The sequence below is a fragment of the Diadema setosum genome, chromosome 17 (genome assembly GCF_964275005.1).
Source record: "Diadema setosum chromosome 17, eeDiaSeto1, whole genome shotgun sequence".
Taxonomy (NCBI): Eukaryota; Metazoa; Echinodermata; class Echinoidea; order Diadematoida; family Diadematidae; genus Diadema; species Diadema setosum.
This window is the reverse complement of record NC_092701.1, coordinates 22763069-22907247: the sequence shown is the minus strand read 5'-3', so window position 1 is coordinate 22907247 and position 144179 is coordinate 22763069. Positions and strand designations below refer to the sequence as shown.

The 144179-nt window shown below is 38.6% G+C and overlaps 2 protein-coding genes across 2 annotated transcripts in view; both read right to left on the bottom strand.

The window, feature by feature from the left end:
- The window catches only part of LOC140240934 (dynamin-1-like), a 58464-nt gene extending 4681 nt beyond the window's left edge, over positions 1-53783 (bottom strand). The window contains exons 1-19 of the mRNA XM_072320705.1: positions 53577-53783; positions 46631-46704; positions 45027-45176; positions 30053-30256; positions 28663-28761; positions 25421-25581; positions 24724-24866; positions 23874-24077; positions 22764-22902; positions 21646-21803; positions 15561-15615; positions 10819-10932; positions 9795-9904; positions 9012-9147; positions 8182-8331; positions 7401-7457; positions 6552-6724; positions 2094-2252; positions 1-1644 (exon numbers count right to left, since the gene is read on the bottom strand). The exon at positions 1-1644 is cut by the window's left edge and continues 4681 nt beyond it. Coding sequence (XP_072176806.1) covers positions 1572-1644; positions 2094-2252; positions 6552-6724; positions 7401-7457; positions 8182-8331; positions 9012-9147; positions 9795-9904; positions 10819-10932; positions 15561-15615; positions 21646-21803; positions 22764-22902; positions 23874-24077; positions 24724-24866; positions 25421-25581; positions 28663-28761; positions 30053-30256; positions 45027-45176; positions 46631-46704; positions 53577-53740 — 2523 coding nt within the window. The 5' untranslated portion in view covers positions 53741-53783 and the 3' untranslated portion in view covers positions 1-1571. The remainder of the gene's footprint in view (positions 1645-2093; positions 2253-6551; positions 6725-7400; positions 7458-8181; positions 8332-9011; positions 9148-9794; positions 9905-10818; positions 10933-15560; positions 15616-21645; positions 21804-22763; positions 22903-23873; positions 24078-24723; positions 24867-25420; positions 25582-28662; positions 28762-30052; positions 30257-45026; positions 45177-46630; positions 46705-53576) is intronic.
- A 41674-nt stretch (positions 53784-95457) lies between these two features.
- On the bottom strand, positions 95458-134486 carry LOC140240447 (GTPase-activating protein and VPS9 domain-containing protein 1-like). The gene is made up of 19 exons (XM_072320218.1): positions 133347-134486; positions 130464-130595; positions 114413-114632; positions 112330-112517; positions 110551-110710; positions 109876-110103; positions 109228-109445; positions 108211-108402; positions 104649-105731; positions 104197-104276; positions 103743-103744; positions 103393-103554; positions 102528-102650; positions 99929-100328; positions 99015-99149; positions 98179-98302; positions 97528-97594; positions 96522-96775; positions 95458-95760 (listed from the first exon to the last, which is right to left on the bottom strand). Exons 1-19 carry the CDS (start codon positions 134484-134486, stop codon positions 95458-95460), a joined length of 5211 nt encoding a protein of 1736 aa, XP_072176319.1.
- Positions 134487-144179: the final 9693 nt, after the last annotated feature.

Here is a 144179-nt window from a genome sequence, read left to right as displayed (position 1 = left end):
TATGACCTGTATCAATATAAATTTGTCAATGTAAAAGGGAATATGTACATCATTAACATGGCTGGGTTCACTACATATAAACAACTTCCATTAATCATTGATTTCATTTTCAGTTGGAACAGTGTCTCAGTACATTTAACATTCAACGCATCAACTCTTACACACTACTTGGCTACTGTACTGTCCTACATATTATAGACATTGACAAATGTAACTGTTTTCAGGGATGAATGATAAAAAGCATTTATGAAACAAACTTTACAACCCATGAATAGTTATCTGATATTTACAATTGACAATGATATCACATAACACTTTCATTTGCATACAGCAGGCTTACCTTGGACACTTCCATTATGCCAGTTTTCTTTTGAACAAAGATCTTAGAGAACCTACATTGATCTAAAATCAGAGGGCAAAAAGTACTAGAAGATGTGCTTCTCTACATCACCTGGACTTTTGCTGTTATTCTCAAGTTTGCGAAGTCAAGCAAGCAACTTACAGACTATTTAACTTCTCTCCCAATGAAACTATCAAGCAGCTCTAGAACTCTCGAGGAAAGACAACAGGAGAAGAAAAAAAAATTAACTTGACAGTGCTCACTCCCATCCATTTGAGCAAATTGTTGTTGCACAGTGCTTTTTGTACAAAGTTCCCAAATTAGAGGAGTCATACACTTGGAAAAACAGTGCGAGTGTATATATACATGGAGTATCCTTGGGGATACAGAGGTTAAGTATATAATGCCTCACTTTGGTTTCATACTACGCTTTTGTGAGCCTCATGAGGTGATATGGCTGCTCTCGAAAATATGAAAAAGAAGAAGAAGAAAAAAAAAAACAGGTGCAAGACACTTGTGACTTCTTCAACCTGACAGCAACTATTCTCCTGATGAGTTGACTGAGCTTCTATAGAATTCACAGACATTTTGGACATCAGAGGTTCTTTTCAGTTCTCGGCATTTCAATCCAGATGTTGCCACTCCTTGAATTTCTGCCGACTTACACCAATGTCATCACTGAGGTTTTAACTCTCGTCTTCAGGTGGTCATACTGTGAAACTCTTTTAGGATGGCTATCAACTTGTAATGAATGTTTCAATCGATGTTCCAGCTCTTAACAGGCCTGCCTCTCATCCATATGACCTGATAGCGATAAAATACAGTGTTAAAACTGGCAGCCAACGCATCTACGTTGATCACATGACTACTGTGTAAATACACGAGTTGAATCATCCCGTCGACTTCTGGTGGATGGGGTGAGGGTGGCATGCAAAAACTAGGTTACCGGTGGCTCGTTTGTGGCTCCGTGGGATGGAAGTGTGGCGTGGAAGTGTAATCGCAGCAGAAGCGGAGCGAGACGGGGATTGCATGTCTACATAAGTTCTGGCCATGCTCATCTTCCTAACTGAACTGAGGTGCACTTCAACTGCAGGCCAGCTGCACGTACTCATGAGGGATGGTCATCCCGTTGCCATGGAAATGTCAGGACGATGCCCTCTTGCAAAAAGTATCTGGTCTGCAGTGCTGTGCGTCTCTCCCCCGTCCTATCGGCGGCTGTCTGCATGGCAGCCTAGTATGGTCTGGATGGAACGGCGGGTCTGTCGGGGATAGGGGGAGTTGGCCGGGATGGAGCTTCCGGACGTCTGTGCAACACACACACAAAATAAAAAGAATTGGAAGGACTGTGTCAATCAGTGGCAACAAAAATATCTTGAGGCAAGAAATCATTCATTTGAATAAATATGCAGCGCCCACACCTATGAGGGATAAGAACCAACTATGGCTGTTGGGCAGAAGCTTGGTAGTCTAGTGGATACAACGCCTATCTAGTAATCAGGAGATCACAGCAAAATGGGGAAATTTCTCCGACCCAGGGAAAGCGGAAACCTCCCCTACGACCCTCCCTCCAACAATTCCATGCCCTAAAACCAGAACTAGACTAGCTAACAAATTTACCCCTTTGAGTCAGAGAGGTGGCGCTGAGCTTCTAAAGACATTCTGATGTATATCGAAAGGACAAGACTAGTCCGACAGATTCGCCAGTTTTGAAAGAGAGAGATAGAGAAAGGACGACAACAGCACGAGAACTCACCGTGGAACCGACGGGGCTGGTCTAGATGGCATGTCCGGTCTACCTGGTATACTGGGCTGGGCGGGTCTGGATCCCACCGATGGTGCAGGGGCGTGGTTACCTGCCGGTCGGGGGTTTGGTCTGCGCGGCATGTTCCCGGATGATGGGGCAGTTGAGGATCTGTAAGCACAAATGTAGGTGTTACAAAAACAGAAATATATAAATTAAAGAGGAAACATTACAAGTGGTTTGAATTCTTGGTGGCACAACTAACTTTGATTAAACATTCAGCAAATATTTGGTTATATGCCGAGATCCTGGTAAAAAGGTGAGACACATAATTCTGCTGAGGAGGGGATTTGCCTGGTGGTGCATCTTTGTATGTTGGTATGTGAGACAACATGAATATAGGTGCACACATTGAGTTGTGAAATGATGTCAGGTGCCAAAGACTTGCAAGTCAAGATAATTTTGGAATAAGATCATACAGCATAAATTCTAATTATTCCCCCCCCCCCCCCGCAAAAAAAAAAAAGGGGGGGGGGAAGGGTTTGGGAATTGTTTAAGGACTATGCTTATCTTCATGCTTATTGTTTTCAATACAGAAAAATGAGAAAATACCATGGAGTACAATATCATCTTTACACAGTCCTGTAAGAGGAAAAAATCTTTCCTGAGCTCATGAAGGGGTATTATACAAAGCCACAAAGATGAAAGATATTTGGTAGTTCCAAGAAGCCGTCCCAAACAGCAAGCAATCAAATGCATTTGTGAAATGTACTGTCCACCAAACACATATGCCTATGTCAGCAGTCTATGTTGTATACTCTTCCCATGCAATGTAACTGTCGACAACCACTTCTGCATTTACACACTAGCTATGTCACTTAATATGAAAATAAAATGTGTGTATGAAATGCGATTGTTTCTTTTGTTTACTTTGTGAACAAGCATAGTACAGCGATATTTCTGCTGGATTAAAGAATGTTCTAGAAATGTATGAAAACACTGAGGAGGTTTTGGTGTTCCGTATTCCTGTGCAAGGTCATCATGGCTTGCAAAGTTTAGAAGAATTCTCGACTCTAAATTAATATAGCTTTCAAATGCAGTGACTTTATGTTTCTAATTAGCAATACATACTACTTACATGATAAGATAAACACAGAAGAAGAACTTTCATGTTTATGCCTAATATCGACCTTTCTGGGATAATTGGTATGCACAACTCTACTATAAAATGGCCCATGGTAAAATTTTCCGCTCTAGCCTACTCATGCTACAGATTCAACTTTTCACCAATTGATAAACTTGCCATTTGGGTTGCAATATCTCAAAGACACAACTCATTACATGCGATCAAATATCATGGCAATAACCATGTACGCTTTTAAACTAAATACATAGAATATCTCAGACAGATAGTGCAGGGCTGTCTTTGATTTCAAAGACATTGTTAATTCCCCACAAATTCTTCCCCAGTACCATTTACAGTGCACAACAATCATTCTAAAGTATATAGAAGTGACATATTATACTATACACTAAGTGGATCTAAATCTTTCTAATTATAAACTGTTCAACACCTTTAAATTACGTAATGCCTCAATACTCAATTTTCATAATCCTGACAGGAAATGAATCAATTCCTCTTGCTTACAATGGTCAGAAATGATAAGCTGATTTAAGAGGATTATGATATTCAAAATGCTCTACTAGATGAATGTAAAAAAACCCCCCAAAAAACATATAATGGTACCTTCCACTCACTCAACCATTAACAGAAAGACACAGGTAATTTTACTCCAATTAGACTCAACAGGTGCATAATTATTTTGATGTGATCAATGTTATGAGGCAGGATTGCTCCTACCGATGAATTCACGAATGCCTGTGATGATGCAAATGATTCAAAATCCACAACATCAATCCATTTATAAGACCTTCGCTGGAACTAAGAGTGTCTGCTGGTGAAGGCCGTGTAAACATACAATGTGAATTCATTTTAAGTTGTGTTGCGATGCAGTCTAGTATACAAGAGTCTGAATGAGGAACTGTGAAAAACAGAAAGCTTTTTTTTTTTTTTTGAATGGTGAATGCAATAATACCTTGATGAGTTTTGTTGTACAACTTTTCACACTATCTTCACAAGATGAGGTGAGCAAAGAATACAACAGAATGAGAATTTACTCCCCCCCCCCCAAAAAAAAAAAAAAAATAATAATAATAATAATGACATTGATTGATCAAACAGAAAAGAGTTCATCAATGCATTCTTTTTTGGTAAAAGGATTGTTGAAGAAAAAAAAAACCATCTAATTTAATCAAGAATTTAAACTCTGAAAATTAATTTGGCCAATTCTACATCAGCATGTTTGTGGAAGCCAGAATCATACCCAATAACAGGGAAACCTCGTTAAAATAGGGTCGCCAGGAGTGCCAATTTTACGTTGTTACAACCGGTACCTTGTAAACATACTAAACAAAAGAAACCTGTTAAAAATAGAAATGGTGTCTACATACATTTCATACATGTTACGAGCAACTTGGCCACTGGTATGGGGTACAATGTGCATCAAGATTTGGACATAATTCAGAAAAAAAAAGTATTAAATATTCTTTTAAAAAAATTGTAACAACATGAGAGCACTTTCAAGGCATCAGCCTCTGATACCTTCAGAAGAGAGGTATGAAATGGAAACTTTCATCGAAGCATCAAAACTACTGCACCAACATCTACCTTCCGGCCTACATGAAACATTATGAAGCTGGTGACAGCAGATTTTGCAGGAAAAGACACATATTTTGAGATATTTGTCACTGACCAACAGGGTCTCTCGTGTGACCAAGATGAGAAAGAGGTGAGGGTGAAGACAAAGCTTAGCTCCAACTAGAGTTAGATGCTGGCAGGCACAATCAAAACACAGCACACAATTAGTGTACAGCAAAGTGGCTACACTATGAGAGTGGAACGATGTTTAAAGTAGCTGGTACGTTTGGTGAGAGTGAGCGACACATGAAGCGTGACTGAGTGAGAAAGGATATCAGTCTCGAATCTGTACAGGAAGATGTAATCACAGAGCTTATCGACAATAAATGTGTGAGGACAGATGAAGAGGAAGGACTTTTGGACTTTTTCTTTACCTCTTTGACGGTGTCGGGTAGCTGGGACTAGGTAGACAAAACGGCACAAGTATCAAAGAGAGGTCTGGATGATTCTCTGTCTCTCAAAGCGAGAGACAATATAATGTTATATATGAACATAAAAGTAAGAATGCATTGTGTATATCTTATGTGCCCTACAAAGGCTCATCTCACAACCCTACCTGATGAACCATATTTTAATTTGTGCACGTAAAGGGAAGTGTACATACAATTGTAGGATAGCAATAGGACCAGCTTTACTGACACACGCTTATTCGGTGTCGCCATGGCTCACTGTGGCGGTGCAGTTTTCGAGCATTAATGCGTGCTGTGGCCATGCAACACATGCTATGCAAGCCATATGAACACACGACTGTAATCTTTCAGTGCAGAGTCCCGGGCCTCCATGCTTGCATGCTATCTTAAAGGGAGAAATCATATATGTATCACTGGAAAGCTTGGTGGTTGGAGAATTTTAAAATCTACAAAATCGGGTAATCAATATTTGGTGGTCTCATCGAGATTTACATTCCATATGATAACCAACATATCCGGGTATGACTGCTTTTTTTTAACCCACAGAATCCCCTATGCTACTATGTGGAGTTATGTAATCCTCTACCATGCAGTTATAGTCTAAAATATAAGATTGTTAGTAAGTGTCATTATCAAAATGGCTGTTATGACCTTATGCTGCTTTCATCTACCTTGCTGATGATATCATGACTTGTTAGATGACAATATATGCCATAGCAGAACATGCTAAATCCCTTTTTGTTAATAAACTGTCCTTCATTCATTCCACCTTCACCACATGATGAATACATTTTCATTGATGAAATTACCAAATTAACAAGAAATGAATAGTAACTTATTAATTCATGCGTAAGGCACAATGTCCCTGCTTGATACCGTTTGCTGACTATTGCTAGTCACCTGGGGTACAGTAACTTATGTATGTCCCACAGAACAGTTATCATACACCCCTAATACAGTACTTGGCAAACAGACAATTTTTGTTTTACAAATTCAGTATCATATCATGGGATTATCCTACACACAACAAATTTAATCTTAAGAATGATCCTCAAGCAATCCGAGCGACAAAGAAAGGAAAATACATCCAAACTAGCAGATTTCCCTGACAACTTCCTTAAAACTAATTCAAACAAATACCATCTCATTCTCTCCAACATAATGATGATTGATCTTCACCCCATATATGTGTATATGATCTGCCATAACAAAGTCTAGCCTATTATGTCACATCATCGTCCCAACAAGACTCGACTCACGGGACGTTTTGTATCACCGCATTCATTCTCTGGCTGTACTCACCCATTGAACGGCTTGATGAGGTCATCGTTCTGCACGGGCGGGGGCAGTGGCGTGGACTTGGTGGACATGTTGATGTCGCCGATGATGCGCAGGGCCTCCTTGGTGGCCTGGTACATGCGCAACATCTCCTCTCGCCGCTGCGCTTCGTCCGCGCTCTCCTCCATGAGGGAAGCCTGAAACGGGACATCACAAAAATAGAAATAACAACACGCCTAAAAATTGTTTCGGGATCAGACACAATATTCCTTGCAATATCCAGAGGCAGAAGAAGCACTGCTGCAGGGTGAACAACAGTCTACCTGTCATTACGTAATATTGTCATGTGGCAAACACTTTCAAAAGTAAGGGGGGGGGGGTAATAACCAATTTGAACTCTTACCTACTTTTCTTCTATCCGCAAATCTAGTCAAGCAATAAATGCTTTTCTTAAGCTACTTTTTTTTTTTAAGTAATCATGTAATGATACCACATAGTTGTAGTGACTAATTCTGAGTGAGTAAAAAAAAAACTGACTGTATTTAAATGTCTTACTAAACTGCATACAACCTATACAAAATAACATCACAAAATTCCTCTGTTATGAATTTGAAGGACTCTGAAGTACATGTATGACCACATCCCATAGATAATCTTTTTTTTTTTTAAGTTGTCCCAATATGATGCATCCTTTGATTAAGTAAAAATGGCACCATTGCCCACAAGCCTTACACTGGGAGTAATTTTCACAAGTGAAATGAATATTAGCAGTCACTTCAATGTAAAGAATTATAGATGTTGGTGTAGTATTGTTTTTGTGTTATCTAGCAATCGGAGTAAGTCTTTTTGGCCGTGGGCTCTGGTCTTTGGTACCTGATCTCCCGTCGAGTACAGATGAGCGAGCATTTCTGAAAGGATGAAGTCTTTGGTCTGGAAATAAAAACAGAGCAAGAGAACATGTTAGGTTGATTAAAGGTGATAAAAACCAGAGATGTTACAGGGTAGCTACATTAAAATCAATTTATCAAATCAATCAATACATTTAACTCTAATAACAGCAAAAGAAGATGAAATGATGGGCTAGAATACTAGAGACAGAGATGATTTCAAATCACTCATAATTTTCTGACAAAATTTTAAAATGACTGCATGCATTGTCTAACCTTTCAAAGTATTTTTGGATTTTCAATCAGATATCATTCCAAATCATAGCACGACTGGTAACTGATAATGACATTCATCGCTGTTGGGAAATGTACGCTTTCTAGATATCTATAATTGATATCTCTCCGTTCAGATCAAAATATTCTCAGGTCATCCACAATGGGTAATTAGTAATTGTGTATATTCAGGGACTGCATTAACCTTTATTATCCTTTAAAAAAAAAAAAAAAAAATCTCCAATATGGCAACACTCTCGTTCAGTGAAGTACTAATCTCATTTCAAAAGAAGAAATTTTGCTTGTTCTGTCCAGTAAGCAACAGGACTGAAGACACATATTTCCTCATCTTTGGCAGAGTTTAACTGCACACACACACACACACACACACACACAAAAAATAGCATAATTGCGGTAAACAAAGCCAGTGCAATAAGCCCATTTTCTTCAAAGTCTCTGTTGTCACCAAATATTCCAGTGAGACAACTACTCACGTCGTTGATCATGAGGCACATGCAGGTCTTCGGGACCAGGTCCCGGATCTGCTTGCTGATGATGCTCATGTAGGAGTCCACCAGGTTACGGATGGTCTCCACCTGCCTCTCCAGCTGTGGATCCATGGACGTCAGGTTGTCACTCCCTTTCTGTAGTAAAACACCACCAAAACACATCGGACACCTTGGATTTACATCGGACATAAATTCAGATGCTTATTTGTATATCATTGACTTTGTGATGGAAATGCAGAACTGAAGATGTTTTGATTTTTTTTTTTTGGCGCTATGCAGTGGTGGATGGACATAGACAAGCCAAGCACCTATCCAGATTGAACTTATCTCTTCTTAAAGACTTGACTTACAGGACACATATCTCTTTCATTCTGTCCACTTTGTAAATCATGGAATCAGCAGGTATTATAGCAGCAGTGTCCTGGGTGATTGCTGCAGTCATCAAGTCCACGGACATGCTACACATTCCCTCTGAGTCTGACCTGACCTTAGCTAATGACCATGTACCTGGTGACAATGAGTTTATGTTAATATATGAGCCTTCTCAGAGTACAATGGTTACACTACATAGGCCACCCCAGGCAAATGCGACCATACTATTCAAAAATTTTATCATCTCCCCGGATTTTAAAAATTCCACTGCAAGATGGGAAACACTTCAAAATCATTTAGCGAAATGCAAGCACTTGTTTCAATGAATGAAGTGTGCTATTAAACAGTCATTTGATGTCAGAAAAGCAGTGACTCCAGAGGCTTTGCACATGCTCATATACACAAACTAACTTCACTACGAGATTTTAAAAAAAAGTACAAACCACTTCATCTTCCTCGTCATTTTCTTTGTTCCGCTCTGGGTAGACACCAGCTCTGAGGAAGGAGGCCTTCCAACTGTCAACCTCCTCCGATGTCTGGCAGGACAACTCGAGGGTCTTGTAATCTTTGTAGATGTTCCTACAGAAGGAGAGCGGTTGATTGCCGGGTAACTTCTACAAGAACAGTGACTTACAATACAACAATTTTATATTATACCTCCAAAGGTAAATGAAGAAACAGTTCTTGAGGATGTTGGATGACAGCTGATATGACTGCTCCAAGAAATGCAACACACAGCACAATAGCATCAAAACTATTCTCTAAATCTGAACACATGGGTAGTCCATGTGAAGACATTCCAGTAGAAACAAGCATCGCCTGTCTGGCAGAAGGTTCCTAAGGCTTGCACGATGTAAACTTGCTAGGGCACTTTTGCCAGGCAAGCGACAAAAGTTGGTTGATGGCTTGTATTTTAGAATCACACTGACAAAATAAGACTATCCCTTTTCATACAGCAAAGCTCACAATCTTTGATTTCAGAGACTACGTACATTACATTCCTGTTACCAGAGGCACTATTTCATAGACTTATTACTTTGCTGAATATCGGCTGACTTGCAAACTGTGTAATAAAAAAAAACTGCAAAATATTTGGCATTACAGTAAGCACATAAATCCTCCATTATTATTATTTTTTTTTTTAAATCCAGATGACAAACTGCACTTTTGCAAATAGCTCCACCCCCCTCCCCCCACCTTTATGAAACCTTGAGTTAGTCCCTTACCTTTGGTCAGGGTTAAAAATTGAGAAAGCATTCTTCCTGGACATGAAGCCTCCCTCTGCATCCCTCAGCTTGAGTCCATCCAGCTGCATCAAGAATTTTAATTCCTTCTCCTAAAAGAGCCGCAAAGAGTTGAGAGAAAAAGGAACTTGTGTGTGTAATCAAAGCCTGATGGGCCTATCTCGCTAAAGACATCACCATGACTGTCGTGACTTGTGCGACTCAGGAAGATGTAAAAATGGCTTGCACTCTCAACGAGATGGCAGCTTAAGGGAAACATCCAAGACGTCTCCAAAGAAGGTGTTAAATTTTGTTTTTGCCGTAGGTCGCAGAGACCTCGATGCAATGTTACAACATCTATGGTTGGTCACCAACGGGCCTCCAAAAGGTCATGGAGATGTCTCGAGACCTCACAGACAAAATCAGTCTCCGTGACTTGGCCATGACTTGAGAGATGTCTCAGAGACCAGCTGGAGAAAAAAAAAAAAAATCTCCACAAAAAGCACGCATGTTCGATCTGGAAACCATGCTAATCTCTAAGAGACATCTCCATGACCATTCCGCGATCAGCAAGACTCGAGTCCCGACCAGGTCACCATCTAGTCTAAGAGCTAATGAGATACTCACTTTAAGTAAAAAGGCATTCCCCAAAAGTCAGACATAATTTCATATTTTCTTGTCAGGACATGTGTGGGGGCGCGGTGGCATAGTGAATATGACTTGGGACTCCCGATCGGAGGACCCAAGTTCAATTTCCGCCCAGGGTTAAGTCCTTGGACAAGATGTTTTTACCCACCATGTTCCTCTTGACCCAGGTGTATAAATGGGTACCTGGCAACGCTAGGGTAATAATAATGGCAGGGCCCTCTGGTAGAGCAGTGGCAACACTGAAGAGGCTACCCTGGATAGATAAGACCTTATCATTATTATCATGAAGTTGTTCTATTTCTTTTCTATTTTGGTTTTTTTTTTTTCCAGAGTGACTCCTGCAGAAATCAGGAAGACCGGTCAGCTGCTGGACACTCACCTCATCATCCTTGTACCAGGCCAGTGACTCTGCGGTCAGCACGAACCAGTAGTCTCTGGACCCGCCCTTCATGAAGCTGATGTTGTGTAGATTTATCCAGCCCTTTCTGATGACCTGCGCAGCAGCCAATCGGAAGAGAGTGCATCATTTCAAAATGTCACAAATGGGGATTCATTCTGTATCTCTGCTCGAGGGGTATTATGGGGCATTGGGAAGGGGAGGGGGGTTGGTGTGGGATGGGGGCGGGTGGGGTAAGGGATGTACCAAATCGTCATTATTAATTCCGCATTCCCTGTTCAGTGTGACCATGCATTTTGAGCTTCATTCAGAGGATTTGTTGGGACGTCATCAAAAATGCAAAATAATTATTAAATGTCGCCCATGACAATTTCATGTAAAATGGCAAGTTACAGATAACCAAAATTGACGGAACTGGAATTTGCAAACAGATATTAGAAACGGTTCTGATATGATATGCACACACAGACATACAGTATTCATCGGTTTGAGAGTTAGGAGGTATACTCTGCAATGTTACATATTAGTTTACAGTCTGCCCCACGGCAAAGATTAGGCTATTACTAGACCTTCCATCTTCTATCAAACAACTAATGAAACTGAATTTGACCGCATGAATCATCAGCATCTTCTTCATGGTTATTTTCTTTCATAGAGAGCCACAATTTCTCTGATGGGTATTGAGATATCACAGCAACTAGGCAAGACCAAGGGACTTGATGGCCAGAAGAAATGGACTTGTCCTTTTAATTCAGAGGTTGCCATGTATGTCTGATTCTGTTTTTTTTTTTCTGTAATATTGACTGAGAGATGACATCCTGCCCCTTTCAATGTGACCATTCTTAAATATATTTCCTTCTTCACAAAGGTCATGACCTTCACATGTTCCTATACTATAGACGAGGTTCCGTGACGTCAAATGATGCGTTGCCTATTAAAAGGGGCTAAAGCTCTAGCATACAGTACACGTAACTGCCTGCCTGCCTGGCCTGATAAAAATCGCACGCAATGATGGGAGTGGGGTGTAATGCTTACGCACTTGCCCGTGGGTATGGGGCGCCCCCATATGCAGTTTTGCCCCTCAGCACAGCCTAGTGACGTCATTGGCACCTTGTCTATTCTACATCTATCCTGAACTTCTTCACCTCTCAACATCTGCTAGGCATTCTTGGCATTATTCTACAGGTTTGATTATCATTATTATTATTAATTCATTTATTTATTTGGCCATGTTTCATCGTCTCTTTGGGGTTTACCGTGCCAAATCTCAGATCATGTGGGTATATATTGGGAGTGGGGGTCATTTTCTAACTTACTGGGTTTATATCCTGGAGTCACAGCCCAGTCACATGGTTCGTCAAATCATGATCACAGTTTCGATGAAAATGCAAGGAAAACCTTTAAGTTGTGATTGCTGCATGTCTTTGCAAAAGAAGTTTGCTCTTATATTGACTTTGTGCACATAAATGCTTTTGTGAGCTAACCAAATAATTTTGAGAAAAGCATTCTGACAATACTAAAATGATTCTAGACTAGAGTGGTGATAATTTTGCTCCACACTTTAGAGGTATTTGCTTTTTCTCCTCTTTCAGAAAAAAAAAATAAGGAAGTTAGTACAATGTGCTTATAAGGGTGATTTAGAGAAAGCTGTCTTTAATACTATTACTAAAGTTTTTTTGGGGAAAATAAGACTATGGATGATTTGCTAAACTTGGCATTTTGGAACATTTACAAATTGTTGATTCTTAGGAATGAAACAGGTGAGGACAAAGGGAAATATATCTATGGTATGTTTTTTTTTTTGCAGGAAATCAAAGAAATATTTCGAAATCAATAAGATGTTTTAAAAATGTGGAAAAAAGAAAGTGTATAATTTTCTTCCACTTTTGACTACTTATATCGAGACGTGTTCTGAAAGAATGACTGTACCACTAACACATACTCTCAACTTTTCTGAACATATTTCACATTCAAATAAATGTCTGTACATGACAAAGAGAGAGAGATAAACAATTCCCCTCCTTCTACGTACATGAATGCGCTTAGGTGCACTGATGTACTCAGTCATTCATCAACTTAAAGAAGAAGAAGAAGAATATTATGCCTTTAGCATGAAACTCAGGAGCAACCAAGGGTGAAAGCCTTCTAGGCTTTGGTGGGTATCTGAGTCTCCTGGACCTATTTGCTTTGTCTGTGTTAGTGGGCAGTATGCGGTGCACAATATTGGAAAGCATTTTTTTACACTCTGTCTACGCTAGAATGGCTCCTGATACGTCTCTGGGCCACAGTGGTACCTGTTCTTCCCACCAAGTTCAAAATATGAGAAACAAAAGAAACTTAAAAATGAGATTTAAAGAAGAAACTCATAAACTAACAGTTTGCGTAGGGATTACCTTCATGCCATATTCCTTCACCCAGATTACAAGAGAAAGAGAAAAACAGATATAATTGTAAGATAGAAGTGAATTACGTTTTGCACATCTGTTACTAGCAGAATCAGCTTGAAATATTCGCGGAGCACAACAAAGGGGCAGGTGTCATTTCTAAGGCATATTTCAAATGGAACTACTTTCAAATTTAAATGCCTATGGGAAATGGTGGAGATAGATGACGGAAGTTGTGTGTTAGGAAAACTTGGGGCAACTCTAATTTATCACTTTGTTATTTGAGACAAGTCACACACACAGACAGCAAAGGGGAATTCCAGACCATTAATTTGTATGTTAGTTTAAAAAGAAAGAGTGAAATTTTGCAAGCACAACTGTGAAAATTTGATCAAGATTTGAAAAAAAATTACGAGCTACAAAATTGGGAAGTTTCATTAACTTTCAGGAAACGGTATTTTGAACAGTCAGTATGAATACGCAAATGAAGTGATTTGTTGCTGTTATCGCCTTGTAACTTGCCATATAGCTTGTCAATAAAATCTTGAAGTTTCAAGTTTTTTGTTCAAACACAATTATGCCCCAGTGTCAAATCCTCATATAATTGACTGATCAATATTTGAATGTTATTCAGCCAAGAATGTTTTACACTTTTGAAGCAGAAGAACTGAATTAACAATATCTTCTTCTTTTTTTTTTTTTGTACATGTTCAATGAAAAATTGTAAGGTGGTATCACCATCAGCTCACTAACTTGCATATTCATATCATCTGCTTGAGCTTTGCAAAAACTGGTGAATGTTTGCAATTTCTTAACTTCCTAACTATTAATCCAAACTTTACCAAACTTTCATCGTTATGCCTGTTAAATTTTACTCTGTCTTTTCAGACTAACTTCTTACTGGTGTGGAACTCTCCTTTAATGGGACGGTCAAGCTGCTTTCTATGTACAAGAAAGCACCATCCACCCCTCGTGAGAATACAATTCACAGTAGGCAGTTAGCAGGCTTAAAATTAACAATACAACAGAAGAATAACTCGTCTGCATTGTTTTTTTCCAATCATGGTTCAAAAGATGGCCATCTCAGTTCATTTTTTTTTTTCTATTTGTGTGCGGGTTTAGTAAACAAGCCAAGCAACAGTCATGCCCCTCAAATCATTGAATATCCCATTACTACAGCTGTAGGTTTGGTTGTGAAAAAAAAATAAATAAATAGAGTGATTCAAACTGATGACAAGCATATCTGTTATCGTGCAAAATTATGATTCTTGTCTTCGAGCAATTTTGACAACTCAACAAAGCATTTTTCAACAACATGAATCTGTTTGTGATGTAATGGGTGTCCTCTTGTTTCAGCCGAAAGTATTTCCCCAGTCGGGGAGAAGCAGAGATGGTCATCTTTCTTCCACTGGGGGAAAAAAAAAATGCACAAAATGATGACAAGACGCACACTGTCAATCCTTAAAATCATGCACTGATTTTTGTTACTTTTGGTGTTGGTCTGACCCATCAGCTCTTGGTGAGTTTAAGCAACAAAATGCACTGTAAGGAGCTTAGCTGCACTTTGAATGTGTCCTATTGATATCATTTCAGCTGCAAAATGCACAGGGGGACTTTAAAGGGGGAATTCTGGACCAGTTATTTTATTCATTTGAAAAGAAAGAGTAAAATCTTATGAGCACAATAGTGACAATTTGATACAAATAAGGGAAGTTCTATAATTGTGAAGTTAAGCTAATTTTTGCTAAACAGTTCTCGAACAGTAAATTTGAATATGCAAATGAATGAGTTGATGATGCCTTCACATCACAATTTTCCATTAATCTTGTACAAAAAAAAAAGTGATGATAACTCAAGTTTTTCAGCTTCAAAAGTGTAAAACATAATGTTACACCTTGCTAAATAACTTTAAAATAATGATCAGTCAGATACATTACGATTCAAGACTGGAGCATAATTGTGTTTGAACAGAAAACTGGAAATTTCAAGATTTTGTGTACAAACTTCGTATTATGGCAAGTTGTGAGGTGATGACATGAACAACTCACTCATGGCATATTCATACAGATTGTTCAAGAACTGATTTGTGAAAATTTGTGAAACATCATAATTCTTTAACTTCTATAATCTTTATCAAAATTTCACTGTTGTGCTAAAAAAAAAAAAAAAAAAAATATATATATATATATATATATATATATATATATATATATATATATATTCTTTCTGATCAGAATAGATTTATACTGGTCTGGAATTCCCCTTAAACTGTTATATGTTATATCTAGTAAGTGTGCAATGTATCATCATGATTAACTCTACTGGGGGCAGTCACGGTACCTGATTTGGAACTTTTTTCTGCTGATCACGGCCCGTCCTCTTTGCTTTAGCCGCACTGGAAAAACATGCAGAGGGATATAGCAAGGGAGATTACACGGGAGGTCACAGCAAAACACTAGGATGGGACTAAGTTGCTGTTCAGTATGTATGAATGTATGAATTCAAGTTTGTGGACTCAAGACCTAGAGTGAATGCAGAGTGCAGCCGCTAGAGAAATTGCTCCACCGTGGTCAAGCTTGAGCATACACATGGCACAGTCATCTCATGGGCGTGATTGTGTTAAAATCAAGACGGGACAGATATCCAAAAAGAGAGAGAAATGAACGTGAAACATGAACTCATACATGTATGCTCTCCCTTGTTAATGGCACAGCACAATGGTGGATGGTTATGACAAAGCAATGGCATACAGAATCGGCTGAAGCATGACAGGATGAAGGCTGATGTGAGAAAACTGAGAGTGAGGACCTACAACCGCAATACGTGGATGGTAGTAGAAGATACTGTGAAGCTTTGAAGCTTTAGGGCAACTTGATTTAGAACTTTTTAGAAAAGATTGAAAAGTAAAAGCAAAAACAACAGGAAAAAAAATACAGCACAGAATATTAGGCAAAATAACGAAAACAGCAAAGAGAACGAAGCAGACATCACGTAGGCCAACAACACTGTGATAAAACTTGGTGAGAACCACTGCACTTGTGAATTGTGAACAGGTACATATCATAACACACGATGGTTTGGCAAACACATAACACTGTTAGCTTTTACCTGATTTCCTAGTTTCTTTTTCTGATGACCATCACTTTTATTCTGTGCACTGATGTAACATCAACAGAAAAATGAGATGAAAATAGCAACAGAAAATTCAAAAAGAACACACATATACATTTACACAGCGCTCCTGAAATTGAAACAAAGTGACACGATTGTGAGATGTCATTTGCTGTACACGCTCAGTATATGAATGGATGAATAAGAAGAAAAAATAATCAAATTATGACTGAACATATGTAATCATCAACACATTGATATTATCACTGGAATAACACTGAAGTCAACATGAATGGTGCATTTGTGCCTTTCGAACAAAGTTTGTTCACTGAATATCGGAAATTGTGCACCATTAGACAAGACAAAATGTAATAGGAGACATGAATTTGTGCTTTTTGCAATAAAATTTTGCAATACACCAATATAGCATAAGGATTTTGTTTGCTTGCTTTTTTTTTCAGTTTGCTGTTAAAGAAAGAAACGTGCAAGAGTCTACGCAAATCACTACATTCATTTACAAAAATCCATATTTTTATGTTCTCATCAGTTTTCTCTACTTTTGACAACAAAATGTAATACCTAAACTACAGTTCATTCAACTTATGTGAGGAATGAAAGGAGTTTATCTTCTTCCTATTCTTTAGGGTTTTTCCTCCCAAAATAAGAGGATAAAGTCTCGTAATATTGCACAGTTGTGAATGAAATGTACAATGCATTGCACATTACAAACCATTGACAGGAATGAAATCCACAAAGAGAAAATACAAAGAGTGGAACGTGAATGCGCAACAAAAACACACAAACACACACACAAAATTGAAACAAAAAACACAGAACACATACTCTGTTCTGATCGTATCTGCAGTCACACAGAATTGACACCTTCAGTGATCACGCTTCACATTTGCATTCAAAATATTGGAATTAATAGCTGGCAGAAGAAATTTTTGGGGTAGACATAAAGCTAAATGAATGCTATAAGCCGACCACGCATACATCAATCCAGTCTAGTACAGACTTGAAGAAGGTACTCCTGAAGATATTGCTAAGAGCATAAAAAAATGCACATAAGGTCTGGCTACAGCTGAAATAACAAAATCATAAAAAGAAAGAAAAAATTCCTTTTATAAGGTTGGGGAAATTATATATTGAAACACAGAAAATGATAATGTGACTCAGAAACATAATAACAGGAGTGTGGTAGTACTGATGAGTAAAAGTAATAGCAGATGTAGAAGCAGAAGAAGTAACAGAAGTATATGGAGTAGTATAGCAGCAGAAGCAGTAGTAATAGTAATAGTAATAGCAGCAGCAGTAGTAGTAGTAGCAGCAGCAGTAGTAGTAGTAGCAGTAGTAGTAGTAGCAGCAGCAGCAGCAGTAGTAGTAGAAGTAGTAGTAGTAGAAGTAATAGTAGTAGTAAGAAGGAAGAGTAGTAGTTTAGCAGTAGAATAAGTAGCAAGTGAAAGGAATAGTTGCAGTAGTAGTAGTAATAGAAATGGTTGAAGTATCAGCAGCAGGGGTAGTAGTAGTAGTAGAAGTAGTAGTAGTTCAATTAGTAGCAGAAGTATTGACAGATATAGTACTAGAAGTTGCAGTAGTTACACTAGTAGTACTGATCTAAGTAGCTGGGGTAGTGGTTAAGCACTACCAGTACCATCAAACTACTCATAGTAATTTCTACTTTTACAGTATGAAAAATGACAGTATTATAGTGATGATGACAGTGTTGGAAGGAGTAGTAAGAAGTAATACTCTATATACCATGTCTGCTACTTATCAAACTCTTGAAAAGATTTTTTTTTTTTTTAAATCTTAAATAACTGAAAAGCAAAAACCTCAGCTTAGCTTCAGGGCAAATACAACTTTGGTGCAATTTCATAGTAGTGCCATATGATAGTACTGTATACCCCACATATTTTGCGACTTAAGATTTTTGTAAATTGGGACATGTGAGACAATATCGCAAGTGGTTGAATTTGCGATGAAAAGCAACAGTGATGAAATGAGAATTATCCCCTTTTAACTTGGAGATTTTACATGGGGCATGTGTGTCACAGCAAGCAGTATTTTCACAGGTTGTCAATTCCGCAGACATCGTCCGCCTCGAGGAATCCAAACAATGAAAATGCCTCAAAATATAGTGGGTATACAGAAGCCCATCTACTGCATTTTTGGCTACCTTTTCAGGGACCTCAGGAAAAAAAAAAATGGCAATAGAAAAGTTTAGTCTTCTGAGGCTATCTCTACATGAAGCAATTTATTTCATCTACTAGGATAGATGGAGAGGTAATGACTGAAATAGAGTGTTTTGACTTAATGGAGTCTTGTCCAACGGCTAATATGTTGACCATATGTGCCTTTTAAATAACCCTCCATTCCGAACCCGTAAGGATAATTTGTGTACCGTGTGTGATCAGAAAATATTTTGAAGAAGAAAATAAGTTTATAACCCCTGGAACTGAAGTCATGATTCCTATATGCCCCCTTTATACACCTCGTGTATGCTGGGATATAAAAACTCCGCTGTTCTTGCCACTCTTAACGTACTGCATCTACACCTAACACTACAAAAATATTTCGCCTGATCCTGGAGAAGATAGTACCTTTTTACCTACCGCCAGTGCTCTGAATCACTGGAGTGTTGTTTTGCACCCCTTCTTCTGAGCAAAACTGGGACATATGCTCAATTCGTGTTAGTTTGTATACCCAGCACATTTATGATCCCTTCTGAAAATTAATCATCAAGGTTGTCTTGTTTGTTTGTTTGCTTGCTTGCTTTTTGCTGTGGATGAAATTGTTCCTTCATGGATTGCCTTTTCCAAAAATATTATCTTCTAAGGAGCTCAAGTGGGTCACCTCTGTTATGGTCACAACTGACAACTTGGCTGTACTACTTCTGGATTTAGATAACTGGGAATGTTTGAAATTCACTTAGATTTGGCCCTGGGGGCCAAATACAGGGTCACTCATAAAATTTCATCACCTCAGTACCAACCTGCCCAAAAGGAACAAGTCAAGCTTAGTTTGGTGAGAACCTGCTCATGCACTTTAAACAAAAGTTTCAAATTATCTAAAAGCCCTCATTTTACTCTTGTTGAAAATGAACAAAATATGATAATCGTGGTAAAAACATACGAGTTGGAGTTGGAAGCTCTGTGGATGTATAGGCAGAGATGAAGATGAAAATAAAATATGGAGAATAAAAGTAGTAGAAGTAGTATCAGTAGAGGTAGAAGATGAAAAAGAGAAGAAAAGAAGAATAATATTAACATTACTGATGATTATCCCATTGATGATGAAGAATGAAAATGAATTATGGTATGTATCCAATGCCAGAAGCAATTCTACATATATACAGCGGCACGTTTTGTGATTACTGGTTGAATTTGTAAACACATTTCAACCACTGCTCAAAAGGGACTGCTATTTTTGTCTGAATAAATGTATTCTTCAAAATAAAACCATCTTAAATAGTTTGTTTCCACTAACTGGAATTAGGAGTGCACATTCCACATCATGAAATTTTGATCTGCTAATCATGAAACCAAAGTTAAATGATGGACAACGATGCGGCAAGATGATAACTGATGACAATGAACAAAAAACCAAAAAAAACCCCCCACTATCCATGATTTAGATCCTCCACTCTTCCGTGACAAAGAAACGTTTGACTTATCGTCTGATGTTACATTTGAAATGGGAATGTTGTTTTCCACTGATTGTGTTAAAAGACATTACCCATGGTTATGGACCCTTAGTCATGACAGAAAATGGATGAATGACATTGGAGGGGTATGACAATTACAATGTCCACAACACGAGGTCCCTGAAGCTTTCACCAAAATGGAATGCTTGAAATTAAGCAACACACAAACAAAGAGAAAAACTTTACATAAAGATCAACAATCACAACAATGACAAACATGTATGGACTCATAAGGATTACGAGGGGAAGAGTGCTCACAAGGAGCTACTGTATAATAGATAACAGAAAGAACAGATGTGTCAAAAGTTCCACATGACTACACAGTTCAAGAGATACAATTGTAGCTGCAAATATTTGAAACTATTCAAAAACCTGAGGCAGAAAAAAAAATACTTTACGTCCCACTATTGAAAATTAACAGCCAATGTATCTGTCACATAACAGCAATGTCTTAAAACAAGAAATATCATTTTTTTTGTTTTTTGTTTTTCTAATGACTGCAAAATCATAATATTAATTGTCCACAATTTGCATAACAGGATGAACACATTTTGTTTTGGAGGATCTACTACACTTGACACACCCTCAAGGGTGATCACGGGAAAGGTGCTGAGGTCTCTCCAGATATACCCTCCAGAAGATGACATCTCAAAGAAGAAACATATCAAATATGGAATCAAAACATCATAAGAGGTTGTTTTGTTGTCCTCGATATCCTGTCTTGTTTTGCTTTGGGGTTTTTTCAGTCACATGTTAATATCCACTAAGCCACTTATGGATGAGCTTTTTTATCATATCAAAGCTTTTCGGGTTTTTTTTTTCATACCGTCAAAATATGGATGTGGAGCTGCATCTATTTTAATTCCATGAAGATCATCCTTTTAACTTCGGACTTGCTGGTTAGCACAACACATATTGAAATATACGCTGTGCGGGAAGATACTATCACACAGACTTATTGCTATGTATAAATCATCCATCTATTAAGTGGTCTGGTAATAGAATGAGTCAAAGCAAAAGCTGCCCAGAAATTTGAAAAAAAAAGAATAATGAGGACATTTCCAGCATTTTCTCAAGGTTTTTGCATCACATTAAAACTTGACTTGAGGTGAGTGAAATATGTACATTTCATGTGTCCATAAAAGTGAAGAAATCATTTGATTCCAAATTGTCCTTTGGAGCTACTTATGAGCCAACTATAGTTTGAGACCTACCCATAATGCTTTGCATTGACAGCTACTTCCTGCTACAACCATCCCTCTATGATGCACATTAGATTGAGTTTAAGAGATCAGGTATTGCTACTTATCATGACTATTCAATTCAATTCAATTCAATTCAATTCAATTCAATTCAATTCAATTCAATTCAATTCAATTCAATTCAATTCAATTCAATTCAATTCAATTCAATTCAATTCAATTCAATTTTGTTCGGCACAAAATGAATCAAAATTACATTATACACACACACAAAAAAAAAAAAACCAATCTATCACGGCTAGACACAGGACAAAGGTTGAGGAACTAGCCACCACCAAAAATGTGTCACCAGAAAGGAAACCAAAGGGCAAAAAGCAATATCAAGAATGAGGGCTGAGATACTGACTTGGCGAATCCGATGAAGTCGTCATGGTTGGTGTTCATGTATGCCAGTTGGATGTCAATCAACATCAGAACCTGGTCCTTGGTCTTGGCCTCACGCTCACGAATATGTGTGCAGACGATGCGCTCGGTCTCCTCACGTAGTCGTGGATACCTGCTCATCTGGGATACAAACAAGGCAAACAAACAAAAGTACAGATGCTTAAGGAGTTACGCGGATCCTGTCACCTTGGCATTCTTTTGTTCATGCATAGGATGTGTCTTCTTGAATAGATGAGAAACAGGGCAGAAATATTCAATGTCAGCAAATACTTATCAGTGTTTTCCATGCACAAAATCCGGTCTGCATATGACACGTATCCAAATGTCTGAACTATTATCGTACTTGCAACAAACCATGCTTTTAATCCATTGTGTCTATACTTCACCAAAACATCCATCACAAACCTGGCAAAGTGTATAACGGCTGCCAGAAAAGCTATCTTTGCATTGTGTTTTGAATGCACTTACTCGGGTGCTTCAGGCCTGTGCATAGGAAGCATGGTGTTTGCTTTGAACATCAAACTCTCCCTCAGAGAGTTGTGGGTTCAAATCTCTTTAAATCTGCATCAATTTTGTCCCTCTGCAGTGAGTGACTCTATATTGCTGCTATCTATAAAAGGAGTATACAGTTCATGGTTTATACTGGACAGATGTAAACAGTGTTGTTCATTCATCAATCCATTCATTCATTCATTTAAGCATATGGTAAACACTATTGTTCATTCATTCTTTCATTCATTCAAACATATGGCACAATGTGCCTGGTTGATAACGTCTGCCGATTATTGCTGGTCACCTAGGACAAACCACGAGGGGTCAGCATCATTCAACAGTTTTTCTTGTGTGGGTAGTTAGGGCAATCACATTACGGAATGCTCAAGAGGGACATTGCTCTCTTTTAGTGCAGCATTAATAATGCACAAAATGACCACAAAAGTGCTACGAAATATGGGAATTGGTGTGACAGATTTAAAACATGGTTCACTTTCCTTCTGATTACACTCTATCAGAGGAGGCATTCAAGGTAGAGACACTCTCATCAGCTGATGTCGATGACCACCAGCAAAATGAAGAACTCACCCCTTCACCAGAGTGCCTGACGACGTTGTTGAGTTCATTGACGACCATGTCCACGCACTTGAGAGATGGTTCCTTCAGCCGGTTGATTTGCTTCTTGGTGATGGCCTCAAACGCCATGTCTGGTGTAAACAGACCAACCCTGTTGTGACAGAGAGGTGAAAGTAAATGGATGAAATCAAAGTGCAGTCAAGGGGCTCGGACATCACCCTTCATCATCCAAGTTGACCTGCACAGTTTCTAAGCGGCATAGAGTTTGTGCACTACTCTTCAGAATTTATTGGGCCCCGATGATATACTCAAAGAGCCCATCAAAGACTTGACAAAAAATATTCAGATCCCTTGCTCAGAGCATAATCAAGGCATTGCTGGTTAAAATAATAGCGGACATCAGAAAGAACAACAGACAATTCAACATTCATTAATTACACATCATTTCACAGACATTACTGATCGATTACTGAGTAGTAGGTAGCATCTGTTTACATCCTTGTGTTTTTGGAATTAGCGTACACATTTCTCAAGACGATTCCGCCGTCTTTTTCCCCAGCAACCAGTCCTGGTGATATGAGTTTTACTGGAAATACTTGGAAAAATCGAGGTACTTTATCACACATTTTATTGACTTGTTTCTGTGGGTTTACTGCCACTTGGTCTACTATCAGATGGTTTAACACCACTATGGCTTAACTCATTTAGTCTACTATCAATTTTGTCTAATTCCCGTTTGGTCCAATTCTCACTTGGTCTAAAACCCAGTCTGGCTAAACATCATTTCGTCTAATGACCAGATGGTCTAATTGCAATATTCTCTCCTTGGATTTTTCCCATTTTGTCTAATAAACTGTGGGTACTAGACGAAATGGGCATAGCCCATCTGAAAGTAGACCAACTGGTAATGAGTCCAAGTGACAGTTGGACTAAACGGTCATTAGACGAATTGGTTGTAGACGAAAGGGGATTAGACCATGTGGGTTGAGACTAAATGGCTATTGGGCGAAGTGGGAGTAGACCAATTCATAGATCACCAATAAACTGCAGAAAGTGGTCAGTGAAACACAAGTTACATCTAGTCATTACAAGAGTGCCCCATTCACACTCCACACCTCTCACCTGACACCATGAATGTTCTTAATGGCGAAGCTGATTTCTCTCCTCAGCTCCTTCTCGTCATACTCCATCTTGACGACCTCGAAGGGGTACCGCTCGTGGAAGATGCGGTTGATCTTGGCCCCGCCCGAAAGCTCATTTGTGTTGATCTCGTCGCCCGACCCCTCGATGCGCTTCTCAAAACTCACTCCGAAGTGCTGGACCATCCTGGAAGAAGAGGGTGCCAGTCTCATTATGGGGGCGTTTCACATCATACACGCTGCTATATGATTTTACTTGCAGCATTAAAAGTACTGTTTATCATTACACTATTAGGAGCAGTGATTTAAAAAATTGTTCGAGTTATCACATTTGATGCACATGTGTAGGTCCGTTGTATCACAAACATCCTACCATATAAAAATTATTTTCGCAATAAAGCCCAAAAATAAGGAGACATCACTATTTTTCTCAATATACCATGACTGTAAACGGTTTAACCGACAAAGAATTTTATTATAACCATTGCTCACATTTTGTATATTCAACAATGTTTAACAATGACTATATTGGTTAACAGTTTTACATTGGTTGTTTCTATCCCCAACTCACATTTTAGAGCTATTCCGAAGCACTAAAGCTGGGTTTTTTTTTCATCTGCAAATGGCAAATAATGTCGTTAATGTTCATGCTTCCAACTTGTGTGTACAAATTATCACTTGAATTTTGATACACATTTTGTAATCCTAATTCATGTACAATAAATTCCTGCTATAGACATAAGAGGTCGTACATTGTGCACGGAATATCCTTATATGGGTCTCCCTCCACTGGCAAACTAACTCTTAAATTCCCAACAGATTTGCCAACTCACTGCAGCATTGCCTTGGTCTTCCTGGTGGGGTCGTCAGCGCTGAAGTTCTTGTACTCGCCCACCTCCTTCTCCAGCGACAGCTCCTGGGCCTGCAGTTTGTTCCGCAGGGCTGGCAGCGTATCCCGAATGTGGTTAGTCAGTTGCTGTAGGAGGGAAAAGTAAAAACACGAGAGTCGGGGGGGGGGGGGGGGTTGGTGCTCAGTGAAATGTTCCTGAGTTTGATAAATAAAATCCTCTAAACATGACACGACTTGGATGCATTGCTTCTGAATCTGATAGAGAAACAGCCAACTCTGATTTGGAAAATGACAACAAAACAAAACAAGAAAACATAAATATGGTCTGTTTCCGGACTATCAGGGAAAGTCATCTTCTCTTCGGTAATTTCACAAGAGTCACATTGCCTCTTGTCTGTCATTTCTAAACTATGGTTGGCGTAGATTTGGGATTTGAAATTAGCTCTAGACATCTTCATTTCAAGTGCACACAATTTTCAACCGACTACCTCTATTTCTTGTGGCGGATATCACATTTCTTGTTCATAGATGTAAAAGCATTTTGTGCTGATCATTTCCTTGTGTACCCACTTCTACTACATGATTTCCTGCTAGGTTTTCAGTTGTATTTTTGGTAGCCCACCTAAGAAAAAAACATACATTATTTTGCATCTTATACTGAAAAGCGACAACAAACGTACCTGGTTGAGGACTTTCTGGAGGAAGGGTGTGCCCATCTTGTCAGCAATGTGTCTGTAGGAGGGATGGCTAAGGAAGAATTTACGCTCTGCCGCCAGGGCAGCCTTAATGTCCTTCTTGCCCTCAATGTCACGCTGACTTCTGTTGACGACGCCGACATAGCCTGTTGGATAGAAGGCAATATAAGCATTGAGAGATATGCACTATGTGTCCACGTCAGCATGCTGGGATTCATTGCAAGTCTACGGCAGTTTGCAATATGATGCTTCACGGTCACCAGCAAATATTATTAATCGGTCATGTAAAAAGACGTCGCTGTACATAGTAGAAAAATACACTATGCACTTCCAGGCTATAGTTGAGAGTATCGATTCCCAGGTGGCAGGAATAGCAATATTTTCTGAGGGGTACATTGGCGTAGAGGATAGCGAAACTTCTGTCCCAGAATTTCAATTGTGGCCATGTAACAGCACAAGTTATATTTGTTTTATATCCCTTTACAGAAAAATACCTGCTCGTAAAAATAGTTCAAACAAGGAAAAGTAGAAATTACGCGGTGCGTAATATATGTCCCCGCCGGAAGTAGCATTTAGTAGCAAAATGTACAATATAGGTAAAAAGATCAAGGTCAAAGGTCAAAGAAGTCAAAGGTCAAAATTCTATGTAGAAGTTTTGAAGCCCTCACCTAGTGCCATCACATAAAGCAAACGGAATCGAAATCGGGTTAGAAATGGCGAAGGAGTAGCATTTTGTAGCCAATGTACAATATAGGTAAAAAATCAAGGTCAAAGGTCAAAGAAGTCAAAGGACAAAATTCTGTGTAGAAGTTTTGAAGCCCTCACCTAGTGCCATCACATAAAGCAAACGGAATCGAAATCGGGTTAGAAATGGCGAAGGAGTAGCATTTAATAGCAAAATGTACAATACAGGTCAAAAATCAAGGTCAGAGGTCAAAGAAGTCAAAGGTCAAAATTCTGTGTAGAAGTTTTGAAGCCCTCACCAAGTGCCATCACTTAAAGCAAACGGAATTGAAATCGGGTTACAAATGGCGAAGGAGTAGCATTTTGTAGCAAAATGTACAATTTAGGTAAAAAATCAAGGTCAAAGGTCAAAGAAGTCAAAGGTCAAAATTCTGTGTAGAAGTTTTGAAGCCCTCACCTAGTGCCATCATATAAAGCAAACGGAATCGAAATCGGGTTAGAAATGGCGAAGGAGTAGCATTTTGTAGCCAATGTACAATATAGGCAAAAAATCAAGGTCAAAGGTCAAAGAAGTCAAAGGTCAAAATTCTGTGTAGAAGTTTTGAAGCCCTCACCTAGTGCCATCATATAAAGCAAACGGAATCAAAATCGGGTTAGAAATGGCGAAGGAGTAGCATTTTGAAGCAAAATGTACAATATAGGTCAAAGGTCAAGGTCAAAGGTCACAACTGAAATTCTTTATAGAAGTTTCAAAGCTCCCATGTAGTGCTATCATATAAAGCAAACAGAATCAAAATCGGGTTAGAAATGGCGAAGGAGTAGCATTTTGAACATTTTGATCACACACGGACGCACGGACGGACGCACGGACGGACACACGGACACACGGACACACACACGTACGGAGCCCGTTTCATAGTCCCCTGCTCGAACTCGTTCGGCGGGGACAACAAAAGTGTTAAATCATCTTAAGTGCAGACAAACGGGAAGTAGTGAGCACAATGTACAGAATGGTTTATGAGGCTGTTACCTATAGCATGCTACACATGCCTACAATGAAAAAGCACTGATTTATTGCCTATATACAGTATGATGAAATTCATGGTATAGTGCACTATACCATGATGCACAGTATTATGAATGTCACTATATGGCACATTTCATGCAGATCTGCTCACTTCTGCTACACAGTCCAACTGGTATCAACTGGCGGGAATTGCTAATACCTTGTTAACCTTTTATTGATCAACATACATGACGGTATATGACCTTTAAAAGTTCACTTTTAGTCACGTAAGCTTTCTTTAACCATTTGAACTTGAACACTTTCACTACTGTAAAACGAGGAATGTAGGTGTGTATTTTAATTATTGTGAATTTTGCAAGAGTGAAATTGAAATGCAGGCAAAATTTCTTGTCTACACTAAATGCACTGAATGCCAGAAGCAATTCGTGAAAATTTCATGCTATGACAGAGGCCATCAGCTCCAAATCGTGAAAATTTCATGCTGCGAAAATATCTTGCTTTACAGTGTGCAGTCTGTGTGTCTAATACTACATCCATACTGTTGAGACCAACAACAACTTTAAAAAGACTGTGCACTGATTGACTGCTGACCAATTTTATTATCAGCCTGCTGTGATACGAGATACCACAGTCCTTTAAATGTCAATCTCAACTGCACTTGATTTATTACCCTTTCAATTGACACGTTTGCAGCATTTTAACGTGACTCACAGGTTCCATTAAGTATGACACTACTTCAAGAGGTAGCTTGCAATATCGAACTTGCCCATAAACTTTAAAGGGAGTGAAACCCACATATAGGTGGATTGGATATATGTGACCCACTAGAAAACAAAATGATCCGTAAGTCGGAGGGGGTCGATTTTCCGTAAATGACATTACATTATTCCCTTACTCTTCCGCTTTAATTTCATATATAACATGACTCATAAAAATACTCGGTTGCAGAAATATCAATGATTTTATGAGAGCATGTTGAGTCGTTTAGGAAATCAGCGTTTTGAGAAAACCACCTTCAAAGTTTTCCTTCCGACGCATTCGTGATCAAGTTTCGGTTTCAGTTTTTACCTCTTGAAAATGAAAGGTCAGCGACTTTCAGATCCTTTTCTTGTGGCGGGTCACATGTGGATTGAGTTAATGTAGTGCTCAATATTAGTGGAACACATCAGTCAAATTCAAGGAAAATTGGACCTGACATTCAACAGTTATGAATTTTTTGAGTAACCCCTAGGTACGGTACCCCCAGTTTACGGCGCGCCTAATCAAATACCATATACGCAATATATCTAGCTAGTCTAATTTTTCGCAAATCAGGACTTCCCAACAATTTTGCGAGAGGTTAAATTTGCAATCGTGGAGTACAGTACTGAATGGTGAAATGTATGCATGCAGGTCACATTCATGTCGGGATCAGAGACAATATTTTTGTGTGTCTTTAAATTTGCGAACAGCACCCGACTCACAAAATTCGCAAATATAAAAACCTCACAAAATATTCCGCGTATGCAATACTCACCTCTCCTCAGAGGGAGGAGCTTGTTCTCGAGGATGTCCTTAGCATCCGTTCCATCATCCATGAGATCAAGCTTGGTGATGACTCCTATTGTACGCACACCTGTTGCATAAGAGTCAATCACATCACAGAGTTTGAACAATCCCAAGAAGACCAAGCAGAGCTTTTAACGCTTCACTTTTATAAAAAAAAAACAATCACTATCAACATAATGTGCAAAGGAACAAACTGTACTAGCTGTATGGAGTCAATTTGCATTTGGCTGTGGTAAAAAAAAAATAATAAAAATACTATCCATTCTGACATCTTCAGACACAAGTTCTCATCCCATCCTCGTCGCCAGAAATTATGTTGTATCGTGGGTTACAAGTAACAAAACTTAGGACTGCAAATAAGGAAGGAACAGAAAAGGCGTGGCAGTTAACGTCTCCGGTGTTTATTGCAGAACTGTCTGTCTCCAGACATGCACTCATGTACTTGTATATAAGAACAGTTTCAATAGCTGGGGTATACTATTGGAATGTATGCTGACACCTGAGGCACATGCATACTAATACACAGAGGTTACATAATGAGGTTACATAATGAATGTCAGGGTGTCTAGACACTTTATGAATATGCGTAGTGTAAATCTGAATATCTGTAAACACAACAACATGCTCATTCTAAAACAGAATAGAATTATTTTCTTCGTGATTATGGACAGAGATTTAGAATTGAATACACAGCTGAATTTCTAAAGATGATTGTTTAACTGACAGTACCCAAACAGCAATAGCTACAGTGATTCCAAGTAGAAACCACACTTACCTGTTAAACACACCAATAACTACTTGTATATCAAACTGTGAACTACAAGTACAGGACCTCATAATACATTTCTGGATATACATCATTTCCATACAAACAGAACAGGTATGGACAATTATCGCACCATGATTAGATATGACATCATTCAATGTGTGTCTGCAACAAATTTTATGCTTTTATGAAAAAATATCTATAGATCACTGAAGCATGGAAAACTACTGTTGATAGATGGTTTAAAAGATTAAGATTCTAACTTTTCCTCAGGCATTAAACAACAACACTTGATTTGAACGGTGTGACTTCAATCACGGCCCTCTCACTACAATTTGACAAGTGACTGCTATGACAAAACCAACATTAGAGTCATTATAAACTTGTGTGTACAATGCAAGAATATTGTTGGTTAATGGCTAAGACACGTCACAGATGCCCAAGTTATTTGGGAAATAGGACCAGATTTTCCTTCTTGATTGTTTGCTTTCTTTACGTGTTTCACTTGCAATTTTGCTGAATTTGGGGGGGGGGGGGTGGTGGGGAAAGGTTTTGTGACATCACATCTTGACACCAGACCGTGACTGCCTACCTTTTGGGTCGACTTCCTTGGCGATCTTGAGGGCGTCGGAGTTGGCCAGATCGGCGTTGGCCGGAGAAACGGCCAGGATAAGCGTGTTCTCGTTGGTGACGAACTCCATGAGCATGTTGCGGATCTGTATCTCAATGTCTGGGGGCTGGTCTCCCACCGGGACCTTGGTCATTCCTGGCAAGTCGATCAGGGTCAGGTTTAGGACTGCAAAAGAGAGGATCAAAGAAACACAGAACATTTAGAAAAGCGTCCGACTGTCTCATATTCGCAATGGACCCTGAATTTGAATAATGCGAGACTGACACTGGAATGCCTTTCTACACTGAAAAGACGTTGAACCCCACATATGCAGGTGGATTTTGTTTTCAGAAGACCTGGTGTTTGATGTGACCACACAGCATAAAATGAAGACGAGATGCGAGTGTGCACACAATTCATCTCACATTTATCAGTTGCAGATACCGGTAATACTTTTTTGAGAGTCAGATACGCTCACAAGTCGGTGTGTAACATGTTGCCAATGTCAATACAGTATTAAAACAATTCTGCTTGCACTAATTGAGCCCATACTATACCATGGTTGCAATAGGCCTATATCTGAGTACAGGTAATGATCAAATTGTAAGTGTCAATGATGCCATCAGCCATTAACTTTGCATACAGTGTTTATATGTGTACCCATACACAACCGACTGATCATTGTTTCATAGAAATCAAAGTTTCATAATTTGCACGACTTCCTATCAATAATGACTGTGCAGAAATGTGCAAAATCCTTCACATGAACTTTACAAAACTCATCTGCCTAGATGCAATGGCCTCACAGTAAGAAGTGAAAGTGAAAGTTTCGAACATTATTACTACAACTACACATGGTCCCCATCAACAAAAAAAAGCAATTCAATTGCTGCTCTGTCAGTTGTGATACCTCCACTTCACACAATTACCATATCTGTCATAAAACATGACCCTCCATTTACATTTTTATACAGTTAATTGGTCTTTCATCTTTGCTGCAGAAAGGAAGTTTCCATTGTATACTACATACAGTGTAACATTATCGTCAGACTTTAATGTAGGAAAGTTACTACAGGAAATGACATTGTGGCTAAATCTCGTAACCTGCGGCCCTGACTTTTAACCCTTCACTCTGTCACTTCATGCAATAATAGTTAAATTAATTCTATATAATCCCTACCAGTCCCACACATTATTTGCAATTTATTCCTGGTGGAAGTTACGGTGCAAAAATAACATTTGCTACCAAAATGCAGTGATCTTGACCTATCAATACTGTCAGAATGCAAATGATTGTAAAACATTTCCAGCTGAAGTAATGACTGAAAATCACTTCTTTGTATTGTTTTGTTTTTTTTGCAAAAAGCACAGTAACCATGACCTTTGACCCCTAATCTTTTCAAGGGACTTATTGTCTACTCAATTTTACCTTTCCTATCAACCTGTAATCCCACTGGATATATTCCTAGAAGACGTTTCAGCTGAAAAATGTCATTTGGGGGGACGTTCAGTGACCTTTGACTTTGAGGGATTTCATTCAAAATCTATCATCAGTGCATTCACACCATACATAGTGACATAGTATACCTGGGCCAAATACCTAGAAAATCCAACCAGTGTTTTCATCTGCTTCTAAAATCACAACTATTGGGATGTGGGGGATACCAATGGTGCATACAAGTACCGAGGAATGGACGCACAGAGTACAACCCAAAATCATTTATAATGACCACGGCACCCTTTTGGGCGGAGGCATAAATAAAAACAAATTGACCTAATCAGGGAACAGGAACTTGACATTGTAGTTCTCGGAAGAAGGACAAATTTATATTGCTGCTTTTGTGGAGGGCGGCCTTAGTGGAGGCAGGTGGCACAATGAAACATGAATGCACAATTCATGGCAAACAGGATATTAGCAATAGGAAGGCAGAGATTGAAAGTGATCACTACAAAATGGAAAGCCGACTGTAGCCACAATACGACATAATAATTTTACCTGGCAGTTCCCAGAGCAGACTTTATGCACGCCTGCTTCCCTCTCCCTGCACAGGCATTATGCAGGATATCGCATTTGCGTACAGCTCAATGTGATGCTGGCATCAATTTGCAGTATAATGTAATGGGCTATACTTATAGTTTGTTGTTTGCCATTTTCTTCTCTGTTGTCATGTTTGAACATGTACTAGTATATCAACACATTCATTGTACATCATACTATCTTTTCATTTTTGAAGCGCCAAAAATCAGACCGTCCTCAACGAGTTGATTTGTGTTGAACACATTGATGTTTGTATGCATATGAAACAGCACATGACTACATTTTACAATTGAATATGATCAAAGCATAATTGCTAAATTCATGAAGGATTCGAGCCTTTGATTCTGGAAACAACTTCAGCTCTTGCCATCTTCATTTTTTTTTTTTTTTTAAAGATAAAATACAACAAAAAGCTAGTGTTTACACTACATGTAGATTAATCACCTAGTGTATCACACGCCACAGCTGAAATAGGCTCTACATACTATACTGTAGGTTAGGCCTGAACTGAGCAGGACTCATGTAAACTATCGGTTGACTGTCTTTTACTCACAAAGTTTGCTGTGTGCCTTAACACAGCCCATTATATTCAATTCATATCATTTTCCACTTGTAACTTCTTCCCATTCCTAAAGTGAGTCATGACTGGCGCTGGGTGTGAACGAGTTATCTGCACTTGGCATCAACACGTGTGGACACTTGATACAAACTGGGAACTGACTTGTCATGATACGTGTGGAAGATTTAATTACTCTTGCCCTTAAAGAATGAGAAAGCAAAGTTCACACAAGAGCATACATGTGTAAGTAAACAAAATAAGCACACATACAATGTATTCTAACGCATTGTTGTGGCATAACACTCCTTTTCTATGGTTTTGAAATAAGGCAAAAACAACAACAAAAACACATGTTTGATTTCCGATCACTTGATTTCTAATCAAATCTCACTTTTCACATTTTCCAACTATGTCATCAAGCTTTTCCAGTTACCTGCCAGTTTAGATCGCACTATTATTTTCAATGCGACGAACATTCTTTTCACAAAAATTTTTAGCTCAGTACATTTCAAGCTTTTTTATGCAGAATTCAATCATATGTATGCTCAAACTTTTAACTTATCATATCTCAAAGTTCAGTTTGTAGCGCACTACAATTTCATTTCTCGTGCAGCGCACCACAGTGGGATTGAGAAAATCAAACTAGGCCACGGTCTGATTTCTCGCTGTAAATGCACAAAATTGTTGCTGTACATGGGGTCTTCCTTTGCACTGCACTTTGATAACCCTAGGGTTTGAGACTTTACGTGCTGCTTAGAAAAATTGATCATCTGTAATATGGTAAATGTACAAGGCATGTATCTGTCAGGCTTGCATGTGCTGCTGGGTGCTTTCCAACCCTGAGTTACCCAAAGTTTCAGTATGGCAATCAGAAAGCGCTTACAACGATAAGAGTGTAAGCAAACTGCAAGGTATGTAGTCTACAAAGATGCCTGCCTTGTGTGGATCTTGCACTGCAAGTGGCTTCCCTTCCTAGAAGAGGTTTTGAGGCAAACCCTTACGCAGAGTTTGAGGGCAACGCCCCCACATACAGCTGTACTCCTGAATTACAGATATTAGATAGAGCTCAGAACTACTGACAGAACTCTGCACTGATCAGTTTCACATGATTTTGAATAAGTCCATTTGATATACACCATTAACCAAATATGGTAGATTACAAGTCAGTGGTTTTTGTAACCTTGAATGACATCATTCTGTTACTATAAAAAGAATCAAAGTCTGGGAAGACTTTAACCTTTACTTAAGGGTTGGGATAATAATGCACTTTCAGCCAGCCACAGCATTAGGCAGGAGGCGGCGACGGCCCTGTCTACATCACCACAAGTAATCAATCATAGCACTAATTGGAGGACTAAAAACAGTGGAAGCATCTGGCGGGGAAAGAACAATGCAAGTCACTCATGGAATAACTATTAATATTTGAAAACATTCATCCTAAAATACATTACTGTGTTGTGCTTAAAATAACACTAAAAATATCAGCTTTGGAAAGCTAACAAATACGAAGTACATTCATATTCTTCTCTTTACATGTCCTTCCACAGAGATGTCACAATTTTTAGAGAAAAAGAGGCTATGCAGTGTATACAAGCCCATCCACACAATTACATGAAACTGAGATGTGCACGTGTGGAATGCAGCGGGGGCGATTTCTTTTCAAGAAATGCAGCATGAAATATTTACACGCTGTTAGGATGGCAGGTGCTGCAGAAGTAATGAGACAAGCATACAAGCCAACGTATCATCAGTTTTATCTGGGGAGCTGGGGCAGTGCTGAGAGAATGCAAGTGCCTTGGACAGCTGGTGGCAAACATAATTTTCTGCAATATCCTCTGTACTACATACAAATTTCTCTAAGGATAATTAAAGGGATGGTACAGTTGCGGTTGAGATGAGGCTTCAGGTTTCCAATTTTTTTTGATGATTTTTATTTTTTTTTTAAAGATAATGAGGAACAGAGCACATAATTCCAAGAGGAATTCAAAGTTTCTTTAATAAAAACTGGTTTTCAAATGGCTGAGATATCCAAAACAGAGCAATCCTAATAAAGAGTAGGACCCACCGTTAATTAGAATTGTTTTTTTTTTTTTTTTGTGTGTGTGTGTGGATATCTCCATCATTTCAAAACCCATTTTCTTCAAATGAACTTTGAATTCCTCTAGAATTGTATGCTCTTTGATGTGAATGATGATGATGATGTTGATGTACATGTTCCAGTGTCTCCAAACAACCCTCACAGCCTCCGTGGCTTGAGCTCTTAAACACACAGCATATCTATATATGAGTACATAGACGGCAGCAGGAATTAACTCACTGCACTTCAGAACCATGTTTGCCACCACATACAAACTCTACAAGGAACAACCATTTACATTGTAGGGGGTGAGGGTACAGTCAGTTATTATTTAAGAGGGCATTCCTCACAAATCACCTGAAATGTGTTTCAGTTTGAATGACATACTGCGCAGGAAATTCACACTTGTAACTTGTATCTTCTGTTCAGAAAAGGGATTTTTTTTTTTTTTTTTTTTAGAGCAAACGAAATTATGTTACTTTCCTATAGGTTACTTACTATTTCCTGCACTGTAAAGGCCAAGGTTTGTGGAATTTGATCTATATTATATCAATTCAGGGCATCAGAGCTGGAAGTATAGCATTTCACATACTGTATAACCTCTGACTGGATTGGGTATGAAGGATTCAACAATAGCATTTTCCATCCCTTTGAACAAATACACTATTTAGCACTTCCCCTTGCTGCTCCAAACTACATGCAGATCAAAATGGGTCCCACTGGTCATGCGTGCTCATCGCTTAAATGTCATAGAATGAATAAGAAGCAAACATTGTACTACAAGTCTATCTCAGAGTGATTTCTAATGAGTTGTTCATCCCCAGCTAAAGTGTTTGGTGTTTTTCTTTATTTGTTTCTTTTTTTTCTTCACCAAAATTAAATTTGTTACGAAAGTAATGGCCTACATACAATGCAATCGTGAGAACCTTATATGTACCGTACATATATTCTGTATTCAGTCTGCAGATACTGCAACATACACTGGATTTTGTGCACTTTTCAATTTCTTTGGCCGGCATCACATTCTCACAAAGGAGGAAGGAAGGGGAGAGTGGTGAGAACAATCAAACTTCTCTCTAATTCAGAGATCATTACTTTTACACAACAGTGCAGCAACGATTAATAAGTATAATGATGAACAAGATGTCTGGGGTTCAAGAGTGTCCTCTATACCTTCTGCAGGCATATTAACCCGTTGAAGACAAGTCCCGACTATATTCGGACAAGTGTCTATGGGAAATGTGTATTACAGCAAAATCAGCCCGTCCTCAATGGGTTAAAGGAGCAAGCATCACAAGAGGAGATCTTGTATGTAGCTAATGCATTCAGAGTTTAACATGCGAGTACAACTTGGAGACTGTTCATTTGACAGGATTTGAAGGATGAGGGGGCATTCTCTCTGGGATAAAACTTTTCTCTCCTCTCATGAAGGGGGTGGTTGGAAGATCGTGATTGATTGTGAGTGAGAAGTGGTCAAGACAGGCTTATTACACTACTTTCCCTCGAGTTCACTTTATACCATCATGGGTAATACAGCACTGTTCACACAGGCCATTGAAACCAGGGTAAATAGGTTTACAATTAGAAAAGTACGGTTTGGGAGGCTGAGGAGATGGAGAACTTTCGAGTCAAAATGAAAGGAGCATCTCTTATCTTTGTGAGTTTGAAACTAGTGATTAGCTTTGATCTATCAAAAGGGGACATCCCAAAAGGCGCAATGAATGGAAAGCCTCAGATCAATGAACAAAGAAAAATAGAATGTCTTATTTTCTCGCCTTTCCACAATTTACCCTCCTACACAGTACATGTATGAAGAGATCTACATCGAACCTGTTTACAGTACATGTTTATACATCAAGTTTTGACTTACAAGTGTAGTTCACAGGGCCTCTACGGAAGCAAAGAAATGCTGGCAAGCAGAAAAACTGGGCGATGAGAAAGGGCACTACAAGGGGACTCTAACTGCTGCAAACAGCCTCGAGTCTGGGACCTCAAGATTGAGAACCCATGGTCAGATCCAAGTACCAAGAACAACTCCCCAGTATGACATCAACACTGAGTCCTGTCATTTTGGGTTTTTTTTTTTTTCATTTTACAACTTCTTAAATTACCTGTACGCTTTCCTGCATCTTTATCTTTTTTACAACTATATTTTGCAATGTGGCGGTTAAGTTGCCCAGCATGGGGGGACCAAACATTTTCTAGTGACCAAAATGCTGCACATTCCAATTTGTAGCTCTGCTTGATAGGAACCTCTATATTTTCTCGTCATCTATTTCGACAGACTAGCACATTATTTTGGAATGACTCAGACAGGATTAACTTCTGCCTCTACATTTATGATCACAGATGAAGTGTAGGTTGCTACATACCGTACTTTGTGAATTACAAGTGTCTCAATCATGGTAAAACATGTATGCCTCCCGTTTCCAAGGTATATACAATAAGGCATTCTTTGGTAATTTCAGTATCTTACATGGAGTGCCTGTACTGTTTGGACTGTAAAGTACATACCAATCAGGGCATTCGCAGCCATCAGACAGCCTAAACACTTCTACCCTCAAGTATAACACGGCATACTTTTTGAAAATAATACATACAAATGCAACGGGTAAATACAAGCAGAAAATAGATAAACTCAAGATCTACAACAGAAAGAGATATGGGCAAACAAATGAGTCAAATTGCCAGCACTACTTAAAGTTAAAGGCCACAGTCATATCACTTACTGTTTGTCATAAATGCACTACCATCATTTCGTATCTCTGCATGGCTTACTAGTATGTAGTGTTCATTCAGCCACTTGAGGTCCCCACCCTGCCTGGTGGTAATTGGGCCAAAAAAAAAAAAAATTGTTGCATTGGCGTAACCCGCCCGACCCTAAAAATTCCGCCGACCCCATGTTTTTTTATCATTTTTTTTTTTGCTATCGATATCAAATATCTTGTTGATTGCGATCGCGATCGCACAAACCCGGAAGTGGAAACGGCTCTGGGGATATCGGATGTACGAGGGAGAGATCTAGCGCCTCGCATAAGCCTTCCTTGATCAGTACGTCATCTGTTTCCAACACGGACACGTACTCTAACAAGATTTATTCAGTGTATACGTAGCATTCAGACTGCGATGTATTGTGCACAGTTTTGCCGTAGGTTTCTTGTGTGGAGAACTTACACGAATCTGTATATGTGGGACTGTAATAGAGATCGCCGTGTGCGATGAAAAGATCGTACATATGGGTCAATTTGCATCTATCTTATCTAAGTCAAAATAGTAAAATATGAAGTGAAAACATTCAGGATAGGGATTTCAACATCTTTAAATTCTGTGAAGGGGTATAATTCCAGTAATATCGGCCTCATAAATGATTTGTAGAATAGATGAACACAGCACATTCGGTGCAGCAGTTGTAACTGTTAACTGAGCTGAGCACGAGTTTTACACGTAAAATGCTGGTAGCAAAAAAAAAAAAAATCCGCCCGACCGACCCCATTTGAAAATCTCATGTTACGCCAATGCAACAATTTTTTTTTTTGGCCTTGTGTATGTGTGTGTGTGTGTGTGTGTGTGTGTGTGTGTGTGTGTGTGTGTGTTTGTGTGTGTGTGTATTGCTTGAATATATGTGAGCAAAGGTCGGAGGCAGTGCTTCTAGTGTGTATGTGGTCTTGTAGGGGAGTTTATCAAGCACTCTACACAATGTGCTATTGAATAAAAACAAAACAAAAACCAGACTAGTCACAGCTCAAATTACAATCATTTGTTGTGTGAAAGTTTGAATCTACTTGCCTTCCTAACGCCTGCCTGCTAATACTTTTTGCATGAAAAGATGCGGTGGCATGCTAGAGAATACTCAATGAATAACAGTGAAACTGAAAGAAACACCACTTTGGCACTTTTCCTGAATATTACTCATGCATGCATCGTACATTCATGGACATCCCAAACTAAAAAAGCAACAAGCACAATGATACTTGTTTGATCAGCTTGGTAAATCTTAGTCTAGCGTGCGACGTACTTTTAGTCTGAATCAGTCCTTGATTGGCAGTCTATAGAGGGCGCGACGATGTGGAAGTCAAGTTGACTAAAAATACGTCTAGTAAGAAACCTCCGAATAGAGGCGTGGAACCGGGCGTGGCATGACAGTTGCCAGTCTTCAATATCGAAGTTTCATTGGTTGAGCACCAATGTCAATCAAAGCACGTTTTAGAACCCAAAGGAATTCTAGTCTACTCTCTTAGGTAAAATACATATTTTCTTTCAGGGAAAATAGAATTTCCCTGTCTCTTCCACATTTTTAAAGTATTTTGTCATTCTTTCCCATTCATTTTGAGGTGCATAACATCTTCTCTTACTTCAACTAAGAGAATGATAGCAGTCAATGCCACTACATGCATTTGAAAATTCATGAGGGTTCTGCACATGGACACTACACGAAAATTACTGCCGAATGCAAACCTCTCACTTTTGTTGTAAAGTCTTCGAGATATTCACTGTCATTGTCGGTTTTGAAAGTGTGATTTATGCATTTTTCCAATTGGTATGTTTTTTTTATCTTGAAATACTTTATATTTTCATATTAAATTTACTAAGATATTTGCTAAACATCAATTAAATCTGCCGTCAAGAAAACAATCTCTATTGACAAGCGCCATCTGCATTAAACAGACATTTCGTGGGTGATCACACTGTCATAAGAAAACCCGTCCGTGGTACATTTCCTGTGAAAGGAGCGACACAAAAGGATTCCTGCAAAGCCAAAGGCCTAGGGAAACATAGTGCATTCTTTGCAATCCGTAATTACGAGACGCCAGTCTTACAGATGGCGGTACAGGTGCTAGTGAAGGGAAGTCGATGCTGATTGACATTCTGTACACAAATGATTATGGAGATGAGGGCATCTCTTTTTGTCCATTCGGAATGCATGCTTATGCAGAAAAACGTGAAGCTAAATTGAGTAACACCAACAAGTTTGTGGGTAATGCACAAAAAAGAGACATGTTGGGAAAGTGGGGCGCAACACGCAAAAATCTATAACTGCACCCGTCAAGATCCGTGTGGCTCAATTGAAGCGTTTGGCACCTTTTTCACCAGAAATATCTCATTTAGAGGAAAGCTATTGCTGATTACGTAGTGATACTTATTTGTTTAAATCTGTCAGAAATAAACTTTTCCCATCATTCTCGACATGATTTTATTGATACCGTGTTCTTTTATTATCTTTGTCGAAGGTATTCGAAGGATCGTTAATTAAAAACCGAAATAAAGTTCAAATTCCGAAAATGAAGTGAACTTGTTTTAGAGACAAAAGACTGTAATATTTTATTATTGTTACTCCAAGGTTCCACAATTATATTTTCTCAATTTACTTAAAGTTGTTTTGATTATGCAACCTTATTCTCTGTTACAAAAAAAACCCCGAAATGTTTATGTTCTTTTCGAAAAATGAAATAAAATTTGAATTATTTTGAACATAACAAAAGGTATGATAGGCCTGTTACGCAATGAAAATTGAACGAGAACACAGAGAGTGAGAGAGAGAGAGAGAGAGAGAGAGATATGTGGAAAATACAAAAACTCCACGATACACTCACTGGCGAAATGGAATACAATCGTACAATTTGCAAATTGCATTTTTCATGTAAACATGAACAATTTTCCCCTCTCCGCCGTATGCTCCCATAGTCATCTATGGCATCATTATGATGAGCCATGCATGACGTATAAATAGAAACAAATATTACAAGAGGCCACCTAAGGCCCCCCCCCCAAAAAAAAGGTCATGCATGCGTGTACTGATGATACCCTCTGAAAGACTACTGTGTACACCCTTGATCATTATCACCCCCTTTCCACCCTCATATAACTAATCTACAGAAAAGATGACCATCCCTCTTCTCGACAGTACCAGTTTCTTCACAAATTGATATAGTGTTCGGATTAACGAACCTTCATTGTTGGATTGACGAAGCTTAATTCACGCTGAGATTAACAAACCTTTATTACATTTTAAATTAATGAATCAATGGAAAACCGGTCCTTGTTTCATTTTCGTATTAACGAACCTTCAAAAAAACGAACGCAGTTTCTTTTTCAGGCCACCACACTTCCGGAATATCAACTCATATATCATTTTAGATTAACAAATAAACTTTAGGAATTATGACCTTATTTCATTTTCGGCATATCGAAAGGGTCTATAGACCCTTTATTTTAGCAATATTCTGGATGAAACAGATTTTGTCAGCCTTGTGTGAAGGGTTTGAGTTCAAACAGGGTAAGATCCCAAAAGTGTACTTTTGCGACATTGATTTGGTCTAGAATAATGCTCTAGTAATATAACTTGCATATCAGTTAATTATTGCACGTTCTCGATGTGCGATATCACGAAGTTTCCACCAAGAGACATGTGTTATGGGTAAGAGGAATTAAATACATGAGACACGAAAAGGTAAAAACGGTGACGTCAGATCCGTAACATAAATTTCATGTTAATTCGAAGTTATTTGTTACCATCGCTCATTAGGAAGAGTGGAAATCTGATATAAATGTTGGTGTATCAATATAAAGGGCGAAACTTCTTTCGTCATCCTTGCCGGCCTGTTCTCAAAAGTCTAAAGCTGTCCTTCTGCTACCCAATGAGAAATGTCAATTCTGAGCGTTGATAATCGAATGGAGATTATTTCTTGTTATTACCTATTCAAAACCGTACATCTTTGGAGCTATGACAATACTTCCTTATTTCGCCATATCCTGGGAAACATTTTTCTTCGTAAAATTTCTCCTAAAGTCCGGAAACATTTTCATTATAACTACTGTTCACGTTTTGTATATTTAACAATACTTAACTTCGATCTACTGATTCAAATTTTTACTGTGGTTGTTTCTATCCTTAACTCACATTCTAGAACTATTTTAAGCACTAATGCTGGGTTATTGTTTCAAGTGCAAATGGTAAATAATGCCTTTAATGAAACTTGGCAGTCATGTATATGTATGAGTTGGTGACGTTATGCATATCAACTGTCAACTTTTGGGCACACATGCTCAAGGTCAAAAGGTCAAAAAGGTCAAAAGGTCAAAAAGGTCAAATGCACAAAATTTCACTATTTCCCCTATATCTACGCAATGCCTGAAGGTATTTCTTGAAACTTTGTGTATACATGAACTACCAAATGAAGATTCTCCAGAGTTTTGTAGTCGTGAGGTAAAAGGTCAAAGTTCAAGTGAAAATGCTAAAATTTCACTTTTTCTCCATACCACACAAATGGTTCAAGATGTCTTCATGGAACTTAGTACATAATCGCATGCACTGACTGGCAGTGATTGTGTAGGGAATGTCGGGTTCGGGGGTCAATAATGTCAAGGTCAAATACTCCAAATGTCACTATTTTCTTCTTATCTAGATGCCATGCTTGCAGGATTTTTCTTCAAACTTAATGTATGCAAGTATAACCCAATGAGATTCTTTTGGAAGTACCTTGCCATGATGAGGTCAAAGGTCAAAACGTTCAAGGTCTAGTGAAAGTGCTAACTTTCACTTCTTCCCTTAACTTATGAAAGGGTCAAAAGTTAAGTAAAAATCCTCGAATCTTCAAATACACGCACTTTTAGACAATATAATCATTCATCCAATTAAACCTACTCCAACGAAAGTGAGCATTCAGCACATTTGTGACAAACCTGTCATTCTAATATCTTTCTGATAGGTATTATGTGAAACTGTCATCACACGTCAAGACATTGTACTATAAGCCTACAAGGTGAACCATGCATTATGGCGGTAACATACCAGTCGTCATAGCGGCATTTCTATGTGTGTGTGTGTGTGTGTTTTGTGTTGTTTTGTTTTGTTTTAAGTGGCCCCTTAATGCAATAATTGTTTCTACGTCACATATGGCTCATCCTGATGATGGGTATACAGAGGAGAGGATAAAAACACCTAATCTTTTAATTTATAATACAATTTACAAACTACGATTGTATTCCGGTTCGCCAGTGAATGTGTGTATCGGTAGTGTTTGTATGTTTTCAAATACTTGTGCGTGTGTGTATGTGTGTGTGCGTGCATGTGTGAGGGTATTTGTGAATGTTTTTGTTCAATTTTCACTGCGTACTATCCTTCTTCTTTGTCATATCGCCATATTTTGTCACTAAAGACAGCTTAGTTTACTTCATCTTCATCAATTACGAACTCTATTTCGTCTTCGGATCAACGATCCTTCGAACAACTTCAGACATCAAGGAACTGTAGGAACACAATTCTTAATTCAAAATTCACAATTCACAATTCTGGAATCTTGGCATAAAAAGGCAGACAGTGTTTATCCCTGACAGATCTAAACTAATTTGTATATAATACGTAATCAACAATTCATGGCATTCCTCTAAACGAGATGTTTCTCGTGAAAATGGTACCAGACACTTCATTTGAGCCACATGGGTCTTTTCTGGCGCTTTTGACGTGGTCATAGATTTTGTGTGTTGTGCTCTAGTTTCGTAACATATCGTGTTTTCGCTCACTGTGTGTGTATGTGTGTGTGTGTGTGTGTGTACACCATCCACGTAGGTTAGCTCGTTAATGTTATTTCATTTTTTCAGCTTCACATTTTCTACATCTAGGCATGCATTTCGAATTGCCAGGAGAGATGTCCTTATCTACATTTGAGTTGAAATGTTAATCAGTACTTATACACGTATATAATTCAGTATTCTGTGAGAATGGCGTCTGGTAATTTCATGATTACAAAGAATGCACCATATCCCCCTGGCACTTTGGCTTTGCAGGAATCCTTTTGTGTCGCAGATCCTCTCTTTCCCCTTTCACAGGAAATGTACCACGGACGGATTTTCCTATGACAGTGTGATCACCCACGAAATGCCTGTTTAATGTAGATGGTGCTTGCCAATAGTGATGAGTTATCTTGACGGCAGATTTAATTGATGTTTAGCAAATAGCAAATATCTTAATAGAATTGATATAAAATATAAAGTATTCTAAAATGAAAAAAAAATGCTAATGGTACAAATTCATAAATCACACTTTCAAAACCGACAATGAGAGAGAATATCTCGAAGACTTTACAACAAGAGTGAGAGGTTTGCATTCGGCAGTAATTCTGGTGTAGTTTCCTTGTGCAGAACTACCTCATGAATTTTCAAATGCATGTAGTCGCATTGACTGCTTTCATTCTCTTATTTGAAGTAAGACAAAATGTTATACACCTCAAAGTGAATGGGAGAGAATGGCAAATTCTTTGATAGTGTGAAAGAGACAGGGAAATTTTGTCTTCACTGCATGACAATATGTGTTATACCTAGGAGAGTAGACTAGAATTCCTTTGGGTTCTGCAATATGTTTTGATTGACATTGGTGCTCAGCCAATAAAACTTCGATATTGAAGACTGGCAACTGTCATGCCACGCCCGGTTCCACGCCTCTATTCGGAGGTTTCTTACTAGACGTATTTTTAGTCAACTTGACTTCTACATCGTCGCGCCCTCTATAGACTGCCAATCAAGGACTGATCTAGGCTAAAAATACGTCGCACGCTAGACTAGGTAAATCTCTGAAGTAAATATTTCCTAGAAAAGGTCAAAACATGCATTTACCACCCCTACTTTGTACCCCCCCCCCCCTAAAAAAAAAGTCCTACATAATAATTAACCTCCATGAGCCCCCTAGATACACATTGTATACACAGACTTTCAGTCATGATGACAGATTCACCACTCATAAACATTTATCGCAACGAGAATTATCTTCTTCTTCTTTTTTATTCACACACAAGAATCAACAGTTTTCCCATCGTATTACAAAAATCACTTTCCAAAAACAGTTATTTTTATTTTTCGGGTGCATGTGAACAGGACTTTACAGCAACACTTGGGAAGGAATTAAGCAATTCCCAATACCAGGGTACTGTATGATAGAAGCAAAGAAGGTTTAAATTTGAGAGCAATGTAAAAGATACTGGAGGGATGAGAAAAGTTAATACTGTATACGCTACAAAGTGTATATTGTATTCAGTGAGTCTCACTTTTCATGAATCGAGACTTCCCAACGATTTCTTGAGTGGTTATATTTGCGATCACAGAACACAGTACTGAATGGAGAAATGTATGCGTGCACTTCACATTCATGTCGGGATCAGAGTCAATATTCTTGCGTGTCTTTGAATTCACGAATAGCACCCGACTTGCGATATTCGCAAAAATAAAAACCCCTGAAATATTCAGAGTATTCAGTAGTCATGCAAGGCCTTGAAATCTAGAATCAACTTACCATTTGGGGAGTACACTCGCAGGTTGATTGGTACAGATGAGATGCCCTTGTTGCTTCCAGTCAACCGGTCCGTCTCCGCTTCAATCTCTCTCCGAATTTCTTCAAAGTCTGTGAACTTCTTTCCCTTGCAATGCAAGAACTCTCCATATTCTGGAAGAGTGAATAATGAAAAAGGCTTTCAAAAGCGTGTCAGGTGACGAAAAAGTCCATCACGGATGCCTGCTTGACTTAGTTTCGCCAAATGTCGCTGCTACAAACGTAGGCAGTGGTAACCTAGCAATAGTGATGTACTTTTGAAAATCCTTGTAAACATGTAATTTTGTAACAAAAACTGAGAAGACATACAGCTGTACATGTTCATGTGTCTTTGCTTCTTGTTACTTTTTATGGCATTTACCATCTACATGGATTGTATATCATATTTACCATTGCTAAAATGTATAGTCATAGAGGAAAATAGAAAAAAAACAACAACGTAAAGTTACCCTACAACGTAATAATTAGCGCATTAATAATAGTACTTCTATCACTATTTTCTCAAATGCTCTTCTGCCGATTCTGATTCACATAATTCTGATTATCATAACAATCAACCTCATAGAAAGCGATTTAATGAGCTGAATTACTAATAAAACAGTAGTTCTGAGCTTGTAGAGTGTAATTGAGCATGAAAGTACATACATGTGCAATCAATTATCTATAAATAGTCCTACGGTTGACATGCATAACAATCATGTACACCTGTCAGACTCAGTTTTAACACCACAAGAGTTCAAACACCTGTAATGTCTTGAAATAGTTTGTACTGCCAGAGTCCTGTGCATCCTCTGGCTTTGTCACACTTGCAACTATTTCTGAGTTTGGTGCTGACATTTGCACAACTTTGCATAGTACACACAACTTAGATCGTAAACCATGGTGCACACCTTTGCTCACACAAGCACAACAGCTTCATCTGAACAACTACCCTCCAGTCAACTACCCCTTTAAATAGGACAAGTAACCCTCTAGACAATTACATTGTACACCTCAGGACATCTAATCCCAGGACAATTACCCCCCCCCCCCCCCCCCCGGAACAATATTACCTGACTGAACGAGAATTTATACATTAAATTGAAACATTTTCAAACATGATACATAGGACAGGACCACAGAGAATATTCAGTCTTACTTTATAACATTTTAGTTGCATTATCATTGTGTCAAAAATTTGGTCGTTTGCATAGCAGAACATTTCAGGTAGTTGAATAGCATTTAATACATCATGCCTTCAAATGCCAGGTACTGTCAAACTAAAGGCTGCAAAGACAAAAAAAAATACACACGAGGGGAACTGAAATACAAACATGCCAACTGTCACAGGAACACCCTTGAAATTTGACTCCGACACGTTCTCTCAGGCATATCTTTTCAACATTTGACTCTCTGACTGACTCTTCTGTCATGTAATAGCAAGACAAACCCCAAAATAAGACCAATGAAAATGGCAAAGACATGTCAGTCTGTCAAAGAGGGAAGGGGCAAAAAAAAAAAGAAGAAGAAGAAGAAACAATAAATTTGCTCACTGAAATGATATATAAGCATGAAGACATTCATTTTACCTGCTTTGGCATTATTAAGCTGAAGAACCAGAGGTCTCCTTGTGACGATTCCTGACCCACGAGGAAGGAAATCCCTGCAACAACGAGACAAGAGGAAGTGAAAGCTAGCTGAGCTAACCATGTACAATGTATTTAAGGCCCTATCTGTGCCAGCATGGCAAAAGTGACATTCCAAACTCAAAATCAACACTATCCTATTGACAGACCTGGTACCAGAGATCTTTTACTATACTACACAAGTTCTTTTTTCCCCTCCTTTCTCCTTGTTTATTTTTCTTTTAAATTTGGAGAGGGTTATGTCGTATCTTTGCTTTGGTACACAAAAGAATAATTCAGTGTGGCAATATAATGTAGACAATGTGTTTTTGTTCCATTCTTCTTTTCTAGGGTCTGTCAAATAAAGGGAATGGATATCTCAAATTACAATGCATAGGTGAAATCAGATACAAAATATGCGACCTACATGTTGTATTTAATGTTGACAACAGGTTGTGTTGCAATACCTCACATGGAATCCCATCGCCACGTATAGACTGCATGATTTTACAGAGCATAGCTCACTGCATGGTTTCTCAGTTACAGTATGTACATGTATTCATGAATGAAAAAAAAAAAATGCCCCGAAATACCACAACTTTTTTTTTTCTAGGATGTTTGAGGCAGACTTGAATTTGCTTAGTCTGTAAGACAGAGAAATGACAGAAACTTACTGCATTTAAAGAGGTTCAGGGGAGAGTCAGAAGTTACTGAAAATGCTTCGTTCAGGAAAAAATGAATTCATCTGTAATAAATACAAGTACACTTGTATCCACAACTATAGAAATCCTATTGCACAAAGTACATACAGCTGTACATGCATTTTATCTTGCATGAAAAGAAAGCAGGATTTCCTCAAATATAATACAAAATCACACAACTGACTGTTTTTTTTTTTTTTCTCGTAGGTTTTTCAACGTACGTATAGATGTTCATGGAATCATGTTTAACAAGGTTTTCAAAGTCTCCATTACTGTGTGACTGTGTCTTCTTGGGTAGATAGATTTTTCTAGTGTTTAATTGTACAAACAGTAAAATTGATTTTACAAATTGTGAGCACATTCAGATCCTATATATCCTATCTTTTCTGTCATTTTGTCATGAAAATAATGTCAACAGTGCTTGTTGAATGACTGTAAATTTACTGCTTGTTAACAGCTCTTCTAGCCAATGCTATTTTGAGGGATTACATGTTCATGTATCCCTGTGACTGTGGTCAAATGACTCATGCTTGATACGCAAAGTGCAATAATAATCAATGGACATTGACCTGATTTGCTTATATTGCATACTCAACGTGCACTGAAGTTACAGTTACAATTAACACCCTACACTGAGCATGAATTTGAAGGAAACCAAAGCCCACAGATCAATGTGAACTGAGTAAATTTGTAAAAGCAGTAATATCATTAGAACACATAGAGCATCTGAGGAAAATCAGGCAATCAATTTAAAAGTTATCAATTTCTAAAATTTTGGTACCGGCATTGCTGGATTAAAGATAATAAAAAGTTTTGGTACCTCAAAAGTTTCCCTGAATTTCCGTGTTTCAGGTTAAAGTATCTATCATATAACTAACACTGTGAGACTTACTCGCCCCAAAGTGCTCTCATTTCTTAGTAATCATGCAATTAACTGCGACCAGCAGCCCCATACGCATAGCGTAATGGGGCTTCGCATTGTAGCATTCAGGATCATGATAGATTTAGTATCGCGGTAAATATCAACTTAAAATCCACAAAATTCTTCAATTTGAAGACTTACCAATTAAGTTGAAGTCTTGAGAACAGGCTTCGGGCAACGTTTGGTTCTGCCAATAGTCCCTTTCTGTTCGAATTGATGACTGAAAGTGACTCTGTCGAGAGGACCTTGGGAGAGCTACATACACTGATTACTACAACCAGCGCATACGCACACATCACATGCGAACAAATTTCAAATCCATGAACGGATAAGAAGTTTGTGTGCGCATGCGCTGGCCGTCAATTCAGTGTGTAGCTCTCCCAAGGTCCTCTCGACCGAGTCACATTCAGTCATCAATTCGAACAGAGAGGGACTATTGGCAAAACCAAACGTTGCCCAATGCCTGTTTTCAATACTTCAACTTAACTGGTAAGTCTTCAAATTGAAGAAATTTTTGGATTTTAAGTTGATATTTACCCGCGATACTAAATCTGTCATGATCCTGTAGGCTACAATGCGAAGCCCCATTTAGCTATGCGTATGGGGCTGCTGGTCGCAGTTAGCTACACAGTATGCGTATGGGGCTGCACGCTGCTGGTCGCAGTTATCTCGCACAATACGTGTACTACCTCACGACGGCGGCGGCTCTGGTACGAAACCATTATTGAATGATTACTAAGACATGAGAGCACTTTTGGGCGAGTAAGTCTCACAGTGTTAGTTATATGAAAGGTACTTTAACCTGAAACACAAACTAAGACAAGGAAATTCAGGGAAACTTTTGAGGTAATACCAAAACTTTATATTATCTTTAAGGAGACTATAACGTATGTACAGACATTTCATGATGTCATTTTGGACAACAATATTAAGAAAATGGAAGAAGTAAAATCAAACATGATGTATCAGCCAATCAGAATAGAGTATTTGGAGACATACAGCTGTACATGTATGTCCCATATTGTCGTGTTTAATTTCTAACTTGTTTGCAGGGCCTTGTATCATAATTAAAGGGGATGGATAGTAACTGATCAGTGGGAATCAGTGGGAATGCTGGAGGATGATTGTTCCAATTCTTGTGGGATTCATTTAAGAGTACATATCTATTGTTGTGTGAAAATTATTTGCTTCAGAATGGTCCCATATTCAAGTAATGTGCAGTTTAATGCCCCGTCACTGTACAGGCATGCTAACCTGGAAACATTAAACTGCACATTACTTGAATATATGAGACCATTCTGAAGCAAATAATTTTCACACAACAATAGATATGTAATGTACTCTCAAATGAATCCCACAAGAATTGGAACAATCATCCCCCAGCGTTCCCACTGATTCCCACTGATCAGTTACTAGCCATCCCCTTTAATTTGATTGCTGGGCATCCAATATTAACATTACTATCTTGTTGCACGCACAGCAAAATGATTCAATTAGGGTGACTGCAGTGAGTTTGGAGGAAAAGCTTTGACACAACTTTGTAATCGTCATGGCAATGGCAAATCGCATGGGCGATTGTTGTGCAGCATGCTCTGAAGCTCAATTACTGAACAATATTACAAAATTGTGCACTCTACAGTACTTGTGTACATGAGGATGAAACTTCAAGTGGCATGTCAGATGACAAAACAGTAACCTAGTGACCTAAAAATCAATGGCATGGTTTTGCTTGGTGAAAAACTTACTACTTTGGGAAACTGAGTGGCTTTGGTTCTGAATGGCTGATTCCCCCCCCCCCCCCCCCCCATCTGCTTCTCATGCAAACCTCACTCTGCTGCTACGAAGATATGCATTATTGCATGCTGTTTAGTAAAAACCCCGCAAAAGTGTTGCCAAATATCAGTTGGCAAGCTTTCTAGAAGCTGCACTGACCTTGCTACTGTACATGAAACCTACAGTTGCACCTTACATTAAACATTTAGGAATAAAAAAAGAAAAGTTGTTTAATTTTGGAATTTGCTCTTCCACCTACACACATACAAAGTCATAACGTTGCTGGGGCAACAAGACCTCGTATGTACAAAATGTCAAATGTTCAGGAGAGCAAAAAAACATGGCAGCCAAAGCACTGTATCCAATGGGATAGACATTCCTTTGACATGCCATGGTGGCTTCTGTTTTTGGGGTAAGACATCTAGGATTTGGACAGGATATCACTTAACTGATTATCTGACCATTAATCCAAAAAAGTCACTTTCACCAAAATTGCAGATACAAGGTTTTGTTACCCCAGCGACGATAATCCTGTATATAAAAAAAAAACACAAAACACGAACCATGCATACAATGTACTTGCTGATCAGAAAAATGAAATAAACAAAAACTTTCCTTTTGTATGATGATTTTACCTAAGCTACATGGTAAGTCAAGTTTTTGCCATTCTTACATCAGGTACAGTACCGGTACCATGAAGTGAGAAATTTTCGCAAATTGAAGCCAAGGGCCTTTTTTGCAGCTTGAAAGTGTTGTAAATTGTCACTGGCATAAAATGCACAGTGTAGACAAGAACTTGTATGCATTTTCATTAAAAATGCAAAATTAAAATGTACATGAATCCTCCTTGTTTCACGAGAGTAATATTTTGTGCTCGGCCAGGTAAGATGAGTTTTGCATGTTTTTAATTCCACAAAATCAAGAAATCAACTACTGGAATACATAGCAAGCAAAAATACTTGCATGTTTAAAATTATTTTCGAGCTAGTTTCTGCTTGCACGAAATGTGCAAAAATTTCAACACCACAAAAATTTCCGCTTTGAAGTATACCCCTGCCCTACTTGTGTATGAGGCAATAAAAGTTCAAACTTGTATATTTTTACTGCTCACAAACACTAACGTGGTAACTTCTACAATGCATCACTGTTTGCAGGCTAATTGCGAGTCCTATTGAATAGTACAGCTACTCTCATGGTCAGACATCCCTTTATTCATTGGCGGCTGGAGTACAAAAATATCGTTAAAAATCCAAATTTTGGGGATGAAATTAACTAATTCTTCCATAATTGCCTTTTTAATTCATTGAAACTGTCAGATATGGCCAATCTTAACATAGTCACATGAAATGTTATTGATATTACAACTAAAAAGGTAGCTTTTATAAAATGCAACATTTGATTTTATAGCCAATAGACTAAAAAGTGCAAAATAGGCATAACTTTCACCCATGACTTGCAGCAAACTACCATTCTTATATGTCTGTTTAATAGCATTTATGCGCTCTGCCACACAAATTTATGCAGAAGAAATTCATCTAAACCATGGACTAAATTCAAATAATCTTTGTGAATTCCTGCCTTTTAATTTACAACATACTAGTAATCAAATTGTCCAAAAACAATTTACAAGGCATACATCATTCTTTTATGCATGCACTGTGATAAAGTTTTCCACAGTGTTAATATTGTTCTGCATGTCCCATTGAGGTGCCAATCAGGAACTAAATGACCAACAATTCTGTTTGACTTCAAGGGTCCTATTTCACATTCACATCTCAATGGGCATTAATAGAGCATTAGCACTCATTAGTCATTAGCCATTAGTCCTCTCCGTTTTTATAAATTTACATCCACTCTGACCTCGTGATCAAGAGATTTTTCTCATCCTACAACTGCCTGGTACGTTATTTTCCTCATTTTAAAATAGAAGAAAACTACCACAAATCAGTTGATTTTAGACAGGTCTATTCTTTCACAATACAGTGTATATTGTAAGTGCCAATCATGATCTGCATACTCTGTGTGTATTCTTCACTAAACGTTTTTACACAAGATTTGCGTGTGTGTGTGTGTGTGTGTGTGTGTGCGTATTTGTTGCTATAACAAGTAGGAAGAAATCCAAGAAAGACGTACACAAGTACTCATTCTTCCAAAGGACGGCACTGGATTGGAACCTACATTGTACTTGATAAGGAAACAATCCGTCTACCTCCAGAGCTGTCTTCAAGCAGAGACTTCAGAATGTATAACATCTCTCCTGCCTAGCACATAAACTCAATCATACTATTTGTAGACAACATTGGATATTGGTTGAGTACAATTATTACTGAGTATACCGACAGAAAAGAAACAGAAAGTCCACACAGCAAGCCTTTTCCTGACTGCAGAATACCAAAATGATCGGCCATTGGAAGTCTACATTTTATATTCGGTAAAGGCCAGGTATGAAAAGGAAAGTACTTTTCTCCTTCAGACTTTATGCTGGATGTCCTTACTACTGTAGATTCTATTGTACAATTGTATTTACTATCTTACTAATATTTTTTTCTGATCTGAGGCCACTGCGTAGATTGATTATGCATGGGCAACTGTAAGTTAGTGCAATAATAATGTGCTAGGTTCTAGTACTTGGTACACAGGTACCTGTAACTAAAAGTCACGAAAAAGTTGAATATTTGCCATCGATTTTGACATTTTTACACATTTGGGAATAATCTTTTTTTTCTAATTTTTTTTTACCAACAGCTTTTATTAATAATAATAGTTCATATTATCTTTATTATCAAAGCAAAGAAAAAGGCGTTACACATGCAGGCTACAGACTGTGCAGACCCTGGTAGGCTGTGAACGTAACCATTATAGCTGTATTTTTTGTAAAAAGCTGCACTGTACATATCATAGGCCTACTACGAGCTACACTTGCTGTACTTGCTGGAACAACAGATCAGAATAGAATAAGAAAGTTCTTCTTTACAGAGAACAGAACACTTATTTCCTGGTGAGCCAGTATGGAGAAGGTATGCTTCAAATTCCTATGTCATAACCTTTGCCTCAAGACCTACAAATACTCTTATACAAGTCAGCTACGCCGGGTTATTAACTACGCTAAAAAGGGTTGACTAATCCCGGAAGCCGGAAGTAATACGCTGGAGAAGAATGCTGCATGTCACACGCCGATCAATATGTAGCTTCGTTGTTTGCACCCCGAGACCGCCCCGTACGACACACGTCTACTACACCGCACGGCAGCGCAGCCACGGTTAGCCTTCATGTTATCAAATGGAGGAAGGATCACTGTGCAACATAACATGACTTAACCCGTTCAGAAATTAATTTCACATCGTAAAATACACATCTACCTTACGCATTCATTTACATAATATACTTGATATCAATATCGAAACATTTTTCAAGTCATTGGGTCCCGAAATCTCTTCGAAATCACACATTCAAACATTGTCCGATCAACGAATGCAGTGCTAGTGTTTGGTAAACTGAGAGTAACGATACTCACCGTCCAACAAAATTTTCGAGAACACTACTTTTGCCAGCACTTTGTCCACCAACAACGGCGATTTGTGGCAGATCTAGTAATCCACCTACTCCAACAGCGGCGAATGCATCTTGTAACCGATTTACAATCGGAATAAGATCTTCCATTCCCCTATTTCCAGACATTTTGTCTAGCTGTATCCTCCCTCTTCATCAAAATTGCAATAAGTTCCTGTGCAATTTAGTCGTACGATCTGAATGTGTGGGGTTCGGCGATAAAAGACGAGCCCATGTAAATATGGCCGCCTCCCCCTGCGCATGCGCGTTTGAGTTAATAACATCACTCGGTAAAGTGTGTTTCTTCCACCTACGTGTAAATACAACCAGTGGGCCTGAGTGAGCACAGTTCTAAATTTACTCCAAGTAAGTAAATGTGTATGATAGAAAATTACGCCAAAATAGGCTGATCACTTTCACAGTTTCTGTGCTATGGCTAAAACTTTGCTCAATTAGCCCGACTTGTAGTCATAGCTTTTGATTTCACTTCTGTTTTCTTTTCATTCAACACAGTCTCACAGGACGTGTCCTGTATGCAGAGGTATGACATTGCAGAGGTATGACATTTGTTGAGAAAATGAAGTCTTCAAGAATGCTGTTATTTTGTGGACACACTATTTAGAGTGAAATTCAATTTCCTACATCAATCATGATAAAAACCAAATCTAATTCACTTCTAATTTTATCATAGTTATTCAGTCATGATTAAAGACTTCCATTTTAACTTCTCCCATCACCATGTTGACGAGAACTCATTATCATATACCACTGCTACAAAATAATATATAGTGCGATTGGTCTCAAATACCGTTTTCTTCTTTCCATTTTTACAGTAGGCCTATACAGTAGCCTATATTTCTGATTGCCATCAATCTTTACAGAGTTTAAGACAAAAAAAAACTATCATTCAGATGATGATAATGATGATTGTCAACATTAAACGGTAATCTTATATACTTTTTGTCAGTGTTATGTTTTTTGTTATCGCCGTTAAATTGACAACAGGAAATAGAATGTCATGAAATTAATTTGAATGAATCGTTTGCATGGAAGCGAGGAGAAAGGCCCAAACGATAAAATGAGACTCAAATGAACACACACAATATTTTTTTTTCGTTTTCAGTTCTTTAAACAAAGTTCGTGTTGATAATGTTAGAGGACAGGTTAACCCAATATGTGGATGAGTGAATGCAGCAATATGAGTAAAACGCACCAGTGAAAGTTTTATGAAAATCGGACAATGCGTTCAAAATTTATGAATTGTTAAAGTTTTTGGTGCATGCCGTCGCTATAGACGAGAAGACTACAACAGCTCTTTCTGATGTCACGTATGTATACAACGATATAACTTGAAAATACACATTTTCTCTGAAATGAAAGAGAATTTCAGTCACCTCCTTCAGAAAACAGAGGGAATGATATAACAAGTAGAGAGAATGTACTTTCTTTTTAAATTTTTGATTGAATTTTGATAATTTTTTTTCTATTTGCTTTATAGCGTTGTTATGTGACAAAGTGTAATACAAGTTACACTTCGCCACATAAGTGTAACACAAGTGTATATATAACGTAAGTGTCACATAAGTGTATATAAGTTGAAAACACTAAAAGTGGCTGCTATTAATGCTCTTCAAGTCGCAGTTTTTATGTTTAAATATATGAATAAACAACTTCCTCCATCTTTTGATTTTTTTTTTGCTTTTAGTAACAATATTCATTCATATCCAACTCGTAATGCCAAAAATGTCCATCTTACGAATCCAAAATTGTTAGTAGCACATAAATCTATACGACATCATGAGCCTGACTTGTGGAATAATCTTCCTAATTGTATCAGAATATCTTCTAGTCAATAATTCTCAGTCAAGATAAATATATGAAACGACATTTACTATCGTTGTATAATGCAGGGTGATGGTTGATTTTCTTTGTTACTCCATGACAACCAAGTTGGACAGTCTCCTTACTTTTCTCTATTCCGGGATTGTTTTTATCGTTTGACACGTTATATCACATTGATTTGAAATTTATTCATAGATTAGTCCTGGATGGATATCCGCAACCTTCTGAAGGGTCTTAGGCCTATGTCTAATAAAACACAGTGTGTGGACATAGTAATGATTTCGACGATATACTTTATTATTTCCACCACAATGTTATATTACATGATCCGTGTTCATACATAAAACGCACACATAAAGATTTAGTATATCATTCTTTTATGAAAATTTATCTACACAGATTTTTTTTCCTCTCAAATAGCATTAACAATGATAAAATAACAAATCTGCACATATGCACTTGCACCCTAACTCACCATTGCACTGATGCATTTTGTAGCTACCCTATTCGGTTACACAATTTGTCAATATGTATTAAATGATTTGTAAAGAAATATAAGCCATATGCTTTTCCAGAGGCCGCCATCAAACTCAAGCTTCAGTTTAAGATGACGGTCTCCTGCAGTTTGTATGTATTAACTCGATTGAATAATCAATGATTTTCCAATTGTTTTGTGTGATTATAATTCACCTATACAATATTTCATTATTGGTACATTATGACTGTATTTCTATTTATCTTGTGTTGATACTGGAAAATTGTTTTTATGTTGCATATATCTTTGTGAAAAATGCAGAAATAAATCAAATCAAATCAATTCAAATCAAATCAAATAACTGTGGAACTGATCGTCCAATTTTCTTCAAACGTCACTGATGCCATCCACTATTTGCTGCATTCACTTTAGTCAGTTTACACACATAACTGGGTGAAGTTGAGAGACAAAGCATCATCACGTGACTTAATCGTCATTCCACAACATTATCAAATTTATTTTGAAAAGGAGTAAACTTGAGCAAGTATACATTTAAACAGCAAAAGAATGTTTTTATCCCGACGAGCTAATCTATAATAAGCAAGTTAAAATTTTCACGGGGATATTGGTAATCACATCCGTAAGCACAGAATTATGTTAATATGATCACGTGACATTTTACATAATCTTCTCGTATACATAGTTTCATAGTGAAAACTCTATACCTGTGATCGCATTGCTTCACTCAATGTATAGGCCTACAGTCAAGTCGACAAAAGTGATTTGATTTGATTTGATTTGATTTATTCCTGCATCTTCACAAATATATACAACATAACAATTTTCCAATATATATATATTTCACAATATATCCAACTCAAAATGAATATAAAGCCAATAATGAAATATTGTATGGGTGAATTATAATCATACAAAAACAACTGGAAAATTATTGATCGTTCAATTGAATTATACATACAAAATGCAGGAGACCGTCATCTTACGCTGAAGCTTGAGTTTGATGGCGGCCTCTGGATAATGGCTTATACTTCTTTACAAATTATTTGATACATATCAAATTATTTAAACGAATAGGGTAGCTATACAAAATGCATGAGTGCAAAGGTGAGTTAGGGTGCAAGTGCAAATGTGCAGTTTTGTTGTTTTATTATTGTCAATGCTATTTTTTAATCTGTGTAAATTAATTTTCATATAGAAAAATTATATACTGTACATAATATTATGCATACATTTCATGTATGGACACGAATAATGTAATATAACATGTGATGGAAAGAGTAAAGTATATCTTGGCAATTATAACTGTGTCCGCACACCTTGTTTTATTGGACATGGGTCCCTTCAGAAGTTTTCAGATATCAATACAGGACTAATTTATGAATAAATTTCAAATCAAAATGATATATCGCATCAGAAAATAAAAACAATCCAATAGGCAAAAGCAGGAGACTGTCGAACTTGGTAAATTGTCATGGAATAACAGAGAGAATCGGCAATCACCCTATATACGTTATACAACGCTAATAAATGTCGTTTCGTATTTGCCTTGACTGAGAATTGACTATAGAAAACATTTTTATACAATTAGGAAGACTATTCCACAAGTCAGGCCCATAATATCGTTATAACTAACAATTTAGGATTTGTAAGATGAAGATTTCTGGCATTGCGAGTTGGATATGAATGTAAATATTTAGTCTTTGAGAGATTACCTAAATTAAAAGAAAAACCAACAACAAAAATCTGAATATGGTGTTGAAATAGCTTTGTTATGCGCAGGAACGCAAAAAGACGCGGGACTTTTTTTTTTTAGATGATGATGATGATGATTCCTAGAAGAACTAAAGAACAATGAAGAAATTATAATTGTTCTTTATCCCTCCTCTCTATCTATCTATCTATCTATCTATCTATCTATCTATCTATCTTTATCCTCGTCCTCCAGACCTTTATAACCTCTTGTTTATAAGGAACCTAAACTTATTCAAGAAAAGCACGATTAAAATCAGACTATGGTTTTTAAAATCCAAACCATGGTCAAAATTTAGTTGGCCTTTGTGAATTTGTGCGATCTAATAATATCAGTATAAATAAGTATTTAAATAATGATAATCGCTTTCAACACCTGGTGATGGATTATTAAAATGTAAATTTGCAAAACAGAAAAAAAAAAATCCTTTGGTTTTTGAGCACTCTATCAACAGAGACTAACTGATGAGTCGCTTGACCGAATGATGTCATCAATTGCCTGATGTGTAATATTGGTTGACATGGCGTGAAAAACAAACAAGAAGAATACTATTCACAGATCCACGTACAAAATGTAGTGACGAGCTCGACCGTGTGTCCTCCTCTGTAATCGATGTATCAAAAGTCGTCTGAGATGGCGCCCTTTTCCATCTCGTGAAAGTTTTCATCAGTGTGCCGCCGTTGACGAGAGACTGCGGTGTTGCTTGGACTAGTTGGAGGGGGAGTACGAGCATGGAGCTACTAACAGAGACAAAGAGTACCTTGTGTGTAAAAAGACTCTATATAGTGCTTTCATGCTAATTGTTTGAGATAAGAATCTGAAAGATCCATTCCACTTGTGATGATAATGATGATATTAATGATGATGGTGATGATGGAGGTGATGATGGTCCGGTGGCGACATTGATGACGATGAAATGACGACGACAATGACGGTAATGTGTATGGTGATGTGAAATGTTAGCGGTTTATTCGTTTCATTTTTCTGTCTGAGAAGATGTCTGGATAGCCTATGATCAAGCTGCAGTTGCACTGGCATAGCTGTTTTTCCATGGGATCCAGTTGCAGAGATGTGAGCGGGACCACTTCACCGGGTTACAGTATGCATAATGTTCATTGCGATTTTTACGTGCATGAGTTGGTACTCTCTCTCTTCAATTTTATTTCTCCATTTTATTTCACAGGGACAAAATATTTTGTCTTTCACAAGAGGGAGCGGCAATTGATTACACAAGACATTGCTCAGGTTGACTCGGGAATCGAACCCGTGTCCTTTGTATCTGCAGGCAAGACGCGCTACCGACTGAGCAAAATCACAGCGCCAGAAAATACCATAAACTGAACATAAAACATATCGGCGCCTATATGTGTTATTTCCATTCAAACCGTTATCATTACTCTCACCATGGTACAAAATGAAAATGATCACAGCCATTCTCACCGCTGCAACTATACGGAGATTTTCAATCACGCCCCGTCATTATCACAAACATTGCCCTGCTAAATGTCAATCCCGCGACCATCATCATCACTACCATGCACAGCAAGGAAACCATGAATGACATCATCATAAACACCGTGATCGTCGTCATCATCATCATGGCCGTCCTCACAGTCATCAACATCATCTTTACCAATGTGAAACGCTGTCACCATCAGGAATTGACTTTGAAGGAAGGAAGAACAAAGAAGACGTTTTAGTAAAAATATAAAAGGAATTCCACACACACAAAAAAATCATTTTCATGAAAGTTACACATTCCATCAACTTAATACTGACATAAATAAGGGTAGCAATTATTCCCCCTGCTTTCTGAAAGCGGTTAGTCAAGTGCTCTTTCATTATGCCAGAAAAGTGAATTTTTGTGGAATTCCCTTAATATTTTCTTTATATTGTTGTCCACACATACATCATAATCTCTAGTAGTCTCCTCATCCAACGGTTCCAACACCAAAACTTTCAAAATTCACAACCTTTGCATCGATTGTCCGATTTTCCTCAAACTTTCACTGACGTGTTCTACTAATGTTGCTGCTTTCACTCAATCCGTATTTCTCTTTAGGTTTGGGTTCCCTTTAAGGACGAAATTAGAACGTTTGAAATGATATTACTGTTTCATTGTAGAGAAAATCTTTTGAAGTCTACTTTCATGCTTCTTGCCGCGGTCTACAAGTATAAACAAACACAATAACACACATTAGATAAAATCGCACCGATAACAACATCCATGCTCATATACTTGTGCTTAATCGATAGAGAGCATTTTGAAGCAAACCTGATTATCGAAAATGAAGTTTGTGGATCTGCTTAAAACAGACGAAGTAGGCTACACATTCAGGGCGTTGTATTTTCAGGCATTAAATTTGCTCGCACATAATGATGTATACTTCGGTGTATGGTATATCATTGATGAGCAAAGACATGTATAGCTCTTTTGAACAGGAGACAGAGCTGCTCCGTTTCACTGTAAAAACATCGGTGTTAGATTTAACACCATGGGTGTTAAATCTAACACCGATCAAGTGTCAATAGAGGACCACACCGACAGGTGTTGAAAGTATTTTGTGATGGTGTTGAAAAGTGTTCACCTGCACTTCGTGGTGTTAATTTGACACTGTAGCTGGTGATATTCTGACACTGCGTTGGTGTTAATTCAACATTGACACCACATGGTGTTGAGTTGATATTGCTGGTGTTAATTTCAGTGGTATAACACCCGACCAGCTTCAATAAGGGACCACACCAACTGGTGTTACTGTGGTATAAATGTTTTCACACCTTTTTTTTTTTCCCAAAATCAAGTACTTTATCGGAAAGTTCTTGATCGTTTTGTTAAAATTCAAAATCAACAAGAAAAACAGTAACCAAGTAACTATTCAAAAAACAAATTTCATACATTGAAGTGACACCAGGAGGTGTTAATTTAACACCAAAAATGAGCACCGAAAATTTAACGCCAGCTCGGTGTTTCATATTTAACACCGGACTTTTTGCAGTGTTTAATTTAGTTCCGATCATTTTAGTCCCATGTTTTTCCATTGCCTCAATAACACTAATCTTTTGGAGGGGCACGTACTTCTTTTCAATCATCGGGTATTTCTCTGATGATGACAATGATTTGAACCTCCGGAACCATTATCTCTAAAGGGGTAAAATGGACAAACCACTACACCGTAGTACCCTATGTCACCTCGATTCTGTCATCGCGACACCAGTGAGAATAAATCTTCCGTGGTTTTTAGCACACACTTTCACTCCGCTCGGATGGAGCTGTATACTTCGGCATGATCATGATATTCAGTTAGCCATCTCACTCGTGACTCATATCCCCTTTTTCTCACCTCGATATTTCACGAGACAGGCGAGAAAGATTTATAGAACTATTTAGATCTGACCCTTCACCCCTCCCGAGTAATCAACATACCCCAACCGAAGACCTATAAAGGGCCGACAGCTTTTCCAGATTTCCTCACGCACTCGAGCTGTATAAGCTCTCATTTTTGGGGACAATATATCCATTTTCTGTGCATTTTAGTTGTTATGATCCATAAATCACCGTCATGCTTTTTGTTTATGATCGACGGTGGACATTTACGGTGTGCGTATTAGCGAAGAATATCATTTTTCCTTTGAAGTCACTCACCCAACTTGGTATGTGGGTTGTTGGTCTTTCTTTTTTCCTCCGCACAAAAAGTAAGACGCATCGTTACATCATTGCTCGGAATTGTATCAATATCTGTGATCATATCGCATCATTTTAAAATTTACATTCCTTTAAGTTTACCAAAAGAAATCACTCTTGTCGAAATATTTCCCGACAGACATTTCAATTTCTTTCTTTCTCCCTATCTGTCTGTGTATTCAATCTATTATATCCATCCATCAATATATTCATCCATTCCTCTATTTTCCCGCCATCGTTAACAAAACAGTCGAATGAATAATTTCTCTGTAATTGCAATCACGTCCAAAAGAACACCGAATAAGTAAACTAAACTGAATTAATCAATTAATCAGGTCCACAATTTACTACAAACAAATTCTTCACAAAAAGCACAAACACTTGAATGCCAAGTCGCTATGTACTATTAAGATTCATAGTATTTAGAATTATTCTCAATTGGCATTGTGTTTTAAAGTTTGTGTGTCCCTTTTGCAACCTTGCAAATGTAATTTCTTTCATAAGCTGGTATTTTGTAGAGCCTGGTCATTCAGGCCTTTCCTCAGGAAAATAAAATTGGAAACTTCTTTATGATGGCGGGTGGTGGGGGAGCAATATTTAAGATTTCCAAAAAATTTATTCGGACCCCGAAAATTTTCCAAAACTTTTTTCTCGTTACAAAGGGGGAGCGTGTTTTCGAGTGGCACAATGTTGGTTCTTCATTTCTTTCTTCTTGTTTTTTTTTTTAACTATGAGGTGTATTATTGTAAGGTTTCATACACTCTGTTTCGAGACATACACCATTCTTCAACCTGCAAGATTTCGTGACGTTTGTAAAGGGGATATACGACCTTCAGTTTTATGAAATAGTGAGATTTGTCACACGGACAATGGCATTTGTATTATCCGAGCTCAATTAGGTGGTTACTATATGTCAACATCTCATATCCTTCGCCGTGGTTTGTACATAAAATTATACAAGCATATCGAGTACCCTTAATTATTTACTTCTTACAAGTCTTTGACTCTGTAATCAATGATAATAGGCAAAAATTTTACTTTTACTGTTATTAATTTAATTGATTCATTTATCTATATACCCATTTTCCCATTCGTTTATCTATATATTTATTCATGTATTTATGTGTTTATCTATCTTTTTGTTTGTCTACCCATCTATCTATCTATCTATTGCATTGTATTGTATATGTATTACTCTTTTCAGTTTGCTTATGAAACCTCATTTCCTGTCCTCAAAGAAAGTGAAATGTGTATGAAATAAATGAAATAAGATTTGATTTGAATTGAACTGATTGTCTATTTATCAGCTCGGAAATTCAGTCAGGAATCAACCAATTCTCGCACTTTGTGGCGACTACCGTTTACTTGTTTCCGCGCTCATCGATGTATTCATCATGATGAACATCGAGCCACGTGAACGTTGTCATGTCTTCAGTCAAAAAACGGGTGTCATTAGTGAGAGGGATGTGACCATCGAAGCAGGCGGTTTGGGATCGCTCCGTCAACAAATTATCACCGCACTGCAAGAAAGCACTCCGCGTGTCTCATGCCTCTTTCTCAGAGCTGAATGAACGAGAACTTGGGCGAAGAATCGTCTCTTTCAGGACGGAGTTTTCATTAATTTGCCCTCCGAGCTCATGTGTCAAAAAATGCGAGACAAATATAAAGCTGTCACAGAGGGGTGTGGGATCAAGGAGGGTCCCAAGAGGCGAGACTCCGGCGATCGTAAATTCGCGGCTCTCCTCCGCCGAAGATGGATGGAAGCAGTCGGAAAGTCGCCACCCCTGGTGTTTATCTGGTGGAGGTATACGGACTTGCATCCAGTGCGGAGGCTAAACATCTTGTTTGGTGTGAGTGAGTGAATGAATAAGTGAGTAAGTGAGTGAATGTGTGTGTGTGTGTGTGTGTGCGCGTGTGTGTGTGTGTGTGTGTGTGTGTGTGTGTGTGTGTGTGTGTGTGTGTAAATGTGTTAACTAGTATTGTGCCGATGCACCTCATCGGGACTGATGTGTGTGTGATAGCTGGTGATGAAAATGACCCAGGGATTTCTAAACGAGGGAGGAGCAGATGAGGAGTGGCATAGGAGAGTCAAGATGGATGGCGTCATAACAATACACACATTTTCTTACTCACACACGCACACACACACACACACACACATATTTGTATATATATATATATATATATATATATATATATATATATACAGTAGTGAAAACTTTGAGCAAAGAAAATGGGTTTGCATTGGGAAACCAGTTTTCTTTGCTCAAAGTTTTCACTATTTCTCATTTGTTTCGGGTCAGTTTTCCTTTCTTTGTTTCAATGTATATACATATGCAGTATATATATATATATATATATATATATATATATAAACAAATTTGACAAACAACTAAGTAAATAGTGGAGATGAAGACTACCAGTTAACATACGAACCTGCTGTAGAAGTTAGTCAATTTAAACATTTCAAAATCTACCAGACTCGAGACTTGCTATTCATTTACTTCCAACCTGGTCCAATCTCTTTGTTTGTTTGTTTGTTTGTTTGTTTGTTTGTTTGTTTGTTGTACCGATGAAAATTCTCTCAACCAATTCTATTATAACTGAATGCGATTGTCCTGGCAACAGGTTTTTCGGAAATAAGGATGAATTTGTCAGTCCTGCAATGTCACACAAACTTTCAACCTTTTACACTGCATCATTGCTGTGTGGTGAAAACGCGACCATTTTCAGCACTTTTTAATGAAACGAAATGTTGAAATCGTCACAATGGAGTTTCATCGATACAAGTATTGTACCAAGGAACAAAGGAGAGCCTACGTATCTTACAATATTACAGCTCTGCTTTCGTGTGTCAATTTGCAAAATCATCGAAACAATATACTAGTAGACTGATATAAATGGGTGGTTTGAGAGAGATCTCTTTCAAAAAAGAAATGTATGGGCTTTTACGGGCGATAGCTCTCATTCCATCGGAGGAGAATCTCCCTGCGAGCTCGGTTAAGTGTCAGGGTGACCTTCATGCTAAACTTCTTGACTTCTTGCCCCGTAAATCCTGACAAATTGCCCATCTAGGTGATACCAGGAACGACACACTCCGCCTGGGAGGGACTGGGAGTGATTCCCGGTGCCCAGAGAAGAAGGAGAAGGAAAAAGCGGCAACATTCAACATTCGGCGTCAAATCTGTGCCGAAAATCTCGACGTCTGCACCAACGAGAACGGGAGAACAAACAAACATATTATGACTCGTCAGCCAGTGAAGTGGGGGCAGATTCGATATCGTCACTCCTCAAAGCGTCGGACAGGGGACTTTGCAAATTTGTCGTGAACTGAATCAAAGATAAAACAAACAAAGCTTGTATCGACCGCCCTTATATCATCTTGATGATAAGATCTGATGACAGAGATTAAAGATGCCGCGACGAAGAAAATATTGATGGACATTTAGAAAGTGATTTTTGGGTCTCTATCTGGATGAAGCGTGATGAGACATCACAGACTCCAATCTCGACTTCTTGGAGTAAGAATCGGCCAAGGAAATTTTTGATGCGGCTGATGAGCGACATGAGCAAGGCATCACGTGGTATCCGATCACCGTCGCCATGGCAACCGTATCAGTCAAGGTTGCATGAAAATTCCCCTCGCTTGTTCAAGAAAATCGGAGAGAACGGGGCGAGCATTATCAATCAAAAGTTGGGCGATTATTGGCGCAAGGAGAGGACGTGTTCTGGACTTTCAACACCTCTGCAAGGCCTGTCTCCTTTCGGATCGAATGAGACCATTGACTTACAGTCGCCGAAGTCTGTATTACGTGCCAACTTCCCTACACCTTTCCCTGAGTATACTCCCGGGGGCGAGTGGACTCCGCATACTCAGTAACATGTTGTGCTTATACGTCTGATGGGTTCCTCTAATTTTTATCAAAGCGCCACTTAATCCATCTTTGTATACCTGCAATTATCATCCCTTTTCTGTCGTTGTTGAACTTGTCTCTTTACAATACTTCCATTCTCATCTAATCACAACCATAGCGTTTCTTTGAGGTTTGCAATGGCTAGCAAACGCGCAATTTGAAATAAACAGAAGAAATCAACAGTTTTGATCAATCAAAAGAGCTGACTGAATGATCTAAAGGACAAGACTTCCCCCCAAACGGAATCACTCCTGCTGTAAAATAAAAGAGGGGAAAAAACAGGATAAGGACGAATGATGGAGGTCAAACGTAAGTCTTTCCTCATCTGCGACATCCTGAGTGAAACCTTCCCGGGACTGACGGGCGGGCATGCTCACGTTGGTCCGATACCTGCGGGTCTCTCTTGGCTGAAGACGTACGCTGGATACCACACTCCGGCAGGTAATCACGACGATTTCTGACCAATGTATGCTCTTCTTTCCTTTTCTTTTTAATATGTGAAGGTCTTTGGACGGTATAGATTCAAGTATTTAAAATTAGTTCTGACTATCATAATACATTCAATTCAATTCAATTCAATTCAATTTAGTTTTATTACCTTTTTATCATATGTCTTGTTAACAGCTTCTGTTGAGTATCAATTCTTGCCAGAAACTGCAATTCGACACCTACAGACCAGAGTGAAAAATGTTGAAGGAATTTTCTAAGATTTACATCTTTGTAGTGTTTAGGGGCTGTTGAAACTGCCAGTGTAAAAGCGAAATCATTTTTTTTTTTTTTGGTACCCAGGTATGAAAATCTGACAGTCATGTGAATTTGCCATTAATGATTTAGCATGTATGTTCAGTGTATACTTTTATATAATAGGACAGGTGTTAGCTTTGGGGTTTTGTTTTTGTTTTTGCTTTGTTTGTTTTCTGATGCCACAGTTCTTTTTGTGTATATATGAGGACAAAAATGCTACTCAACAATCAATTCTTACAATAAGGTATCTCATTTTAGTCTCATCACCAGTCAAGGATATTCTTCACCTAAGAAATGATAACTTGAACTTACTTTGTATTCATTCTGAAACTTTATCCCAGCTGTAGGCCTAAATATTATCATCCTCAATATCCATTTGCAAGAACTACCTGTTAATTTTGCGGCAAAACTGGGTTTAATGACCGGCAAGATAATATGGCAATCTTCCAGAAAACGCAGCAATTTCCTGTCATAAATGCATGTCATTGAAGGCTATTGATTGTGTAACAGGATATCGTGATGATAAACGATTTCTAAAAGCGAGCATACTGGGCTGCTTATAAAGACGTCATTACAACCACTTTACAAAAGCTGTAACCCAATGTGTTCATTTCCGGCGTGATGAGATTGTATTTGTTTTAATGCTATTGTTGCTATTGTTTCTCTCCTTTATCTTAAGAAACTGATACTTCAAGCAATAAAGTTTAACGATACTCATCCAATGAAAATTAACGATTGTGCACGGTATGACATAATACACTATACCTCTGTAAAACAAAAAATCCATTCAACCCATTCTCTCTAAAAGGAGGCGGCGACATGTTCCACACGAAGATAATGATACGTTTGAATATAACAATTCAAAGGGGTGAACGTCTTCATACAGTGTCATCTTATAGTTTCAGGTAGGCATAAAATTTAAAGAATGCCATGATGGCATTTATTTTGATCTTTCTGGAACTTCAAACATTTTCACAGCCTAAGTTATTATTGAAGAAATGTTAATTAGGACCTATATAGTACAATCGGTTAGACAAATTGGGTTCAATCACTGATATTAAAGGTTTCTCCTCAAAAACCTATCTGTAATTATGTGCCTGAAATACTCTGAGCCAAGCAATTGTCTTTTCTTTTTTTTTTATCGTGGCATTTCTCTGTTCTGTTAATTTTTAGCCTGTAAATAGCTCTTTATGGATTCATGTATGAGTGATAATTTCCATGTCTATATATTAGCAGTGCCTATATCTTAGACGCGTTTTACTATTGCCTTTGTTACATGTATAACTTTGAAAATGGGACCTTCGGTTAATTTAACTTTGCTAACGGTATCCGTCCCTCAACTTTTTTTAAATGTAAAAAAAAACCAGGCAGAATCCATGACGAATTCTTAGGTAAAGACACAGGAAGAGCAATGACGTAATTTAACCAGTTACAATCGAAGATTTACATATACATTATATTGGCGCGCTGAGCTAATATATCTAGAATTTGTGCCAGCTGGCGTTATACTCGCCTTTAAGTTGCCGTACTCAAGGCTCAAAGTTCGAATCTAACTATGAGACGTATGACCAAGTCTTTATACGAACTTTGTCCAAAAATGATTCTACCTTGCGTGTAAACTTGTTATCCATTATAGGAAGATTACAGTTGATGCTTCTTTGATTTTGCATGGTTGTGTGCACCTTGAAATAACTTCATTAATGCTTAATAGATTCAGGATCTTGGTGTTTCGTTGTTTAAACCAGGACAACGAGTGAAGGTATTGCATTAAAAGAAAAGTCATACTGGCATTCATTTTGTGCTATAAAGACCGATAACACGTTGTTCTATGCAAAGCAGGTCTGGGAGCCTCCTGCGCCTAGCGGCTACCGACAAGTTTAGATGCCCCGGTTTCTATAGCTTTACAGGTCCCTCAGCAATAAATGGTACACCTCTAAAATAATGTATCTTCAAATCAAGAATATTCATGTTTGGTGTGAAAGTATTGTGTTAGCAGTCTCTGAAATAATCATACGTGTTTTATTTTCTCGGCCCTAACTCCTCTGAGCGGTCCAATGAAGTGCAATAATAATAATAATAATAATAATGATAATAATAATAATAATGATAATAATAATGATAATAATAATAATAATAATAATAATAATAGTAATAATGATAATAATAATAATAATAATAATAATGATAATAATAATAATAATAATAATGATAATAATAATGATAATAATAATAATAATAATAATAATAATAGTAATAATGATAATAATAATAATAATAATGATAATAATAATAATAATAATAATGATAATAATAATGATAATAATAATAATAATAATAATAATAATAATAATAGTAATAATGATAATAATAATAATAATGATAATAATAATAATAATAATAATAACAATAATAATAATAATAATAATAGTAATAATAACAATAATGATAATAATAGTAATAATGATAATAATAATAATAATAATAATAATAATAATAATAATAATACATTACATTTGTAATGCGCTTAATACAATGTTTCTAAGCGCACAGGGAAGATATTCAAATTGAAACGAGTAACCATGGTAACGAGAGTCAAATCAGACGACGAGAATGGGAGAAGTTTGGTCCGACTCGGGCATGACGTCAAAAACAAAGTTATGCAATAATCATGGTTCCCTATGTTTACAATGGACAATGCTTACACTATATAGCTGATTGATTTCATAATTCACCAGTTTGTTTGTCCACAAAAGATGTGAAAAGTTATGTTTGTTGGTATTTTGTGAGGCAACCATACAACCCTTTCCTACTCGACGATGTTAGAAGTCGCCATTGCTAGATTCTAGCAAACAACAAATATTCCTCCCCCGATAACCAAACAGGCAAATAAACAGATAAACAAACAAAGTTCAAGTTCAAGTTCAAATTTATTTCGTTTTTCCACAGTAAAATGATATATAAACATGAATTTCACTTTCTTCAGTGACAGGAATAATGCATGTAAATTTGTAAACAATAATTGAAAACTTACAGTATAGGGATACATTGCAATGGTTGCTAAATTAACGAAGATGAAATAATTGTCAATGTGCACTGTGTGAAAAAACAAACAAACAAACGGAGGGACCCACTAAAAAGGCAAAGCTTGTAGAATGTGGGCCATTCTTGGATAAAAAGTTCGATGCAAAGCACAAAAAGGCCAAAAAAAAAATTGTTCCCTCTGAATTTGAGGGAAACCTATCTATGATTCGAATGTATAGGATGCATTTTGTAGAGGAATTTATCCTCATTAGTCACAACTGATTAGTTCCTAAAAATAACAGAATTAATTTATATTAACAGTATGACAGTATCCGGACCTACTTTAGTATTCAACCTCTTATCTTGTACAAGACGTGAATGAGTGGGTGTACATTGTGATGAAAGGGGATAGGTGGGGTCTGGTCCTAATATAGGGAATTACAGCAATAAAGTGGGCAAGGCCGTGTCGACACGATGTTCCCAACTGGATTGTCCCGGATCGTGATGTGTGATCTGTCGAGTGAAGTTCTGGGCGAAGGATTGATTGCCGTATACAAAAAACGACCAATTATTGGAGGAATATTAGTTGGGCATCCATGAAATGATCAGAATAGGAGTAGATGGCCGTGAGGACCTCGGATTTTGCAGATTCGGGCAATTAAGAAACGTTCTGTTTGCTCCCCCTCCCCCCCCCCCCCCTCCTCCTCGCCTTCGAGAAGACCATTGGAAGTAGAAGCATGGACCTAGTCCATGGTAGAAGTAAGTGAAATCGAAGGTAACTAAATAAAATTAAAGGACAAGTCCTCCTTCATTTACATGTGGATTGAGTGAATGCAGCAATATTAGTAGAACACATCAGTGAAAGTTTGGTGAAAATCGGACAATCCGTTCAAAAGTATTGAATTTTTAAAGTATCTGCGCAGTCACTGCTGGATGAGAAGACTAGTACAATGTATGATGTCACATGCGTAGAACGATATAAGGAAAATGCCTGTATAATGAGAATTTCACAAAATTTTATTTTTTGAAAAAAGTGCACATTTTCTCGACTTGTCATTGACGTATGTAAAGGGCAATATCATTCCCCCTGCCTTCTGAAAGAGGCAAGTCAAGCGTTCTTTTAATATGCGAGAAAAGTGAAAATATGTTGAATTTTCTCAGTTTAGTTTTCTTTATATCGTTCTACACATCTGACATCACAAGCTGTAGGCCCTAGAAGTCTTCTCATCCAGCAGTGACTGAGCAGAAACTTCAAAAATTCATAACATTTCTAAAGGATTGTCCGATTTTCCTCAAACATTCACTGATATGATATTAATATTGCTACATTCACTTAATCCACGTGTCTATGAAGGTGAACTTGTCTATCTTAAAAGATGTTAACAATAGGCATTTTCACATCAGCCCGATGTTTCAAAATAGCGCGCTATTTTCTGACTTGGGAAATTAACCCAATAACGAAACAGCACGCTATTTGATAATGTGAACACAAATTAGCGCGCTAATATTATTGTACCGCTCTGATCGAGAAAATTTCTCGAGTCCAACACGGGAAAATTCTGAAATAGCGGGATAGTACAGCGCGCTATTTGATAATGTGAAAACGACTCGAGAAATTAGCGCGATGCATCCCATCATACCAAGCGTGTGTGACCCGATCGATCGAGGCAAACTGCACACAATTCATGAGGAATTTTTGAGAGGGCACACACATTACTGATGCTGTTTGCACATACTCAGCTGTCGAATTAGCTCGAAAAAAAAAATGCGGGCTAATTCTCTTCGGGCTGATGTGAATAAGAAATGAAATAGCGCTCTAATTCGCAATCGCGAAAGTAGTTTATCTCGAGCTTGGATTTTTATCGGGCTGATGTGAAAACGCCTAATGTCATCTTATTTTATTCATATTTTATTATGAATATATTATTATATTTATTTATTTCCATTATACAATTTATATATATATATATTTATATTATATTATTTCCAGATTTCACGAAGCAGAGTTTTGGTGTGAATGTGTGTGTGTGTGTGTGTGTGTGTGTGTGTGTGTGTGTTTACCATCACATACATTTATCGCATGAGAGCCGTGGTGATGACGTCAATATCACACAAGCGTCGAATTAAACCGCATACGAATCTGCACCACTTTGATACCCATTTCCTTTAGGCCCTTTATCTTATTTTATCAAAAAGAATACATCAAACTCTTTACATTAATCATGAAGAGTAAGATTTATTGGCTTCTGTAAATTGGATAAAATTGATGCATTCACGCGTACGATACACACATTGTTTATTGTCCCTATTATAAGCTTAGCGCAGATAATTTTGTATATCCAGGCCTTTGGCCGAGTGCTATGCACAGAATACACACAAATATTTTTAGGTGCGTTTCAGTTAGGTCACTGGACAGAATTGCAATCTAATATCTACACTCTAATAGCGATACATTGGTTAATGATAAAGTCAGTAACGCAGGTACAAATTGGTACACACTCGTAAAAAAAAAAATAATAATTATAATAATTTCAAGGGAGACTGACATATTCTTCTGAAAAAAAAAATGCGAATGCCTTTTTTTTAAAAAACCTTATTGAGTATCAAGGTTAATGCAATAATGCTTACAATATCGACGTTTGCATTGGACAACGTGTAAAGGCTGAAGATCACCACGTGGGTATGAATTGTTGAGTATGGTTTTATACCGTGGTGTGGCCTTGTATTGGATGTGACCTTACGTATATACCTGATATTTTGTAGGCCTACTTCTTACAAATTCAAGTTTAAACGATATAATTTGTCTAACATAATACTTTGTATTATAGTGAAATATGTATTATCTTTTGTTAGATAGAAATAAATTATAACTGAACTAAACTGAAGTGAATTATCTTCTGCTTCAAAGCATGTTAGCAATCCATCGATCATCAGGAATTAAAAAAAAAAAAACCCGAGAAAATACACGGTTATCCAAACGGATTTCGTGTCAAAAATGTAGTTACGTAGAGTCATGTGGAACATGATGTCGTCTCTCACTGTGAATAAATAGGCGTGAGGGTAAACTATACAATTCACGTTTATCTTACAACGTTTTCTTGTGATTTTCAAAAGCTGTATACTTGTATTGAACATGACGGAGCAGACCATCTTTCCCCGCTGTTTTGAAAATAAGAGAGGCACTTCCATTAGTTGCTAATACCACCATCTTTTTTGTTATACTTTTTTTTTTTGGGGGGGGGGGGGGGGGGTTATTTTCTTTAGCTTTGTCCTTTCCTCCTTTTCGCTGCAGCCAATTTGATATGGGATATCTAAAAAAAAAAAAACCCAAACAAACAAACAAACAAACCACAAATAAACAACAAAAGAGAGGGGAAAAAGAACTGCACCAAGACATATGGTGGGAAGAGATACCTTTGACCTCAGAGAAATTGCAACTGATTGACCAGTAATATTGTCCGACAACGAGGTTAATAATGTAAATTGTTGCTTTGCTCGTGGTTGAAATCAATACTCGTCATAGAATGGCAAAAGGTTCGGCAAAATATATTATGACGTCATGTTCTGCGTCTCAATTTCAATTCAATTTCAATTTATTTTCATATTTCTCCATGAAAAATTACATCAAATATAACAAAATTAAATGAAATACATGACATACATAGAATATTGCAAATATATAAAACATAATAGTAGTCGATCTGTTAAGTTTGGAATCTGTGAATGAATGCTAAAGAAATATGAAGGAACCTACTTAAAAGCGAGCTTGTTGAGCGCAGGTCCCAGTTAAAAACGAGTTTAAGATTGAGAAGGGGAGCAATGATCGGAACATAAGAGAAAAACAAAACAAAAAAGTACAATTATACAGTTATATAGCAAATTCTTCTCTAGTGCAGGTTAGGGGTCAGAAAAGCCACATGCTGTAAGCGGATGAACCATTGTCGTTCTGGCAATACAATATGACTTAATATACAATAACAATGATACCGTTTAGACAGTATTAGAAATGTGTACATTGCGTGTATTAAGAAGGGAACACATGCACCTGCAAATCCAGAAAAAAAAAAGACATTCAATAACCAGTTGCAGTGCAATGAGAATGTGAAATACCAGCTGTTTCCTCGTCCCAGCTATCTTTAAAGAAGGAAAAATATACATAACACAGTGATAGAATTTGAGGGCGCAAACAGCTGGGCTCTTAAAGTCTGGTTTAACATGACAACAACCCTGGAGTACAGTATAGCGGGATAGTCATGGACAGCACAAAACAGAATTTCAATGAGCTGATGTAGCGTAATTATTCAATAAATACTGTCTTAATTTGCATTTGAAAGATGATAGTGATAAACAACCTTTGAGTTCAGGGGGGAGATCGTTCCAATATTTCGGTCCCGCATACTCTACCAGGGAGTCATAAAATTTAATCCACAATCTTCGTTGTTACAAAAAAAAAAAAAAAAGCAAGACAAAAGAGATGTTGGTTTAATGGTGCAGCCACTTTGTACCAAACGATGAGAGAGTAATTTGATGTTGTACGGGTCTATGTCGCCTTTTATACCACTTCCATGTAGATCTACAGCGTAATGAGCGATTTATCATGCTGAGTGTATTGCGTGCCCAAGAGACGATTGAAACATTGTTGCAGCTATAAAAAAAAAATGCAAAAACGGCAACATCCTGCATGGGGAAAAGGGCAAAGCAAAATGATGGCAATTGATAGGCATGTTAGATAGGCTTTCAAAGTAAGGTATACAGATCAAATAAATTCTGTTAATCTTTTCATTTCTTTTATGAAATGGGAAACTCTTCTTGAGTGTTCGATCTCCGTGTCTGCTATCATCGTCATGTGTGTTTCATGCTCAATTATCATTAACGCCTTTGTTATTTTTCAGAGGGTCATTTCTAGATCTATGGTCATGAAGTAAAGTAGGCCTATAATTTTATTTGTGAACTTATTTATTCATTTATTAGTTTCTTTTGTTTGTCTGTTCATTTATTGATCTACATTGTATTTACTTATGCATTCATCTATATTTGCTGATGTTGATATGAATATTTTTCATTATTCATTTATTCCTCATTTATTTCTTTATTCGTCTTTATTGTTTAAAAAAAAATATGTAAATCAACGGCAGAAGGTTATCACACTTTGAATTATATAATTTCCAAAGCGGATGAAGATACAACAATACTGCGAATATATTCACAACCGATTTCGTAAAACTTCCATACATTGCACTTTATATTTAGCGACAATTGCAACATAGATAATTAATCAGTCTCTCTCTCTCTCTCCCTCTCCCTCTCTCTCTCTATATATATATATGTATATATACATATGTATATATATATATATATATATATATATATATATATATTACTCTTGAAACTCGTCTCCAAGATTATGATAGTGCAGAAGGAACTGTTTGAAATTCTTATGTTAATTTCATTCTCAACATCTGAACCTCTGCACGTTCTTCGTTCTGTATGTTTTGTTTCAAATCCTCGACAGTTTTTCTCTAACCAGTTGATATATTACTTTTCTTTATATCTGGCTTGCGGCCCCTTCCCTAATTCAATAAACTTATTATTTTACATGATAAACAAGCGATATATATTGCAGATTGATATCGTTTTTACCTCACTTTCGAAAACTATAATAAAATACATTGGCTTTCTAGAGATTCTATTCAATCACATCGTCTAATAGACGATGCATCGTTAAAAAGCGAGCTGTTTCCATCATGTATGAATGGTTTAGATTGCTATTTTCACTATACGTCCGCAAATGTTTCTCTTGTAATGGTGCACAAATTTCGTTTCCCGCTTACAAACGAGTTAATTCAATTTTGGCGCGTTAATTCGTGTATCGGCGGTAAGCGGCACGCAGTCGCCAGACACGGCGGCCAATCGTACTGACACCGATACGCTCAATTATTGCGCGGATACCGGGGCCCCGTAATAGACAAACATAATCGAGACTGATTTGCGAAATGGCGGTGAGAAATTCAAACAGTGTTGAGGGATTAATCTGTCAAAGTGTATTCCATACCATTCTATTCTCCCTCTAATCAAATTTTCTACGCATAGTTTTCACACAATTCATCTCAATCCCCCCTTTTCTTTCGCCAGCCATTTTTCACGGAGCACTAATGTGTGCCTATTTGGACGCCTAAAAGTCAAGATATACCAGGATCATTAGTTTGATACGGGTAAGTTCGGAACCATAATGCATCATGGAAAAGAGAAGGAAATCATAGAAGCGACAAAAGGAGGAACTGTGGCGAGATTTATTTGATTACAAGCTATAACCAATTTAAATCTGAAAGTCAGAAACAAAGGAAGTGGTCCGTGTAGAATTTATGTCTAATCCGGTGTCTGTAATCCATCTGAAGACAGGTTTCTTCAGCTCGTTGGTGGCGCCCCACGTGTTAAGTGATTTTTTTTTTCTTTTTACGAAGTTCATTTCAAAATCAAATATTGTATGAATAATCACGTGCACAATCCATGTCTGAAACCATTTTCCTCTTTTATTTGTAAACAAGGGAGTACTTCTTGAAATGATATGACTTAACAAACGTACAAGTCTTTATCGAAGTTCCCTTTTCCTCGACGTGACAAGAAATATGAACAGAAGAAAAAGAAAAAGAAACTAATACACAAAAACTGATCTGACGGGATAACTGAGAATATTTTGGGCTTTATGACGAATACAGCAACTTTTGCTTCTGTTCACTCATGACAAAAAAAAATACTTGTTTTACACTTTGTCTGGTGTGTGAGATTGCTTTGGAACACCACGCGTCTTCGACGGGAAGTGAAAGTTTAATTGTAAAATACTTTCAATATTCGTAATGAATTAGTTCGTCTCCTCTTATGGCATGGACTCTCAGATGAAACATTTCAATGCTTACCTTTCCCCTCAAGGCATAGTGTGCTTTTTCAGTTTGTGAATCTTTGTTTTATACCAAGTACAAAATCATATCGAATGGACGACTTGTATATGAAAATAATTACTAAGTAATCCAAACACACAGCCGAATATTTGCGTTGTATTTCAATGTTATAATAATAGCGTGATTGTGACGTGCAACATGGATAGTTTAAAATTCCAGATATCTATAGATATATCATCCGGTCATCTTAACTACGCTTTTCCCGGTGATTTTTTTCATTTGCCTTTTAGAGTTTTCTAATTATCGTCAACTTGTAAAAAAAAAAAAAAAAAAAGTTTGCAATTGCGGTATACCGATAAATAAGTGTCAGTTCAAATTCAATCAGCACTGAATACTAATATTACAAATGCCCCGTCACTTGCTGCATTTAGAAAGTAAACTGAGGAGGATATGTTGTTGCAATCTTATAAATTAAAACATCGATTATCATATTTTATTTCATTTCATTTTATTTCATTTATTTCATTTATCTCATTCTTTCTTTCTTTTCGGCAAACATAACACGAAATGAATCAGAAGATATAAAAAAGGCATATATTTGACTTTACATGGTAGATAATGGTTAACAAATACAAAATTGTACATGCATACCGGCAAAATACAAAGTTATGTCTGGAGAAAAAAGAATTGAGAGGTCCACTAAAAAGCATGCTTGTAAATTGTGAGCCACTCAAAGGATTCTTGTGAACATATTTGTTAAAGACAGGACAGAACAAGACAGGACAGAACAAGACAGGAGAAACACAACGACATTGCATGACTTGACAGAAGGATATAGAAAGTAATAAAGCACAAAAGAATAATGGAAAGAAAGGAAAGGGAAAAAAAGGAAATGAAAGGAAAAGCCCACGCGCTGAACATCGGGATCGGAAGAGGGAACTGAGGTGCTATTTGTATGGGTAATAACTCCATAGACGAGTATGATAAGTATTTCGACTATTAAGTCATTACCTGTTCCGTGAATTTCAATGACATTATTATCATCTGTCCTTCCTCTCTCCCGTTCTTCCTTCTGCTCTCTTTTCTCGAATCTTTTCCCAATTTTCTTCGTATTATTTCTTTTGTAGTTGTCTTGTTCGCACTTGGGAATGTCTAATATCTCATGTACTCTGCCTTGTTGTATCCTGCACCCTTGTTAGTCTTGTCTCTGCTGGAATTATACACTTTATTTAGTTATATCAACCGCTTAAACAATATGATATATTTTTCATGTTTATGAACATATTTAGTCAATTGATTAAGAAATATACTGGATTTGGTGACAACGCATTTCGTTGTTGTTGTTGTTGTTGTTGTTGTTGTTGTTGCTGTTGTTGTTGTTGTTGTTGTTGTCGTTGTTGTATAGCTGCATGGTAGGATCCACAATTCATACAAGCTTCTCTCTATAGTAGGTCACCCATTTCCATCCCAAAATTATATTTATTACTTAAATGTTTCACTTCTTTAATTCCTCATCAAAAGTACGATGTACCCTGCTTTTTGGATTGCGTTTGTTGACATATATATTTCGTGTTATTTTCATAAATTATTGCGTATGTGCTCTTAATTACGTCGGAGTTGGAGTAAACATGGGCTTGAACTTGAAAAATAAGACGATCCTGCTGTTTTGAAATGGAACCGGCCTACAAATCGGATATCTGTAGGCCTACATAAATTTTGCAGAATAATGAGAGATATTATGCCTGGGCGATGGGATACAGATTATCATGGTTTCATTGTAAAATATGTACATTGTATTATGAAAAGCTTAAATGCAAAGACAGGTATCCATTTTCATCAGTTATGAAATCTAATATGCATAAAAAACAAAGAAATTAATTACCATCTACGAGGTAGATTTGAAATGGCGTTTATCTGATTTTGCATTTAATATACACGTATTTTGTGTATAATGTATTATGTACATGTACATATGCATTAAGGCATATATATATATATATATATATATATATATATATATCATTAATGGCAGCCAGATATGAGAAGTTGTATGGATAGTTAGGGTCGATCATCATGATCATACCCTCGTCAGTCATGTCACGTAAGAAAGGGTGTAAGTTGGAATTCGAGATTTCGCAGTGTTTTCGCTGTTTGGATTTAGACAACAAAATATAAAAGAAAACTCCAGTCCATTTTCAATTCGACCCTTAAAACAGGAGAGTGAAGTCAAACAAACAGACGAGTGATGATTTTAACCAAGTTCCCATTGTTTTCTTTCTTTTGTTTGTATGTTTGTTTGTTGCTTCTATTTAATCACGGAGTAAAAACCTTGTGTTCAGCTAATAGCTGGCTTTCAGCAAGGCCGTGAACATTATGACATAGCGATTATTTACAAACAAAGTAATAACAATTAAATAGAGGTACTCAAAATGTGTACCAATTAATAGTAGCATGGAACATACTTATAAAGACACCAAGATAGAATTGAAGAAATAGTTATATACAGAAATAGACCAATACAAAGATTAGAAAATGATAGATAATCATATATGTCACAATGCAAACACGTTATGAGTGACGAAACGAAAACCTTAACTGTTGATGTTGCTACATACAAGTTGTTATGTAGATAGAAATCAAATTAAACTTGAAAGGGGTTTATTATGTTCATGTCGCAAAGAAGATTTTGCCAATGACGTGTTGTAATCATAGCCTTCGTATTATACTAATAAGTTCTATACAAATTCAATAGAAAATAAAAAGAAGAGAAAGACATCTAAAATTGCGAATAAAATAACTCTCTATTACAATGGAGAGTTATGTTCGCACTTTTAGGCATGTGAACCTGCAACGTTGTGCTGTTGAATAAGTTACGACGTTGAGTTTACACTTCAAAGGCGTTAATAGCGTCAAAAGTAAACATAGCGTCGATCGTATTAGCGAAATACCCTTTTTAACCTTGCAAAGGTTTCTGCCCCACATGGCTATTTAGTGATGATTATCCCTGTGGTATACGAAGTATCCCTGTGGCCTGATTAGTGAAGTTGGAATTATTTTCAAACATAGTTGCTATGTCAGGTAAGCCAAATAACATTCTGGTGCTGTTCAGTTGACATGGCTAAGTAATGTATAAAGTCTAGATTGTCTTTTAACGAGAGTTCAGCCGTTTCCATAAATACTGTATCAATTAACATGCTAACCCCATGTTTTGTTTTGTGTTTTGTTTTGTTTTTTTCTAGGATTGGCAGCCAATTTGGCGGTGAAGATATTTTGCCCTCCGATCGTTTCGCCGTCAGCAGCGGACCACGCCCAAACCACGCCCGCCATCAAGCAACACGCCTCGACCTGTGGCGCCTTTCCATCACCGTCTCTGCAGCGGGCGCCTGCGAAAGCCGTGGAGGCGAGCATTTTCCCGCCCGGCTGCCGGACCGTGTCCGCCTCTGAGGCCCATCTACCCGCAACTCTACCCATCAAACCGCGGAGGCCCCGGCGGAGACGCACAACATTCACGCCGACGCAGCTGGCGGCAATGGAACGCAAATTTCGATGTCAGAAGTACTTGAGCGTCGCAGAGAGAGGGATGTTAGCCGACAGACTCGGTCTCAATGAAACTCAAATCAAAACCTGGTATCAAAACCGCAGGTAGGCCCCCTTGAATCATAGATTCCTCCGAAACTCCTGACGAGTTGCAAGTTAGTGCTTGATAAGACACAACGGTGAAAATTTGGTCAATATCGGACGAAAATTAAGGCAGTTATATAAAATTCTTAAGTTTCGTAATTTCCTCAGGACACTTCTTGAACAGTCAGTATGAATTACAAATGATTGACTTGATGATGTCATCTCGCAATGTGCCATATACAGTTTGTACACAAAATCTTGACATTTCTAGTTTCTTTTTGTAAAAAAGAAAAAAACTAGAAATGTCAAGATTTTGTGTGCGATTATGCCCAGTCTCATAATTATTACAGAACAATCCTTATTTTGAAGTTATTCAGCCAAAAATAACAATTTGAAATATTGGTTTTTTGCAAAGAAATTTGAATTTCGTCAATCTTTCTGTACACGATCAATGTCAATAAAAAACATAAATGAAACAATTCATTGTGGTATCTTGACACAGGGATGACTATATGAATATTAATGATACCAATTTTTCGCGGTGAAAATCATCGTGATGATGCATGGTGTTCAAAACCCTGTAATTTTGCATGCTTTTAACTCCATTCATTTCCATGCTCTAGGACTGTTATGGCAGGATAAAGGAATATAGGATGGGACTCTTTTATCAAGGCTGTTAATTTTTCATCTGCAGCCCCTCATCATTATCATTAATCATAGCTTTGCAAATTTATTTATCTATTCATTTGGCCAGACGTGTGTTCATCCTTTTATTTCTTTAATTTCACGTGCAGATAGCTATCTTTTTACATTGTAGTCATTACTTCGTTTCGTCTAATATTAATGTAAAATATTTTTCGTTAATTATTAATTTATCAATTCAATTGATAAATTCATTCAAGTTCCTCAATTTATTTTTGTTGTTATCAGAAATGATATATGTCAATTCACATTCAAGCTCGACTTATGACAGGGAGCTGTGACAGATTAGTATTATTATCTCCTCTTTTTGTGAATTTTCCTTCTGATAAATGGAAATTGCAATATCATTAACTCTTCCACATTGTTTTTTAAGTCGCAATGAGCTATTTTGTTCATCGGAGTTTACATTTGAGAGTGAGACATTCCAAAGAAAAAACATATTTGAATTGAAACCGCCGTATAAGAAAAAAAAAAAAAAAACACAGACACACACAGACACACACAATAAGTTTATAAACATGAATGACATCAAACAATTTTGTCATCAACAAAAAGTATTATGTCGTTTGCGCAATTAGGTCCCTACTCCTCATGCATAACCCTCCTCATCCCAAGCCAGTTGCTTTTCTTTTCTCAGCGCACCCCTTCCCCTTTTCCCCCTTTTACATTGAATGCTTGAAGGAACTGGCATCTATGTTTTAGAAAAAATATATTATTATGTAGGTAGAAACACAATATCCTAGATTAGATAAATGAGAAGAACTTTCAATCATAGATTTGATGCATCACAAAGTTCATACATTTTGCCTTGGCACATCTTTGCGAGTTGGGTTGCTCCGTCCATAAGTGCTACAATTACATCCAGCCAGCACTCATCTCACCCAGCTGTTTTCTGTATCCCCCTCGACAATTTTCATCAGTCATGCCGGGAGAACAAACCATAAATGTCGCGCGTTAATCTGCCAGCTCGATAATGACGCCAAAATTTGCGGGAATGTTCCGTGACGGACGGTCTCCTGGGCGCCATCTTTTTTTTTTTCTTTTTTTTTTTTCCATTCATGGTCGCATTTCACTCAGCGCGTGTGCCCTCGCCCGCCAAAGGACTACTTTGGTCCATTCACGTGTGGGCCAGTTCCAGTTCGCTGTAAATAACATTAGTAATTTGTTTATTTGCACAGTTTATTAGCATTCAGTTCAGCATACCTCTCACTGGGACCTCTCTATGTGGTCGAAATGTGGCAAATGTTGTCCTTATTTGGAGCACAACAGAATAAACAACATCCAACGGCAGAAACATTCTGGGGAGAATTGCACTGTCAAACTCCTCCTGCCCCACCCTTGCCCCACCCCGGACCGCTTGTGGTCCTCTAATGTTACTCCCCTGACCTTATGTCTTCTTTTCGCTCCATTTTTGACATATTTCGATACAGAGCGAAAAGCTGCAGAGAATACCAACTTTGTGCTATGGGGTATCAGTAAAAGTGCGTGTGAAACCAAGAGTAATGTATTATTATCATGATCGTCTGTGGGACGATCTACATACTGAACTGAATGTTGGAGTAAGTTTGAGATGTTGAATGCATGCACATTTTGAGGTAAATTGTATAATTTCATATCAAAGATCTACTTCGCCGCAGTGGCGCGGATCCAGAGGGGGGCAAACCGGGCGCGTGCCCCCTCCTTGTTTTTTTCTTTTGTTAAAACAAAATAAATAAAAAGAAAAAAAGGGGGGGGGGGGCTCGTGCGCCCCCTTTGATTTTGTAAAGGCGCCTCCCCTTTTCGGAATTCCTGGATCCACCCCTGCGTCATACTGTAATGTCCGGCTGACATTATTGATATCATGAGACTTGACATCTATCATCTTCTCAATAATCTTGGCCACAGACTAGTACCAAGTGCAATGCCCTATATATGGCGTTTTGAATAAATGCTTCCTATACTAGTTGGAAAATAACAAAATGATACTTTCCTGAAATACCATAAGGAATTCAGTTGAACAGATGTCAGGTTTAAATGATTTAATCCATAAAACTGAGTGAGCGATCTTCGTAATTACTCTTTTTGATTTATCTCCCTGAATGTCGAAAATCTATTATGCGAAATTTAAGACCCCTAAATGGAGTATAGAAGGACGAAAACACTCCTTTTTTTAGGAAGAACGTCGACGACCCCATTTTATGTCTGAAACAGACCCTTTTCGACGTATTCTCTTTTTTTTTTCGGGGGGGGGGGGGGCACAGGTGCGTAGCAAGTAACATATAGAGAGCGACCCCCTCGTGAAAACAGTAAATGTTGATCAAGCGGGAGAAGAAAGGAGAAAGAGAAAACATTTATGTAATGCAGGAAAAACAGGTGCACCTCACGAGTTCGACACCCACGAATCATACAGCCCACGAGTCATAGCGCCCATGAGTCATACAGCCCATCAGCTATAGAACCCGCGAATCATACAGCCCATGAGTTCGACACTGATAGGCTAACAAGGCCCACTAATGTCGAACTCATGGGCTGTTTTTACCTATAGTGTCGTACTCGCGGGCTGTATGACTCGTTGGTGTCGGTCTCGTGGGATGACCACAAGGAAAATGGGAGAAAGGTGAATGATGCCGAGAACTGACCCCTTCCCACTTTTTTTTTTTTTTCAATTCAAAGGTTCTATTTTCGCTTCTTTCAACACTTCACTCCACTTGAAGAAGATTCGCGAAGAACCAACTATACAAACCTAACCAAGAGAAACAATGAAACAAAATGCACACCGACTGGTACGTAAAAAAAACAACAACAACAAAACAGCAACTACATAACATTCAGAAGGCGAAATATATTGCCTGATATGAGAAAAAAAAAATATGTTAAAGGAAATCGATCCGAAGTCCGGACGATTTTCATAATTTGACATCATGTAGTTCTTAAATCGACAACTCCGTGTATAGATTTTTGGAATTTATTGTGGTCCAAAAATCGAGCACGTAAACCAATACCTGAAAATCCCAAAACAAATTAGACTGAACGAGGATGATGACAATATAGGAGCTCACGTATTTCAGAAATGTGGCAATGTAATAACAGCCATTACAGTGCCTCTTTCTTAACAAGTTTTCTTGAGTGGAATTTACGGATGCTTTCTTCTTTTGTTCTGCTTCCTGGTCCCCACTCATGCATTCTTAAGGTGAAGCTGCCATGTCATCATCCTTGTTCATTGTGATTCTTTGTTATAAAGTGTGAAAACATTCTTATTCCTTATCCCAATCACTATAAATTATGAAACTTTGTACATAATTAGCATTGGTATAACAATTTATATTTGTCCAAATGCACAAGTCTGAAATCATCCGGAGTCTCCTTTAAGCAAGATAAACAATATAAGCATTAAACGAGGAAGCCTTCCTTTCTTATATTAAAACCATATCTTTTTATTTTTGATCAAAGAAAACATGGTTGCTTTGTTTTAAAATGATTGTACGACGATGATGATTTCGATGATGACAGTAAAAGTGGATTTGTGTCTAGTTTTTACTTCTGTTTCTTCTTTTCAGGACTAAGTGGAAACGGCAAACGGGGCCAGCGGAACGCATGGAGGAACTACGCCACCACTGGTGCGCAGAGGAAGGGTGTCCGGGGAGAATGCGAAAGCACGTGCGGGACGTCGTAGGTACAGACCTCATCGGGGCTCCATCGGGGCAGTGTGGGGTTCTCCCCTCCGCTTCCTCCGATGAGAACAACCAATCGCACGACGATAGAAAGTCGCCGTCGGAAACTGGACAAGTCGACGTCAAAGATCAAGCGTGTATCACACAGGAGAAGAGCGACGAGCGAAATGATGACGAAAACTCGGTTCGAAACTCGTCAGTTTCGGTTCAGAAGCTCGTCTGAAGGCCCGGACCCCATGATTCTGACACGCCCAAATGGTTCGGCGGACAAGAGGACTATTTTGAAACCCGTCTGTTAATGTCATAGTGTCGGCTGATTAGTTTTTGTGACAAGCGTGGAATTTTTATTCATCATCAAAAACTGTGTTCGAAATCACTAGGATTTCAAAAGTGGACACCAAGAGATACAGTAGGACTAGTCATTCGAACTCGTGAACATTTTGCTGTGTAATTACACGTCATTTGTTTGACAGATTGGTCGGATGATACATCAATGATCAGGGGCGGATCTAGCTATAGGAATTCCGTAAAGGGGGGTGGGGGCGCAAAAATATTTCTGGTGCCACTTCCGGGTTTAATCAGCTGACAGGCAAAAAAAAAAAAAGGGCTTCAGCGCAATTTTCTGTGCCACTATAATCTCAAAATCGAAAATTAGAGGAGGGGCGCACACCCCCTTTCATTTTTTCTGTTTATTTCTTTTATTTCAAGAAAAAATAACGGGGGGAGGTCGCCCGGTGTGCCCCTTGGATCCGCCACTGATGATTGTCAGTAATCTGTTTTTAATCAGTTATTGTGTCCATCTATGATCAACGGTAACATTAAGTGTCCTGTCTAGTTGTAAGAAATTCTGATTAGACCCCAAGTATCACCTCTGGCATTCTTCAAACTACCTTCCTTCTTGTTGGGATCTCGTCTTTAAAGTTTCCTTTCTTCCACTATTCTTCCTTCTGTCTTGTTGCTCACATCTGTTCAACCCAATTTTTTAGTAATAAGACTGCTCCCAAGTCATGCATATGCTGTGCGCGCCGCAAATTTTCCTAGAAGGTTTATGGTACAAAAGTTCTCAAATAATGAATGGGTTTTCAATAATAATATATAATGATTTAGATTGTCTTTTCCATAGCTATCAATTCCACATGTACAAGTGGGGGTGTGTTTGTGATACAGAGCAAGAATTACATGACAAAGAATTATGACAAATTTCAGTTAATGTTACAAAAAGGTCTTAACCGATTTCTAGCGGGTCCGTCTGTCAAATTAACAGAATTGACTTCATGAAGTGTCTGAAAACTTTTGGCAGATCAAAACGTGAACTTTCTCGGTAGAAAAAGAAGAGCAAACATTTGTGTTAACAAAAAAAAAAAAAAGAATGATTATAATCGAATATCAAGACTGGTTCTTTGCAGCACTGCATGAATTTACATGTGACCCACAGTTTGTTTACAACATTCTAGTTTATACAACACATTTCTACATCCATCGCTGTGTTTGTGTCCGAGAAGACCTTTCATAGTGCTAATATACACCATTTTTGATAGGGAAGGATCATCCCTCATCCAATCACACATCATTTTCAAAGAAAAGAAGGCACGATTTTAACCACTTGGAGGAAACTGAAAGACCAGTATAATTCAACTGTCCAAAGTTTATTGTTATCTTCAAACGCTAGATGTGTGCAACATTTTCTGTAAAGCAAATTTGACTGAAGTAGGCTTAATATGTTTGCCATCAACCATGTCTTTCAACTGTGAATAAAAGTAGAAAAAAGGCATAGTTTGAATGCTGACTGGTAAGCTAATAAGGCATACTTGATAAAGTCTTTGCATGTAACTGGTCATGACAATCTGAAAAAGACCTGGGAAAAGGACCAAAAAATAATAATAATCTTGCTCACAGTTGTTTGATCCGCCTACAATTTAATGTCTAGAAAAAAAAAATAATTAATTTCAAAAGAAGTAACAGGTTAAGATGGTGCAACTTCCTGGACACAAAGCAGACACATAATGAATGTATTTGAATAATATCGTGTCACATCAAGAAGTTATCTAATGCTTGGCAGACTATCAACACAAAATGAATAGTCTAGAGAGAGCTTTGAAGCTCTGAATCAGCCGAATCAACTTAAATGAGAATGAATGGAATCCATTTATTGCATGCACATATCATGATTTCACCTGCTTATCATCAACAATTAAAGAGTACTGACCCTTTCTATCATCTGTATGTATAGAGTTACAGGTTTCGACATTAATTTTGTTCTTTAGTGGCCTGTCCGTTATAAAATCTTAAAATCTGAATTTTTGGTGGCCTGAAAGAGAATTTTGTATTGGCTGAATGTAAAATGAAATACAACAATCCATTTGAAATCTTAGTCGCCAGATCAGGCGACCAAAAAATAACCTTTTCAAAAATTTGGTGGCTTGACATCAAGTTTTAGTGGCCCCTGTGTATACATGTATTATATATCAGGGCTCAACAATATCTTTTTATTTTTCATCATTTTTTTTTCTGGTGGCCGTCCTTTGGGCCACTACATCAATTTGTAATGGCTCCGGATCAACACTGATGTCAAGCCCTGTAGCCCTCTCTCCCTCTCTCTCTATCACCTATATATATATGCATGTATATATATATATATATATATATATATATATATATATATATATATATATATATATATATATATATATATATATATAGGTGATTTCATATATATATATATATATATATATATATATATATATATATATATACTCAACCAAAAAAGTAAGTTCCCCCCTAGCATTTTTGGATATATCTAAAGAAGTATTTTACCGATTTTCATAATTTAAACGGGAATGGATAGGGAATTTTATTACTCATAACATGAATGGCATATCATTGCCACCAGATATCATTATTAGTGTTGAAAAAAATGCATATATATGTATGTATGTATGTATGTATGTATGTATGTATTATACATGTCTTTGTGAATTAAGTGAATGCAGCAATATTGATGTACCACATCAGCGAAATTTGAGGAAAATCATCCATTCAAAAGTTATGAATTGCCCTCCATCGCTGGATGTGAGGACTACAAGTTTGTGATGTCATGCATGGATGTAAAGAAAATATGGAGAATTATATGAATTCCACATAATTTCAATAACTTAATCTTTTAATGAAAGGTACACATTCCTTACTCAATACTGACATATGTTAAAGGTAATATAATTCCCCCCATTTTCTGAAAGAGGCAAGCTAAACGCTCTTTCATTATGCTACAAAAAAATGAAAGCATGTATTGTCTTCATACTTTCATTTTATGTTATCCTGCAGTGACGTCAAAAACTGCCGAAGTTTTCTAATCAAGCAATGACAGCAGTGAAACTTCAAAAATTTGTAACTCCTAAACGGATCAACCGATTTTCCTCACACTTCACTGATGTGTTGCACTATAACATTGCTGCATTCGATCACTCACCCAATATATATCATTTGAGTTTCATTCTCCTTTAACACTGCTAGTTGTTCCACATAAGCCCGTCGCTATACGACTCGCGCCTACACAACTGACAGACTTTGGATCTGAAATAAACAAGCGTGTTTATTCTGAGGCTATTGTGATTTATTTTGGATCCAAAGTCTGTCAGTCAGATAGTCGTGAGTCATATAGTTGTATGGAGGGCTTTAATCATCCACCCACCCCCTCAGCCACAACTGTCCACTCCAAGTAACGCATGTACACACCCAAAGTCGGGGACACAAATCGATCCGTACAAGGTCCAACCTACAGAATATATTTCACTCTTTTTTGATTTTGTACAATTCAAACACAATGATCACCACCGTTGACAGATAATATGTACAGTACACACTACAGAGCAGCCTCGGGTTGGACTGATGAACAGTGCCATGCAACGCAATGTCACAATCAGACAAGATAATTTCTCGGCAGTTCACAATTTAGTCTTTAAAAAAAAAAAAAAGAATGAGGCAGCATAATAACAATGTACAAGACAGTGATTGAAGTACAAATTAGCTAATACTGCCGTCAGTGTGAGCGCAGATACAGCTACAACACTTTATCAATAAACTCTGAAATTAAAAACGCACAACATACTGGATCATCACTGGAGGAGCATCGATAAAAATATCAACTACTATAGCTACTTTTTTACTTGCTCTGAAGTTAAATGCTTGCATATCACACAACATACAATAGAATGTGATGCACTACCTTAATGCTTGCTTCCATTCCAGACTTTTGGCCTTACTGCCACTTTTGCAACAAAACATGGGACAAAATAATGCACTTTTCTTCTGAGTATAATTGCTTCTTCTTGTTTTCAGTTGGCTCTTGACTAGATTTTTGTTTACTGGGTAAATATAACATATCTTCCCATATGCTTTGGCTTCAATATTAACCCTGTCTTGGCAGAAGGCAAGACTACAATGTATCTTATACTTTAGCGACAGCATTATCAGGCATTGGCCCAGAGAAATTTAATCTAAGAGAGTATAATAAAACTAGACAAGAAATATGCTTCGGTAAGTTTACACTTAACCCGTTGAGCACAGGCTGAGTTTGCCACAACAAGCATTTCCCATAGACGCTTGCCCGAGTATACTCAGGACTTGTCCTCAACAGGTTAACAGGCATTCGGTTTGAATGAGAAACACAGTAACCTGTCACTGTTGTAGACTAACCTTAACCGCAACCTGCCCTTGCCATCTGACCAGAATAAAGTGCACACAAATAATTAAAAGATAGGTAAACTGAATACCAGCTTATTGAATAGCTATAGCAAGTATGTACATTAGGAACATTGTATGGGGTCTAGTCACACCAGTACGGAGACAATCAAATACTCTATCCTCTCCGAAATGCCAATTTCTGGTTTTTATTCTCTGGTCTTGCCTGTGCAAATATTTATGTGAATATTCCTGATTCAATCTGCTTTATACAGCTTGAGAGGAAGAAGTTTTGCAAATTGTGCAAGTGCTCAAGAAATAAAAATGTATGATGAAAGTGATTTTCTTCTTGTTGCTTTTGGGTTTTCTTTTTTCCTTCTTTTTCTCTTTTTTTTTTGGTTTAACTTGTTATGCAATCAAGACTCAAGAAGACTTTTGAAGTAGTATCATATTGGAGATTTTTTTTTCTTTTTTCTAAGGATAACTCACATGAAAAAGTTTATGAAATAGATCTCTCCAGGTACAGTATACATAAAAACAGCTTTCTTAATAGTGTCTGTAAAATCCAAAATACTGTGTGGTGAAGTGTGTCTTTTTTACCATAAAATGTATGTGGCAATATATGTACAGAACGAAATCAGATGGATTAGGTAGGTGCTTTAGGCCAAAAAAGGTTTTGTTTGTGTGTCTGTGTGTTTTGTATGTATGTAAGAGAGAGAGAGAGAGACAGACAGACAGACAGTCAGTCAGAAGAAAAAAAAAAAGAACCGCAGAAAGGGATAGAACGGGAGAAACATCTAAACAAATCAATTCATCTCATATACTCATATAAACGAGATAATCTATGATCGACTATAACATGGTTTGTAGTATACCAGTTGGATGCCCCGAGTGCCGTAACCTATCATAAAATCCAAACTGTTTTACATCAGTATAAATTTTGAAGTTGTATGACAATCAGTGGCGTATCTAGGGAAAACGGCGCCCGGGGCAAGCACGAAAATTGCGCCCATAAAGTGTTCAACCCCAACCCCATCCCGGTAGGGACTTTAAACAAAGTCCACGTGATATGCTTTTTCAAGCACTTAAAAGGGGTCTTTTGAGGGTGATTTAAATGTAATGAATTTTGATAAATTTTGGCGAGCGAGCGCAGCGAGCGAGCTGAAAATTTTTGTATTTCAGCTCACAGTCACAAAACATGGAATTCTTGTCATTTCTTGCTTATCAAATCTTACAATTCTAATCAAGATATAGTGACGGCTTTATAGATAACGATTCATACCAACAAACTGAGGACTTGAAAAAATACTCTAAATTAGTGCGCGCGAGTGAGCTGAAATTTGTATATTTCCGCGTCATCATCACGTTTTGTTCTTATCTCTCTATATTTTTTTTTTTTTTTATAAATTTTGGCGAGCGAGCGCAGCGAGCGAGCCGAAAATTTTTTGCATTTCAGCTTATACAAAACATGGAATTCTTGTCATTTTTTTGCTTGTTAAATCTTACAATTCTAATCAAGATACAGTGACGACCTTATAGATAACGATTTATACCAACAAACTGAGTACTTGAAAAAAAATACTTTAAATTAGTACGAGCGAGTGAGCCGAATTTTGTATATTTCCGCGTCATCATTACGTTTTGTTCTTATCTTTTTTGATTTTTGATTTTTTTGATTCGCTGCATTTTTCCTGCTAAATATAAAATGACATGTGTGAACACAATAGACATTGTCATTTTGTCCTCGTCATCACCACGTTTTGTTCTTACTTTCTTTTTTTATATAAATTTTGGCGAGCGAGCGCAGCAAGCGAGCCGAAAATGTTTGTATTTCAGCTTACAGAACATGGAATTCTTGTGTGAACACAATAAACATTGTCATTTTGTCCGCGTCATCATCATGTTTTCTTTATATCTTGTTTGATTTGGTTTTCTGCCCCCCCCCCCCTTCCGGACGAGTTTTTCTTCTTCTTCATCATCTTCTTCTTCTTTTTTTCGTTTTTTTTTTTTTTTCGTTTTTTGCGCCCCCAAGGAGTGGCGCCCGGGGCACGTGCCCCCGTTGCCCCCCCGTAGATACGCCACTGATGACAATCTATATGAACACTTGACCAACACACAAAACTGTATTCCTGCATCATTTGTGTGTGAGTGCTTGCCGTGTTATGTCACGTACTACAGAGCTATCTTAACTGTAAATGCGTTACTCCAAGGTCAATCAATGTATAAACCATTCATCCAAGTAATTAGTATGAAGTAAAAGAAGAACATGATAATTTCTGGGTGTAGAAGAAGAAAAGAAAATCACCAACACTTCAGATTGTCCAATGGTAGCATTCTCCCACAGTAGGCAGTGGACAGTAGGCACAGTGTCCACGCATACAAATGCTATTACTAAGCATGGGGTAACCCCTGGGCAACAAAATGAGATGGACATTTCAGCTGTTTTGGAATTCATCTATTCTTAAGATATAATTCAACTTGGGATTTTATAAACTAAGTCGCTCTAATATAGATGATTTGGTTCACAAAGAACATTTCTTTTAGTTAAACCTTTGACATGTTGAAAGCATTGACAGGCCTGCCCTAGTTGCTGCTTGGACAGGCAAGTCTCTGGCCAATCTGGTTGGTTTTGCCACATGCAACTTTTATAGAGACAAACAGCATGCATAAAATTTGCATACATTAGTGACCAGATCTATATTTACCTTCATTATAGGCAAGTAATCCCATTTTTGTCATCACACTAGAAAGTGTGATGCAGGCGTCAGGAATCCGACTATCCGAGGGTCATCCAAGATCAGTTGGGCACAATGGTATGTGAACACATTTTCCACTCAAGGAAATGGAGAAAGCCACGCATATATCACTTGCTGATATGAGGGAGCTTCAGATTTGAGACAAGGACGTTAGGACGACTACTGCGTTGGCTGTTCTCCTCTCTCCCTGCGTCATCTTACACAGTAGCTCTAGATTATGCGAGGACACAGCCTATACAAGTTAAAATGGCGCCCCCATATGATCATTAATGCATCAAGTAGCTCTCTACGTCGTGAATTTGAGCGGACGCTAAAATGGCCCAGAACCGACTGTGAAAACTCAGATGACGCGAGATTGATTTTGATAAGCAATTCTGCGCATGCGCAGAACAGGGTTTTTTCCTCTGAGCGTCCGCGTCACAAAAATCTAAAGCTCCCTAATATCACCATATCCTGACAGCTGGTTAACAGTGAGATATAGCATGCTCAAAGCATATTATATTGCAGAGACTCTTTCCCTGCGTTCAGACGATCCCCCGCTGCGAGGGGAATCTCCCGTTTGCCAGGACATCCCCCGGCAATCCCATCGTGTGGACGCTCGGTGGGACATTCCCCTGTCCCCCGGAAAGCTTGTCGAGCCCGGCAACAAATTCTGGTGGGGGACAGAGCGCGCAGCTCATGCAGCTGTTTTCCTCCTAAGTGCGCATGCTCAAAATGCCATTTTGTACGCGCATACGGTGCCTAGCCGTGAATTGTCCCCCGTTCAGCGGGGGATATCAAGACACGTGTGGACGGTCGATCGTAAAAAAAGATACAATCTCTCTACACGCTCCCCGCGAAGAGGGGGATCGTCTGAACGCCCAATTTTGCAAAATCTCCCGTTCTCCCGCTTGAGATTTAATTTCTCCCGCCCTGGCACTGTGTCTCCCGCTTGACACGATTTCTTACTTTTTGTCTTTGTGTGTTGAAAAATAAGCCTTAGATAGCACGAGAGAGCATCAAGAACCCTAATTATTAGAGCTTCCAGGGCCAAAAGCGGGCCCTGAACCCCGGCCGCAAGGAACTTCGCGCTCGTGATATGCGCTTCGCGCACATCAAGTTTGAATCTCCCGTTTGCAAGGGGTTTCAGGCCGGAGAATCTCCAGATCAGAAGGTGCTTGGTGTTGGAGTCTCTGATATTGTATAATGCTTATTTCATGCAAGGTCACATAAATGGAGCCAATCTAATGCAACAACTATCAAAGGGCAAAAGTTTGAATTCTGTAATGTCACAACTCCCTCTATAGAATATCCTGCTCGGGAGATAACTATCTGCTACGTCATCGTAGGCAACACAGTACCGACCACTTAAAAACAACAGTGAATAAATTACAGCGATTTTCTACCACAAGACTGTATAAAAAGCATAAAAATCATTCACACATGCATAAGTACATTGCATTTTACATAGTACATCCTTCTTTTTCGCTTTTGTCTGGACACTGCAGTGATATATTTTACAAATGCATGACATGTCACTGAAGACACAACACCATCAATAAATGGAAAAATAAATTTGTCTCGAGAAACAAGAAAACAAAGGCTAGGTGTCCATCGCACATAACAAATTTGAACTGGTGGCACAAAAATTAATATTTCAAGAGTGCGGGTGACGGACATATCAAATCACAAATGGAAAATCATTGTCTACATTTGGCAAGAGTTGTTTACACCTCATAATTTTCATAGAACTTCATTGTCACAACATTTATTTACAAAAAATAAAGAACAACAAACTTCCCATCATATAATGCACAAGATTTCAAAGGCAAATTTAGCAAACGGCATCACACCATTATTTATACTTGTTTCCAAAGCATCATCAAACAGCACAAACCGTCTTGTTCCATCTGGATGCTGTTCTTTTGAGTGTGGTGACTTGAACACCTTTCCATGATAAATTGAAGTCACATGATTCAGTCATGTGACTTTTGCCTACTGATCAGATTTCCTTGTGTCTGGGCTGGAAACCATGTCTCTGACATCTTATGCTGCTGTTCAGATTCCAATAGGATGGTGGAAGGTTCGCAAAGAGTAGAAAAAAATTGGATATAAACTATACATAAACTACATCCTGTGGTGCAGTGTGCTAATCCAAGATTGTTACTAGATGTTGAACTTTGTGAATATTTTCAGTAGCTCAATTATTGTGCTTGGCAGTTACTCTGAAATGACTTCATTATCTGAGGTATCATAAGATTCAACTGACTCGAAAAGATTAAGTTGCATTCCTCAAAAACGGAGGAAAGTACAACTGTGTATGATACACACAAAAAGGGACAAAAAAGATACTGTGATTGTTATAACAAAGTGCGCCAACTGATGTGGAGATTTATTTTTGTTTAGCACAGTCATGTTGATCATCTGTGTGCAAGGGAGGGGAAACTGTAGGAGACTTTTGCACAAAGTTTAAAGGTCCAGTTTACCTTTGGGAGCAGTGATTTCAAAAATGTTCAAGATATCACATTTGATGCATATGTGTAGGTCTGTTGTATCACAAAACATTCACCCATATAAAATTTTTGCTATAAAGCCTAAAATATAAGGAGATATCGGTATTTTATTATAATAATTGTTCACATTTTGTGTATTTAACAACACTTAACATCGATTATACGGATTCAAATTTTTACAGTGGTTGTTTCTATCCCTAGCTCACATTTCATAACTATTTTACAGCACTAATGCTAGCTTTTTGTTTTGTCTGCAAATGGTAAATTATGCCTTTAATTGGGCCGTTTTCAAAACACACGGATGCCATTATTGGCAAGGTCATCTGTTAGCAATCCATGGCTAACGTCACATCTCTGTGAGACGTAACACATAACAATCATGTACTGGGAAATGAACACTATGGTATGTCTTCAATGGCCACTATCTTGATTTTGATTTTAGGTGATGCACACACTCGGCAACGAAACTCCTGCTTGGTTGTACGAAACATGATTTCCAGCATGGTATACACATTGCTTCAGTTTCTTAGAATGCCCAATGAGACACTTGTACCCTGTACTTAAAATATACAAGTAACCGGCGGCGGAATAATCAGTAACAGATGCAATACAGTTACAGCGCAGCAAATATGGCAGGTACACACATTATGCCATGCAGGCAACATTTTCACATTTCATAGAATACTGGATGAACTATCAGCACATGTCACTTTTTGTGACTGCACCCTTGCCACAGCAAATATACACCATACACACTGAAGTCTGAGTTGCTTGATGCTCGACAGCACATAGCAATGAGAGCAGTAACGCCTTTAGCCTGATATATAGCTATATTACAAGGCAATGCTGAATGGATCTAGAAAGAGTCTGTGTGTCCATATAATTATACATCTCTGATGGAAATGTGAACCTAGAGGCTACATATCCATGTTTCTGTGCCTCTCCCACATCATTTCACATTTGAAACAATTTCCTCCAATAAATGATTCCACAGCACCAGTCTTAGCCTCTCTTTGCTTTGACGCAGGAACAATGCTATTCATTTTGAGTCAATACCTCCACAATACCAGGACAATTGCATCATTGCCATTGACAAGTCACTGTATCCAAAAAAAAAAAAAAAAAGTCATCATCCCATTCAATAATTTTCTACCATGCTGATACTGTTTGAAGAACTGAACACAAATTGTTTCTATTATGGTCTCTGTGCGCTTCGAATCAACACATCATCATCTTAACCTATTGTTTCCTGGAGGCTTCCTTCCTGTATGAAACACTAAATATGACAGCCAATTGGGAGGAAACCTCTTAATGCCGTACTGCTTCTGCCAACATTTCCCTTTCTTGATCACTCGGATCTAACACGCTGTGCAGCGCCTGGAACTTGCTGTGCAAACTCATTGCTTCCACTTAAACCTTTGTGTGCATTGAGTGCCAATTGGCACATAAAAACTCAATAGCATTGTACATGACCCTTTGTGTGCAAATTGGTACAGAAAACTCCATACCATTGTACATGCTGTCCAAAGTCCCTGGTAGGAAAAGGGTTAACAGAACAACCTGTTCCAAGGAGGAGAAACCACCACAGGAAGTGTCATCAGCCCTACTTCCTGTCATCTATGGTCTTGAGGTACTCCACTGCGGCGCTGAACTGCATCCACCAGTACCGCTCCTCCCCGCTGCCGGAGGAGCCCTCCCCGTCGCTGTAGGGGTCGCTCTCGTAGTAGAAGCTGTTGACGTACTGGACGGTGGACAGCAGGCTCGGTGGGTTGGCCTTGATGAGCACAAACATGAGCACGGGGACGAAGTCGTCGGCCCCCGGGGGCGCCGCGCTGTCCGCCATGCTCAGCAGGTTCATGATGATGGTGCAGCACCGAAGGACGCACTGCACCTTATCCTTAGGTGTCTACAGTAAAGTTATCAAACACCACAAGTTATGCCAGTTGAACCTGAATATTACAGACACTAGTTCACAGCTACTTTGCATTGAAAAACTGCTCAACGATACTCAACGACGATGCTCAAAATCCTTTAAAATACTGTCTAAAAAAACAAAATGAGACAAAACAAAACAAAACAAAACAAAACAAAACAAAACAAAACAAAACAAAACAAACCAAAACAAACATCACCAATTACGGCAGAGGAACTAGCCTATTTTCTTACCGGTATTTGGCTAGTGTGTGCTCAAAAATGAAAAACTCAGTCACACTCAAAGAGAATGCTTGTTTCAGTCTGGAGAATTTCGTTCTCAGCAATAGTCCTCAGAATCCATTCTTGCATTTAATCTCTCACATGGGGGGAGGGGACCCAACAACATTACAATCCTGATCTGATCAATCAATGAAAAATTTTCTGCAGGTATTTTCAATTAAAAAGAAAAAAAAAATGTCCTATAACATATCTACAATAGGATATAGGGAGCAGGATGAACACAGCAGATATCAAAGTAATGAGACCAACAAGAAAATATGCAGTTTACTACATAGAGACAAGATATTTCTAGTAATACAATCCATAATTTATCTCTAATTTGAGAACCAAGAGGGATATATGATTTCTTCTGCTACTTCTGCATTAAGGGATGACTTCACTGCACGAGTGTAGTAAAATCTAATGCTAAGAGAGTGACGTAGATAACTTGGGAGACCCTCCTCTTGGGCTCACCTTGTAGGCGTTGATGTTGAGGATCTCGGCCTGGGCCGCGGGCCAGGGCGACTCCCGGCGGTACTTCTCAGGGATGAGCAGGGCCTTGTGGCTGGCGGTCACCACCTTGGCCAGCCGGTGGATGTGCTGCTGCAGGACCTGGTCCCGCAGGATGTCCCCGTCACCGTTGGGGTACAACGCCAGCTTGTAGATGCGGCTCATGATGGCCCGCTCCGTGGCAACTTCCGCATCCTGCTTCTGAGTGTCGCTGGCAGCTGGGGGTAAGTGGGGGGAGATAAAAGGTCATATGTCACAATTTGCAGGTTGGTCTTATACACTGATCCAGGGCCCTGTTTCATAAAGCTGTTCATAAAGTTACGAACAACTTACGAGCCACTGGTGGTCAGTTCTGATGTGCTTTACTTATCAGAATCTCCATAATTCATCACAAGAACTGATCACCAGTCGCTCGCAAGTCGTTCGTAACTTTACGAACAGCCTTATGAAACACCCCCCAGGATTGTTATCTTTACTAACATTATCAGGCCTGGCGAGGTAATTATGTCGATGTAGGGCAATTTGTCAATCAGTTGCAATAAAAAACAAGTAAACGGAAGAATTTTATGAATTTGAATAATCATATGGCAGGGCTCCACACTAACTTTTATTATTGGTGGCCCAAAGGCAAACATCTGACCTTTTTTAGTGGCCCGATCAGGCCACCAAATTCTTCATTTCTGAAATTTTGGTGGCCCGATGTGCATTTTTGGTGGCCCTGGGCCACCGGGCCACCGTTAGTGTCGAGCCCTGCATATGGCCTGCATGACAACTCAATCATGAATCACTTGTGTAAGAGAACTGCACTGATGGTAGTAGTGATGGCAATGGTGATAATGGTGATAACGAAGACAAGTGATGATTGATGATGGCGATGATGGATTTAATTAAATATGGTAGAGAAATACTTGCTTCAGCTTTTTGTTGAAGTCAGAGAACAATGCAAGAGTTTCTAATTATTCTGACTTACCTTGCCATATTGGGTCTTGCTGTATCCAGCTGTTCAGTGTGGCTAAGAAGTACTTTACCAAATGAGTCTGTGAAGAGAATTTTCAAGACATAATTGAAATTATCTGATCCACATTGGTGCCCATCGCTGACGGGACAAAAGTTAGTTTGGAGTAGTTTGTTTTTCCAAAACAAATCAACAATGATGATAAATTAAAGACACAATAAACACAGAATCAAACTAATCAGCACGAACATTCAATGACGTTTATGTCTACACTCAAAATTATCTTTGTTCTGTGTGTGAACTCACTTTATATGACTCGTGAACAATTCAGAACTTTTCAAAATACAGTATGTTAAAATCAAGCTAAAAGAGAATGGACAATAAACTGGCATTTGTAAACATCTCAAGGGCCCTTGTAACAACATTTCGACACAGACAGCAGTATCAAAGCAGATATATTTTGTCCGTTTTGTTTTTAAAAGCATTCTTTCAGAATCTAGAATTAACAAGGCTAAAATCTTACATGTTTTTACAAATAGCCATGATGAAGACACACCGGGCAATGCTTGTGATTTATGAACGGCACAACAGTCAGTCGAAACATGAAAATCAAAACAGCCCAGAGAATAGAACTTTGATCTACGGCTGATCACAGAGCATGCTAACCTTTTCATCAGCAGCTGTCAGTGCCTTGAAGTCATTGATGAATTTGATGATGGAGGTCTCTTGCCTCCCCAGGAAAAATCGAACGCACACCATTGTGAAGAATTTGTTGACAACCTCCTTGTCCCTGAGACAGAAAAAGAAAGGAAAGGAAAGAAGAAGAAGAAGAAGAAGAAGGAGGAGGAGGAGGAGGAGGAGGAGGAGGAGGAGGAGAAGAAGAAGACGAAGAAGAAGAAGAAGAAGAAGAAGAAGAAGAAGAAGAAGAAGAAGAAGAAGAAGAAGAAGAAGAAGAAGAAGAAGAAGAAGAAGAAGAAGAAGAAGAAGAAGAAGAAGAAGAAGAAGTTGGGGGTTATCTCTCATTACCATGGAGACCTCTTTACATACAATGTCAATGGCAGTTTGACATGAAGGGGCTGAAAAAGTTAATCACCCCAAAGATCCTCCTGAACTGTTACATTCTTTGGCTCAGTCATTTGACTCATTGTTCCTGTTCCTGGATATCTATCGTACCTCCTAAACATCATCCCCCAATAATGGCCTGTATTACAGTAACCACTCGGCAGAGACCCTCAACCCTACAAGGGCCGGAATCCACCCCCTCGATGTTTTGCGCAATAATTCTGCATCGCGAGAAGGCCTCATCATGAGGCTTCTTGACTCTTTTTTTCAAGTCTCGCATAACTTTTGAGACCAAATTTGCAACATTCTCGCGTACCATTATGAAGCCACACCCATTTTTGTAACTGCATGTCACCCAAAACCGGACACAATTTTGTGCACATATCCAGAAGAGCAACATTCAAAGAGGGAGTGTCATGCTATATATAACAATCTCTCACCTCTGTATTCTCTCCAGCATTCTCTCCAGGTGAGCCTTGGACAAGGCTAGACCCTTCCGCGATCTCACCAAGTAGGCGACATAGGGGGCGCGAGATTCATAATCCTCCCGTAGTACTGCCAGGAGCTTGCGGCATCTGAAATGAGACAACATGAGGTTAAGTATGAGCCGTCTAGTCTCCATTCATAGTCTCTTTCCAGGCCTCACACTGTAAAAGTGGATTCTCTTGCACAATTCAATTTCACTGGTTGTGCCACTTTTGACCATTCCTTGAACATAATTTGATATCTCTAAATGAGCTTTAAGTATTCACATGTTTGTGTTTTTTTTTTTCTGGGATAGTTCCATACAGCACAAAATTTCTGAAAATTTCACACTGCAAATCATTTCTTGTCAACAGCACCTTTAAATTCTACGTCATAGTCAGAGGTATACTGTCAGACTGCACAGTATGCACTCTCACTTGTGAAAATGTGAGAATTATTTTGTCTTTTAGCAAAGATCAAAATTGACATAATTGACAAAATGGACATACTCAGGAATAAAACTGACAGCTGTGTGTGTGTGTGTGTGTGTGTGTGTGTGTGTGTGTGTGTGTGTGTGTGTGTGTGTGTGTGTGTGGTGGGGGTATAAAATCTTAATTAACCCCTTTTGGAACACATGGTAATTTGGTTTTATACCTCAGATAAAGTTAAACCTCTCTGAATGAGAAAATCACAATGCCAATTTGCATGACTGACAGTTAAGGAATTACAACTACTCTTGTGCTCTTTTTTCACTATGGTTCTCAGCAGAAAGCAAACACATCAATTTTCATATCCAGTTAAGGCATGTCATAACAGGCAAATCCTACAAATATGGGCTGGAAATTAACAGCAGTGCAATGGAGATTTTTTGTTGTTGTTGCACCCTCACCCTTCATTATCAAAGTTGCCCACGCATCGCAGCGTCTCCCTCAGCTGAGCAATCAGAGCTTTGTCCTGGAGGTTCATCGCCTCTGCCAGCTGGACCTTGAGGAACGCCACCAGCTCGTTCTCTGGGTGGCGGGACATCTCACGGCCGTCCACGGACGACTGGAGCTCCCCGAGGCCCTCGTTGGGTCGGTAGTGCGAGGTGAAGTCCACCAGTGAGGGCAGGTTGTGGAAGTCGGCGGAGCGCAGCACGATGCGCAGCTTGCGCTTGGCGTCGTTGAAGGCGTAGGTGGACTCTAGACTGTCCGAGTCAGCCGAGCTGCTGGGCTCGGTGCTGTTGGAGTCCGGCTTGTCGCCATGACTACCGGAGTCTTCATCCACTGATGAGTCAGCATTGATACCATCTGACATGAAACAGAAAACATATATTACAGATGATAATTGCTCTGTTTTCTACAAGACATAAATAATTGAACAAGAGACCCACAGGTCTAGCGCTCACCTGAGTATCGCAAGTTCACCTTTCACGCAGTCGCTAATCTAAATTAGTCACAGCTCTACTAAAATTTGACCAGGCATTCTCAAGTAGAAGATGAAAATGTACAATAAGGGCCCAAATTTTTGAAGATTCCTTAATTTGGGGGGATGGGCCCCCTGGGGCCCTCTGGGTGGGCGGGCACGGTGCCCATTTTGATAAATTGAGATCCTGACCCCCTAGGGATGCTACCTGCCAAGTTTGACGAAAATCCATCATGATGTTTTCAGGAAGAAGATGATGAAAATGTATGATTCAGGCCCCCATTTGGACCTTCCGAACACCCCCCCCCCCCCCCCCCCCAAGAGGGGCACTCCTGGATCTGCTATGAACAAACTTGAAACTACAGTCATTAATGTACTCACTCATAGTATTATTCTAGAGAAGATTTTTAAAGATTCCTTCATTTGGGGGGGGGGGGGGGTTGGCCCCCCCCCCCCCCCCCCTAGGGGCCCCCTGGGTGGGGCATGGTGCTCATTTTAATAAATTGAGATCCTAACCCCCTAGGGATGCTACCTGCCAAGTTTGGTGAAAATGGGTCATGGGGTTCTCAAGAAGAAGATGAAAATGTACAATTTAGGCCCCATTAGGACCCCTCCCCACCCCCCTCCCCTGGGTCCCAAGGGGGGCACCCCTGATTCTGCCATGAACAAACTTGAAACTACAGTCATCAATGTACTAACTCACAGTATCAACTTAGCTCTATCACTTCTGGTTCTAGAGAAGAAGATTTTTACAGATTCCTTAATTTTGGGGGGTTTGGGCCCCCCTGGGGGCCCCCTGGGTGGGGCATGGTGCCCATTTTAACAAATTGAGTTCCTAACCCCCTAGGGATGCTACCTGCCAAGTTTGATGAAAATCGGTCTTGGGCTTTTCAATGAGAAGATGAAAATGTAAAAAGTTACTTTGGCTCAGGTGAGCTAAAAAGCAAAATGTAGTATGGCCAGACCAGTAATATGGAGAAAGGCCACATGGGCAATGAAACATTTAACCCCATCCATTCGGTGGGGTGGGATGGGGGGTATAAATCGGAATTATGCTAATGGGAAGGAGTAAGGGTATACAGTTGAACCTCTCATATCCGGACAAGTCGGGACCAGAGCTCATCCGGATAAGGGATTTGGCCGGATACGGGAGACTCGATGCTTTATACGTGTAGTACATGTACATGTACATACACATGTACTGACGTAGCCCATTATCACATGTAGTAATGTGTATACTGCAACCTTTTCATTGTTACACTCAGTAACAGACCACAAAATAGATGTTCGTGTTTGCAAGAATGAAATCATATTCTTTTATAAATTACCTAAATAATTACAGTACCTTGTATTAAGTAGATCTTGAAAATAAACAGTACGAGTCAACGAAACTATGCTTCAAAATTCGATCATCACGGCTCCGCAAAGTCGACTGTAGGTCGCCATTGTTAGATTGACTATAAGCTCTAAATCGCCCAATGCGGCAGACTGCAACAGTCCAGCTACATTATATACAACGTGTACCTAATACCGTACCGGGCCCAAGGTAAAAAGTGATAGCGCGCGCATTGCGATTGGGTTGCTCTCTTCCCCACACTCTCTCTCCCTCTCTCTTTGTGTGTGTACTGTGTGTGAACAATTTTTGAGTGTTCAATTATTCGTTGCTCAGCTAGCCAGCGACTCGAAACAATGCATGTCTATACTAGTCATATCGGCGGCTGTGTGTGGACCTATACAGGCTGTATGTGGCAATGCGATGTGAGAGGACTCGAGCACATTGTTTGTCCATGTTCTTGTGATGATTTGGGGATGTTAAAATGTATGAAGGTAAGCAATTTGGAAGGAAATTTGATGTAATGTATGTTAATCATGTTTGAAGTAATATGTAATTCATGTGTGTTTGTGTAGGAGTTCTCAAGGAGTTGGGAATCCCCCTTTCCTCCCGTAACAAGATTGCGTCCGTATAATAGCGAGATCTGGATAAAGGGAGGCCGGATAATAGAGGCTGAACTGTAAATGGGAATGATGACTATAACGATGATAATGATGACAATGATGATGATGAAATGCCATAGCAACCATACCTGTGATGCTGTCATCATTGGCCTCCAGGGGGTCAACGGGACGACCTTTGCCGAGGTCGCGGTACTTATTCAGGATGTCCTCGCCGCTGGTCTCTGGCACAGACATCCCCTTGACACCATCATCTGGGCATAAGAGAAGAAAAATCAAGGAAGTGAAAGTTAGTTAACCCACTGGGTCTTCAAAAAGAATCGTGCTGCAGCAATTTTCATTAATCATCTTGACAGGCGACAAAGGCCATCCCACCCACACAGTTCTTGTTCAACACATACAAGCAGCTTGCAGCGACACACCATGTCTTGAATATGAACAGAGAAAATGGATTGTGTGGGTTGGCCTTTGCGGGATGTGACCAGGTTATCCAACAGATAGCCAAGTTGAAGGTTATGGAGCATAAAAAGTAAGAGAAAACCCTAAAGACAAACCAGCAGCCATGCAGGCTGACCTGTTTATTTGACCGCTTGCACTGACAGGTCTCATCCATTTCCACTAGACACTCAATGTTACTTCGTGTTAATGCTCAAACTTGAAAAAAGTGCAACTTGTCATTGTCTTTAAAATGTTAATGTGCTCAACATTTGTCAAAACAATAAGGTATCAATGGAAAGAGGAGGAGTTCCCATTTCCTCTCATCAGCAGTACGATCTCCATAGTTGACAATCATAAAACGGTAGCCCTCTCAAGTTGGATTACCTTTTTTTTTTTTTTTTATACGCACTGTATATTTAGGTATCACTCCTCTTCAACAAAAAAAGGAATGTTGTGGCAAAATCTCATGATATTCATGATGAATTAAAGAGAGGTGGGGGGGGGGGGGGGATGGGGCACAGATAGCAGACAGGGGATACCAAGGGGCAAATCAGTCACCTGCATCAAAAGGTTCAGACACCAGGGCGGGGTTTGGAATGATCTGAAGGCTATCTGATGACCCTTTGATGTCTTTGGCCGGACCCTGCTGGCTGACCTGCTGCGGCCACATTGCATCCTCTCGGACACTGCTGGACTTCTCCTTCTGGGACTTGGAGCGAGCTGCAAAGAAATTGACCAGGTTAACCTACCCTTTCTGACTCAATTAACCCTTTGTGTGTTTCGAGTGTGGATTAGCACATAAAATACCACAGCATTTTACATGCTGTCCCAAGTCCCCCCTGTACAGATAGGGTTAATTGTCATGTATTGCTTGAGAAGACAAAAACTTAAAAAAGGAATCAACTAACCACTACTTTGTACACCTTTCTTTCCTATATCACTGCAAAAAAAAGTCTGATGTCTATGAATTTGGACAGAATATATGGTCATCTGGCTCATAAACATGCTTTCTAGATGTTTATCTCATTAGATACCCTTGTCTACATACTCAAAATCATTTTTTTTTTTCAGAATGTATATATATATATAAATATATAAATATATAATATATATAAATGTAAAATATATATATATATATATATATATATTGATACTGATAACATGACAACAAAACTATTGCTTATTACATTTAATCACATTACCAAGTTGCTCCTTATATTTCTCTTGTTTTACTGCTGCCTTTCAATGTAGGAAACACTGATTTACATGCAATATCGACCATACAAAATTTGAAGTACAAAATGTGGCAAATGTAACTACTGAATCCTAGAAGAGAGGTGATGTTGTTCACTGATGCTCCACTTACCTATGGATTTATTGATCTGCTTGAATTTCTTCTTGAACCATGATTTGCCCTTGTCTGGACTTTCTAAGCCCGCTTCCTGTGACAGAAAGAGTAGTCGAACAGTGTCATGGCTCAAGGGTCAAAATCACAGCACAGTACAACACATGTGATAACAATGATGAATAATACTGTTTGAGCATACATCAAAGAGTACAAATATAATACAAAATTTTATGTCTGTACTATCTACGATAGAATCATACAACAAAACATATCCATTTGGTCCTTACTGTGGAGACTTATAATATATCATGTTCACCGAAAGATACCATAAATATGTATCATCCTCCTCTGATGTCAAAGTGTGAACTTTCGTAATAGACTTTGGTAGAGTGAGATAACTAAAAAAATATATATATATTGTCCAAATTATGTCAATTTTTATAGTAAATGTGCAACCACCGCTTACTGTTTCAAAGCTGTCACTGCTTATGGACCTGTCAAACGAGGGGGTGCTCCCCAACTTGGAATCACTTTCCTCTGAGCTGCCCACCACTGCCCCTGTGCTGGAGCTGGGAGAGGACAGGAAGTTGGCTGAGTGGCTGGCGGGACTGTCCAGCAGTGACCACTCACCGCTGGACATCTGGCTGGACTCCAGGGGCTTGAAGCTGTCCGAGGAGACCATGAGGAGAGAGGCACTGCCACTGCTGGCCGTGCTGATGGAGCTGTCCGCACGGTTGGAGAAGTGGTCACTGCTGGTCCCGGACTCGCCGGACATCACGCCGCTGTCCGATCCGCCCAGGGAGTTTCTTGCGGGAAACGGAAGACCCTGTGTCTTCTGGGGTACAAACGGCGAGGGGTGTAAGCCGCCGGGCTGCGGAGGTTCAAAATTGGCCATCGGGTTGCTATATCCCGGTAAGTAGTTTGAATTCTGCTGACCGTTCATTGGCTGATCAGAAAATCCATGGTTGATGATGGCAAACTGGCTGCTGCTAGGGGCCATGTCGAAGAGCCCATCTGGCTTCTGCGGTGAGGAGTAGCCATCACTGTGTATGTCGTACAGAGGGTTGAAGGAGCCCAAATTGTCGTTGTACTTTCCGCCCCCTGCAGGCATCCCTTGCATGGGGCTGGGGGCTGGGCGCACCTTAGGCTTAGCTCCCTGGGGCAGGTTACTCCTCTTGACCGTTGGCACATTGCCATTCATGGATGCGGTGAAGGGATTGGCCGATGGCGAGGGAGTCGTGGCCAGGGGGTCAAAGTCCTGGAGGACGCTATTGACCTCCAGAGGTGAGAACGGTTTGGCAGTCTTCTCGGGGGTGACGGTGAAGCCGTTGCTATGGACCTGACTTCCATCGCCGCTGAGGGGATCAAAGGAACTCCCGATCCCAGAGCTTGGGGGATGTCTGGTCGGTCTTGGTGGGATGGCCGTCTGCCTGTACATGGCAGCCTCCTTCAGCCGCTGGTTTGCTGGAAGGTTGTGGATAGGTGGTAGCTCATCAGAAGGGTACATGCCAGGAAGCTTGGGACCCGACGTGTCCATTGGTAAACCGCCCTTCAGAAACATGGGGAACAATTTATCGACATTGATAAGCAATAGTAACTTACCAACGTTAATGAGATTTTGATACTTGAGTACCAGTAACTCATATTCTGGCATTACACACAATAGGTGAGTATGTAATTTACTATAATGGAATGGCAATGAGGAAGTTGAACACCATTTCCAGGGCCTATTACACAGAGATTTTGCCATTTGGGTTGTTAAGTCACAATAGCTGCAGTAACAACATCAATGGCTTAAATGCTCTAAGTTGATTGTTGGCTTTCTGGCTGCTGCCAATTACTTGAAATTTACAGCAATTGCAGAACTCTCTCCAAAATGAGCACCAGGCACTTTTGTCCATATACATTACACCCTGGAATCTCATCAATTCTGGCTGTTCTTGTGCCAGTTACCAAAATTGATCCACACAAAGATATAACTTTTAAAATTCATCACCCTTTCAAGGTATTTATCTACAAATCACATGCTATGGGGCACAAAGGAATACCAGCAAGATGATTTGTGATTGTGCATGTGTGTGTGTGTGTGCTGTGTAGCTCCTTTCTCCTATTAGCGATCGACTGCCCGTTTTTTACCCATATTTGGTGGACTTTTGACATCAAATACTCTGTCTGTTTATGCATGGGATTGAACAGGTCTACATATTCGTTGCCTGGTTATAATTTTGTGACATGTGCCTGAAAAATCAAGAAAATTTTTCTTTGATCACGACATCAGCCTCTGTGAAGGGAACCAATATTAACTCTTTATGTGCCACGTTCGCACGTCCGACTCAGTCGATGGCGTGCCAACTTTGCATATTCTGCTCAACAAACAAAGCCGCCAAGACCGATCGATAAACCGCTAATTACTTCTAATCCCGCGGCACAATGAAAGCGTTTCTCGTTCTTTTGTTCCTCTCATATACGGCTTGCATTCTATGTGGTGATCGACTATCAAACGAAGTTCCCAACTAGATTTGCTCGTATATTCTAAGTTTCTGTCACGGTTTTATGTGCAAAAGTCATGCCTTTACAGTAACGTAGCAACTAGTCATTCAAAAGAAAAATTGAAAATAGAGTCGTCATACAATTTATATTGAAACAAAGCTTGGCATTCCTCTTTAACTTTGCCTACTATTATGCTCATCTTAACAGAAATTTGTAGAAGTTATACAAATTGGAAAAACAGAATTCTTTCTCAAAGCATGACTACCTACGTGTCTCAGAATAACGTGGGACACAGGGGGTTTCCACCATGGCACATAAAGAGTTAAAGTAAAGTGAAAGTGAAACTGCTACTGTAAAATTCATTATCAAGAGTGAGTAGGAGGAAATTTTAATGCCTTTGGAAGTCATAAAGCTATCAGCCTCCATAAATAGTAATCAGCCAATGATATGATAAGAGAGTTGGGAACTGTGCCTGAAGATATGACATGGTGCAATTTCATCAGCAAAGAAATGGACGAATGGCTACCTTGATCTACAGCGAGAGTTTAAAAGGATAGTACAGTTTTGCTTGAGATTTAACTTCAGGTTTCTAACACTTTTTTTTTGTGTGAGATAATGAGAAACCTCTTATGAAATATGAAAGAGCATGTGATTTCATGAGGAATTCAATGTTTATATGATGAAAAATGATTTTGAAATGGCTGAGATATCAAAAACAAAGCAATCCTAATAAGAGGTGGGACCCACCTTTTATAACAATCACTTTGTTTTTGAATGTCTCAGCCATTCCGAAACCGATTTTCATCAAATAGACTTTGAATTCCTCTTAGAATTGTATGCTCTTTAACATTTCGTTAAGTGATTTCAAAGTATCTCACAGAAAAGTTAAAGCTGAATCCTCACCTCAACCAATTCTATACAATCCCTTTAAAAGAACCAGCCTATACATGGCACTTGCTTGATGGATGGCGAATCACTCCAAACTATATAGAGTCACCTGACCGTAATGTGACCATCAGGTCTCACTTTCATGACACTTTTGTCAAGTAGCCACGACATACCCTTTACGACGTATTTAGGATGTATTTACGACATGCACATCTTAACATGACCGTCATATTTTGTATCGTGAGGTGTACATTAAATCACCAGAGCATGTCTTTCACCATGATGCACACATCAGAGGACTACTATAACATGACCATATCTTTCATCACAACGTGTACATCACATCACCATCATATCTTGCATTCATGTGTACATCACATGACTGTAACATGACCACTGTATCTTTCAATGTGACAGGTATGATACATGACCATTAAATTGTCAGCTGAGAAACAGAAGGGCACTATTGCCTTTTAAGATTTGAGTGTAAATAAAAACAAAACAATCCCTTTTCATGAAACAAAAAGTTTATTCAATCATAAGTGGGTAAATTTGTAAGAAATGTTTAAAATTTAGGGTAAAATACGCCCCTTGTGGTTTTGATTTCTGACGATATATTGCATTCATGATGTGCACGTTGGTGGACTCACTCCTCTTTTTGCGCAGTCCTCCACGCCGGGACTGTCGTTGCTGGAGCTCCGGTCCACGCTCTGGCTCTCCCCCGACGAGCTCCGCCTGGATCCCGCCTCGGCCGAGACCTTGGCCAGGAGCTGCTCAGACTCAATCTCCGTCATGACACTGCCCATGTCCAGCTGGGCGTCCTCCACCTCATGGAGACGATCCTGCAAAAGGGACATGCTACTTCCAGTGTCTGTTTTCTCTCCTCAGACTAAAACTAGATATATCACTGAAGGCAACCAATGGTACTCACCCATAGCACTTCTGTATTGGTACACTGCCGAGAACAATACATGGTAACTAATGTGCTGTTACCATGGCAACACAATTTCCCCTACACCTGAAAAATTTGTCTCAGAAAACTTTCTATCACAATCGCCATGTGCGTTAAAATTTCCTCTGAATTGTTTACAAACAGAAAAAGAATTTCAATCACCACATTTTTTTCATCTTGAGGCCATAAAACACTGCTACCATGACAATGCACTTTCCGCTAGTGTTGAAAAATGTGTTGTAGACAACTTCACATCAAGCTCATCATGTGTGCCATATTTCATTTGAATCACTAGAAAATGGGATAAGAAGTTTAATCTGCAAGCCCTTTACCTGATTTTGAGGCCATTATGTGCTGTTACCATGGCAGTGCACTTTCTGCTACTGTTGAAAATTGTGTCTTGCACAACTTTACATTGGGCTCAAGAAGTGGGCAAAATTTCCCTTGAATTTCTTGAAAATGGATAAGTAATCTGGTCCGCAACATTTGTAACACCTTTATAAACTTTCATCTCCTCATCTTGAAGTAATCAAACAGAAAACTGCAAATTTTCACTGGGCTTACCTTCAGTTGGGCTCAGTTATTGTGGCAGAGAGCAATAACACACAGCTCACAGACAGACGGAAAGACAGACATAGTGAAAACACTCATATACTAGTGAATGGCAACGACCTTTCCAAATTCGCACCAAACCACGAAGACATCGAAGGATTACCTCAGCCTGCTCCGAGTCACTCTGCAAGACGTCAACGCTCCACGTCTCACTCCCAGTCTCCTGGGGGTCGTTGAGGACGGGGTGGACGTCGAGGAAGGCTGCCGTGGCCCCCTGCAGCGACGCCTCCTCCTCAGCGATCTCTTGAAGGTGGTCGTTGGGGTTTGGCTCCGACGTGTCGCTGCCAATCACATCTGTGCTCCATGTTTCACTGAAAGTCTCTGCGGTATTTAAGCCATGACAGTGAACCATGCAAGTAGTGACCAATCACATAGAAGAGAGGGAATACATTTTTTTCCCCTTTTTTCCCTCCAACACTACAGTATTTTACTCTTCATTTCACACAACTTCAATGTATTGCTACAAATAATGCATTTGCAAAGAATTGGCCAATACTAAATTCAAAATCAGACTGAAGACCCATCTCTCTGTCCAATGTAATGAGACAATAGCATTCCCTTTACACTGCCAGAATCATTTCTGTATTATTGTAACTAGGACTTCCATGTGCTTGGATTATACCAGTGATAGAAGTGGTCCATTACAAATGTGCACCACTGTTATATTATCATTTCTTTTCTTCTTTTTTTTTCCTTCTAGGCACACAAATAGATTTCCCTGGATTGTAGAGGATTTGGTCGCCATGACTACCTGGGCCCATGTTCTTCTTGTCCTGGAGGTTGGTGCAGATGTCAAACTTCCCAAACTGGTCCGTGATGTTGGTGTTGTTGGGGAGCTGGGTGGAGTCAATGATCTCGGGCCGGTGGTGCTCCGTGGTGCTGCTGGCCATGCTGATGGCGGAGCGGGGCGTGTTGCGCCCGCTCAGGTTGCTTACATTCTCCGCCTCCAGGTCCATGGAGTACACCGAGTTGGACGCGCCTGGGATGGAGAGTGAGAAGGGAGATGTGATGACATTTGAGGGGTTAAAGGTCTCACAAACCTGACTTCACTGACTTATTGGCTGGCTCAAGCCAAGAGAAATGCACCACCACGGCCATGGCATATCATATATCAACACAATGGGACAAATACATTTAATATTGTTTTCCAGACCCATCAGGTTCCAGAAACGTAAATTCTGTGGTGCTGTATCTTGCCATCATATATTTCTAAAATTCATTGTTAGCATTTCATAAGCTTCATAAAAAGCATTTCTCTCTCATCTGAGCCTCACATTAGCTGTATAGCATGATCTATTTTGGTTGCAGAACCATCAGAAGCCTCCAAATCGCTAAAATCTATACTTGATCTTCAAATTGGCAAGACAATTTCGAAGATCAAATTTAATACTCTTTTTCAAATTGACAATAATTTTTTTAAGCACACCTATTGACATGGCCTCCATCATGTTGTCGCTATTTCCAGAAGCATCTGCCGAGAACCTGAGGTGCTTCTCTGGCATTTCACTGATGGATGCCAGGTTGCCGCTGACCCTCAACTGGGCTGCCTCCCTGGACTTAGCTTTCTGAGGTAATGAACTCAGCACCTGGAATCAAGCAAGCAAGCAAATGAACAAATTTACTATACAACTTTCCTGAGAACTTCAGTCAACTCCCAATATAGCACTACCAACAATATGTAGATCTACCTTCAGAATTTGTCCTTCATGTGTATTCATGCTTATTCGATTTTTATGAAGACTACTTACTGTTCATTTGGTATATGGCATAAGAAAGCTTCTGGACATTTTTAGCACAAAATATTTTGTGGTGAGGGAATTTTTAGAAGTCCATGCTCCACTGAACTTTCATAAAGGAAAAACTATTAACAATCTATGTCTATGAATAGGCCGAAAAAAAAAATACTTGTTAACAATATGACACTCGCAAGTCATGCAAAGTTTGTATTAAAGTGAAATCTCCAAATCCCACACTTAACAGCAACTATGTGAATACTGAAATGCTGAGGAAAGAGGAGATCTCTGCATGATGAATTTTTCATTTTCGGCCTGTTCATAGACGTGGATTGAAATAAATTGCCCTTTCATGTAAGTTTAGTTTCAGAACATCTGTTCTACGCAGAGGAGAAAGCATGCTATCAGATTTGCAGATAGTGAAAGCATCTTTGATGGTAAGGACTGATTGAGCAGCTCGATGATAATAACTCACTTTTCAACTCAATTCAGTTTAATTCTTTGTCCGTATCATTAATAATTATGCGATACCATGGTACGACAATAAAAAGATATAAAGATATATACGTACAAAATCAAAAAAAGAGCACACAAAGCAAAGCAAAAAGTAAGCCAAAAGGGTCCCAAAGACTGTACAAACCCAATAAGAAACAACGCTCATGGACAGCAAAAGACATGTAAATACTGTTGTTTTGATTGAAAGGAGAGAAAAAAATAAAAACAAACTTCTGAGCAACAAAACTCACTAGCATTCTTCCTTTTCTTTCTTTCTTAGAAGCAAAGTGTAAATTGATCTTTGCATCTGGAGATACAATGAATTCATGCTAAGTTGAGTTTATTGAGTGGAAACCTGCAATTGAAACTTGATTAATATTTTGAAAGAAAAAAGGAAATGCAGACAGACTCACACTTTCCAACACTCATCAAAACACATATAACTCATTATACGTCACCCTCACTTAAGAGAGGTCATTATCCACTAAACACTTCTTGGAAGGGAGATTCCAGACAATTCACATAATTTCACATCTTGTAGTACATAAGTCAATAGTGCCATATAATGATTTGTGGAATTTATTGTGGGCCTTGGCAGATAAACCAATATTCTGAAAAAAACAACAACAACAGAGACATAATACACTGAACAAGGATGATGACACATGAGGCTCACACATTTCAGCAATGTAATTCCATTACAATACCACTTACAAGCTTTACCTGTGTAGAATTTATGCATGCTTTCTTCTATTGTTCTGCTTCCTTGAGCCCCCTCTCATGCATTCTTATTTGAAGCTACTATGTCTTTATCCTTGTTCATTGTGATCTGTTATAAATTTGGAGAACATTCCGATTCTTTATCCCAATCATTATAAATTCTAAAACTCTGTACCCAGCACAACCAATTCATGAATGTTCAAATGCAAAAGTCTGAAAATCATCCGGAAGTCTTCTTCGAGGAGGAGGATTCTTACCTTGGATTCAGAGAGCATTCCTGGGCAGTCATTGCTATGGTTTCCGAGGGCAATGACCAGGACATCCTCTGGTTGCGTGACAACGACGCACTCTGGGTGGCTGGGAGCCTCGCTTGTTTCCTCCTCTTGACCAAGCAGGGATGCGTTGGAGGCCGTTTTCCCGATCCGCTTCGCAACATGGTTAGAAACTGCCAAGCATGATAAAGTGAAGTTCAAATGACACATTAGTTTCAGAAAATGCATGCTCCTTTCACGTGCATCTCTTAATCAAATTGTTTTTTCTTTCTTAAAGGACATTTTGTCTAGGTTGCATACAAATCAATAAGATTTAAGTTGCAATTTTGATATGGCTACAAGCAACACTCCATAGCCCGACATTCAAACTTTACAGTTTGATAGGAATTTGTTTGACTTTGATCAAATTTGTTGATGTGCTGCTGCTTTAAAAATCAATCTATAATCATTAAGTCAAAGAGGGCGTGGATATTTTCACAAATGGATATCATATGCACGTACAGAGGCTCCAACCCCAAGCATCTCATAAACCCGAGATCCTCCAGCTTGGACACCCTAGTAAACTGGAGACTCAAATCATGCAAACATGCACCAAAGATAATGTGTGCGTAGCACACATCATGAACACAAGGTGAGACTTCCCTTGCGGCTGGGTTCCAGTAGGCCCTGCAAGCTTTTGCATACTGATGCCTAGTCTGGTGCTATCTTAGTCTTATATTTTAAGATAACTTACAAAACTAAACCTCGGAGGGAGAAAGCTGAATTTTAAATGGGAGGAAAAATATCTTTAAGAGGAAGACAAACAGCTAGAGCGGGAGAATTTCAAACTCAAGAAGGAGATTTTGAGAAAATGGCCTCGAAGCGAGCGAGACTCCAACACTCCCATTTTCGGCTAGGATAGTTAGAGTTCCTGCACATATCCCTGAATAAAATGCTTGTCATTTTGAATGATAAACATCAAGGCATGAAACAAATTCACATGCTGTCCATGTGCACAAACTCATTTCAACCTCTGCTAGGTTGTAATGACAATGATAAGACTCCGGTTGCCATTAAGAGGAACGAATACTGTTTTCAAACAGGGCAATCCCCCCCCCCCCCCCCCCCCCACCGACACAGCAAATTAGATGAATGTCCATTGCATCTAACAGACAAGTGCCAAAAAATTTCACCTGCCTGAATAGTAAACTCGTGGTGGATACCCCCCTGGTGGGTGGGCATGTGGAATTATAGTATCCTGTGCAGATATGCAGGAAATAGGGTCCGAAGCATTGGTCAGGATTTGGCAATATGCAAATCCCTTAATAAAAATGATCGGACTGGCATCAAAATTGGACGGATTAGTCACGCAGCTAAATCGGTAACTGTAGTGACAGGCTGCCAATAACAGTTTCCCTACCATTGCTGACTACACCTGCCTTGTGACGTTTGTCATGCATCTTTCTTTGCATGGTCTGGATAGTCAGTTCATAGTGTTTCTTATCTTAAAATATTCACATAGTGTAACCAGTGTGTGGGTGTACTCTTTCTCTATCAATGAATTCATAAAATGTTGCAAAGAACACCTCAAATAATGTAATAAAGAAACTTGAACCACGCAGATGTGTGGACTATGGACTCCAGGGAGACAAAGAATTCTCTTGGATACTTCATATGACTCCAGTCTTGATTACATCCTTATTACCGGTAGTATGCTCTTTTGCATTCAATCTATTCATGACATTAAACGAAAACCAAATAAACTGCAAGAATGAAATGTAACACCATGCATTTATATATCATACAATGGAGTCAACAGAGTCATATTACAAGAACCCTTCAGAATCTATTCATACGTCGTGGCTCATAAATACACTGTAATGAGTATGCTCTTTTGCAATCAGTTCATTCATGAAATGTTTAAAAAATGATCACCTCGGGTACTGCAGTAATGAAACTCATACCAAGAAGGCATGAGCACAATGCAGTCGACAGAGTCTACTATTCAATTCGAGAAACTCTGTCTAATATTATTACTAATGGCTTACCCAAAGTACCAGTTTCTGTTCTAACTGTAGCCTGACCATACCTTTTGAAGCAAGGTTTCCTTTAAAGCCGGCACTGAGATTAGGCGATGGCAAGGGTGGGGTGCTGCCCGGTTTAGGTGGGGTGACGGGATTTCCCAGGGTGGGGGAGGACTTCTGGCTGGTTTGGGGCTGACTGGCCGGTAGGCTTCCGAGTAGACCCTCCAACTCTTTGAATATCGCCTGGTCGGGATTGGCCGCAGTCACAGCTCTTGCGTAGCCAATCTGAAAGGATCATGCAGAGGTATATCATTGAAAATTCCAACATCTGAGCTTTTTATCTACACTGCAGGAAAAACATCCGAGGTAAAAAGTTTTTATATTGTTTTCTCCTTTCTTTTTTGCTGTTGTAATGCCTACATGTATGCTGCCAAATTAGCTAACCAATCTGTAACACACATTGACTATTACATAAAAACAGCCTTGGCAGCTGGCAGTGTATTTTGTGTGTAGCCACAGGGAGGACTCTAATCAGTGAGCTGAAGGCACCTGACACCTCAAGATTTTTTTTTTCTGCGGTGCACATTCTCACTCCATATCATTCATTCATTCATTTTTTCCATTTCCTACAAAAACATACAAATATTTTACAGAAAATTTAATACATCTATTACATCACGATACATAATAAAAGATAAATAATCACATGAAACTTCACGCTAAGTATCAAAAAACAGCCCCTCAGTTTCCGATATAATTATCTGGTAATGCACTGAACAGTTTTTGGCATATTTGCAAGGCAACTTCCACCCAACATCAATTAAAAAAAAAAAATGTTATAAATAAACAAAATCTCTATTTTCAATATCAAAGGCCTACAATTGTATATATGAATATTCCTGACTGCACATAATGGTACTTCAGTTTCTGTTGATGTTCTGTAAATTTGATTTTTACACAATGTCAATTATATTCTTGTCTCACTACCCTGATTTCTTTCAAAAATCATGCTTGCAATTTGATGATAGAAGAATAGACAAAGAAATCACTTATGACAATGTCCAAGCAGTTTCTCTAAACTAGTGACTCTTACTGCTGAAGTCTTCTATGCATAAGTGAGGAAAATTGAAAAGCATTCTACGAGCAAGTCAAGAAGAGAAGAGTTTAACGGTTAATGATAAAATGTGCATGGTGGTGGATGAAGGTCATGTAACAAATTGGTGGATTCAGTTGAGGTACAGTCTACATAGTGTCAAACTTAATCTTCATTCCACCTTTGTACCCTAGAGAGACTATTACCCTGCAATAAAGCTTGTGACAGGAAGGTGTAAAGGAAAAAGAGAAAAAAAAGGTATGCTTCAGGAATGTGCTGGCAATTTAGAGCTTAAAGGGACTGTACAGTACTGGTTGAAGTGGGGATTCATGTTTTGAACATTCCTAAGTGAGATAATGAAAAGCCTCTTATGAAATATGAAAGAGCATGTAAGTTTCAGAAGGATTCAACGTTTATTTGATGAAAATTGGTTTTCAAATGGCCGAGATATCCAAAAAAGTGATAATAATAAAAACGACATGCCACAATTTTATTAGGATCTCTTTGTTTCACCTTGTTTTTGGATATCTCAGCCATTTCGAAACCGATTTTCATCGAATAAACTTTTGATACCCCTTAGAACTGCATGCTCTTTGACATCTCATAGAGTGGTTTCTGAATATCTTGCAAAACGTTAAAAGCTAAATCCTCACCTCGACCAGAACTGTACACACCCTTCAACTTACAGTGGAGTTTCAGGAAGTTGACTCTTGAAGTCAAGAGCATTGTAACATAATAGAATATGCTGGTATCATTCACTCTTTACATTTTTTCCCAAACCAACAGTTCCTGGAATGATTCCATTCTAGATCCATTAGCTATTAAAAAAAAAAAAGACTCAAGAACAATATGATCCTTAAACACTCTTCACTTCTACAAGCTTGTTAATCAGAATGCAAAATGATTCCTTTTCTAAGCCTCTAAAAGGCAATTTAGCATAAAATTGCAATGGCATACTGTGGGCCAAACATGGCAAAAAACATGCATTTCAATTTAAAACTGAGTTTTACTAAGTGTTACTGTTAAGGAAGCAACTGAATCATAGACATGTTTATTTTTCCCCCTATGACAATAAACCTTTTAATTAAGTTGGATGAAATATTCTTTTGCTTACAAAATAATCTTCATAAATAATAGTAGCATTAATCGCAATGCATGTAGTATAGTCCTACTGCAATAGACCAAATAATGACAATTACAACGATGATAATAATGATAAAAACAATGGTAATGATAATAATATTAGCATCCATCATCAATCTAATGATATTTGATTTGCCCAATGCAGCCTCTTCAATGCTACATGTAGCTTGGTTCTCCCATACAGCCTTGATGTTACACTGCCCTGGCATTGCCAGGCATCAATCTCTACACTTGGGACAAGAGGGACATTGTGGGTAAAATATTTTGTCCTGGGATGTCCGTGCATCCGCTAGATATCAAACCTGACTCAGAAACTCTTTAAAAATCTTACTGTCTCACCCATCAAACAAATGATGGCCCAACTAGAGTTGAAGGCTCATACTTTTACAAGTACTGAAAAACCAGAAGTTTTTGGGTGCATTACTTTTTTGTGAATTTCTCGAGGAGCCAAGATTTGCGAGAGTAAAATGCAGGCAAAAGTTTTCATCTACACAATGCATGATTACGTCTATGCTCATAACTTTTTCATGGTTTTCATGGTAACTTTTTCATGAAATAGTTGTACTGAGCTGTATAGCTTATAACCAAGCTATTTTATCCACAAAAAAGCACAAAATAAAAGGACAAATTAACTTCTTTGATCAGTTTATGGAAAGAATATTAAATGTGCCTCTTCCAGAAAATCATTGCTTTGAAATAACTTCTGACCTGTAACTCTGTGCTAAATCAAGAGTCAACTGTGATTCCTGTCTACAAGTGTTAGAGATGCACAATTTGACTGTAACCTTTGAGCTAAAGCTGGGTAATCAATAGCCATGGGAATGACGATTTCACACTATCAACCTCAGGAGTTTTGCTACTGATTTAATCTTCGAGAGGAAGACGGCACAAATTCCTGCATTTCTGTCCTGTTACACTGTGTCTGAACATTAACCTTGAGCTTGAAGCTGTGTGGCTACACAACTGTCAGGTTGGACATTTCCATGAAGCAGGCTGAATCGGAAGAGCAGAGGCATGACGGCGGATTTCTGCCGCTTTTGATCTCCTGCGAACAACACGTTGTACGGAGATTCCGCATCGACCACAGAGACTTAGCGGATTTCACACTGGCAATGAACTCGTTTCCACTCGCCTTTCTGAAACATGTTTCTAAACTTGTGATAAGGATTTAATACGATAGCTGTGTCAGTCACAGAAATTGATAGCCTGAAAAATCAAACACACACCTTGTGATGCACTTGAGTGCCAGAGTACTCATGTAAACACTCATCATGGCGAAAGTGAATGTAATGTCATGCTGGACTCCACCTTCTCAATTGTGTTTTACAGGTCAGACTGTTCGCACTTTAATACAGATGGGCAAAGAGGCAAATCTGCAATTGGGAAATACCTCAAGAACATAAGTGGCCAAAGGTAATTTGAGGCAAATGTTTGGGAGAAATAAACTTTATAATTACATTCAAACGTTCACCCATTGATGACTAGTCCCGAGTGAACTTGGGCAGGTGTTTATTGGAAATGTGTGTTAAAGGACGAGTTCACCTTCATAAACATAAGGATTGAGAAAATGTAGTATTATTATAGTAGAACACATCATTGAAAGTTTGAGGAAAATTGGACAATCCGTTCAAGAGTTATGATTTTTTGAAGTTTTTGTGCAGTAACCGCTGGAAGAGAAGACTACTGCAGTGTACGATGTCACATGCGTACAACAATATAAGGAAAATATAAAGAGAATTTCACAAAATTTCATCTTTTGAAAAAAGTACACATTCCCGTGACTCGTTACTGACATATGTTATGGGTAATATTATTCCCCCTGCCTTTAGAAAGAGGCAAGTCAAATGGTCTTTTGTTATGGGAAAAAAAAGAAGAAAATATGTTGAATTTTCTTTACATTTTCTTTATACTGTTGTACTCACATGACATCACAAGCTGTAGTAGTCTCCTTGTCCAGCAGTTCCAACACAAAAATATTTAAAAATTCATAACTTTTGCATCGATTGTCCGATTTTCCTCAAACTTTCACTGATGTGTTCTACTAATATTGCCGCAGTCTCTCAATCCTTATGTTTATAAAGGTGAACTTGTCCTTTAAATAGCAAAATCAGCTTGTCCTCAATGGCTTTAAAAACTTGCTTTGCTTGGCATGTAATGCTCCAAGAAGCACGTTCACAAACGAGTTCTGGGCAAGTGTGAAAGCTCTCTGAGGCAGACAGGCTGTGTCTGACATTCACCTTGAGCCCTGACGCTGTGTTTCTGACAGCAGCCAGGGGGGAAACTTCAAATCAAGGACAGCTGCCACTGGGGGTGCCCTGTCACTTTCCTGAGAGACACAGGGTCTTTCCCCCGAACCTGTGAGGATGTGTTCTGCATCAGACTGGAAGCAAGACTAATATTGCTGCCCTGGACCTCTCCCTCAACTCCACGCCAGGCCAGACTCTCACTAATTTGATCTAAAACACCTTAGGGATGGTGATTGTTCTTTGGAAATAAAGGTCTTTTCCCTTTCACAAAATCTGGGATTCTGTTCTACAATGCCCCCCCCCCCAAAAAAAAAAAAAAAAAACAACCAAAAAACAAAAAACAAAAACCAAACCTCTTGTTTTGCCATATTTCCATTAATCACACTTAAATCTATTACTTACCCGCTTTATCTGTTTGATTCAAACAATACTGTTCCCAATAACCTTGTTTAATTGACTTTGTTTTACATTTACGTATGAAAAAGAAATGGGGAAATAAGATCGATCAATCATATCTAATGTATAAGAAAAAATTGTGAATTTGGCCAGTTTTCTGTGATTTCAGGACATTATCATTGTCCATAATCATGTCTAGTCTGATCATAATGCTTGATGCTTTCTTTTTTTTAAACCAACAACATGAGAGCCAGTTTGAACTATATTCAAAACACATGCACGTATTCACTACAATACATTTCACTACATTAAGGTTAACTCCGAACAGCTGAGAAGCATGCCAAAGGCTTGTCAGACATAGCATGAAGTGATGCATGCAAACTAGATTCCAAATGTTTTAAGTATCTTTATGAGCAACTGGTAAAGTGAATAGCTTGCTGCTGTATCTCACAGGGAAAAATACATCCATAAATTTGAACATGTTTGCTACATCAGTATCCTCCACCAAAAATCAAATGTCAAATTTTGTGTTTACTACCTTCAGAAGGGTCATCTATGACATCCTATGAACTTGCTCAATGCTAGCTAAAGGCCTTCCTGGGCTAGCAACTAAGGAATGTGAAGCAATTAATTAAGAGCACCACTCCACAATGTACTACGAACAATCCCGAGTATTACATTATTGAACAGGTTGACAACATAGACATTGTGTACATCTAGATATAGACTGTCTTCTGCACAACCTATCCTTTCCTTAAAATGTCTGCCAAACACTCTGCACTATATGTAGGCAGCTAGCAACTTTCACTTTTGGAACTGATTAATGAGTGGAAACTGAACAGCCGCACAGGTGGACGTCGCAGAATGTGTGTTTGTGTGTGTGTGTGTGACGGAAGAACAGCCTCCAGTGAGGTTAAAACATTCTATGTATTTAAACTGCATACGTATTGTCCTCTATGACTCCTGGCAGCTCAAACTACTAACTGGTGATGCTCACTCTGAAAATAACATACAGACAGGAGAAATAACAAAAAGCAGCAAAACAACTGCAAATTTTCATCAACTGGGTTTTTAAAATGCACACCCATTATAGACCAATGTATACTGTTTGCCAAGACTATTTCCAAACTACAAAAGGTCTGACATTCTGCTGTATTTTAGCAGAATTAGTCACTGCCTACTGCAAACAATGACATGGCTGGGGCAGAACCTTTGGGGGACCTAAGGGGCAAGGATGTTTCTGTGACAAAAGATAAAAGAGGCCCTATTGCAATGCTAACTGGGTTGATTTCAACACTGTCATACCGATACTCATACAACAATACACACACATTTCTACTGCAGTTAAGAACCAATCAAATGTGGCAACATGGAATACATGTTTTACTGGGTCTCTGCAATATACATTGTCTATCATATATAACATTGGAATAACAGTGAAAAGTGAGGAGTATTTGTCTACATTTCTGCTTCCAGCATTTCAAGGTTGTCATGTTTATGGGACCTTGCATCACCAAACTATTACCATAAGTGTCAAGATAAGATTTCTGGGGGACACGATTATCAGCTATGTAATGACGCCTATCTTTCGAAATCAAAACTACGGTACATGTTAACAACTTTGCCAAATGAAATAATAATGATAACATCTGGATGTTCTTGGACTAAAGAAGTGTGTGATAGAAAATCAAAAGTCAGGATATGCGGTCACTTTTGAGAATTTTGAGGCTGTGTGAAGTATAAGGGTCTATTGAAACACACTCACTATGTAAACTCTCTGTTGTGAGCACACCCTAAAGAGAAGAGATAATCAGATTAGTGAGAAACTTGGTGTACCCATTCAGTACATTCTTTACCCTGTGATTATTGTAGAAGTAGAATTTTTTGTGCATTTTGTACAACATAAAGCTGGCAAGAAAATTAAAGTGCGCCAATTTCTTGCTTGTTATATTTCATATTATCTTACATCTTTGATTTCAAGGAATAAAACGTTCAGATGGTGATCCTTAACTTCAAGTTCAGCTAACTTCAAGGATAAGCTCGTAGTTTGAGTACCGCGTAGACATGCTCAAAGGTAAACTACCTGTAACATGAAGTTAACACGATGATAGGGACCACAAGATTTCTCAGTGTTAACGCTCTATCCATGAGCTTGGGGGGGGGGGGGCCCAATCCAAGTTCATTAGTTAAAGAATCATGTGGACACAAAAATCAAACAACTCGAAGGTAAGCGTGACCTCTTCATGAACCCCCATTCTCTTTCGCTTCCAGGTCAACCTCCTGAATGTAAATACAGTGCGCCTTGTCCTGGGGTCATCACAAACTTCCGGTTCTGTGGTTTTATCATTGATTGGGACTAGCTTGTAATTACGGGGGCAGGAGCTTATCATTGTTGACAAGCTACCTTCAATGATAAGCTTTGTCATGTGGACACATGTTAAAGTTAAGGGGACAAGAGCTTTTCCTCGGAGTTAGCTTAACTTGAAGTTTGTAAGGATCACAGTCTGAACGTAAACTATAAATGTAGGGGTATAACTACTTTGTTATTACCGGTGTTCTTCGCAAGCTTAAGTTCTGTACTTTGTAGCAGGATTGACTCCGCTATCGTAATGCGGACCAGTTGAATACGTGACTGTACCTTGTTCTGTATGCACTGCCAAAACCCTTCTAATAGCCGCGGCAGCAGCAGTGAACTGTTTGAAGTGCTTGTTCAATTGTCATGACAGTCCGCAAAAATTAAAAACACAAGAAATTCATCTCACCTGGGTTGAATGCGGAAAATTACTCGCGCAAAAAATTCCACTTAAACAGGAATATATCAAAGTGTAAATGCTGATGCCGACTGTTTGGACAATTGTTAGTGGGATTTTCTATTTTCACTTTCGCTTGCCTCATGAGAGAGAAATGAAGGAAAAACAAAGTCGGACGGAAGATTAAAGAGTTCATAAATCTATTGAAGTACTAACACTTTATTTTGTAATTCCAAGCATACGGTATATAGAGATCAAATGCATTCCCTTTAATAAAGATCTAACAAGCACTGATGACGGAAAATCAACATGTAGAACCAAAACATATTTTCAGGCCTGAAAATAAAGTGATTCATCTTGCAACTTTTTAGGTGATACGCTATCAGCGTATCACCTATTGTGATTGTCAAAATCTCTCTTTATTTTTTTTTATTCTTCTTTCTTTCTGGACAATTTTGTGTCGTCAATATCTCAACAATGACATTACGAAATAACATGACATTTTCAGTCAACATGTCTCATGACAAAATCTAGCCACAATAAGGTTTTCATGACAGTAACATATCTATGACGTCATCTAGGCGCCATTTTGTGATTTTCGGACCTTGTCACATGATCGATCATAACTTCATAACTAAATGTCATTTCTGTATCATTTTCGGTGGACATGAAGTTCAGGTCACGCTCTATCTTACTTCTTAACGCTAGTTACTCAGGTCATCATTACGCGCGCGTAAACACGCGTCAAAATTTTAAAAGGCTCAAAACGACTTCCCAATGGGAAATCTCGAAGTTTCAGACAATTTTAAGCGTTTCAAACATTTTCTCGCGTGCGCGTCCGTCCGCGCAATTTCGTGCGCAGAGCCCGTAAGCAACATGAAAATGCAATTTTTTTGGCTGATTTGGATTCCTGATACTTTGAGTAACAATATCCATTGATTTCCGATCGATTTCGACCTATAACAAAGGAATGCACTGGCGCCAAAGTTGAAATTCCGCGTGCGCGTCTTTCTGCAAATATAGTGAAAAAACATGTCTTTGTTTATTTCGCCATAGCTCTTTAAATCGTCCGTTGACCCTATATTTCTATTGCATATTACAAAAGTATATGAATTGTAAATAACATTCCAAGTATCAATATTGCCAGGAAAACGCGATGACGTCATCATATCGTCATTTTAAATAAAAAAAGTGGAATTGATTTTTTGAGGTACTGTTTCTGACTTTCATTTGCTCGTATCTCTGTTGTTTAAGCTCAATATTATCCCAAATTCAGATATATTGTACTTTGAACATTTGCCTCTCAAGTCCATGTGATGGTTTTGAAATATGATGACGTCATCATACTAGAAATTGTGATTAAAGGTAAAGACTCAAAATCAGACAAGTTTACGTGTTATGTCTATGGGAGGTGATTTTTTATATAAACCATGCATTGACCATTTCCTCTGAAACATACGTATGTTGTAGCTGAGACAATAAGCTTTAGTAATCATGCATTTTATGTTTTCAAATCTCCTCATCAGGTTGATAATTTTGTAGTTTAAAACTGAAAATGAGAATGCAATCTGTACAGAACGATTCCCAATTTTTCTTTGCAACTGTATATTGATCGAATCCACGCTGCCACTTGTGAGAAGTTGAATAGCGCCATCACAAGTCAACACATTCACAATAGTATTTAGATTTAAGTTTCGCACTCAATCTTCAGGACAGCCGTGTGGCATAATCGCTTAGCGCGCTGGGAGTTCATAACGCCTTACCGGAATGTGAGAAGTTCGACTCCCGCAGGACTTTTTTCCGTTCTTTCTTTTTCTCTCCTTTTTTTCGGGGGGGGGGGGGGGGGGGGCAGTTCAGCTTTACTCCGATGTCATTTATCATATTATTTTATCAAGTGTACCTAACCCGTGAACACGGCTGCTCTATTTCCCTTGTTTTGTATTGGAGTTTGGAGATTGGGTTTGCTTCATTAATTTTGTCACACTTAATGTTGTAAATTGCCCCTTGTTACAGTGTCCCGCTTGCCACCTTTCGTTTGCTCTTTCCTTTTCTCTTCATTGGTTATTGTTATACTGTAACAGGATAGGTAGGAACATGTACGTTTAAATAACTTTCAGGAATGGGAACTGAATTGATTAACTCTAGGCCAGGTGTATGGCGTCTCGCTCATCTCTTTGAAATTCCAGGTTGTTATTGTTTGACCCAATAACGGAGTTCAGTGTAGACAGGTTCTATGTTGCTATAGAGGTATCTTGTGCCACATGAATGGAAGGCATCACTGATTAGTAGTAGTAATGAACTTTTTCATGTTGTAAATGGTATAAAGATTTAAGATATATACATATATATATATATATATATATATATATATATATATAAATAAAAAAAATATTAAAGATACATTTCACATCCAATCTTCGGTACAGCCGTGTGGCTTTATAGTCGCTTATCGCGCTGCATGGTCATTATGCACTACCTTAGAACGAGATATTCGAGACCCGCAGGACGCTATCATTTTTTTCTCTCTCTCTTTCTTTGTTTTTCTTTTGGCAGTTCAGCTTTATTCCGATCGATGTCATTTATCGTATTATCTTATCAATTATACTACCCCACGACACACAGTCACTCAAGTTCCTTTTTTTTTTGTGTCGGAGGCTGGAGGTTGGATTTGCTTCATTTATCATACGTATTGTTTAAATTGCCCTTGGTACAGTGCCCCGCTTGCCACCTTTCCTTTTCTCTTTCCTTTTCTCTACGTTTGTTCCTGTTACACTGTCACAAGACAGGTCGGAAAATAATTCACATAACTCAACTGGAGCAGGAATGGCAACTGAATGAATTAACTCTAGGCCAGGTGTATGGCGCCTCGCTCATCTCTTTGAAATTCCAGGATGTTATTGTTTGACGCAATAACGGAGTTGTAGACAGGTTTTATGTTGCTATAGAGGTATCTTGTGCCACATGAGCAGAAGGCATCACTGTTTAGTAGTAGTAATGAACTTTATCATGTCCCTCCATGTCAATTATAGTGTGGTTTAAAGGGGTTGTGTGTCTATCTGCCAAAGAAAAGGAAAAACTTATTTTCGTCATGGCTGTTTCTCTATACGTAGCCGTAGGTAATGAGTGTTGTTGGTATCTGAGCAGTGAAGAACAGAGCATCAGGCTAAAATCCCCCTTAGTTATACGCGCTAAGCGTTCAATTTGATATATCTTTCTTTATGAAGTCAATCCCTGCTAATGGAGTTACAGAATTATGTTATGACACGTTTCACTGAAAGTTTGTAAAGGAAAGTTTATGGACAAGGCAAGCAATTGTACATGAATAATACCTACCATTGATTTCAGAGGGAAATTATGGTATGCCTAAATGTAAGGGTATCATTGCTTTGGAATTGCTGAGACAATATGCTTGGCGCGGGGGCTTCCACTTCTAATAACTGATCCCTTTGAAGATGTGTCGGTCACGGGAGATCGTCATGATTCATCTTTCACTTAGAAGCTTACGTTCCACACTCTTGGTTCGAGAAGACTTACCATCATACTTCAAATTGTTATTAAAGGTAAAGACTCAAAATCAGACAAGTTTACGTGTTATGTCTATGGGAGGTGATTTTTTTTTTCAATGTGCATTGACTTGACAACGTTTAAGCACCTTTATCTCAGCTGATTTTGCTCCATTTCCTCTGTAACTTAAGTATGTGGTAACTGAGACAATAAGCTGCAGTAATCATGCATTTTATTCTTTGAAATCTCCTCATCAGTTTGACAATTTTGCAGTTTAAAACTGAAAATGAGAATGGAATGTGGACAAAACGATTCCTGATTCATCTTTCACATACATAAGTTTACGTTCCTCATTTTTTCTCGTCGAGACGTATGGCCGAGTGGTTAAAGGCGACGTCTCAGAGACGTGAGGTTGCACACGTGCGGGTTCGAACCCCACAAGATCACGAAACAAAATACTTAGCTATTTTACTTTTTTTTTCTTCAATTTTGTATTACATATTCGTCCATGTAGAAATCACATTCGTATATAAACGCACCTATACACACACACAGACACACACACACACACACACCATATCCCTCTTTGTGTTGGAGACCATTTTGCTTCGACTGCTGCAAAATTTTGCAGGCTGACTTTGTCAAACCGATCATAGTATGTAATGACGACGACGGAGGTGTTGTACTTTGAACAATTGTCTTTCAAGACCATGTCATTGTTTTGTACTTTGATGACGTTATCACACTGAAAATTGTGATTAAAGGCAAGGTATCAAAACCAGCCGATTATAGGTTTTATGTTTACGGCACGTATTTTTCCCAAGTTGCCAGAAATGGCATAGCGACATCAGTAGTTACAAGGCCGCATTTCCGTCTAGCAATGCAATACATGTTCACGCGGCCACGTTGGTTGAGTGGGCATTGACTTTTCTCCCTGTAATATCTATACATTTCTTTTTTGCCTTACCATTTCCGTGGATGTCCCGTGGCCGAGAGGTTAGAGAAACGGTTTTGCATGCACGCTCAATATAACTTCAATGTGCCTATATCACATTCTTTTCTTTGTCGATCACAGATGACCGACATCTGATGACCTCAAGCGTATCACCTAACTCGTCAGTCTGACGAGTTTCATATCTCGTTATCGTATGTTTTGTGATTCAAGGTTACATATGGACTGGCCTTGTGTGTCGGGCCTGCATGATAGAAAAGAGGAGCATTTATTTTATAAGCAAACAATTCAAAGGACGGTCAATCTATAAAGGACATGACTTAAAGGACAGAAGCCCCTTCTGCCCAAATAATGCTGATATTGTAGAGCAACAGTGTACAATGGGGGATACTATACCTCTAAAGGAAGATAAAGGTTGTACTGAAATTTGATTACTTTTGTTTTGTTTTTTTTTGCAAGAATGAATATTAAGTTACAATACTGACAATTTTTCAGGTTACAGTGAAAACATACCTTTATCTATCTACCTAAGGAATGGATAGATAAGAGGACATCCAGGAATGGAATGAATCTGTACTTATTCTGTCTTTAAGATCATTCAAAGTCACTCTATTAGACATACATGTACATGATACATAGCAACAGGCAAGATAAACAGCAGATTTTAATGCGGGAGAAATCAGACACATTCAAGTGCAATTTAACACCATGTCCAAGTAAACATAGCATGTCATAATATTGACTGGATTTTGTCAGTTGACAGTGAAAACATGGATTCATTTACTTTACCTAGAGTGATACTACACATGACACCTGGGAACACATAAATCTGTAATTTCCCTCTCTTTTCAAATGTAATAATTTGGCTGAAAGCACATCCAGCCACAAGCAAGAACAAAAGTAAACTTTAAGATAAAATCAGGCTTGTTAACTTCATGGCTTGTCATCAGTTATCAAATCTCATGACCTAGTCCCCCTACCCCCCTCCCTCCTGCACATCATAATTCACTTTAAAATAATACTGTATATACGCCAAATATTTCGCAAGGTCTGATTTTTCGCAAATTTTGCGAGACGGGAGTATTCATGAATTTAAAAACACATAAAAATATTAACTCTAATCTTGACATGAATGTGATGTGCACGCATACATTTCTTCATTCAGACTGTATTTTTACAATCGCGAATTCAACCACTTGCGAAATTGTTGGGAAGTCCTGATTCGCGAAAAAATTAGACTCGCTAAATACATGGCGTATACAATCATCAACATCTGTGAGAAAAAACTAGAAATGTCGCTATGGCGACTGATGCCTCCGCCATAATGCATTATTCTCCCAATAGGTGTATAGTACAATGTCTTCACAATGTGTAATGACAGTTTCACATAACTGGCAGAAATATCTGGAATGTTCACTTTCCACGAACTGGGTGTGCTATAATTGTCTATTAAAGAGTGCAGGTACGCATATTTGGGGAATTGAAAATTTTTACTTGACTTCTGACCGATCTTATTATAAGTTTATGCATTGAGTATAATTTTCAAGGTATGAAGAAAGAGTGTAATTACAGTACAAAATATATCTTCTTTTTTTTTTTTTTGCATTTAAACCTGACCTTTGACCCTTAACATTTTACCTTTGACCTTCTGGCTAGAAATTTCCAAGAGAATCTCCATTAAGTAATACATGTACATTTATATTAAATTTTAAAACTAATAATGCAATCATTGCATATACTAGTATATGAGGAAAATAGTAACATTTTGAGGAGTTGAACTTGACCTTTGACCCCTGACTATTGACCCATGACCCCTAAATTCCCTAAATAATCCCTGCCAGTCAGTACATGCATATGTACCAAGTTCCATGAAGATACATTGAACTATTTGCGAGAAAAGTGATATTGCAACATTTTCACCTAACCTTTGACCTTTTGACCTTTGACATTATGACATGAAACTCTCTCTGGATAATCTTTACGCAGTAGTACATGTCTACACAAAGTTTCAAGAAAATAACTGCGGGCATTGCACAGATATGGGGGAAATAGCAACATTTTTAGCATTTGACCTTGACCTTTTGACCTTTGACCTCTTGCCAATGTCACTAAAATCTACTCAACTAATTGTCCCATCATACATCATCCTTGGACCAAGTTTGGTGAAAGCTGCTTCAAGTTTTGAGTTATCACGTAAACAGATAAATTTTAGGATTTGACCTTGATCTTTGACCTTTGACCTCTGTCCGATTTCACTGAAAAACTAATCAAGTAATTGTCCCATCATACATCATCCTCCAAGAAAGTTTGGGGATATTTGCTCCATCAAGTCTTGAGTTATCGCGTAAACGGATACAATTTCATGATTTGACCTTGACCTTTGACCTTTGACCTTTAGCCGATTTTACCCAAAATCTAATCAAATCATTGCCCCATCATACTTCATACTTGGACCAAGTTTGGTAAAATTCCATTACATATTACTCAAGTTATCGCGTAAACGAAAGTGGACGGACATACGTACGGACGTACGGACGTACGTACGGACAGACGGACGGACGGACGGACGGACAACCCGAAAACATAATGCCTCCGGCACCACTTCGTGGCGGAGGCATAAAAAAATCATAGCAGTATGATTTTAAACTAATGTGATAAAGTGACTCAAATTCACAAAGGTACATGTACCAGTAGTGTAAGTCTCATCTATGGTTTATTTTATGTCCACAGACTAAAATAAGCACAATATACACTGATGTGTATGTCAGTGTGCACTTATCATTGAACATCCATGCTTGGTGTGTGCAGTTTTCCACCCATATTAATGGTATTGAAGTTTGCATAATTCATGACTAGATTTACACTACCTTTGAGAATTCTGGCCTATACTGCCAACTATTAAACAAAACATAGTGCATCTCAATCACATGTTCTGGACCATTTCAAACATTGATGGATGAATGCCTGGCTATATCATTAACAAGAGGCCCTTTGTTTGGCATTTTCAAATGATGAACATCTAGACATGTACTGCTCACTGTGATACACACACTTGCAACAACCTGCATTTATATGCGCAGTATCATTTCACTGTGTTATAATTTTACCATGCATCCCGCCTGTTGACTTATATTCGCAAAATGAACCACTCTATTAAAAAAAAAAATAACTGCCTATCCTCATATAAACGCAGACCTCCCAACCTTTCTGACTGAAAAATATGGATTATTTGGCTCAAAAGTAGGAAAGAAAGAGCAATATCCATAGGAGTATGTAGTAAAATTATCCAGAAAAATAGGAAAATCCTATAGAAACAAGAAGTGGGAATGGTCAAAATTCAGATTCTTTCCTCCAAATTCAGAATGGTTGGGAGGTGTGTAAACGTGCTGTGCACAGTAAAAAAAAAAAAAAAAATATGATAAAAATGACACTTGTTTCTCATTCTGGCACTACAGAATGCGATCTCAAATGAACTGTTAAAAGATAAAGGGAGAAAGTTCAAGCCAGTGTAAGAGGTGAGAGACAAAAAAAAAAAAAAAATGTATACACTGATACATTTACATGATATGTACTAAGGAAGAGAAGAGCAGTGGAATACAAAAAGGGGAGGAAGACAATGAAGAAGAGATAAAAACATTACATGGATCTTGAAAGAATTCCAGGGATGCCAACCTTTTAAAATACCCCAGACGTTGATGCGTTAAACAGCACTGCAGTATTCAACGGGCTGAAAAGGAGCATTTTTGGTGGAAGAACAGGATTATTTCCCTTTTTTTTTTTTGCAATAGATATTTGTAGTTTTACATTTGGGAGATATGGTGTTGTTCTTGTAATAGACATCTGTAGTAACACATTTTTTTTTTTTTTTTTTTTTTTTGGGGGGGGGGTATATTCCCTGAAACTTGCAGTATTTTTGGAAACACTACATGGAAGAAGTTGGCATCTCTGGAATTAGCTGAATTCCCCAAATTAGAAGAGAGATGAAAGGAAAGATGGCTCTGTGTGAACTTTGAAAGGCAGACAGAATCTCACCAATCCGTGCAGTTCGGTCTCTGTGATGAAGGTAGAGCTCCGGGTCATTCCCTTCAGTTGGCTCGTTGTCGGGGGCGTGTCCGACGAGCTGAGATTGTCAATCACCGCATCTAGGTAGCTGGACATACAGCCCTGATCATACAATTGAGGTAAAGGGTATGAGCGACTGAAAGGTGATTTAAAAAAACATGACAGGAATGTAGTATACACACATGTTGCTAACAATGGAAATTGACCCATCTAACAATGCATATAATGTGGCTTCACATACATCACTTCCAATTTTCCAAGATATATTTTGTATACACACATATTCACATATTTTGCATGATACAGGATGGAAATATCATAAAAAGGTATTCTCACCCTGTATGTAAGTTATTTCAAAATAGTTTTCATGCCTTCCCATACAGCATTGGCATATCAAATTTCATTTCAAATTTTACTATTTTTCCACAATGAAATATACTGATATGATTCTATGATTTTACTGTTTAAAAGAAAGAAAGAAAAAAAAAAAGCTGGAAAAGATCAGTACTACAAAAATCCCAACACTGCAATTACTGTTTGTACAGCTCTGGTATGATCACGTGTCACCTTTAAATATTGTTTTCATTGCATCAATAATACAGCTTTTATCAATTCTCTTAAATATTAACCAAAAAAAAAAAAAAGAAGCCATATCGTCATTTCCACACCCTGATCACGTCACTGGATGATCCTTTTTTACCTAGCAACCGCGCATTTGGCAAAATCACTAAATATTCCACATGGATTTCTTGGCTGTTTGCAAGACGTGGCATACAAGGGCGGACCCCCCTGATCACAGCCCGGATCTGGAGCAGCAGAGCATAATGACCCTGTTAGTTTTTGTAGTACTTATCAATCTTTTTACAGCATACTAATATTTGATATTTTTACTCCCTTGAAGTCCTTGCAGCATTTTGCAATTCATGATTCTGCCACGATATGATAATCAGTCTGATCAGATATTCCATTTGACATTCACATGCTTCTAATTTTGACAAAACTGTTCATGTATTGGGGCTTGCTATCACTACGCCAGTTATGTGGCCAGCTTAGCATGCCATCATACAGCTAAAATAATACTTTTTTTCCCTTCATTGACTGACACACAAAATTAATGTCTTGATAAAAAAAGAAGAGAATCAATTTCACATCATACATGTAATACTATCCAGAAATCAAATAAGGTCAAAATTTACTTGCAAGAATAAAACCACACAATGACTGTGTCACAGCTTTAACATTTTCTATTCTTTTGAATTTTAAACATATATATCCAATACCCACATAAATCCAAAACTATTCCAGATCATCCTTGATATTCCAAGTTCATTCTTCTTTAAAGAGATATAACATCCTTTTCACTTTAATGGTTGGTTTTGAAATAGTGGGCAAACAACTTCTTAAAACTTCCAAGCAGTATCTAGCCAGTTTATCAGTAGATATATCTTCAATATAAGGATTGAAATCACCCATAATGCTTTTGTAATATTACTGTAAAAGCGGATATTTTCACGCGACTAATTTTTCGCCCTCAGCCGGGCAAGAAGAGTTTCACATGTTTTGAATTCTGCAGAATCAAGACATACTAATGAAACATATGGCAAGCAAAAATATTCGCGTGCTTTTATTTTCACGCTAGTTTCTGGTTGCACAAAATGCGCAAAAATTTCAACTCTTCGAAAATTTCCACTTTTATAGTAACTGAAATTTGTCACAAGTGGGGTTGATTATCATACTGTTTAAATGTCTGTTGAGACAGACAAACTACTTGTCAATAATTTGTAATCTTCTGTAGGCCACTCAAGTGACATTGTATTGATAATAAATAGTAAAAGCCAGTTTGCGCAATGAAAGAATGGAAATTGCAATCAATTACATAATGAAGACCAATTGCAAGTGAGAGGCTTCAATTACTTGCATCTACCAGGGAGGTGGCCACCTCCCTGGTTCTACAGGGGAACCTCGTTATAAATAACAAGCTGCTTGGGAGCACTGAAGTTTCCTCATTATATTGGGTATCTTGTTATGACCCCGTTTAAAGCGCGAGGCTTGGCCGCGGCTCGGCCGTGGCCGAGCCCACCTTCATTTCAGTGTAAACGCGCAAAAGGCCAAATGCGAGGCCAAAATTGGCCTCGCATTTGGCCTCGCTCTGGAGGTGGTCTCGGCCGCAGCCGAGCCCGGCCTTTTCTTGGTGTAAACGCAAACTGGGCCAAATGCGCGGCCAATTTTTGTCTGGCTTCAAAACCCTCTGCCTGTATCTTTCGCTATTCACGATATTAACCCCCTCAACGTCGAAAACTAGTATGGTTTAAGGTGGTTTTGTCCTGCAAAGGATTTTTTTCCTTCGGCAAAGGCCTTTGCCCGAACGGCGACTTCGTCGCCACGGAATTCATTTGGCAAAGGGTCTGAAAACCAGACAATACCAAATTGCGTTTGTTTACAAGCAGAGCGCCACTACGACAAAATATTGAAAGGTTTGAACAAAGAGATTTTTCTCCTCCCCACCACTGGGGAAATTCTCTTTGGGTTTGAATCAAAAGCGCGGCCGAGCCCGGCAGTGTAAACGGACAAAATTGCGGGGCCCAGCCTCGCAATTGAGGCTGGGCTCGGCCGCGGCTCGGCCACGGCTCGGCCCAGCCCCGCACTGTAAACGGGGTCAAAGTCAGGGATAAAAACTAAAGAATATAAAAGGAATTGGACCTGCAAAATTATCTCTTTATATCTGGTATCTGGCTATATCAGATCTTGTTATAATGAGGTTCTACACTGTTTCAATCATAAAGTGTCTGCAGAGCCAAGGTTTAATCATTTGTGTGTGTGTGTGTGGGGGGGGGGGGATGGATGTTATCTCACCTTAGGAAACCTAGAGTAGATATCTGGTGCTTTCCCAATGGAATCCCTGTTGCTTGTGGCTGATTGCAGTGCGAGTCCCTGCAGAATCTGGGCCACCTGCATCAGGTTGAATCTTGCTGTCTCGCTCACCAGAATGTCCGAGGTGATCCCGAAGGGCTCGGGGTCAACGATGGCAGGACCGATGAAGCAGTTGAGGAGAAGGTCGGCACACATGAAGCGCACGTCGCAGGGACTCACCTGACCAGAGTCAACGAGGATCTTGTGAATCTGACTAATAATCCAGTCTAGGCTAGGTGGGAAGCAATAAATGTTACTATGGAGGCCTACAATGAATTCGTTACACAGTCCCACCAATTGCTCCATAATGCTGTTCATGTGTTTCTGGACATTCTGTTCATACTCGGGTGTGCCTGGAGTTCCGAACCTCTGCTTGCGTTCTTCTGGAGTGAATCTATCCATGGCCTTTGTTGCCTCCGTTTCCAAAAAGACCTCGTCATTCATTAACACTGCCATGACTGGTTCATGCAAGGCGGCTGTAAGATAGAGTTTGCCAGAGAATAGGGCTTCCGTAAAAAGCTTAAATGCCACAGAGAATGCACAGCGCCCTCGTCTGAGCAACCTTCGAGGGTCATCGCTCTCTGCAAGCTGATACCGCATCAGTGCCTGTATAAAGATCAGGAAATGATGTTCGTCATCCTCAACCAAGCAGTTGCCATAGATACCTGACATGACAGTCTGGACAAGTCCAGGAACTGGTTCTATGGTGCTCTTCTCACCCTGTGCCAGGATCTGGGCCATGATTGCGGGGTTCTCTCGCAGGTACGTCACCACATCTCCATAGAGAGCATCCTGGAAGCCCAGCTGCTTGTAGCCATCGATAAACCCGACCCGCTCCAGGGCATTGGCCCTGTAGCAGCAGGCGGCTGGGGGCGAATTCGAGCTAGCCCGTATCAAGCTATTAAGTGTCTGCCGCTGCTGCTGCGTGATCCACGCCACGCGGTGCAACTTATCGGAAATCTGGGTAACCTCCTCGTGCAGGCTCTGGAGGAGGTGCTTCTCCGACTGGACGTAGAGTCTCTCCTCCTTGAGGCGCTGCGCCAATGAGAGCAGCTCATTTGAGTTGCTCATGATGACTGCCATTTCAGGTCTTCATACAGAATACATCAACAAGTACAATATCATACATGTATTTTAAACAGTCACCAAGCAAATTGCCAAAAGATGGGCTTCCTCTATAATTCACGGTACTCCCGCACACATTGCAGAAACGGTGCACATATTCCAGCATGAACTCACGTGACCAGAGCCATTGTCTGATGAGAGGGTACTATGGCACAGCTGTCTTCCTCTAAATCCTTCCTGTGCTCTGCGTTAAATCACCACACATGACTACACCAGCCTGAGCACATCAGGAAATAGCCCTGTGGAAGGAGAAAACCAAACAAAAAAGGGTTGGAGTGGAAAAATGGTATGATTAATGCTGGAAGTCACACACCCATTTCACATTACACGGATACTCAGAAAATATAGGAATTTCACGATTTATTGCAAAACATTAAAGGCACTATTCATGATGCACATGTAAATGTTAGTGTAATAAAGATTGCACCCACTTGCAATAGAAGCCCGGATACATGTATGTTGCTTGCACACAAACCTTTTCAAACTATCCATTACCATAATCTGAGCTATTTCTACAAAAAGTTCAATGTAGCCTGCAAAATAGACTACATGATGAGGTCATAAGAATATCAAAATAAAAAATTTTGGCCATGAAGTGCCATGTGGCACAGTACATCTGAATTATTAAAATGGTAACAGTCAAAAAATTGCTAGTCTCCTGGCATAATCAATCAAACAATCATCATTATATCATTATAGGGGATACCTTTTACAGACCTCCCAAAATGCAGCAAAACATTAAATATCAACCTCAGGGGACTTGTTTAGGCCACTGCTGAGAAATTTGGAAGTCAACAGTTATCTACAATTTGAATAATGCACAAAACTCAACTACTCAGTAGTTCTGTGTGTCAGCCACACTTAAGCCTTTTAGTTGCAGTCTTCTGTATTTTTTTAATCTATAAACACAAATCTAAAAGTATAAGAGCTGATGTAATAACATATAGAGTGTGTGGCAAGAATGTATATAGAAATGTTTGTAAGTTTCGATGAACTTTCTTCACAAAATATACATGATGGACACACATGCTGTGCATGGGTCTGCAAAGGTAGCCTAGTAATGTACTGGAATTTACGGTGAGCCCCGAAAAAAATTCAATTCAAAATCTAACGGTCAATAAAAATGTACTAAATGTTACCTTCCACTTTCAATACTTTATGGGAGTTTCTAAAATGATACTCTCTTCAACATACCACTGTATTTATACAACTCTTCATTTAAGGCATGCAAATGGGATTCCCTACCTTTAACCTGTTGAGGACACACAGATTTTGCTGTAACATGCATTTCCTATAGACACCCGATCAAATATACTTGGGACAAGTCTTCAACAGATTAAAAAATGAATTCTTTACAGTCATAAGATATTATATACAAAACAAGGCTTACAGTGCCTAGTTCTATGGCTAGTGATCAAAAGTGTAAGTTTACAATTGGAGAAGTCTGACTGCGTTTATCTACCTTGACAGAGAGAATCATGTTTCAAAACGTGTTTGGAATGGTGTTTGCAAACATGGTTTGACACTGATTCTCAGGATGCAGCGTTTATCTAGAACCATCATACAATCACGATTCAAGTGTTATCACTTTGCAGCTGCTTTGGGCTGTTCGACCAGGGAAGTAAGGAGCAACTGTGTACCACCAAACATGCCTCATCATTCACACACAAATAATGGGTAGAAAACCCAACCGGAAACAGCTGATAGTTGACCTTGAGATATAAACGCATTTCAAAACGGCATTGCATTTATTTACTCGCAGAAAGGCAATCCTGGTCTCAAACGTGTTTCTAAATGCCCTTTGAATGGCGTTTCAAATCAGCGTTTCTAAACTTATTTGAAAACACAGTTGCATTTATCTAACCCCCCAACGCCGTGTATTGTTCTGTAACAAAAATTAAATGTTAATCATGAATCAAGACTTGACTTATTTTGGCTGTATGCAGTCCAATGAATACAGAAACATTTTTCACCTCGGTCTATAGACACATATTTTCTGGGTATACGCGAAAGGGCAAAAGATCACTGAAACAAATATTTACATGTCATATAAACCCTGCCCGTGTCTACTCGACCATTATGATAAATTCATTGCAATATCTACAACTAATAAATATCTGACAATGACAACAAGGGCAGTTTCAATTATTACGGATTCTGGATGACATATCAGGGAGTAATTTCCCTTCTCAAATTGGATGACAATTTCAGTTGATGGACAATTGAGTTTAAAAAAATAGTACAAAATTCTAATGAAGTTGCTACACAGATGATTTTATGCATTTTGGGTATGGCAGTCATATCCAAAATGTATAGCTAATTGCAATGCCAAACCAGGAATTACATTCCTGCACATCAGTAACTGCTTCTGAAAATGTGTACATGTGTACACATTCAATTTCTTTGTACTATAACTTGCAACCTCTCCTCTTTTTTTTCTTTTTTGCTCTAACTGTTACAAGTAATGTCACAAAATTAGCTGCGCTAAGACACTTGAACACAAATAAATACCAGTATGGGCTTGCACTGTCAAACAACACAAATGAAAATTGGCTCATATTCACCAGCAGATGTGACACAAATATCCATGTCCATGTAAAAGCTCAGCCATTGTTTTGCTTGTTTATTTGCTGTTGTTTTTGCCCAGGGACAAAAAAAAAATCTTTGTAAAACTGTCCCACTGTATTTGACACAAACTGGGAAAGTGATCGATTGCTTTCACAGTGAATACACATCCCCGCATGGGACAACTACAGTAGCTGACTACACTCACTGCTCAGACACACAGTGCAGCGATGAATCATACTGCCTGTGTTTTGGTATCAGGAACAGCACTTAAAGGGATATATTCTGCAAAATTCCAGCTTACATTGCTATGGAATAACTATGGAGCATGATATTTCAGCAAGAAGCCAACTTCTAAAGAGGTACAGGGGAAAAAAACAAGAGACCCGGGGGTCACGCGCTCACCTGAGTATCGCAATTTCACCTTCCATGCATTCTTGCACACTCATACCTGAGAATATTGGAAACTTAGGTCTGGCATATATGGATCCCCCCTCCTCAACTCCAGGGTGGATGGGGGGGGGGGGGGGGGGCATGCAGCCCTGGATCTGCAATGAACAAACTTGGAACTAAAGTCATCAATGTACAAACCCATGGTATTAACTTTGCTTTATCATTTCTGGTTCTAGAGTAGAAGATTTTAAATATTCCTTAATGGGGGGGGGGGGGGGTGGGGTGGGCCCTAGGGGCCCCAAGAGGGACTTGGTACCCATTTGAAGGAATTGAGATTCTATCCCCCTAGGGATGCTACTTGCTAAGTTTGGTCAAAATTCATCATGTTTTCAAAAAGAAGATGAACATACATGTACAATTCAGGTCCCATTAGGTCCCATCCCCATCCCCTCTCCTGGGTCCCAAAGGGGGAGGGGGGCACCCCTGATTCTGCCAATCCCATGAACAAACTTGAAACTACAGTCATCAATGTACTAACTCATAGTATTATGTAAGCCCTGTCACTTCTGGTTCTAGAGAAGATTTTTAAAGATTTCTTAATTTTAGGGGGTTTGGGCCCCCTGGGGGCCCCCAGGTGGGCCATGGTGCCCATTTGAACAAATTGAGATCCTATCCCCCTAGGGATGCTACCTACCAAGTTTGGTGAAAATCAGATATGGGGATCTCAAAGTGAAGATGAAAATGTACAATTTAGGCCCCATTAGGACCCCTCCGGATCCCAACCCCCCTCCCCTGGGTCCCAAGGGGTGCACCCCTGATTCCCCCATGAACAAACTTGAAACTACAGTCATCAATGTACTAACTCATAGTATTAACTAAGCCCTATCACTTCTGGTTCTAGAGAAGAAGATTTTTAAAGATTCCTTAATTTTAGGGGGTTTGGGCCCCCCTGGGGCCCCCAGGTGGGCCATGGTGCCCATTTGAACAAATTGAGATCCTATCCCCCTAGGGATGCTACCTGCCAAGTTTGGTGAAAATTGGTCCTGGGGTTCTCAAGAAGAAGATGAAAATGTAAAAAGTTTACGCACGACGAACGACGCACGACGGACGCTGGACGAAGGGCGATCGCAATAGCTCACTTGAGCCTTTGGCTCAGGTGAGCTAAAAAAGTTGATGAAATTTTTATTGTACATTGTATGCCCAACTTGTCTGTTTACTAACTGCTACACATCTGGGACTAACCCCCTATTCAGACGCATGCCATTTTATACCAAAACTCGATAACGAAACGACGTATAAAGAATCATCATATAGCCAACAGACCTTTCAGACCATTCTGGGAAACGTTGTATACTGTAGATGTGCAGTTTCCCACTGCACGTGCTGTTATAGTAATGAGTGACAGCTGTGGGGTCACCTTTCGTGCGCGCTCCCATGAAGCCCCACCAGCTATACCGTTCTATGGTTGCCATACGCACCAGGAATGCTGATTCGTTATCGAGTTCTAGTTCGAAACGATGCTCCGACCGTCGTTTTGTTATACGTTGTTTCGTTAGTCAGCGTTCAGACGTATAAATTCATTGTTTAGCTATACCATTCTACTATAATTTTTTTTGCGTCTGAATGCCCTGTTAGACAAAATAATTAAGACTTGATACCTTTGGGGCTTTCAGGGCAGTCCATACCTACATTGTACTGTATAGTTCATTTGCCTGAGCACAAATATGAGTTGTCCTTCAGACATTTCACAACACTCCATTTCCCTCATACTGTATCACCGAAGGATGAAGTACTTGTACAAATGTACATCATACAACATATATGTATGCATGGATATGGGTCTACGACTACATTTCTACTTTGAAACAGAATGGACAAAATCTTCCATCTCCTCTCGACACTCTTTGCAACATTATTGCACAACGTTGCCCACAAACTACAATAAACTTTGTAGCATTCATAGAATATGTTGATTATATCCAGATATATATATATATATGTATATATATATATATATATATATAAATTATAGAATATATTACATAATATAATATATTCCATTATATATTATATTCTATTATATATTTTATATATTCTTATAGAATATATTGTATAATATATTATACCATTCTATAATTCACATTATAGAATGGTTTAGAAAAAAAAAAAATCAGTGAAGAGTAGAGGGATTTTTCCAAAACTATCCACACTTACTACTCACGGAATTGCTCACTGAGAGATGAAGGCAACAAACTCATGTCTGATTCTCTCCATATTTAAAAGCACAATGTTTTCCATTTGTTTGGGGCTATTTTACCATTTAATGTGTTTTGTTAGCCAATTTGAACAAAATGTTGCTGCATTAATTTCAAACTGTTAATCAAGAATGCAAAGAATTCCTTCATACACTCCCAATCGTAATGAATCAGGACATCTTTCATCTTGGACTGTTACGCTGTTTTGTACATCTGGGTAGATTTCTCTATACACATACACACATATTTAGGGGCCAAGTTTCAAGAATGAAGTCATATCAATATCTGATCAGTGAACCAGCTTGACACGTTACTGCCATGAACATGGGCACATAAAGGCAAAAATGACAATAATAGACTCATGGCAAATATAAATTTCTGAATGCCAATTGTTCACCATGCGCTCAACACTGCATGCCCCATGAGAAATACACATTCAGAAATGTGCAAACTATAAGGACAAGATTCAACTGATAACGACATACAAATCAGTGAACAAGAAGCCCCAAAAGGGAAATTAAGGTTCCTCTACAAAACTTTTATCTATACAGAATAACATTTCACACAAAAAGCCTGGCATATGCATTGTACATTGTAACTTGAATCAAAAGGTATAATTACTGCTCCTATTAAACAGGCAAGTGCATTTACACTGCTCACACTTCATTGCCCATTCAAAGTGATTTCCTCTTAGATAGAGATGTTCAAATAAACAACGAAAAATAGCTTGCATCTGGCAAGTGGCCAAACAAAATGCTCTACTCCGGGCGGCTTGATGAATTCTGCACGCGGGAAAAACATGCTATTGCAGAACTGAATATGTGCATACTGCGCATACACAGTATACATGTATGTGTACATCCTCACTTCAATCTGAGACATGACCAGTTCTGAAAAACAGTAAGTTTTCCATTGGGATCCAATACAGGGCTCAATCCAGGAAACACCTGCAACAACCTCGGGAATTTTGTTACATGCCCAAAACACACCCTCTCTTCCTCTTACATTGCAACATTTGAAGGGGGACAGAAAAAGATTGGTACTTTCTAAATGATAATCTCCTTTCAATCTCATTATTAGGTCTAGTTCTCTGTGAAAGACAGCTAGGCATTTTGTAAATCACACAGCAAAACAAGCACATGGTACAGCACTGAAATGACACAAGCATGTGATTGATATCCAATGCACAATGTACTAGTATGTCATGAGTCTACACTTCCAATTTTACCCGTCTTCCCTGTAGTCTACGTCACACAGTGATCAAAATTTTGTGCACCCTTTAATAGTCGATGTGCAATGAGGGAACTTGCAAGATATCCCACAATAACATATACTTACTTTCGGTGATTCATAACAATATGGAATGAATGCTTCCTTTAAAGATTGTGCTGGCATGACAAAGCAATTCACTTAAAAGTCCACGTCATTCACTACTACACTACACTACACACATCAGGAGTCATTTCGTAGTTGTTTTTCAAAGTTTTATTTTTCCACAACACTCTCTGTCCATTTCTCTGTTCCTGTTATATTTCTTTTTTTTTTCTTTGTTCCATGACTGAGAATACTCAACTAGCATGGGTCCTGTGAATAGTACAAATCTTATTATTATTATTATTATTTTTTTTTTTACTGATTTGACAGCTGCATACATACACTGTACTTGCCATCATGAGCAGCAACAACAAATCAATTTGGCTATTTCTCCTACAGTGTACATCAAGATGACCAAAAAACAGAGAATCTGCTCAATTACATAGTATGTGTACACTGCACTCGACTATCAAGAATCACAACCCTCACAACTCACTTCATGGTAAATGGGAGGGAAAGTCATAGTTTCAGATCATATTGCAGGTTCTACATGGTGAGCAGAAAGGTGACACCAGTGTACGCATAATTGCATGCACGATGAGTGCAGATAATGAGCTCATAAAGGGTATCTTTTGCAGTACAAATGCCACTGCCTATGACAGTAAGATAAGCGCTAAGTGGCTCATTTATCAACACTGGCCACACATTCAATAGTGGCTGTGCATTTGGTACTGTTCAGCCTGTAAAAGCATGGGACTACAAGCACCTTTCCTGCAATTGGTATTTATTTTTGCATCATTCGTAATTACGTGGTTAAATTCAAACGTCAGGAATAGACCATAACTGCAAGGGTTGTTTCCAAAAGTGGTGGTGCTCTCTTAATTCATTTAAAGTGCAACCAGAGTAGAATTACATTGATTGATGCTATATTACCTCTTTGAGAAATATTAGATAACTTATCATCAAAGCAGGAAAGAGGGAAAAAATGTGCACAAAAGTACACTCTCTCTCACAAAGAAACACACATGCAAACACAAATGTCACACAACACACACACACACACTGTGTGTATTATTGAAGTGGTGTTGGAAGTAAAGCAGAGATGCCAAGGTCAGAGAGCAGCCAAGTGTAAGGTATAAGGTTACATGACCAAGAAAGGGGGGGGGGGGAATGGGAGTGTACCCCCTCTCACAATAAGCAGCTCTACTAGGGCTCACACGGGTAACTACAATATGTATTTCCCTATAGAGACATGTGTTAAAATTTAAAATTCAAAACATTTTGTAAAATAGCTGGGAAAAATGAGGTGTTTCATCTTCACTAACCTGAAAAAGTGAGATTTATACCCTTTCATCCCTCAAATTTCCAAGGGGGTTTCTTCAGCTCAAACATTGTCCAAGGGTTCGCAAAGCCAGTCTACAACTTACAAGTTCTTTTTACTCAAAAAAATCACATATTTTCTGTACATGCACCCAATCAAATATAGTCCCTTCAAATTCCATGAGAAAAGCTTTCATCTTCCAACCAAAATGCAGTTTGTAGAGGAATTCATACTCAATACCTGCAGCTATTCAGTTTTTTGCCAAACTGCATTTCTGATTTTTAATCAGTTTTTTTCTTCATTTATTTTATTATCTTTGGCATGATTTTGTGAAGCGGTCAGGGACATTCCATTATATTTACAGGTGTGAGCCTTTTACCATACCTAATCTATAGTGCAAACTGACCAGTGCATACTATTATTACTGTAAAAGTGGAAATTTTCGCGCATTTCACGCAACCCAAAACTAGCGCGAAAATAAAAGCACACAAATATTTTTGCTTGCCATATGTTCCAGTATTTGATGTCTTGATTCCGCGGAATTAAAAACACACGGGGGTTCTCTTCTCAGCCCCCAGATCACGAAAAATTATTCACGCGAAAATATCCACTTTTACAGTGCATTATTTTGGCTTATTCTGAATAGAACATATATGTATATTTTATAAAAAATGTTACTTTTTTATGGCTGAAAATCCATGTTTCTTGTGGTTTAGGGGTCTTATTTTGTGAGGCATGAGCAAAAGTCTGTCAGGTATGTGAGCATGAGAAAGACTCCTGAGGCATGAGTCCAATGTGTGAAATTTGATAGAATGTCTGTTAAAAGTGGTAACTTCAAATCATGGTAATATCAACTACTCACGATGAGGGCTTAGAATTGAAGTGGAACCTTTAAACCTTGAGAATATTAACTGGTTATGATGAGGGCTTACGAGAGGAAATCTGCTCACAAACAGAGCGATTTGAGTGGAAATGACTGGGGCTTTCAGAGTCATCCTCTGGGCAATGTTGATGCGTGGGAGTCCGGTCCTTTCCAAGCCATTTTCTGGGCAACGTAAAAATGTGTGAGAGTCCAGTTCCATACTACATGTAACTGCACGATCACAAACTCTACAATGCTTTTAGAAATGATTCCCATACCATTGCAATAAAAAAAGCAATTTCTTGCAGCATTGGTATATCAGACAGGAAATGGTGTAAGTCTGTGAATTAGGATAAAGTCTGCATTCTCAGCAAAAAAAAAGAACAAAAGAATATAAGGAGATACATTCCATGAAATGAAGAAGAACTTGTCTTAGAACATGAGAAGCTATACCTCTATTAAGATTCAAATTCACTGTATCATTACATGTAGTAATGTAGTAACTGTAAAGTTGCATTGGTAGACACTAGAGTTAGCATTTTAGAATAAGATGATATAAAATCCTTTCTACAAACCCAATTTGCATGACAAAACAAAAACTTACAGTCAGATAAAGGGCATAAATCTAGCCAAGAGAGCAAAGCAATGACTTTTGGCTCACAGTTTTTTCCCTTTTTTTGTTTTACTTAATTTTGATAAGTGTAAGTAACCTTGATACAAAATGTTGCAACATCTAAAGTTTAGGTATGATTCATGGACAGCTAAATTGTACGTAATTCAAGTATGTAGCAATTCTATTTCATGTGTAATCAAGAAGCTTGGATTTGAACCTACCAGGTACAACTGAATATTGTGTGTGGTTACGCTGTTCATCTTCCAATAGCATCAAGCAAAATACTTTCTGTCCCTTGGATATAACAGAAACATTTATGAGATTTTAA

Excerpts from the sequence above, each read along its gene's own strand:
- LOC140240447 (XM_072320218.1), bottom strand. The coding sequence starts at position 134,486 with ATGGCAGTCATCATGAGCAACTCAAATGAGCTGCTCTCATTGGCGCAG. Across the intron at positions 130,596-133,346 it reads TCTACTCTAGGTTTCCTAAG|GGCTGTATGTCCAGCTACCT; the intron begins GTGAGATAACAT and ends TTGTATGATCAG. Across the intron at positions 98,303-99,014 it reads ATGCTGGAGAGAATACAGAG|GGACAAGGAGGTTGTCAACA; the intron begins GTGAGAGATTGT and ends TTTCTGTCTCAG.